At 46.3% G+C, this 142,676-nt stretch overlaps 3 protein-coding genes and 1 long non-coding RNA gene across 8 annotated transcripts in view; 2 read left to right on the top strand and 2 right to left on the bottom strand.

The window, feature by feature from the left end:
• LOC139033433 (uncharacterized) overlaps positions 1 to 4,058 on the bottom strand; it is a 12,447-nt gene extending 8,389 nt beyond the window's left edge. For both annotated transcript variants that reach the window (XR_011486015.1, XR_011486016.1), the window contains exon 1: positions 1 to 4,058. This exon is cut by the window's left edge and continues 1,248 nt beyond it. This is a non-coding gene — a long non-coding RNA (uncharacterized lncRNA).
• Positions 4,059 to 22,107: 18,049 nt separating this feature from the next.
• Positions 22,108 to 58,426, top strand: CYP4F22 (cytochrome P450 family 4 subfamily F member 22). The gene is made up of 13 exons (XM_020880821.2): positions 22,108 to 22,192; positions 34,983 to 35,205; positions 38,422 to 38,566; positions 44,311 to 44,364; positions 44,471 to 44,598; positions 45,217 to 45,338; positions 49,766 to 50,033; positions 52,393 to 52,459; positions 52,569 to 52,698; positions 54,245 to 54,378; positions 55,287 to 55,351; positions 56,714 to 56,796; positions 57,374 to 58,426. Exons 2-13 carry the CDS (start codon positions 34,984 to 34,986, stop codon positions 57,549 to 57,551), a joined length of 1,596 nt encoding a protein of 531 aa, XP_020736480.2. The 5' UTR covers positions 22,108 to 22,192; position 34,983; the 3' UTR covers positions 57,552 to 58,426.
• A 13,530-nt stretch (positions 58,427 to 71,956) lies between these two features.
• LOC110129447 (cytochrome P450 4F6-like) lies at positions 71,957 to 105,023 on the top strand. The gene is made up of 13 exons (XM_020880832.2): positions 71,957 to 72,045; positions 72,464 to 72,691; positions 80,563 to 80,707; positions 81,336 to 81,389; positions 81,482 to 81,609; positions 86,035 to 86,156; positions 87,106 to 87,376; positions 87,969 to 88,035; positions 88,230 to 88,359; positions 104,080 to 104,213; positions 104,296 to 104,360; positions 104,473 to 104,555; positions 104,766 to 105,023. Exons 2-13 carry the CDS (start codon positions 72,494 to 72,496, stop codon positions 104,938 to 104,940), a joined length of 1,572 nt encoding a protein of 523 aa, XP_020736491.2. The 5' UTR covers positions 71,957 to 72,045; positions 72,464 to 72,493; the 3' UTR covers positions 104,941 to 105,023.
• A 17,372-nt stretch (positions 105,024 to 122,395) lies between these two features.
• On the bottom strand, positions 122,396 to 138,319 carry LOC110121649 (cytochrome P450 4F2-like). Of its 4 annotated transcripts, none has more exons than XM_020868913.2 (13): positions 138,214 to 138,319; positions 137,684 to 137,912; positions 135,631 to 135,775; positions 132,813 to 132,866; positions 132,591 to 132,718; positions 129,600 to 129,721; positions 128,464 to 128,734; positions 126,930 to 126,996; positions 126,635 to 126,764; positions 123,437 to 123,570; positions 123,277 to 123,341; positions 123,054 to 123,136; positions 122,396 to 122,653 (listed from the first exon to the last, which is right to left on the bottom strand). In XM_020868913.2, exons 2-13 carry the CDS (start codon positions 137,879 to 137,881, stop codon positions 122,476 to 122,478), a joined length of 1,575 nt encoding a protein of 524 aa, XP_020724572.2. In that variant the 5' UTR covers positions 137,882 to 137,912; positions 138,214 to 138,319; the 3' UTR covers positions 122,396 to 122,475. The 4 variants fall into 4 exon arrangements, with proteins under 4 accessions (XP_020724572.2, XP_020724573.2, XP_020724574.2 ...); XM_020868914.2 differs by having other exon boundaries at positions 138,218 to 138,319; XM_020868915.2 differs by having other exon boundaries at positions 138,259 to 138,276.
• Positions 138,320 to 142,676: the final 4,357 nt, after the last annotated feature.

Here is a 142,676-nt window from a genome sequence, read left to right as displayed (position 1 = left end):
TGGGTGGGATTTCTCCCAAGATTACATAGGGATTGGGTACTGTGGGATGGAGAGTGACCACAGCTTCATTTATGATCCGGAGATCTTGAACCATTCGCCAGATTCCATCCTTTTTCTTTACTGAAAGGATTGGGGTGTTACATGGCGAATTGGTGGGGACCAAAAGCCCACAAGCAAGGAATTTATTTATTAAAGGATGTACTCCCTCCCGAGCCTCTCTTTTGAGAGGATATTGTTTCTGTTAGGAAGCCAAGTGGGATCTCGGAGGACAGTGATGACTGGTTCAGCTTGTTGGGCTCGTCTAGGAATCCCCTGGTCCCACACCTGGGGGTTAATTTTGTCCTCCCATAGTCTTTGTTTTCTCTCTATTGGAGAAGGTGTAATGGATTCTTCAGTAGTAACCAGAAGCTGTAGGGCCCTAGGGGCTGAAAGGCTTCCCATCACAAGGGTGGTCCCCAGTTTAGTGAGTATGTCTCTTCCCATTAAGGGAGTAGGACACTCAGGGACCACCAGGAACTGTGGGAAAATATCTGTCCATCCCAGCGACAAAGAAGTGCTTGGGTGAATCTTTTAGTAGTTGCTTTTCCTGTGGCACCCAAAATGGTACAGGTTTGGGAGGAGAAGGCTCCAGAGTAGGAAGTCAGGACAGAGTAGGTAACCCTGTGTCAACCAAGAAATTCTTGGACCTACTTGCCACATCCAGTTGCATCCTTGGCTCCAGCCCCGTGATGGTTATCTGTGACAGGAGGGCTGGCTGGAGTGGGCCGCTTCAGTCCTGTTGAACCATCGTGACGGAAGGCTTGGCGCTTGACCTTGAGGCTCTTGGGTCCCGAGGGCAGAGTGCCACCCAATGTCCCAGTTGATGGCATTTGTAGCAAGCCATTTTAGGAGACTTGCCACGGTTAGGACACTCTTTGACCCAATGCCCCTCCTATCTACAGATTAGGCATTTGCCTCGTGCCTTGTCATTCAAGGACTTGGGGTGTGCCATAGGGCTTCCCTGGAGGGTGGCCAGCATCTGGGCATGCCTTATCTCTTTCCTTCTCTCCCTCTCCTGAGCCTTGGCCTCCTTCTCCTGTTCTGTTATAAAAGGTATTGGGGGCTGTCTGGATCATCTCATCTAAAGAGGCAGCAGGGTCCTGCTGCTGTAGCTGTTGTAACTTAATTCTGACATCTGATGCACATTGGGACAGGAGTTTGTCCTTTAAAATCACCTGTCCCTCGTAAGAGTCTAAGTCCAAATTGGTAAACTTTTGGGAGGGCCTCTTTCAGCCTTTCCAGAAAGGCAATGGGGTTCTTTTTGCTGGGCTGCTTTCAGTCCTGTCTTTACACAGATTAGAAAATGATCCCTTTCCCAGATGTGCTCAGGGTCTTTATAATTCCAGTTAGGATCGGAGGAGGGGACTGCAGTTTCCCCTACTGGGTATCTATCACTTGATATGTGAAGCCCTGTTGCATACCTCTGGGCTTCCTTTAAGACCCTAGTATGTTCAGGGTCAGATGAAGTTTGGCTAAATATGACCATGATGTCCTTTCACGTTAAGTCAAAGGCCAATGTAATATGTTGGAACATATCTATATATTTGCCTGGGTCATCTGTATAGCTTCCCAGGTCTTGTTTGATCTGTCTTAGTTCTAAGAGGGAGAAGGGTTTATGGACGTGGGTTGGTCCGAATTCTCCTCCAGTTTCAACTAAGGGACATACTCGAGCTGGCTTTTGTGGAGGGGGTGCTCCTGGATATGGGGGCACACTTGGATACAAGGAAGAAGCCCAGGCAACTCGGGAGCTGTGGGAGGTGAGCCTTCACGGGGGGGGGTTCCTTCTCTTGGTTGCCTGTGCCTAACACCATTTGCCTCATGGGCTCCCTTTTAGGGTGCACAGCAATCCCATACTTAAGACAGAGTTCCTTCATATCTCTGTCTGAAGAAAATTTGGACATAGGGGATCTCTGTCCATTTCCCTGTCTTTTGCAGAATAATTCTAATTGCAGGATGGTATTGTAATTTAAAGTCCCATCCTCAGCCCAGTGTTCCTCGTCCCCCAGTGGATACCGTGGCCACGTAGTCGCACAAAAGAATTTTAAACGACTCCTCCTCAGAGTTAGAGGATCGAACAGCTTCCAGTTATCAAGGATGCATCTCAAGGGTGTCTGCTGGGAAGTGGATTTGTTATTTCCCATCTGAAGAACAGTCATGACAGGGAGGAAAAGGAAAAGAAAAAAGCTAATAGGCTTTTTGAAGCTTATCCTACCCAGTACTGTTGCAACCTGAGAGCCAGGCGTCCCCGCGTCAGGATGCAGATCTCCAGGCAGGCTGAGGCATGGCAGCCTCCTAGAGATCGAATCCCCAGGCAGGTCGAGGTGTGACGGCCTCCTGAGAATTGGGTCTCTGGGCAGGTTGAGGTGTGATGACCTCCTGGGACCCGTGGGACTGGCGGATCCCCGAGCAGGTTGAGGCGTGACAACCTTTCGAGGACCAGATCCCTAGGCAGGTCAAGGCGTGATGACCTCCTGGGACCCCCGGGCTGGAGTTTGGGCATCCCCAAGGTCTCCAGCGTGACCAGTGCTGGGTAGAATTAAGGGGTTGTAATATTAACTCATTGCTGGTTTGCCCAGTGTGGATGGGAATAGATACCATGATATAAGCTCATCCTACCTAGTACTTTCACAACCTGAGAGCCAGGCATCCCCGGGTCAGGATGCAGATCCCCAGGCAGGCTGAGGCATGACAGCCTCCCGAGAATTGGGCCCCTGGGCAGGTCGAGGCTTGACGACCTCCTGGGACCCTTGGGACTAGCGGATCCCCGAGCAGGTTGAGGTGTGACAACCTTTCAAGGACCAGATCCCTAGGCAGGTCAAGGCGTGATCACCTCCTGGGACCCCCGGGCTGGAGTTTGGACGTCCCCAAGATCTCCAGTGTGACCAGTGCTAGGTAGGACTAAGAGGTTGGATATTATACAGTATTTCCCTCCCAAGGCCAGCTATTTTTTGGTTATCCCTCTGGAAGATTGTAGAGGCAACGTTGTGGGCCCAGATGGGGCTGAGGGAGGGAGCATGAAACAGGAGGGAAAGGGGGGCAGGGCACAACCTTTGAAAGAATGACATAGCACAAGGGCAGTAACGTAAACCGGTTAAAATCAATTGGGTCCAAGATGACAAATCAAATTCGAGTAAACCTTAATCCCCAATCTATAAGCCAAAAGACGCACCCAGAGGTGGCAGAACAGCTCCAAGGCAATGTCAAAAGACAGAGGGGGCGTGGTTCCCCACTGGCTGGGATGATCCTCCGGCTCATTAGCATATGAATTCACCCTGCTCGCAAAACCTACCTAGCCAGGCCACATTTCATGGCCAGTACCCTGTAGAATGGGCGCTCCTCTCTGAATCCTAGCAAATCCACCCCCCACTTATCGCTTTGTCTCTCACTGAATTTTTGCTTATAATAAGACCTCAGAGCCTGAGCCGGGCATCCTGGATTTTGATCGGGCTCGAGTCCCAGGAGAAAGAGCTGAAGGAAAGGAGGAAAAAGCAGTGGGAAGAACATGCCAAGGAATCCCCTTCAGAGCCTGCCAGAAAACCTGCTAAATTCCTGACTTGTGCTCAGTTTTCATTGGTCTGATTTTTGGCACAGAGAAGAGTAGGGACAGAAGAACCCCCACCGGCTTGGGTAACCGCTACTGGGGCCCAGCAGATAGTGACTTGGGGACATACTGAAGAGTAGCCTCTCCAGAGTCCCTCAATTGCACCCACCGCCGCCCGCCTGTTCGCGGGGGGTTCAAGGAAACGAGAAACGAGAGATTGTAATTGTTAGGCATGTCGCTCCAGCCATAGGAGCGAGGACCTCCTACCTTAACCGGAGGTCTTCTGGAATCTGAGGCTGAGCCACGTGGGCTTTCTGCTGAGTTCGTTTCTCACTGCCCCGGTTTCCAGCACGACGGGCCTTCCCCTGCGCTGGGTTTTCTTCACGTTCCGCTTCTACCCCGGGAGCTCCGCTGAGTTGGGCTCCTTCTGCGCTTGGCATCTTCTGCGCGGAGGTTGTTTCAGCCAGGTTAAGCCCGAGTCACGGCACCATAGATGGCAGGCGAGTGTATGCTCCTCGGTCCTTTGTCTCGTCACAACAGAGATTTGGAGTGACGGACGTTAAAGCCCCCTTGGCGGGTCACAGCTCTCGGAGGATAGACCGTGTTGTAGCTCTCAGGTCTCAAACAGACCGTGTTATAGCTCTTAAATAAATCAGTGTTACAGCTCTATTTTATTTAGATAATAGCGGGAAAATCCATCTTCGAGGCGTGAGGGCACGTCGACCCAAAGACGCGAAGAGAAGAGCGTCCCATCGCGCAGGAGGGAGAGAGAGAAGAGGGTTTGGCTCCTCTTTTTATATGTTTCACTGTCCCTGGGCCTGTCTTATGTAAATTGGGCCAGCCAGGAGTGCTGTTTGTTTTACTTGAGGTTCTCACTCCAGTCCTTGGACCTTCCTTTGTTCTATTTTCGAAGGCTTTTCCCTTCCAGGTCTTTTAGCCACTGCCATTCTGGACTGCTTTTTCCCTATTCTAACTACCTAACAGAATCATACCTTATGGAACATTTTGTGTCTGTCTGGCTTCTTTCACTCAACATAATGCTTTTGAGGTTCATCTACATTGTAGCTTATGTCAGTGCTTCGTTCCTTTTTATGGATGAATAATTTTCTTTTCTGTAGATATTTGACATTTTGTTCCTCCAGTCATCATTTGACGGACATGGGGGTTGCTTCCACTTTTGGCTGCTTTGAATAGTGCTGCTGTGAACGTGGGTATGTGCTTGCAGTTGAGTACAGTTTTCAGTTCTTCTGTGTTTCCATCTAGGGGTGGAATTACTGGGATGTTTGATCTTTTGAGAGATCATGAAACTCCACCGTTTATTTTTACACACTTGGTATCGCTGATGCCTCCCAAAGCCAGTGAGGAGAGAATTCTAAGTCCCCATTTGGCAGCCAAAAAACTGAGGCTGGGAGAGGCACCACACCACCCTGAGTTTAATAACCATAGAATAGCTCCCATCTGCTTAGTGACCATTGGGTGCCAGACACTTGCTAAGGAGGGTCTCAGGATTGGACCCCCATAGCCTCACCATCCCCGGAATCTGACAGATCTGGGTTTAACTCCCAACTTGGGCAAATTACATTCTGAATCTCCATCTCCCTCTTTCATCTGCATGCATGCTCAGTTGCTTTAGTAGTGTTTGACTCTGTGCAACCCTGCAGGCTGTAGCCAGCCAGGGTCCTCTGTCTGTGGAATTCTCCAGGCAAGAATACTGGGGTGGGTTGTTGTGCCCTCCTTGAGGGGATCTTTCCAGGCCCAGGGATCGAACCAGCATCTCTCATGTCCACCTGCATTGGCAGGCAGGTTCTTTACCACTGGTGCCACTTGGGAAGCCCCTCTATCATCTGAGTCCCTATCGTAATGTGGAGAATGAATGTGGAGAATGTAGGCAGACGATGGGGCTTGTGTTAAATAAACCTTTCAGGGAATTCCCTGGTGGTCCAGTGGTTAAGACTCTACACTTTCACTGCTGAGGGCCTGGGTTCGATCACTGCTCAGGGAACAGATCCCAGAAGCCATGCAGCATGGCCAAAATATAAAGCAGGCCTTTGATTTAAAGATGAATCAAACAAAAAAGTGATCCACTCAGGCTCAAAGGGGTGAGTAACTTGCCAAAAGTCACATAGCAATAGATGGCTAGATCCAGCCTGCAGGCATTTTTGAGGTTTCTTGAACCCCTTTGGAAGCTAGTGAGGTGAGATCCTTAAGGCAGGTTCTCTTGTGTAGGGGGAGGGATTTGCTGCTGTGTTGCTTTGTTCTTTGGGGAGCTGAAATTTGATAACAGAGAATCTTGCTGAATCAGCCCGGGGTGGCCTGTGGTCATGAACGACAATCAGTTTCTGGCGGAGGTTAACTTTGCCCCAAACTGTTCACTCCTCTTTCCTGTTCTACACTTTATATCAGCACAGCAGAAGGCAGGATGACTTCCGGTGCCCCAAACAGGCCTGGCCCAGGCGCCTCCTTGCCTCTAGGCATTGGAACCCTCTGGCCTCTCTGCCTTGAGGTACCCATCGCCTTGCCTTTCATTTCTGCCCTGCATATTCTAGAATCTCCCAAATCGACTTCTTCCCCCACCTCTGGTCTCCTCTCCCCGAGGGTTCCCCACTGCAGCCCACTGACCTCTTGCTCCTTGAGGATCCTCCCCTTATTCAGCCCCAGGGCCTTTGCACTTGCTCCCTTTGCTCAGAATGCTCTTCTTCCTGTCTTCCTATCATTCTGGGATCATTCAAACATCACTTCCCCTTAGAGGCCTCGCTCTGACCACCTTATCTGAACTAGGTTCCTTGTCCTTCCTGTGAGCACATCCTACTCACCACAATCCTTACCAGACATTATCGTATTCATTTGTTTATTTAAAAAAAAATTTAAATTTATTTTTAGCCACATTGCACACCACGTGGGATCTTTAGCTCCTGACCAGGAATGGGACTCATGTCCCCTGAAGTGGAAGCACAAAGTCTTAGCCACCGGACCACCAGGGAAGTCCCCCATTTGTTTATTTCCTGTTGCCTACCTGACTTGAATGTAAACTCCAGCAGGGCAGGAACCCGTTGTGTTCAGTGCTGTATCTCCAGGCTGAGACCAGTGCCTTGCACACAGTATTCAGGTGTTCAGAAATGTCTGTCAACTGAGTGACCGCAAGGTTCTTATCATAAATACAAACTCTTTTTCCTCCTAAATTGGATGACGAATGTGAAGACCTTTTTCATGCTTGGCATTCAAGTCCCGGAACCCTCAACTTGCCCTCAGGAATTAAAATCCTGATTGTGTTCTCACCACCAGATGTGTCACCTTGGGCAAGTCACTGGCCCTCTGTGGGCCTCCAATTTGTCAAATAAAGTCCTTAACTCTTAGCTACCCCTCCCCTTTCACTTTTTTTCCCCAAAGCTGGCTGAAGCTGTGGCTCCCAGTTTCCCCTGATAATCTGAACTCATGATTTGGTACATGATTTTAAGGGATTTACTGATGCCCTGCCCAGAGTCCAATTCTGAGTTTTCCCTCTCCAGATAATCAGTATCAGAATTGATTTGTTTGTGGACTCATTGGTCAGCAGCTATTCAAATGACACCATTAGTCTGTGCCTAGCCTCATGCTGGGAGATTCTGGGGTCCCAAAAGACCTAGTCACAAGCTAGGTGGGCGAGCTCACAGGGGGAGCTTAGTACAGCCTGGAGATGAAGCTTAGAAAGCCTCCTGGAGGAGGGGCTGCTGCAGCTGGGCTTTGAAGGATGAATAGGAGCTAGTTTGCCAGAAATGGGTATTCCAGCAGAGGCAAGCTAGCTTCTGGGGATTTGAGGGAAGGGGGAGAAATAATAATAATAACACATATTTATGTAGCATATAAGGGGGAGTCCACTTTTGGGGTTGGATTCTCAGGTCCACCCTAACAGGAAAGGAGATGATTGCCCTCCTTTTACAGCTGAGAATGAGGCACAGAGCTAAGAAGAACACACCAGTTCACAGAGCTGGTAATTGTCAGAGCCGAGATTACTGCTGTTGTCTCCTAAAAAGGTATTCTTATTGATTGAGGGACAAGATGGTTGTTTCTGATAGGCTGAAGTGGGAAGGTGGAGTCTCGTTGTGTGAGATGCAGGAGAGTGTCTGATTGGCTGAAGGAAAGGAGGGTAGAGTCTGATTTGCTGAGGGCTAGGAGTGACGGAGGGGGTGGGGAGGAGGGGGTGGGGTCTAATTGGATAAGAAAGAGGAGATTGGAATTTGTTCAGCTGAAGGACAGGAGAGTATTTAATTGGCTAAGGTGTAGAAGGATAGAGTCTGATTGGCTTAGGGGAGGTCAAAATGAAGTATCAGCAGTATCATTTACCCTCTATTTCATAAGTCCTTTATCCCTAGGCCCTGGTATGGGGAGGTGGAGATTAATTCCTCCTGGACTGTGGGGAAATGGAGACAGGTGTGTGTGGAGGAAGGGATGGGGCTGGGTCACTCTAGGCAAAGGCCAGGGAAGATACTTTGTTCCCTGCTGCTCATCTTGCCATCTCCAGAGTGACTGGATTACTAGGATCCTGTCCAGGCAGGAGAGGAGTGAAGCTAACTCTCCACCCACAGAAGGTGAAGTCCTTGATCCTCTGAGCTTCCCACACTCGCTGGCAGCACCCCTAGTTTTAGGGAAACATGCTGTCCACCTCTCTAGTTTCTGAGGACCAAGGCTTGTCCTCCCTCCACCCACCTCAAAGCAACTGTTGTTGTTCAGTCACTAAGCTGTGTCTGACTCTTTGTGGCCTTGTGGACTGCAGCCAGGGTCCTCTGTCTTCCACTATCTCCTGGGGTTTGCTCAAGTTCATGTCCATTGAGTTAGTGGTGTTATCCAACCATCTCATCCTCTGACACCTCCTTCTCCTTTTGCCTGCAATCTTTCCCAGCATTGGGGTCTTTTCCAATGAGTTGGCTGCTCAAATCGGGTGGTCAAAGTATTGGAGCTTCAGCTTCAGCATCAGTCCTTCCAATGAATATTCAGGGTTGATTTCCATTAGGATGGACTAGTTTGATCTCCTTGCAGTCTAAGAGATGCTTAAGAGTCTTCTTCAGAACCACAATTTGAAGGCATCAACTCTTCAGCACCCATTCATCCTTCTTTATGGAGAAGGCCATGGCAACCCACTCCAATACTCTTGCCTAGAATATCCCATGGATGGAGGAGCCTGGTAGGCTGCAGTCCATGGGGTCACTATGAGTTGGACACGACTGAGCGACTTCACTTTCGCTTTTCACTTTCATGCATTAGAGAAGGAAATGGCAACCCACTCCAGTGTTCTTGCCTGGAGAATCCCAGGGACGGGGGAGCCTGGTGGGCTGCCATCTGCGGGGTCACACAGAGTTGGACACGACTGAAGCAACTTAGCAGCAGCAGCAGAATCCTTCTTTATGGTCTAACTTTCATATCCAGACATGACTACTGGAAAAACCATAGCTTTGACTAGACGGACCTTTGCCAGCAAGTATCTCCACCTGGGTCTATATTGCTATAGTCCTTGTCTTCCCTGAAGTTCTCTCCCTTTCATTCATCCCTCTCTTTCTGAAACATACACCTTATCAAGACTGAATAAAAAAAAACAGATAATTTGAACAGACTGATCACCAGAAATGAAATTGAACCTGAAATTGAAAAAAAAAAAAAAAAAAAAAAGAACAAACTCCCAGCAAACAACAGTCTAGGACTAGACAATCCCACAGGGGAATTCTACCAAACATATAAAGAAGAACTAATACCTATCCTTCTCAAACTGCTGCAAAAAATTGACGAGGAGGGTACACTCCCAAACTCATTCTCAGAGGCCACCATTTCCCTGATACCAAAAACCAGACAAAGATAACAAAAAAAGACACAAAACAGAAAATTACAGGCCAGTGTCTCTTTTGTTATTGTTTTTATCAATATTTTAATATTGAACTATAGTTGATTTACAATGTGTTAATTTCTACTGTACAGTGAAATGATTGTTATGCATACATATACATTCTTTTAAGAAAGTGTTCTTTTCTATTATGCTTTATAATAAGATATTGAATATAGTTCCTGTGCTATACAGTAGGGCCTTGTTGTTTATGCAATCTCTATATAAAAGCTGATGCAACTTTAAATTGGATTTTTTTTTTACTTTCTATTTCTGATAATTCATTATTAGTGTATAGAAACATAGCAAATTTCTGTTTATTAATCATGTACCCTGCAACCTTGATGAACTGATTAGTTCTAAAAGTTTTGGAGTGAAGACTTCAGGGCTCTCTATATAGAGTATCATGCCATCTGCAAATAGTGACAGTTTTACCTCTTCCCTTTCAACTTGGATACCCTTTATTTCTTTTTCTTGTTTCTGATTGCCATGGCTAGGACTTCCAGTACTATGTTAAACAGATGCAAAAGTGGACATCCTTGTCTTATTCCTGAATTTAGTGTGTAGGCTTTCAACTTTCACCATTGAGCATTATGTGGGCTGTGAGTTTATCATAAATAGACCTTATTATGTTGATGTATGTCTGCTCTAAACCCACTTCAATGAGAGTTTTCATCATGAATGGATGCTGAATTCTGTCAAATGCTTTTTCTTCAGCTGTTGAGATGATTGTATAATTTTTATCTTTCCTTTTTTTTTCTTTTTTTTTAATATGGTATATCACATTGACTGATTTCCATATGCTGAACCATTCTTGTGACCCTGGAATAAATCCAACTTGATCATACTGTATGATCCTTTTTATAAATTGTTGGACTCCAGTTTGCTAATATTTTGTTGAGGATTTTTGAATCTTATATTCAGCAAAGACATTGGCCTGTAATTATTAGAGAAAGGCAAATAAAAACTACAGTGAAGTACCACCTCATACAGGTCACACAGGTCAGAATGGCCATCATTAAAATGTCTACAAACAACAAGTGCTAGAGAGGGTGTGGAGAAAAGGGAATACTCCTACACCATTGGTGGGAATGTTTGTTGGTGTAGGCACTGTGGAAAACAGCATGGAGATTCCTCAGAAAGCTAAAAATAGAATTATCATATGATCCAGCAATCATATGTGCATGAGTAGATTGCCATATGGGCAATCATATGGCATACATGCCCATATACTCCTGGGCATGTATCTGGACAAAAAGGTGCATACATCCCTATGTTCATAGCAGTACTATTCACAATAGTGTAAAAGCTTCAAGATAGTGAAGACATGGAAACAACGTGAACAAAATAATGCCACTTGCAGCAACATGGATGCAACTAGACATTACCATACTAAGTGAAATACAAATATCACAGGATATCACTTACATGTGAAATCTAAAATATGACTCAAATGAACCCATGTATGAAACAGAAACAGAATCACAGACACAGAGAAAGACTAGTGGTTGCCAAGAGGGTTGGATTAATATTGTTAAAATGTCCATACTACTGAAAGCAATCTATAGATTAAGTGCATGTGTGCATGCTCAGTCACTGTCCAACTCTTTGTGACCCCATGTAGCCTACCAGGTTCCTCTGTTTGTGGGATTTTTCAGGCGAGAATACTGGAGTGGGTTGCCATTTTGTCTTCCAGGGGATATTCCCAATCCAGGGATTGAACCCATGTCTCCTGTGCCTCCAGCACTGCAGGCAGATTCTTTACCATTGAGTCGTTGGGGAAGCCCAAAACCCCTATAAAAATACCCATGACATTTTTCACAGAACTAGAACAAATAATCCTAAAATTTATATGGAACTAGAAAAGACCTGGAATTGCCAAAGCAATCCTGAGAAAAAAGGGAAAAGAACAAAGCTGGAGGTATAACCCTCCCAGACTTCAGAGTATACCACAAAGCTACAGTAATCAAAACAGCATGGTAGAACAGACACGTAGATCAATGGAACAGAATAAAAAGCCCAGAAATAAAGCAACATGCCAATGGCCAATTAGTCTATAACAAAGGTGGCAAGAATATACAATGGAGAAGACCATCTCTTCAACAAGTGGTGCTGAGAAAACTGGACAGCTATATGTAAGAGAGTGAGGTTAGAACATTCCCTCGCACTATATACAAAAATAAACTCAAAATTGTTTAAAGACCTAAATGTAAGACCTGAAACTGTAAAAACCTTCTCATTCTCCATTAAAAATTCCAGTATAAATGGGCCCAGGCCAAAAACTCTGGAGTTATCCATGACTTTTCTTTCTCACACTGCATTCAATCTGTCAGCAAGTCGTTTCAGTGGCCCATCAGGATATGCACGATCTGTGCTGTCACCTCCGAACCCTCTTCTCCTCCAACTCTCCTCCACACTCAACTTGCTCCAGACTCATGGGTCTCTTGGATGTTCCTTAAGACACAGTCCACCCTCAGGACTTTGCACAGACTGTGCCCTCTGCCTGGTAAGCTCTTTCTCCAAATATCTGCCTTCTTCCCTTCCGAATGAACGTTCATGCATGTCAGTCATGTCTGACTCTTTGCAACCCCATGGACTGTAGCCCGCCAGTCTCCTCTGCCCGTGGGATTTTCCCAGCAAGAATACTGGAGTGGGTTGCCATTTCCTTCTCCAGGGAATCTTTCTGACCCGGGGGTTGAACCCATGTCTTTGGCATCTCCTGCACTGGTGGGCAGATTCTTTACCACCTGGGATTCCCCCTTTCCTTCTGGTCTCTGCTTAAATGTCACTTCCTCAGAGAAGCCTGGTGACTCAGATGGTAAAGAATCTGCCTGCAATGCAAGATATCTTGGTTTGATCCCTGGGTTGGGAAGATCCCCCAGAGAAGGAAATGGCAACCTACTCCAGTATTCTTGACTGGAAAATCTATGGACAGAGGAGCCTGGTGGGCTACAGTTCATGGGATCGCAAAGAGTCGGCCACAACCAAGCAATTAACACTTTCACTTTCAGGAAGGCCTTTCTCCTTTCCTTATCTCACTAGATTGTTCCTCCATAGGAAACATATATCACATAAAACGCCCCCTTAAATTATGCGTTGCAGGCTTCCCTGGTAGCTCAGTAGTGAAGAATCCCTCCTGCCAATGCAGGAGACATGAGTTTGACCTCTGTTCTAGAAGATCCCGCATGCCATGGCATGCCTAAGCCCTTGCACCACAACTATTGAGCCTGTGCTCTGGAGCCTGGGAACTGCAACTACTGAAGCCTGTGTGCCCTACAGTCCGTGCTCTGTAACAAGAGAAGCCACTGCAAAGATAAGCTCATGCTCTAGAGAGTAGCCTCCTGCTCCCTGCAACTGGAGAAAAAGTCTGCACAGCAATGAAGACCCAGCATAGACAAAATAAATAAATAAATAAATAAAATTATATAAAAAATTATGTGCTGCTAATCACCTGCTTTTTTTTTTTTTTTTAAATAATACCCAGAGATCAGGAATGTGCTCTGTTTTATTCACTGTAGAACAACACCTGGTACTCTCTGGGGACTTTTTAAAGTGTTTCTTTACTTTAAAAACTTTATTGCATTATTCTTATTTTATTTATTTTTATGTTTTGGTTGTGCTTCACAGGATATGGGATCTTAGTTCCCTGACCATCAATCAAACCTGCTCCCCTTGCATTGGAAGTGCAGAGTCTTAACCACTGGACTGCTAGGGAAATCCTGAACTTGTTTGTTGAATAAATGTATGCTCTCTGCCAGCTGGGACTGGGAAAGAGGCATGGAATGAATAAGAATGTCTCCTTGCTTGGGGTTCAGTCCTGTCCAGAGGGAGATAGTCACTAAACAGACCATTTCAAGAATAATTTTGCTGTGACTGAAGATGCAGAGGGGCTATGGCTGCCTTGAGTATGACTTTGAACTGAAGACAGAAGCTGGGGAAGCCCTCAGAGCTGAGACCTAAAGGATAAATAGTAGTTGGCTGAGCAGGTGAGAAGGAGCAGAATTCTAGGCGGAAGGAACAGCATGTGCACAGGCTTTGGGTAGGAGATGGCCTTGGTGTGTTTGGTGGAAAACAGTCTCAAGTGACTGGTGTGTGGACTATGAGCAAGAAAGTGGTGAGTGATGATTTGCAAAGGGTGGTTTGCTCCCTTATTCACCCAGAACGCCTGAATGGCTATCATCTTGGCTTCAGATCTCCCCAGGTCTCTGTCCCCTATGTTGTGTCCTGGGAGGCTGACTGCTAAGGACCACTCAATCAGCTCTTTTGCCTTGTGACTTGCAGGTGGGTTCAACCAATGGGGAGCCACAGCAGGCATGGGAGGGGGCGAGGAGAGCGAGGTCAGTGTATTTGTACCTCATCCCATTTCCCATGTAGTTTGTGCAGGCAGGCGGTGGCTCTTGGCCAAAGGTGTCTGACTCCTGCCAAACAGTCCTTTCCACATAGTCTGATCTGGTCCAAGTTGTAGTAATCACTTACTCCTTGGCTCCAGTCTCAGAGGTGGTAATGGTTTCTGGCTGTCACCAGGAACCATTCTGGGGTGCTGTATTATCCATTTGAAACTAATGCTTTTATTAAACCTTTTTCAAATTACCCCATTTGAGTGCTCTGTTTCGGAACTCTCTCTCTTTTAAGACTGAGGTTAAATTCACACAATATAAAGTTAACCTCAATCAAATCCCTTATGATTATACAGTGGCAGTGATGAATAAATTCAAGGGATTAGGTCTGGTAGTCACAGTGCCTGAAGAAATATGGACAGAAGTTTGTAACACTGTACAGGAGACAATGACCAAAGCCATCCCCAAAAAAGAGAAATGCAAGAAGGCAAAGTGGTTGTCAGAGGAGGCCTTACAAACAGCTGAGAAAGGAAGAGAACTGAAGGCAAAGGAGAAAGGGAAGATATAGTCAACTGAACAGAGAGTTCCAGAGAACAGCAAGCAGAGATAAGGAGGCAAAGAGAGATAAGTGAACAATGCAAATAAATAGAAGAAAATAAGAGAGTTGGAAGGCCTAGAGATCTCTTCAAGAAAATTGGAGTTATCAAGGGAACATATCATGCAAGGATGGGCACGATAAAGGACTGAAATGGTAAGGACCTAACAGAAGAAGATAAGATTAGAAGAGGTGGCAAGAACACCCAGAAGAATTGTACAAAAAAGATCTTAATGACCCGGATAACCAGGATGGTGTGGTGACTCACCTAGAACTGGACACAATGGAGTGTGAAGTCAAGTGGGCCACAAGAAGCACTGCTACAAAGAAAGCTAGTGGAAATGATGGAGTTCTGGTTGAGCTATTTAATATCCTAAATGATGACTCTGTTAAAGTGCTGCAGTCAATATGTCAGCAAATTTGGAAAACCCAGCAGTGGCCACAGGACAGGAAAAGGTCAGTTTTCATTCCAATCCCAAAGAAGGGCAATGCCAAAGAATGTTCATACCACCCACAATTATACTTATTTCACATGCTAGTAAGGTTATGCTCAAAATCCTTCAAGTTAATCTTCAGCAGTACGTAAACCAAGAACTTCCGGAGGTACAAGCTGGGTTTAGAAAAGGCAGAGGAAACACAAATCAAATTGCTAACATTCATTAGATCACAGAGAAAGCAAGGGAATTCCAGAAAAACATCTACTTCTGCTTCATTGACTACACTAAAGCCTCTGACTCTTAAAGAGATGGCAATATCAGACCATCTTACCTGTGTCCTGAGAAACCCGTATGCAGGTCAAGAAGCAGCTTACAAGTGGACATGAAACAGCAGCCTGGTTCAAAATTGGGAAAGGAGTATTTCAAGGCTGTATATTGTCACTCTGCTTATTTAACTTATATGCAGAGTACATCATGGGAAATGCCAGCCTCAATGAATCACAAGCTGGAATCAAGATTTCCAGGAGAAATATCAACAACCTCAGATATGTGGATGATACAACTCTAATGGCAGAAAGTGAAGAGGAACTAAAGAGCCTCTTAATGAGGGTGAAAGAGGAGAGTGAAAAAGCTGGCTTAAAACTCAACATTCAAAAACCTAAGATCATGGCATCTGGTCCCATCACTTCATGGCAAATAGAAGGGGAAAAGTGGAAACAGTGACAGATTTTATTTTCTTGGGCTCCAAAACCACTTCAAATGGTGACTGCAGCCATGAAATTAAAAGACACTTGCTCCTTGGAAGGAAAGCTATGACAAAACTAGACAGTATGTTAAAAAGCAGAGATATCACTTTGCCAACAAAGGTCTGTCTAGTCAAAGCTATGGTTTTTCCAGTAGTCATGTACAGATGTGAGAGTTGGACCATAAAGAAAGCTGAGTGTCAAAGAATAGATGCTTTAAACTGTGTTGCTGGAGAAGACTCTTGAGAGTCTCTTGGACAGCAAGGAGATCAAACCAGTCAGTCCTAAAGGAAATCAATACTTCATTGGAAGGACTGATGCTGAAGCTGCAGCTCCAATACTTTGGCCACCTGATGCGAAGAACTGACTCACTGAAAAAGACCCTGATGTTGGGAAAGATTGAAGGCAGGAGGAGAAGGGGGAGGAGGAGGATGAGATGGTGAGACATCATCACTGACTCAATGAACGTGAGTTTGAGCAAATTCCAGGAGATAATGCAGGACAGGAAAGCCTGGCATGCTGCAGCCTATGGGTTCACAAGGAGTTGGACATGACTTAGCTAGTAAACAATAACAATAAAAATTAATCATTTAAAAATGTACAGTTCAGTGGCCATAGCATATTCACAAATATTGTGAATCTAGTTCCAAAATTTTTCATCACCCCAAAAGGAGGTCTTATATCCATCCTCTCCTTGGTATTGGCTCCTTCTTGCCCCTCCACCAAGCCCCCAGTAACCACTAATCAACTTTCTGTCTATATGGATTTACCTATTCTTGGACATTTCATATAAGTGGAATCATACAGTGTATGGCCTTGCCTGTCTGACTCTTTTCATTTGGTATAATTGTTTCAAGGTTCATCACACTGTCAATGAATCAATGTTTCTTGATTACTTTTTTAAAATTTATTTATTTTTAATTGGAGAATAATCATAATATGGTGTTGGTTTCTGCCATATATCAGCATATCTGCCATATATCATACATATGTCTCCTCCCTCTGGAGACTCCTTCCTTCCTCCCACCCCATCCCACCCATCTAGGTTGTCACAGAGCCCTTGTTTGTGTTCCCTGAGTCATATAGCAAGTTCCCACTGGCTATCTACTTTACATATATTAGTGTACATGTTCCATGCTACTCTCTCCATTTGTCCCTCTCTCTCCTTCCTAGCTGAGTGATGCTCCATTGTACAAATACTCCATAATTGTTTATCCATTCATCCACTGATGGACACGTGGATTGTTGCCACCTCTTGGCTACTGTAAATAATGCTGCTATAAACGTATATATTCATATGTCTGTTTGAGTCCCTGTTTTCAGTTCTTTTTCGCACATACTTAGGAGTGGAACTTACTTCATATGGTAATTTTATTCCTCTACAAAGGAACGAGCAAACTTTTTCCGTGGTGGCTGCATCATCTTACAGCAGTCCATGAGGAGAGTTCTCTTCTTTTCATGTCTGCCCCTTAAAGTCTGCTGTGGGCTTCTGGAGCCCCCAGGAAAAGCCCTTCCCCATACCAAGCCATGCTCCACCTTTACTCACTTCCAGGAGTCTTTCTGGTACCATCTCCCTAGTCCGATCATCGCCTCCACTTCCTCCCCTCCTACTCTGACCTCAGCCTGTTGAGCCCGGCTGAGGACTCTGGTGATTTGGTAACCACACAGTCCTGACTCTTGTTAGTGCCTGGGCTGCTTGACCTCTGGCACAGGTGAAGCTGCTCCTTACCTGGCTTCCTCCACCTTCCCGATGTGACCTATCTCCACCTCCAGCTCCATGCCTCTGCCTGTCCTCTCTCTAAACACAGCTGTGATCAACACTTCTTCCCATCCTCTTCTCAGTCCAATTGCTGGAATAACATCACTGACTCATTACGTTGGCATCTGTTGTCTTCCCAATACAGGTGAGTCACAGACACACTGCTCATGGTAGTTCTAGCTGCCTCCTGGGTGTCTGTATGCACGACTAACAGGTCTTTTTTAGACTCAAGGTAAGTCAGGGTGTCTCAACCTTGGCACTGCTGACATTTGGGGCCACATCGTTCTCTGCTGTGAGGGACATCCTTTGCATCATAGGATGCTGAACAGTGTCCCTGGTGACCACCCACTAGATTGATCCCTGCAGCACTTCTCACTCTGCAGTCTGACAACCCAAAGTGTCTTCAGACATTGCCAAATGTTCTCTGGGGGAACAGTGTGTCCCAGTTGAGAACTGCTAGGATAGCCCAAATCAAACCTGAAACTTGTGCTGACATTTGTCCAGCCCATGCTCTGTACCAAGTATGGGGCTGAGGACCCCGCAAACACCATCTAATCTCCTGGTCATTGCCTCTATTTTATCTGTCCGGGGATGGAGGACCACAGGGATCATGTGACTTGCCTGAGGTCACACAGCCAGGAAGCCTCCTCTCAGTGATTCCGCATCCCCAGGCCTCTCAGCTTGCTCCTCCTTCCTTGTCTCCAGCTCTCAGGGCAGAAAAGCTGGGCTCACACCCTCTCCTCCTCACTTCCCTAGAAACCCACATCCAGTGAGGCACCAGTGAGGACATCCACCAGTGATAGCCTTGAGAGGTGGGATGGGGTGGGAATTGGGAGGCAGGCTCAGGAGTGAGGGCACATACATATACCTATGACTGATTTGTGTTGACTGATGGTAGAAACCAGCACAATACTGTAAAGTGATTATCCTCCAATTAGAAGTAAAATTAAAAAAAAAAAAGCTCCAGTGTGCTTTAAAACAAACCAAGTGGGAATTTCCTGCTGGTCCAGTGGTTGGGACTCACACTGTCACTACCAAGGGCTGAGGTTCAACCCCTGGTCAGGGAGCTAAAATCGCACAAGCCACACAGCACAGCCAAAAAAAAAAAAAAAATTCAGATTAAAAACAACGGCAACAATAACCAGGGCTTCCTTGGTGGCCCCCTGGCAAAGAATCTGCCTGCCAATGCAGTAGACAAATGTTTGATTCCTGATCCGGGAACATCCCACATGCCACGGAGCAACTAAGCCTGTGCCACACAATTGCTGGACCACGCTCTAGAGCCGGGGAGCCGTAACTACTGAAGCCGGAGTGCCTACAGCCTGGGCTCCGCAGAGGGAGAAGACACCACAACGAGAAGCCTGTGTCAGACAGTGAGACAGTAGCACAACCCGACTGCAACTGGAGAAAAACCTGTGCAGCAGTGAAGACCCAGCACAGCCAAAGTAAGTAAATAAATAAACATGAACAAAAACGAGACAAAACAACCAATGGGCTTCTTCCCTGGTCCAGTACCGTCTACGGTTCCCCACTGCTCACCAGGTCAACCCTCAGGCACTCGGACTGGATGCCTCCAGCCTCCCTGTCTCACACCCCAAGGCCAGGGAAAGCCACCTGCCCAGCCTCCTCCTCTGGTGTCTCTGTGCTGGAGCCCCACCCCCTCTCCTGCTGAAATCCAACCTCTCCCTGAAGTCCTGGTTCAGATGTCACATCCCTCACGTTGCCTACTCTGGCCTCCCTTCTGCCTCCTCCCAGCAGCAAAGCTTCAATTATTTGTATGTCCTCTCCTTCACCTGGAAACACTACCCCCTCCCACTCTCGCCACCTACTGAGAACTTCATGAAATTGACAGAGAAAGAAATCAGCCACATTTACCACCCGCTGGGGCAAGTGGGGCATCTTACATTTGTTCTAGAATTCTCTCCTTCAACTTTTGAGCCCTCTGCCTCTTTCTGGAATTTGGGAAAGACCAGTGCCCTCATTTTTCCAAAACTCAAATTGAGGGATTTTGAGCCTCCTCCTCTGTCCTTATCTTAATCCAGACAGATGGTTTTGGATTCTGAAATTTCAGCCATTCACAATCACCTGTCACATTTTTGCCCTGACTAGGTCTTACCTTTCTGTTACTTAATAGTTTTCTCTCAGTGCTCTTCCTTTTAAGCCTTGTTTATTTTAAGCAAAATTCATATTGCTTTTATTACACCCATGAGACTGGGGATTTAATGTTCAGGCCAAGTGTATTTTTTCTTCTACATATTAAAGCAAATCTCATTTAATATAAATATATAAAACAGAAAATGAATAGAAAATGTTCCTCTGTGTGACATATAAAATTACCAGGCTTGAGTTCAGGTTCTTTTTCAGCATAAGCCACCTGTTCTCCTTGCTTGGCCCTGCAACAAACCTTTCTCTGCCCCAAATAAAAGAAAATAAATAAAATTAAGACTAGTAGACTGAATAGCTAAGGATACTTGTATCATGCTTTGAAAACCAGTCAGAGTATTTTCTGTAAGGTTCAGACTTGTAAAAATTCATTCATTCATTCACTGAAAATGTATTCTTTTCCTAGCTTGATTTAGGTATAATTGACAAATAAAACTTGTGTATATTCAGGATGTTCAATGTGATTTGACATTTATTCTCATTATTCAGATTTTAGCTGGAAAACTGATACCTAACCTCATATAGTAGAGCCCTTTTACCTCATGGCAAAACCCTGTGTTATATCCTTTTACTGGTGGGAATGTCTGTGTCTACTTTCCCCACTTGAATCTCAGTTCCATGAGGACAGATATTTGGTCTGTTTTTATTCTCTGCTATATTCCCAGCTCTAAAACAATGTTTAGTGCACGGTGGGTGCTTCATCGTTGTATGGACTAACTCTGAGCCAATGGCTGCTCAGCTCAGCACTGACTAGTCTTGGGGGGGCACTCTTAGGAAGACCCCAATTTCAAGGAGAGCCAGAGCCAGGCTAAAGCAGGACTTGCCTATGGACCGGGTAGGGAAGTCTTGGCTTTCTCTGAACCAGGATGTGGAATTAGCAATCAGGATTTGCTGGTGAGGGAGAAGGCTAGAAGCTTCCCCGTGGTTAATAATAGCAGACAGCGCTTACATAGTACTTACTATATGCTAAAAAACAAAAGTGCTCCTTACACCTTGAAACAGGGTTTCTCAACCTGGGCCTTGTTGACTTTCTCTGCTGTGAGAGGCTCTCCTGTGTGGGCATCATAGGGTGTTTAGCAGCATCCCTGGCCTCTACGCACAAGATGCCAATAGTACCCCAGCTCCCAGATGTGATGATCAAATGTATTTCCAGACATTGCCAGAGGTGTCTAGGGAGCAGGGGTGGGGAGTGTGGTGGCAGAATCACCTTGGGTGAGAACAGCTTCCCTAAGGCATTCTGACAACTTCTGAGGTGGACATATAGTAAGTGAAGAAGCCATTTGAACTCTCTGCCTTCAGAGTCCACACCCTAAGCGCTGTGCTACACAGCTTTGCATTTGACCTTGATCCCTGGCTCTGTCTTCTGAGAGTCCAGCACTGCTCTGGGCCTGCTCCATCTCTTGGCCCTTCCACCAGGCTAACCAGACCTCCTGCCTCATCAGCCCCCTGAGCTGGGACTGGCTCACCTGCCCCTCACTAAGTCTGTAACTGCATCTAGAACTTTTTTTTTTTTTTAATAAATCAAAATGCTTCAGAATGGTGGCCCTCTGGGGGAAGAAATCTGAACGTCTTTGCCCTTTCTTCAATTTCTTTATGGTTTACTATAGTTTTAACTCTGGAGCTCATTAAGAGGGGACCATTATTTTCTCATAGCTTCAGGCTTCTCTGTTTGACCTAGCCCTTGCCTGAATCTGGACAGTCTTGAGGGGAGATGTCTCCTCTCAAGCCTGTAGCCTGTGCCTCAGGTTTCCTAGATGGCCCTGAAATAAAACCTTGGGCCTTTGTTCTCCAGGGTTTTTTTCTCCCTCCTTTGACAGTTTTGGGCATCCAGTATGTGCAAGGTCATTTGCTTTGCTCTGGGAAGACCATGGGGGGCTGGAGGCCAGCTGTGAGTCCTCCTATCTGCCTGCCCTCTTGCCGAGGTCAGGCAATGGTGACTGGAGGCTGGCTGACTCTGCCAGGTACATCTGGAGCAGGTGGGCTGGCCAAGGACAACATCCTAGCTGGAGGGGTCAGGGTGGCTGGCAGGAGATGGCTGGAGTGGGAAGAGCAGAAAAAGAGTCTGTGGTGCTTGTTGAATTCGGAAATCTTCCTGGTTGCAGAGCCCCAGGTGGGTGGGTTGGACCTGAGATCCAGAGGGAGCGGGAGAGCTGGTTCCCAAGGGCTGTTGGAGTTTAAGAATTTCTGGGGATCCCAGAGGAGGCTCCTGGGGGCCTGCGGGTGCTGGCTTAGGGACCCCTGTTCCAGCTTGGGAGCAGGCCCTGGATTGGCGGCCATGAGGGGTGCTGGTGTGGGAGATGGGTCCTAGAGAGTGGTCCAGAGGGGGATAAAGGCGCCAAAGGCAGTCAGGGTGGCAGGAAGCCTGATGGTTTGGGGCCTCTGGGTATCTTAAGTCTGTCTCTTCACCTGTCTCTTTCTCTATCTCAGCATCTTGTTCTCCATCTTTCCACCTGTCACTGTCTCTCACTGGGGCCTCTGGGGTCTTTCCCTTTCTGCTCCTGTCCACGCCTGCATGTCTCCACTGTCTCTCATTTTCTCCGGTCTCTGGGGGCCGCGCCTCGGTCCCCGCCCAGAGGATGTTGAGATCGGGGGGCGTGCCCGGGGCGGGCCTCCCGTCGCGGCCGGCCGGCGGGGAGGGTTAAAGGGCTGGGTTGTCTGACTGCGCGGTCAGAGCCCGAGGTTGCGGTTCAGGCAGATCCGGATCGAGGGCGGGAGGCCGAGATCCGCAGGGTGAGTGCGTGTGGGGAGGGGCGGGCTGTAACCTAAGAGCGGCGGCAGCCCAGCGCGGTAACCCGAGGTGCACCAGCTCCTGGGCTGGTACCGCGGGTGCGAGGGGCTGCGCGCGGCGGCTGGCGGGGCACCGCGGGCCCCAGGGATCCCCAGGACCCAAGAGGGGACTGCCTGTAAGGGACTCTGGTGTGTATGTGTGTATCCCCGACCGTCTCTGCATCTGTGCGAGGTTTCTCCTGTTGTGAGCCTAGGAGTCCTGGATACATGTTTCTCTCTGGGTGTCCATGCAGACCCAGGTCTTAAGAAGGCACTCCTCATCAGGTTTTGGTAGACGGATCGGAGTCCAGCCCTATGACGCCTCCTTAAGACTGATGGGGGTCACTGGGATTTCACTTCACTATGTCCTAAAGGGAAGGCTGCATGCTGCTGATAAACTTTAGGCTTGTGGTCCTGCCTGGGTCACACACCTCGCAGGCATCGAGCCTCCAAGAGCCCCTCTATGAAAAGAGGATGCCTGCCTGGGTCCCCACAGTTGGGTGTGAGGTCCTGCCATTGTTCCCAGCTGATGTCTGTTGTATGATGAAGAGATAATGTTCTGTTGTGTCCCAGGGGTCTGAACCAGCCTGCTTGGACCAGGGGATGGTTAGTCAGCTGGGAGCACTGCAAGGCAACTGAAGCCCATCAGCTGATAAGTCTCAGGCTGGAGGTAGGAGGGAAACAGTTGGGGAGCTGGGATTTGAACAAACCAGCCCTGGCTGACCCCAAAATCCTGGGTACTTTCCGATGGTTGCAGCCTCTCAGTATAGCCCAGCTTGGGTTTCGGAGCAGTAACGTTAGATCCAGATGAGTGTCCGGCCGTGACCTGAGTTTGTATCTGAGGAGGTGCTTGGATGACTCTGGGGACATTCAGAGACTGGGACCCCATTTCTCCTCCCTGTTAAGACTTGGGCATGGTTCTCTAAATCCTCGAATGGCAGGGTAACAATAATGAATGTGATGGTGGTACCAACAGCCACGAGAGATACCTTTGATCAAGGACTTTTTGTCCTTGATCAAGCACTGAGCTGAGCAGATTAAAAATTGCAGAAATGTCATCTCAGCTCTAGGAGGTGGGTAATACGGTTCCTGTCTTTTGGATGAGGAAACTGAGGCTCCAAGAGGTGTATGGACACTCTCCTGAGGTCACACAGCTAAGAGGCAGAGCTTCATGGAGTCCTGTTCAAGGAACATCCAAGTGTGGTTACTCTGGATGGGCAGAGACAATTGCAGCCCTGAAATGCTCTAGATTACTGGTGTCTTTTAAGCTCCTTTTTCTGTCAAGATTTCCTTTGGGCCAAAGTAACTGCAGGCAAACACTTACAATATGCCCAAAGCTGTGTCGAGATGCCCCGACTTCACACCCTGAGCTTCCAACTTGGCCCTGCCCTCATAATTGCCCCCCTGAATCTCTGAACCCCAGAAATTTTGGGGTAGGCCCCCTTCCATCATACCATCTGGGGCTTGGCACTTTGGAAAAATAAGAGTTGTGCCTGGGCCAGCCCTTTGGCGTAGAGTGGGATCACAGGGGTAGACTGTCTTGACTAAAGGCTGCGAGACGGGACGGAGAGCAGGGCTGGAACGTGAGGTATTGGGGACAGTCAGTGTTGGGTGCTTGTCAGGCCACTTTGTGGGTGGGGGCAGAGGTAGGATGCGTAGTACCTGTAGGTCAAGGAGAGGCAGACATATGGTTTCTGGTGGGTCGGGGTCCACATCACTGCATTCCTTCTCAGGAGTCTGCATGCCTTGTATGACGAGTCCCCGTTTGCAGGCTGGGCTAACCTGACAAACCAGCGCTCCATGGGCGTGGGCTGGCTTTGGAGCCAGTCGCTGGCATCTTCATCTTCAGATAATGACTGCCCAAGTAGGGTGGGTGGGGTCACCTCTGTCAGGGCAGGTCTGCTGAAGGGCCTTTCTTGGCATCTGGAATGAGTTTGGGGGCTGGTGCAGAGAGGGACAGGCGTGCCAGCTTCCCACATGGTCTTGAGAGTGTCAGCTTTGAATTTCTCTCACTTCCATAAAATGCTAATAGAAATAGGAATAATGGCTGAAATTTTGCATGCTGTGTGTCAAGCCTTATCTCACTGAAGTGTTCCAAACATCCTTAAGCGTTAGGTCCTGTTATTATTAACCCATTTTACAGATTGGAAAATGGAAGCTGAGGATGGGGACTGGGCTCACTCCAGCCTGCTTACTTGGGGAGGGGCAGAGCTGTGATTTGAATCCAAAATGCATTTTGAAGGATATTGCAACCCCCTAACACCTCTTCATTTTATTTTTAATTTTTTTTTTAGTTGAAGTACCATATATATGCTGGAAAGTGCACATTCTAGAACTGGTGTGTCCTCACAGTGAACCCACACATGTCACCAGTACCCATATTAAGAAAAGGAGTAGCTGCCTGCATTCCCAAATATGTTCTCTGTTCTTTTTTGTATTCATTTTGATTATGGTTTATCATAGGATATTGAATATAGTTCACTGTGCTATCAATTAATTCATTTTTCTTAAAAATAGTTACATTTTTATTTATTTTTTAAAATGTAACTTTATTTCTTCTTAATTGGAAGATAATTGCTTTACAATGTTGTGTTGGTTTCTGTGATACATCATCATGAATCAGCCAAAGGGATACATATGTTCCCCCCTCTTGAACCTCCCTTCCACCTCCCACCCCATCCCTACGCTCTAGGTTGTCACAGAGCACCAGGTTGAACATCCTGTTATACAGTAACTTCCCATTAGCTCTCTGTTTTACATTTGCTAGTATATATATTTCAATGCTCCCCTCCCAATTCTAGACTTTACCTTTTAGAGCAGTGTTAGGTCTAAAGAAAAACTACCCAGAAAGTACAGAGCTCCCACACCTGCCCCCCCAACTCCCTTGTTATTAACATCTCCCATCAGCCTGGTGCATTTGTTACAGTTGATGAACCAATATAGAACATTATTACTAACCAAAGCCCAAAGTTTAAAGTAGAGTTCATTCTTTGGGTTGTACAACTCACTAATTTTCACAGTTAAATCATTTTTGAGTGGTCAATGTGTGCTCAGTTCAGTTCAGTCACTCAGTCGTCTCTAACTCTTTGCGACCCCATGGACTGCAGCACGCCAGGCTTCCCTGTCCATCACCAGCTCCTGGAGTCCACCCAAACTCATGTCCATTGAGTCGGTCATGCCACCCAACCATCTCATCCTCTGTCATCCCCTTCTCCTCCTGACTTCAACCTTTCCCAGCATCAGGGTCTTTTCAAATGAGTCCGCTCTTCAGATCAGGTGGCCAAAGTATTGGAGTTTCAATTTCAGCATCAGTCCTTCCAATGAATATTCATGACTGATTTCCTTTAAGATGGACTGGTTGGATCTCCTTGCAGTCCAAGGGACTCTCAAGAGTCTTCTCCAACACCACAGTTCAAAAGTGTCCATTCTTCGGCGCTCAGCTTTCTTTATATTCTTTATATTCCAACTCTCACATGCATACATGACTACTGGAAAAATCATAGCTTTGACTAGATGGACCTTTTTTGGCAAAGTAATGTCTCTGCTTTTTAATATGCTGTCTAGGTTGGTCATAACTTTTCTTCCAAGGAGCAACTGTTTTAATTTCATGGCTGCAGTCACCATCTGCAGTGATTTTGAAGCCCAAAAAGATAAAGTCTGTCACTGTTTCCATTGTTTCCCCATCTATTTGCCATGAAGTGATGGGACGGGATGCCATGATCTTAGTTTTCTGAATGTTGAGCTTTAAGCCAACTTTTTTACTCTTCTCTTTCACTTTCATCAAGAGACTCTTTAGTTCTTCTTTGCTTTTGGCCATAAGGGTGGTGTCATCTGCATATCTGAGGTTATTGATATTTCTCCCAGCAATCTTGATTCCAGCTTGTGCTTCTTCCAGCCCAGCATTTCTCATGATGTACTCTGCATATAAGTTAAATAAGCAGGGTGACAATATACAGCCTTGACAGACCCCTTTCATGATCTGGAACCAGTCTGTTGTTCCATGTCCAGTTCTAACTGTTGCTTCCTGACCTGCATATAGATTTCTCAGGAGGCAGGTCAGGTGGTCTGGTATTCCCATCTCTTTCAGAATTTTCCAGAGTTTGTTGTGATCCACACAGTCAAAGGCTTTGGCATAAAGCCTCTCAATAAAGCAGAAGTAGATGTTTACTTCTAATACTGCTACTTCAATATGTGCTCAGGGTATAGAAAATCAAAAAGTCCCCCAAAGTTGGAGAGGGAAAGGTAAGTCTCTTTTCCAGTCCTGCTCCCAGTTCTTCCAATTTCCTTCCAGAGGCAGCCACCACGACAAATTTCTCATGGGTCCTCAAACTTTTATTGCACTTAAAAAATTGAGGCAGAATGCATCTAATATAAAACAACTAAAAATATTTTTGTTTTTAGTTATTTATTTATTTGACTGTGCTGGGTCTTAGTTGCTGGATGCAGGATCTTCGATCTTCATTGCAACATTCAGGATCTTGTAGCTGCAGCATATGAAATCTAGTTCCCCAACTGGGGATCGAACCTCGGCCCCCCAGCATTGGGAGCTGGGAGTCTTAGCCGCTGGACCACTAGGGAAGTCCCTAAAATAGCTATTTTAAAGGGAACAATTCAGTGGCATTTAGTATCAAAACATTCACAATGTTGTACAATCATTGCAGGTATCTATTTCCAAAACATTTTCATCAGCCTGAAAGGAGACACCATACCCATTAGCAGTCACTTCCCTTTCCCCACCCCCAGGCCCTGGCAACCATGAATCTGCTTTCTGTCTCTATGGATTTACCTACTCTGGATCTCTCATATGAATCGGATTATACAGTACATGGACTTTTGTGTCTTGCTCCTTTCACTCAGCATGATGTTTCTGAGGTTCATCCATGATGTAGCATGTGTCAGGGCTTCATTCGTTTTTGTGACTGAGTGATATTCCATTGTGTAGATACACTATATGATATTTATCCGCCATCAATTGATGGGCCTTTGGGTTGCTCCCATCTTTTGATGATTGTGAACAGTGCTGCTATGAATATTTGTACACAAGTATCTAAGTCACTGTTTTCAATTCTTTTCGGTATACCCCTCAGGCTTCCCTGATAGCTCAGTTGGTAAAGAATCTGCCTGCAATGCCAGAGACCCCGGTTCAATTCCTGGGTTGGGAAGCTCCACTGGAGAAGGGAAAGACTACCCACTCCAGTATTCTGGCCTGGAGAATTACATGTATTCTATAGTCCATGAGGTCACAAAGAGTCAGACACAACTGAGTGACTTTCACTTCGCTAGAAGTGGAATTGCCGGGTCATCAGGTGATTCTGTATTTAACTTTTTGTGAGATCACCAAACTGTTTCCCACAGCAGCTGCAGCACCTCAAAACCTTCTTTTGGGGGAGGGGCATTGGACAGAAATGCTCTTGTTTGAGGAACCCAGCTGAGGGAAGTAAAGGACTTCCTCAGTGCACCCATTTATTGAGCCCTTCCCATGGGCATCAGATGGACCTCTTTCTTTTATTCCTATTATGTGGGTGGGAAGGTCAAGGCTCCCAGGGTGGAGAGCCAATTGGGGACCCACAGCATGTTTGTTTTTTTCTGCTAGGAGTAGAGCTGATGTCTGCCCTGGGAAAGACTGCAGCCTGTACCTGGCCTGGGGGGTGATGAGGTGGGGACAGGGTTTCTCTGGGCCTCCCCATCCAGCAACCCACCTGGAGCAGGGACCCCTTTTCCATGGATCATGCTTTATCTTGTTCCAATTTCTCCACATTTCAATTCAGGAAGACATTTCATGGATTGAGATGTCAGCTGGGATTTTCCTGGGTGGAGGAGGAGGCTTTTGCTGCAATTCCACTGAAGAACCCCTCAGTTTCCTCTGAGGGTTACTAGAAAGATGAAAGATGGGGATGGAGAAAAATGAATGGAAGCAAAGGATGTTTAGGTTGGAGCTGATGACAGATTGGATGGAGGAAGAAGGAGGGAGGTAGGAGGTGAGGTGCGTCTGAGGGTCTGGGGGGTACCTTTGGGGGACTATCCAGGAGTTGGCTGGACCTACTGGGGGGAGCACTGAGGCATGGGAGGTACCTCAGAGATGGGTCTTGGTGGCCAGGGGAGGCGTTGAGAGTCTCAGGAGGTGTGCACAGAAGGCGAGGAGAGGACCACCCAGGCCCAAGCTCTAAGGAACACCAGCATTTACAAACCGAGTGAGGAAAACAGGGGCCAGGTCCAAAACAGACTGAGAAGAGACATCTTTGTGGCTGAGGTGGAGGATGGGCAGGGTTCCCCTCCCAACGGGCTTTGGATGCCAGGGTTGGGGAGTGGGGAGCCATGGAGGGAGTTTGACCAAGGGCATGACAAGCCTTTAGAAAGGTTGTGTGTGTGGCGGCTGGGATGGGAGGCAGACTGCAACCAGGGTTAGATGTGACCCGGGGGGGGGGGGGGCTGTTGGCTGAATATATATATAAAACATTTTATTGAAATATAGTGAATTTAAGGCTTCCCAGGTGGCACAGCGGTAAAGAGTCTGCATGCCAAGCAGAAGATGCAAGAGATGAGGGTTTGATCCCTGGTTAGGGAAGATTCCGCTGGAGAAGGAACTGGAACCCCACCCCAGTGTTCTTGCCTGGAAAATCCTATGGACAGAGGAGTCTGGTGGGCTACAGCCCATGGTGTTTCAGAGAGTTGGACACGACTTAGTGACTAAACCACCACCATAGTTACTTTACAATGTTGGGTTAGCTTCTGCTGTATAGCAAAGTAAATCAGCTATATTGATACATACATGTAGATCCACTCTTTTTAAAATTCTCTTCCCATATAGGTCATTATAGAGCATTGAGTAGGTTTTCCTGTGATATACAGTAGGTCCTTCTAAGTTACCTATTTTATATGTAGTAGTGTGTATATGTCAATTCCAATCTTTCAATTTATCCCATCCCCCTTCCCTCTTTGGTTGTTCTTCCCTCATTGTTGTTCTTGTTCAGTCATGATATCATATCTGACTCTTTGTGACCTCATAGACTGTAGCATGCCAGGCTTCCCTGTCCTTCACTATCTCCTGGAGTTTGCTCAAACTCATGTCCATTGAGTCAGTGATGCCATCCAACCATCTCATCCTCTGTTGCTCCCTTCTCCTCCTGCCCTCAATCTTTCTCAGTATCAGAGTTTTGTTTTTTTTTTTTTTCCAATGAGTTGGCTCTTCACACCAGGTTGCCAAAGTATTGGAGTATAGTACTGGAGCTTCGGCTGATGTCCATAGCTGAATATATTGAATCCAACTCACTCCCAGGAGTCTTGGACCTGCCAGGATGGTGACCTTGACCCCAGCATTCCACTCCAGACTACACACTGGAGTGGTCAAACCTGATGGACTCAGAGATCACCTGTTACAGCCACCCCCATTTCCAGATGGGGGAACTTGGGGTGACAGTTAAAGCCAGGCAGTGGAAGAGTCAGGATTAGAACCCAGCTGCTTACAGTGTATGTGTGTGTGTGTGCATGTGCACATAATTAGTAAAAAAGCCCCCTTTGTCCCCCTAGGTTCCTCTTTACAACCTGGCCTTTGTGAAGGCCTCTCAGATATTCCTCCCCTGAAAGGCCTTCCCGACCACTGCTGGACATGACTGAAGCAACTTAGCTTGCATGTATTCACCCACTAGCTGGCTTCCTGGTATAACTGGGAAGAATCATTACCCAGTGAAATCAGTAAATAAATAAATACCTATGGCTACTTACTGCGGAGCATGTCACCTCTGCATCCATGGGAGAGGTGGCCCACATTCAGTTCAGTTCATTTCAGTTGCTCAGTCATGTCCAACTCTTTGCGACCCCATGAATCACAGCACGCCAGGCCTCCCTGTCCATCACCAACTCCTGGAGTTTACTCAAACTCATGCCCTTTGAGTCGGTGATGTCATCCAGCCATCTCATTCTCTGTCATCCCCTTCTCCTCCTGCCCCCAATCCCTCCCAGCATCAGGGTCTTTTCCAAAGAGTTAACTCTTCGCATGAGGTGGCCAAAGTATTGGAGTTTCAGCTTCAGCATCAGTCCTTCCAATGAACATCCAGGGCTGATCGCCTTTAGGATGGACTGGTTGGGTCTCCTTGTAGTCCAAGGGACTAAGACTCTTCTCCAACACCACAGTTCAAAAGCATCAATTTTTAGGCACTCAGCTTTCCTCACAGTCCAACTCTCACATCCATACATGACCACTGGAAAAACCATACCCTTGACCAGACGAACCTTTGTTGGCAAAGTAATGTCTCTGCTTTTTAATATGCCGTCTACGTTGGTCATAACTTTCCTTCCAAGGAGTAAGTGTCTTAATTTCATGGCTGCAATCACCATCTGAAATGATTTTGGAGCCCCAAAAAATAAAGCCTGACACTGTTTCCACTGTCTCCCCATCTATTTCCCATGAAGTGATGGGACCAGATGCCATGATCTTAGTTTTCTGAATGTTGAGCTTTAAGCCAACTTTTTCACTCTCCTCTTTCACTTTCATCAAGAGGCTTTTTAGTTCCTCTTCACTTTCTGCCATAAGGGTGGTATCATCTGCATATCTGAGGTTATTGATATTTCTCCCAGCAATCTTGATTCCAGCTTGTGCTTCCTCCAGCCCAGCGTTTCTCGTGATGTACTCTGCATATAAGTTAAATAAGCAGGGTGACAATATACAGCCTTGATGTACTCCTTTTCCTATTTGGAACCAGTCTATTGTTCCATGTCCAGTTCTAACTGTTGCTTCCTGACCCGCATACAGGTTTCTCAAGGGGCAGGTCAGGTGGTCTGGTATTCCCATCTCTTTCAGAATTTTCCAGAGTTTGTTGTGATCCACACAGTTGAAGGCTTTGGAGTAGTTAATAAAGCAGAAATAGATGTTTTTCTGGAACTCTCTTGCTTTTTCAATGATCCATCAGATGTTGGCAATTTGATCTCTGGTTCCTCTGCCTTTTCTAAAACCAGCTTGAACATCTGGAAGTTCACGGTTCATGTATTGCTGAAGCCTGGCTTGGAGAATTTTGAGCATTACTTTACTAGCGTGTGAGATGAGTGCAATTGTGCGGTAGCTTGAGCATGTGGCCCTAATTTAGAGCTTGTGCCTGGGACTTGTGACTTGGAGCTCTCCATGTTTCATTAGGGAGGGTTGCTTATCCCCCAACCCTCCCTCTTTCCCTTCTTCACCTCCTCAGCCTTCCAGAGGACCTATTGCCTACATCAGTCTGTCTGTATTTTTAAAACAAAATTTTTTTGATCCTGACCATTTTTACTCTTTATTGAATTTGTTACAAATTTGCATGTGTGTGTGCGCGTGCTCAATTGTGTCTGACTCTTTGCGACCCTTTGGACTGTAGCCCACCAGGCTTCTCTGTCCATGGGATTTTCCAGGTGAAAATATTGGAGCAGGTTGCCATGCCCTCCTCCAGGGGATCTTCCCAACACAGGGATCAAACCCGCATCTCCTTTGTCTCCTGCATTGCAGGTGGATTCTTTACCTACTGAGCCACTGGGGAAGCCCCTGTTACAACAGTGCTTCTGTTTCATCTTTTGGTTTTTTGACTATGAGGCACGTGAGATCTTAGGGCCCTGACCAGCGGTTGAACCCACACCCCCTGTGTTGGAAGACAAAGTCTTAACCACTGGACTGCCAGGGAAGTCCTTGTCTGTATTTTTGAAAGGAATTTTAATTGTGGTTAAAAAAAACAAAACATTTACCATCTTAATCATTTTAAGTGTATAGTTCAGTGGTGTTAAGTACATTCACATCATGGTACAATTGTCACCACCAACCATCTCCTGAACTTTTACATCTTCCCTAGTTAAAACCCTGGATCTGTTAAACACTAACTTCCTATTCCCTCCCCAGGCTCTGGCAACTATCATCCTACTTTCTGTGTCTATGAATTTGACCCCTCCAGGGACCTCATTTGAGGATATCATACATTATTTGCCCTCTGTGTCTGGCTTATTTACTTTAGCGTAGTGTCATCAAGGTTCATTGATGTTACAGCACACGTGACAATCTCCTTCTAAAGGCTGCATAATATTCTACTGTGAGGTTTCCAGGTGGTGCTAGAGGTAAAGAACCTGCCTGCCAATGCAGGAGACATAAGTGATGAAGGTTCGATCCCTGGGTTGGGAAGATCCTCTGGAGAAGGGTATGGCAACCCACTTCAGTATTCTTGCCTGGAGAATTCCATGGACAGAGGTGGGTTACAGTCCATGGAGTCACAAAGAGTGGGACATGACTAAAGAGACAGCCCACACATATGCAATATTCTGCTGTATGAATGGTCTACATTAAAAAAAAAGCAGTTTATTTTGTGTTTGGATGTAGCCAGTTAACAATGTTGTGACAGTTTCAAGTGAACAGGGAAGGGATTCAGTCAAATACATGATGTATCCCTTCTCTCCCCACTCCCCTCCCATCCAGGGTGCCACATAACATTATGAGCAGAGTTCCATGTACTACACAGTAGGTCCCTGTTGGTTGTCCATTTTAAATACAGCAGAGTGTACATGTGAATGGACCACATTTTATTTATCCATTCTTTCATCGACAGATGCTTGGGTTGCTTCCAATTTTTGGCTATTGGCAATTTTGGCTCCTCCATGAACATGAGTGTACACATATCTGATTCTCTGCTTTCACTTCTTTTGAGGATCTACCCAGAAGTGGGGTCGCTAGAACATATGGTAATTTGATGTTTAATTTTTTTGAATAACAACCATAATGTTCTCCATTTTCCATTCCTTCCGGCAGTGCATAGGTTTCCAGTTTCTTCACATCCTTGCAAACACTTAGAAGTTGGACTCTGGCTGGTGGAAGAGCCAGTGAATCAGAGCCCCTAGTGGGGGGCACCCCTGGCAGAGGTGGGGGAGGTTGAGGACACAGGGGAGAACTTGCTCTGCAGGGTTCCTTTAGCTGTGTTGTCCAAGGAGGTAGGGGCACAGAGGGAACCCTTGGCTCATAGGATGGAGTGAAGAGATTGATGAGAGCAGGACTTGAGCATTTTCAGCAGTCTCCTTGGTGTTGTCTGAGATCCATGGGCCCTCAAACGTGATTGAAGTTGGCCTAGGTGGGGGGTTCAGGGGACCTCCGCCTGCTCCCTGTCTCCCTTGAATTAGAGGCACTGAGCTAGAATTGTCTTGACAATGGAATATTGTAAAGTAATTAGCCTCCAACTAATAAAAATAAATGGAAAAAAAAAAAAAAAAGAATGACAGGACCTGTCTCCAAGGATTGTGTTAAGGTTCCAAGAAATGAGGCACCACCCAGACGGCACATATGCTCACATAGTGAGCATGCTTGATCACTGTGTTCCTAATATTATTGCTACCCACCTAGTCTGTTTTGGTTTCTTCAGGCCAAGTATTTGAGTGCAAGTGGTTTATTTGAGAAGTGATCACAGAAAAGACCAGTAAGCGGGGAGGAAGTGAACCCCAATGAACTGCAAACAGGGACTCAAACAAATACATATACATGCATGGTCATAGTAGCGCACATCATGGGTAGCCACAAAGGTGGAAACAGAGACTTCCCTGGTGGTCCAGTGGTTAGGACTCTGCTTCCAATGTAGGGGACAAGGGTTCGATCCCTGGTGGAGAACTAAGATGCTACATGTGTGGCCAAGCCAAAATGAAACAAAATAAAACAAAAGCCATCCTAAATGTCCAACAGATGAATGGATAAACAAAATGTGCTACATTCTTACAAAGAACTATTACTAGCAGTACAAGAAATGAAGACTGATACATGTTACCAGGTGATGAACTTTGAAAGCATTGTGCTGAGTGAAGGCAGCTACAAAAGACGTAAAAGGTTGCAGGGTTTGATTCCATTTATATGAAATGTCCAGAACAGACAAATCCGTAGAGACAAAAAAAGAAAAGAAAAAGAAAAAGATTAGTGATTGCCAGGGGTGGGCGGAGGGGAGAGTGGACTGCTGATGGGGTCGGGGTCTCCTTTAGGGGTGATGGAAATGTTTCGGAACTAGGTTAGAAGTGGTGGTTGCATAGCGCTGTGAATGCCAGTGAGTTCCTTACTTTAAAATGGTTCATTTTATATCATGTGGATTTCACCTCAATTAAAAGATGAAGAGGGAAGTAAGACAGGGGAAAGGAGGCAGCTTATAGAGAAAGTTTCTCTCATGGGCAGCTGGAGTCCTGCTGAAGAACATTAGTAACACATGTAGAACCACATATCGGTCATTGAACCAGAAAGAAGGAGCTGGAGCTCATCAGTCATTGGTTGAGACTCATCAGCAAAGCTCATCAGTCATTGGTTGAGACTCATCAGCAAAGCTCATCAGTCATTGGTTGAGACTCATCACCAAAGCTCATCAGTCATTGGTTGAGACTCATCAGCAAAGCTCATCAGTCATTGGTTGAGACTCATCAGCAAAGCTCATCAGTCATTGGTTGAGACTCATCAGCAAAGCTCATCAGTCATTGGTTGAGAACTCTGTCAGAAAGGAGGAGGGAAGTGAGTTTGTTTTAATTTTCTAACACTCTGGCCAGCTGTGCACAGGCGGAGAAGTCAGGAAGGATGCTCTGCAAAGTCAAGGCTGAGGGCATATGGAGGGGCCAGCTGGATGGGGCGCCTCCTCCTTGGGGGAGGAAGCGTCCTTGGTGCCTGGGACTTACATGTATTAATGTGCCAGGCATGTCATGCTTGGCTCCACAGGTCATCGTGTGTATGGCACACCCATGGCCGGAGGGTGGTTCCCACCTTCACTGACCCCCAGTCCATGTGTCTCCCCCCCAGGATGCTGCCCATCACAGAGCGACTGCTGCACCTCCTGGGGTTGGAGAAGACGGCGTTCCGTTTGTATGCTGTGTCCGGGCTCCTGCTCACCCTGCTGTTCTTCATTTTCCGTCTTCTGCTGAAGTTCCTGAGGCTCTGCTGGGGTTTCTATATCACCTGCCGCCGACTACGCTGCTTCCCCCAGCCACCCCGGCGCAACTGGCTGCTGGGCCATCTGGGCATGGTGGGTGTGGCTGAGCGGGTGGGCCGGGTGGGCAGGGCAGGGACAGGTATTCAGTAAGGATGATGGCCCTCTGGCTTCCCTTATCCCCTCAAGAATCTGGTTGGAGCCATGAACAGACCCATTTTACAGGATCTGAGTGAGACCGAGGTTCAGAGAGGGCAAGCAGTTTACCCAAGGTCACACAGCTTTGATGAGGCAGCGCCGACTCTAAAGTTCTCTCTATAATTCCCGGCTATTGCTATAGCAACAGGCACCAGTGCTGATGAAATCCGGGTGGGAGAGTGGGAGGTATCCTTATAGATTTCATTGCTTCACCTGTCCACCAGTGTGGTTTCACAAGCTCTCCCATTCTCTTTAATGCTGTGGTCCCAGGTGAGGATTTCAGCCCTTTTCTTTAATTTCTTTTCTTATTTTGCATATATATTCCGAGTATTAGTCCCGGCACTTTATAAATATTAACTCATTCAGTCCGCTTGACAATCCTAGAAGGTAGGCCCAGCAACTATCTCCTTTTTTTTTCCCTTCTGGAGAATACTGAGACACAGAGAGGTTAAGTAGCTGGCCCTAGGCCACACAGCTCATAGCTGACAGAGTCTGGGTTCACACCCATGCTGTCTGGTCCCAGCACTCCTGATCTTAGCTCTCTACCCTTGCCCCTCAGGCTTCTGGATGAGAAAGGCTGGACTTTTCTAAATGGGCTTCAGAGGTTGTAAGAGAGAAATTCAGACTCCCGAGGGTGCTGAGACTGTGGGGGCCCCAGAGCCCAGCCCCTATTTCCCTGCTGGACTCACCTGGTTCCCCTTCCAGACCTAAATGAAGCAGAGACAGTTGTGGAGATCTTCCCAGTTAAAGTCTTAGGCTGAACTTGGAGGACTTTGGGGAGGCAGTATGGGGCAGTGGTCATCAGCGTGGACTTGCCGGTCTCGACCATGAGCTGCCTGTGTGACCTTGAGAAGCTTCTTCACCTCCCCATACTTCATCTGCGTTGTGGAAATAGGATCGTTCCTGATAGCCTCGTGAGAGTGTTCCAACGGTTCTTGAAGTTGTGTCTGTGGCATGCCTGGTGCTGGGCCTGTTACACAGGGTTGGATGTCTGTGCTTCCCTCCTGGGTCCTGCAGAGACTGGAAGGGGCGAGTGATTCTAGATATCTTTTAGATACTGCTTGGATTGAGTGTCTCAGAAGAAGGAAGGCGGAAACACATGTCCATTCAATAGGGCAAAATGCATTCATTTCTCTTAGTTTTGGGAATTATCTTCCTGGAGCCAGATTCACCAAGTCTTGCCTGTTTGTGCCGAATCATCTCCCTCTCTTCTGTTCTCCGAGCCCTGCTCAGGCCTCCTTTCTCCTCTTCTGCTATTCCATGGTCCAGCCTCCTTCCTGGGCTCCTGCCTTCATTCTCATCCCTCTGGTTCATCCCTCATCCAGGCTCCAGAAAGATTCTGGAATCCCACCATGTTCCTTCCCTGCTCACACACCCTCCAAGGCTGTCCTGAGAAACTCCTAACTCCTCAGCTGGAGGTCAAGTCCCTTTAGACCCTAACCCTCACCCTCCTCACCTGTTCCACTGTCTCTGTCTATTTTCATAGAATGACTTCCTGTTCCATGAACAAGTTCTGACTTTCCACCTCCATGGCCTTTGCCAAAACTGCCCTCTGCCCAGAATATCTTTTCCTGTCAGGTGAACTTCTACTCATTTGCCATGCCCCATATCCAGCCTTACTCCAGGAAGCCCTCTGGCATGATGGTGGTCCTCAAAGTGGTGGCCAGGCCCTGCTGCCATGGGTGGTAGGCCGGGGCCAGCTCTGAAGTTCAACCTTGACCCCATGGGCCCATCCTGGGGCCGAGAGATCTGGATGATGCCATAGTCTCCCTTGGCTGTGGACAGGCTCAGGGCTGAACTTGATCCAGACGGAGAGGCAGAAACCAGAGAAGAATCATTCATTCATTCATTCTGCAATTGCTGGACCCTGCCATTCACCAGGCACTGGGTTAGGTCTTTTGTATTTGGGCTCTCCCAGTTCTCATAGCTTATGAAATAGGCATGGACCTGCCCTATAATTTGGATTTGATCTTTGGGGCTCGAAGAGGTCAAGTGATTTGCCCAAGATCACACAGCTGCTGAGGATGGGTTTGAGCTCAGATCCACCTGATGCTGAGCCTGAAGAGCTCTGCCTCATAGAGCATGTTGTTTAAGAGCAGGTGTTTTGGAGCTTGGGGGGCCTGGGTTCAAATCCTGGCTTCACCACTGTGGCAGGTGATGCCACTGTCTGTTCACATCCTCTCAGCCCATTTTTGGCTGCAAGGGGCTGACTGGCCTGTGTTCCAGGGCTTTCTCTAGCAGCTGTAACCCACTCTGCCTGGGTGGATTGTTAGCTTGTGAATTAATGCCCCAGGATAGCCCTTGGTCAGTGACTATGGGACTAAGGGAGCTGGTATAAAAACACCCCTGCCCCCTCACCCTCAAATGGGTTGACCCTGAGGTGGATGTCCTCCCAGAGATCCCCAGTGGGAATCAGCCCCAGTTGCCCATGGGGATAATTCCCTTGACGACTCTTTACTGGCTGCCTTTTCTGTCTTAATCTCACTTCCCCTCTCCTTTGGGGGATTACCCTCCCAAGTAAACTGCTTGCCCTAGAACTCTTGTTTTGGTTTCTGCTTCTAGGGGAGCCCAAACGAAGACAGTCCCTTACTCACCTGTAACTTAACACAAGTCATTTGACCCTACTGAGTAAAGTAAAATGGGGAAAATAGTAGCAACTACGTCATAGGGTTTTTGTGTGGGTTGAACATATGAATATATGAAAAGTGCCCATGGAAGTGCCCAACACTGCAAGCACGTGTATGTGTTAAAGAGAACAATGCCAGTAATGTTTTATTACAAACAGAAATACTCGATAAATGGCAATCATTATCATTATTGTATTTACTGTTACTGGTTTTATTTCTTGAGCACCAGCCGTGTGTCAAGCCCTGTGCTAGGACTCTTTCATTTTGCTATTTCATAAATCATCTCAATTGTCCTCAGAAGGGGGGTTGATTTCCCCCCCCCAGTTTTCAGATGAGGGAATGGAGGCTCATCTATGTGCAGCTCACTGCCTACAATCACACAGCCCTTCCTGGCTTCTTTTGAGGTCAGAGGAAGTGGTAGGAGGGAAGGGCCAGGGGAAACAGGGCTGGGTACCATCTCACTACCTTTCTCTACCACCACCTGCAGTATCTGCCAAATGAGAGAGGCCTCCAAGATGAGAAGAAGGTGTTGGATGACATGCACCACGTGGTCCTCGTGTGGCTAGGACCTATCCTGCCACTAGTGGTTCTGGTGCACCCTGACTACATCAAGCCCCTGGTGGGTGCCTCAGGTAGGTGGGCTGGGCCTCTGATTGATGAGTAAACCCTCAACTCCCAGAGCCTACCTGGGTTTCTAGGCAGGTGGGCTATCTAGCAGAAAGGCCATTTGAGTAGGGCTTTGAAGTATGAATAGCAGTTTACCAGAGCCGACTCAGCAATACAGATAATGAGAACAGCAAGGGAGAAGAGGTGACGATGTCTACAAGTCCCAGGAACTTTGACAGGATGTTCACTTCTCAAAGTCAGAGCAAACATGTTCAGATAGGCGGTTGTTTGCCCAAGCTTTTCTTAAATGGCTGTTGCTTAATTTTAAGCCACGACACTCCCATCACTTGGGTTCTGACACTCCCACTGAGGCTATCCAAATCTTCAGCCTGTCCTGTTAACCTTGGCTGACTGGTGGAGAGGGAAAAGTAGAAAGATTGCCTCTCCCTTCTGCATTCCACATCTATCCCGGGGTGTATGATTCCCAAGTGTTCCTGGGGAGCTCTTGCTCAGCCTTCATCATGCAGCTTGAATGACTGCCTCCTCCTGGAAACCTCCCTTGATTCCCCACACAGACCATAGCTCTTTCCTCTGAACTCTCCCATTCTCACTCCTACCCATTTAGGGCTGAATTTGCCAGTGTCCAGCCTTGTATCTTCCTCATAAGTGAGTCTCTAGGCCCTCAGCGTGGCCTCACATGTACCCGGGCATCTCCAGAGGCATCAGGGGGTGTTTGAGAGAGAAGGGATGCGGAATAAAGAGCTCCAGGAATTTTAGGACCTCTGGCTTCAGCTTCGGCCTCTGCAAACACACTCCTGGAGACCGTGAAGGCGAAAGGGGCTGTCATTCTTCTCTTCTCAGCTCTGCCCTTCTGCTGCCTCAGTGTTCACCACTGTTGCCTGCGTAAGGGAATGTGCTCAGTCGCTCAGTCGTGTCTGACTCTTTGCAACTCCATGGACTGTAGCCCACCAGGGTCCTCTGTCCATGGGGTTTCCCAGGCGAGAATACTGGAGTGGGTTGCCATTTCCTCTTCCAGGGGATCAAACCCACATCTCCTGCATTGGCAGGTGGGTTATTTACCCCTGCACCACCTGAGAAGCCTCTTGTAGGGGAATAACTATCCCCATAGAACGAAGAGGGAAACCCAGATCCTGGGGGGTGGTGACACTTCCAAGAGATGAACACCAGGTTGTGAAAAAGAGGTCTGGACCAGGACTTGGGTGGGTTGGGTTTGAATCCAGGCTGGAGCACATTTGTGCTGTGTGACCCAGCGATTTATTTAGCTTCTCAGGGCCTCAGCTTCTGATCTATTAAATGGGGCAACTGTGAAGACTCACTGAGATAGTGTTGGATAGGTGCTAAATAAGGCTTTCTTCTCTTCTGACTTTAAAATTTTTTATTTTAATTGGAGGATAATTGCTGTACAATATTGTGTTGGTTTCTGCCATAAATCAACATGAATCTGCCTTTTAAATCTTTTTTTCCCCTTTCTTTCCCACTCCCCCTCTCTATCACCTCAGAGCATCTGTTTTCTGAATGTCATCCTGCATGATTGTGAGACTCCCCCCCCACCCTGCAAGTAGACCAAGAAGTAGAACCCCCATCATAAGCTTAGCACTTTATGGGACTTTCCCAGAGGTCCAGTGGTTAAGACTTCACCTTTTGATGCAGGGGGTGTGGTTTCAATCCCTAGTCAGGGAACTAAGGTTCCACATGCAGTGGAGAGCAGCCAAAAATAAACAAAGGAAAAAGTAAGCTTAGCATTTTACTGGATGATCAGGTCTCTTCCCTTCCTCTCCCTTCTCCCCTCTCAGGACTGGCAGGAAATCCATTGCCTCCCATACAGGCGGAGTGAGATGGGAGACTGCAGCTCAGGGAGGGTGGGGCTGTGAGTCAGAAGAAGCAGCCTGGAGTCAGGTCTCCTGGCCCCGGGGTGTCCGGGCCCCCCTTTGCCTGCCTATCTCATATTAGACAGGCCTGGCCCCAAGTCTCAGATTCCAATGTCTAGGGACCACTTCTGGGGGGGTGGTGGTGGAGTGGGACCACATCTGGGGGGTTGGAGAGGGGCTTGCTCTTCTGGGCTTAAACCCGCACAGCTGATGGACTCTGGGAAAGGCGTGGTTCCTCCTTGAAACTCTGTTTCTTTATCTTCCAAGAGATGTTTGCGACAGAGAGAGAAGGTAGGTAAAAATGCTTCCTAGAATGACAAAGCAGGATATATAGCCATATAATTGTAGCTTTGTTTTTATATACTCATTTTAAAAATTGAGCTGAAATCACATACTGGATAATTACTTATTTTAAAGTGGAAGGTGTTTAGTGAGTTCATAGTTGTGCAACCTTCCTCCCTCCCTAGTTTCAAAACCTTTTCATCACTCCATAAAACACTCCATAGCCATGAAGTTTTCATCTCTCATTCCTTTCTCTTTTTGACCACTGGTAAATACTTTCTGTCCCCATGGACTTTCTCTTCTGGCTATATCATAAGGAAGGAGTTATACAACATGTGGCCTTTTGCAACTGACTTCTTTTATGCCGAATAATGTTTTTGAGGTTCAGCCACACTGTAGCAATGACTAGGACTTCATTCCTTTTTTAAGACTGAATAATATTTCATTTATGGATATATGGATATACCACATTTGTTTATCCATTCATCTGCTTATAAACATTTGGGTTGCTTCTGCCTTTTGACTGTTATGAATAAGGGTGCTGTGAACATGTGTGTATGAGTTTTGGACATATGTTTTCATTTCTCTTGGGCAGATACCTAGCTGTAGAATTGTGGGGTCATGTGGGGCTGCCCAAGTGACTCAGTGGAGGATCCACCTGCCAATGCAGGAGACACAGGAGACATGGGTTTAATCCCTGGGTCAGGAAGATCCCCTGAAGAAGGAAGTGGCAACCCACTCCAGTATTCTTGTCTGGAAATCCCACGGACAGAGGAGCCCGGGGGGTTACAGACCATGGGGTCACAAAGAGTCAGGCACAACTGAGCACACAGGTATGCCTATGGGAATTCTCTGTTTAACTTTTCAGGGAGCCACCAGACTATTTCCCATGGTTTCTATGTGTTCATTTTCCCCTATTAGGGTCCTCCTGTGAGCTGGGGACTGAGATTTTTCATCTCACAAATTCTTGATACCACTGAAGAATAATTATAGTCACAGTAGTAACCCAGGTGGCTCAATAGTAAAGGATCCACCTGCCAATTCAGGAGACACAGGAGACATGGGTTCAAACCCTGGGTCAGGAAGATACCCTGAGGGTGAAAATGGCAACCCACTCTAGTATTCTTGCCTGGGAAATCTCATGGACAGAGGAGCCTGGTGGTCTATGTCCATGGAGTTACAAAGAGTCGGACATAACTGAGCAACTGAGCATACACACACAGTAAAAATAGCCATGCATGTTAAATTGCTTCAGTCATGTCCAACTCTTTAAGACCCCATAGACTGTAGCCCATCAGGCTTCTCTGTCCATGGGATTTCCCAGGCAAGAATACTGGAGTGGGTTGCCATTTCCTTCTCCATGAAAAGTAGCCAACAGTTGGTTAATTCATTTATATGCAGAAATATTTAACGAGCACCTACTGAACGCCAGGAGTGCTAATTCATTGAGTTTTTGTAGGATTGCCATGAGGCAGGCACGACTGCTCTATTTTCTTGCCCAAGTTTACAAAGCCAGTCAGTGGTAGGCCTGGGATTTGAACCTGGCCATCCCAGAGGCTGAAGTCTCAACCACAGTAATATGCAGCTTCCTACTGGGCACCTTGTGGGAGCTTTTCTTATATGACCTCCTCCAGGGTAGACATTACCATCTCCTTGAAAAAAGTGAGGGAAAAGTGATGGGACAGGCAGACTGGACTCAGCCCTTCTGGCATCAACTGGTCAGGGTTGGATTTGGGGAAGGATCTGAGGATGGCAGAGCAAAAGTTCGGGGGGAGAAGATCTGGAGAAGGTTTCCTGGAGGAGGCATCAGTGAAAGTGGGCTTTGAAGGATGCGTAGGAGTTTGACTGATGAGAGGTCCCAGGTAGAGGGTCCCAAGTGCAAAAGTGTGAAAGTGTCAGGGAAACTCAGGTGACTTGGGGGTGTGTGGAGTGAAGATGATGTGTGGGGAGAAGTAGGAAATGAGACAGGAGCTGGACTCAGAGCACCAGTGTACAAAGTGAAGGAACTCGTGTTTTGTCCCGGGGGTGTTACAAAGCCATGGGAAGTGTTTGAGCAGGACAGCCATTATACAGGTTCATGTGTCAGAAAGAGCCCTAAAGGGCCTAGCCTGGAGTCCAGAGAGGAGAGGCTAGACGCCCACCTCCCCCTCCAAAGCTGCCTCTTCCCAGAAGTCTGCCTTGACTTCTAGCAGCCCTTTTTGTGCCTCCCTCTGCTCTTGGCATCCATTCTACCTGCTTGCTAATTACATGGTGTGCCTCTGCTTCCCTTTTCTACCACACCCAGAGATCCACGAGGCAGGGCGTGGAGCTGAGCCATCTCTGGGTCCTCAGCATCGCTCATCATGGGTTGGGCACAGAAGGGTGGTGGAAGAGGTGTGTTGAATGGGAGAATGAGTGGACAGGTGGTTGTGCATTGGCCAATTCTTAGGGAGTGTGTGTGTAGGTGGCTGAGTAATATCTCAGGTAAAAGTGACATCACTTGAGTTTCAGGTACTTCCTTCCTGCACCCTGCCCATTCTGTTCCAATTCTATTCAGCACATAGAAAGGGAATTCACTCACTCCATCCACCCATCCATCCACCCACCCATCCATCCAATGATCCATCCATTCATCCATCCAACCATTGATAGTTTTCATTCATTCGTCCTTTGATTGGCTAATTCATTCATACAAGAAAAGTTTATTTAGCACCAATATACTAGTGATCAACAAGGTCCCTCCCCTCAAGGAACTTGTAACTGATAGATACAATTCAGAGTGACTGATGGGAGAGGGAATAGCATCCAAGTGGAGACAGGAAGAATGAGGAAAGAGTTTTTGAGGCAGAGAGGGTGCCTGGTGGAAAGACTCAGAACCAAGACAGAACATAGTTTTTCAAGAAGCTGAGAAAAGTTCTGTGATGTTAGCAAGTGGAGTGTGTGTGGGGCAAGGGATGGTTGAGGTGGAGGGCAGAGGTATTCTGAGAGTGGTGTGGACTGGGATAGGTCATTCAGAGCTTTGGAAATGGACTGAGCAGCTGTGTTTGAGACTGATGGGTGTGTGGGCAGGAAGGGACGTGGTCAGATCTAGAGTCAGATAAGATCCCTCTGGATCTAGGGTGCAGGACAGACTGGACAGGGAGAGGCTGGAGGCTGGGATCACAGGAGGTATATTTCAGATGGGCTGAGTTGGCAGAAAAGAAGGGGTGAATTAGGGGAAGAATCAGGTGAAGAAAGCCATTCTGGAGAGAGTGCACAGTCTGGGCAAAGGTTTGGAAGTGAGGGTCAGCTTGTGGGGTTATTTGGCATTTGCTGAAGAATGAAAGGGAGAGGAATATGGCAGCCAGATGGGGCCGGGCCTTCAGTGCTAGCCTGAGCTTGAAATGTTTTACAAGGGCAACAGGGAGCCATGGGAGGTGTTTGAGCTGGGGGGGGGGGGGTGGCGCGGTGCTCATGTTCGGATCAGGGTGTTATAAGAATCTCCCTGGGGCTGGTGTGGAGGGTTGGACTGGAGGGGTGAGGTGGGAGCTGAGAGCCTAGAGTGGAGGCCCAAGCAGGTCATAAGCAGAGGTCAAGGGTCAGAACCTTGTTTTGAAGCGTCACCTCTTTTCTCCCCACAGCTGCTGTTGCCCCCAAGGATGATCTTTTCTATGGCTTCCTGAGACCTTGGCTGGGTAAGCGTGGGACTGGGTAGGCTGGAGCTGGGGCTTCAGGGAAGAAAGAGGACGCGGGGCCTGAGGTTTCTCGGGGAGATCCTTAGCCTCAATCTCCTGGGCATAGGGGATGGGCTGCTGATCAGCCGAGGTGAGAAGTGGAGCCGGCACCGCCGCCTGCTGACACCTGCCTTCCACTTCGACATCCTGAAGCCTTACATGAAGATCTTCAACCAGTGCACGGATACCATGCATGTGAGTCCTGAGGTTTCTTGGGAAGAGGATATTTGGAAGTGGGGCTGGTCTGGACTCCAGCTTGTGGGCAAGTCATGAGACGTCAGGAAGCCTTACTTCCTTTTTTTTTTTTCCCGAGTTTTTGGCAAGATTTACCTTTTTTTTTTTTTAAAAAAAAAAAACAAAACAAAAAACTATTTCCTTATTTTTGGCTGTGTCGGGTCTTCATTGCTGCTTCACTGGGCTTTTCTCTGGGTGTGGAGAGCAGGGGCTATCTCCAGTTGCAGTGCGTGGGCTCCTCGGGGGGGCTTCTCTTGTTTCTGAGGACAGGCTCTGTGGGCTTCGGCGATCGTGGCGCGTGGGCTCAGTCGTTGCGTGTCCTGGCCTCTAGAGCACAGGCTCAACAGTTGTGGTGCACAGGCTTAGCTTCTCTGAGGCATGTGGGATCTTCCTGGACCGGAGATTGAACCCACATCTCCTGCATCGGCAGGTGGATTCTTTACCACTGAGCCACCAGGGAAGCCCTCACTTCCTTTACTTATGAAGTGGGCTTGTGGTGAGCTTGCAACTGGGTTATTATCAGCCGGGCTGAAAGGCTGTGGTCGCCATGACCATTTGTCATGTGTCTTTGTCTTCCAGGCTAAATGGCGGCGCCTGGCAGAGGGCTCGGAGGTCTCCCTTGACATGTTTGAGCATGTCAGCCTCATGACCCTGGACAGTCTTCAGAAATGTGTCTTCAGCTACAACAGCAACTGCCAGGAGTGAGTATGGCCTCCCTAGGGAACATAGAGCCAGCTGCTGCAGGGGCAAGGTGACGAGAGGAGAAAGAAAACTCTTAGCTTTTAGGCATTCCTAGGCTGTTGCTGCTCTGCCAATGACAGGCTGTGTGGTTCTGGGAAACTGACATCACCTCTCTGAGCCTGCTTCCTTATCCCCAAAATGCACATCTCCATCTGGTCCTCACAGTCATGGTAGGGGAATTAAATGAGATAATATGAGTCAATGGCTTGGTACACAGTAGATGCTCGGTGAGTGCTAAGTTTCATTCATTCTTCCATGAAAAGTATGCAGTCTTTGGAAAGAGTCCCTCCCCACACTTTCTGAGCCTCAGTTTTCTGTTTGTAAAATAAGAATGACAGTCCCTGACCTGAGAGATGCTTAAAGGTTAAAATGATGTAGCACTGCCCTGGCACCCAGTAGATGATGAGTGGATATTTGTTGAGTGAATAAGTAAAATGACTATTTCCCTGGTTCATTCATTCATTCACCAAATGTTTGCTGTGCCCCCTACTACGTGCCTGGCACTATGCTAGCTATGGGGGATATGGTGATGAGCACTAACTCTCAGTTCTTTGGAGCTTCTAGTCTAAGTGGGGATATAAGGAATAAGGGACACAATGACTGTCAAGTTTATAGCACATAGTAGGTCCTCAACAACAAGCTGCTGACTATGTTACTCTGGGCCTTGTAGTGGTATTGTTTCAGTTAGGTAAGGTGGAGATGGCCTTCATAATTAATTCATTAGTTGATCCAAAAAATATATATTGAGTGCCTGCTATGTCCCAGCTCTAGAGCAGAACACAGTGGTCAACAACACAGACAAGGAACTTACATTTTAGTGGGAAGAAGGGCAGTTACCATGAACAAATAAACAAGAAAACGGCAGTTGGTGGTAAATGCATGAAAACAACAAGCACACTTAAGAACTGAGGACAGCTCTTGGCAGCTCTGCCCTTTGCAATTTAGTTTTTCTTTTTTTCAAAATAACAGCTCTACTGAGATGTAGTTGATAGACCATACAATTTACCCGTTTAAATTATACAACCAATGGCCTTTAGTCTACTCACAGAATTGTGCACCCATCACCATAATTGATTTTAGAATATTTTCACTGAGAAGAAACCCTGTATCATTGTATTATTCTTTCATCCCCCACTTCCCACTTGCCCTCCAGACCTAGGCAATTACTAATCTTCCTTATGTCTCTGTAGATTTGTCTTTTATGGAAATTTCATGTAGATTTCCATAAAATTCATGTAGACACATAATTTCATGTCTGATTTCTTTTAGTCAATATATTGTTTCCAGATTCACCCATGTTGCAGTTGAATTATCAATAATTAATTTTAAAAATTGTTGAATAACATTCCATTTACCATATAATGTGGCTCAGTGGTAAAGAATCCATCTTCAGTGCAGGAAATACAGAAGATGTGGGTTCGATTCCTGGGTCAGGAAGATCCTCTGGAGAAGGAAATGGCAACCCACTCTAAAATTCTTGCCTGGAAAATCCCAAGGACAGACAAGCCTGGCAGGGTGTAGTCTATGGGGTTGCAAAGAGTCAGATACGACTGAGCAGTTAAATGGCAGTACCATATAACACCACGTTTTGCTTATCCAAGCATCCGTTCAAAGACATTAGGGTTATTTCCATTTTGGGGCTATTATGAACAATGCTGCTATAAATATTTTTGTACAAGTTTCTGTGTGAATATTTTAAATTCTCTTGGGTACATACCTAATCACAGAATTACTGGTCTTTATGATAATTCTTTGGTTAATCTTTTTTGGAACTGCCTAACTTTCCCCCAAAATTGGTTGCAGCATTTTACATTCCTACCAGCACTATGTGCAGGCTCCAGTCTCTCTACACCCTCAGCAACACTTGTTATTATCTATCTTTTTAATTAATGCCATCCAAGTTGGTGTTAAGTGGTATTTCATTGTAGTTTTAATTTGCATTTCCCTAATGGATATGTGTTGGAGAAGACTCTTGAGAGTCCCCTGGACTGCAAGGAGATCCAACCAGTCCATCCTAAAGGAGGTCAGTCCTGGGTGTTCATTGGAAGGACTGATGCTGAGGCTGAAACTCCAATACTTTGGCCACCTGATGCGAAGAGCTGACTCATTTGAAAGGACCCTGATGCTGGGAAAGATTGAGGGCAGGAGGAGAAGGGGACGACAGAGGATGAGATGGTTGGATGGCATCACCGACTCGATGGACATGGGTTTGGGTGGACTCTGGGAGCTGGTGATGGACAGGGAGGCCTGGCGTGCTGTGGCTCATGGTGTCGCAAAGAGCTGGACACAACTGAGCAAATGAACTGAACTGACCTGAATGGATAATGGTTAATTTCCCTGATGGCTAGATAGCATCACCAACTCAATGGCCATGAATTTGAGCAAACTCCAGGAGACAGAGAAGCCTGGCATGCTGCAGTCCACAGAGTCACAAAGAGTCAGACACAACTTATCAACTGAAAACAACAGTAATGGCTAATACCATTACACATCTTTTCATGTGCTTATGGGTCAGCTGTATGTCTTCTTTGGAAAATGTCTTTTCATACTCCTTGCCCATTTTAAAGTTGGGTTATTTGTCTTTTTTATTACTGAGTTTTTATTTATTTGGCCGTGCCAGGTCTAAGTCAAAGCAAACAGGATCTTTGGTCTTCATTGTGGCATGCAGAACCTTTTAGTCGTGACATGTGAACTCTTAGTCATGGCATGTGGGAGCCAGTTCCCCAACCAGAAATCAAACTTGAGCCTCCTGCAATGGGAGGGCAGAGTCTTAGCCATGAGACCACAGGGAAGTCCTTATTATTGACTTTTTAAGAGTGTTTTGCATATTTTAGATACAAGCTCCTCATCAGATACATGATTTGCAAACATTTTCTCCCACACTGTGGATTGTAGACATTTAAATTTAGTGATGCTTCATTTATATGGAAGTCATCATCTCTCTTTGGGCCTGTTTTAAAATGTGCCTAGAATTTAGTTTTATTCAGGTTATGGTGAGGACTACAGATGAGGAAGCGATTGCCATTGAAAAGATAGTTTGTTACTTACAATTTCCAAGAGGGGGGTGGTGGTGTGCCACAAGACACAAGGCTACCCGGAGAAGTACCAGGAGGGATCATGGCAGAGACATTGTCAGGGGGCCTTCTATGGGAAGGAATGGGAAAGGCAGGGTATGCAGGCTTAGGACTGGGTGTTTTTTTTTTTTTTCTAAGTTTTTAAAAATTTGTTTATCGGTGAGACGAGCCTTTGATGTGGGCTCTTGGTTACTGCGTGTGGGCTTGCTTTAGTTGCCGTGAGCAGAAGCCACTCTCTTCTGAGTTGCTGCGGTGTGTGGGCTTCTCATCAAGGTGTGTTTTCTTGTTGCAGCTCACAGGCTCTAGACAGCAGGCTTCAGTAGTTGTGGCACAGGCCCTTAGTTGCCCTGAGGCATGTAGGATCTTAGTTCCTGGGCCAGAGATCCAACCTGTGTCCCCTGCATTGGCAGGCAAATTCTTAACCACTGAACCACCAGGGAAGTCCTAGGGTTGGATAGTTTGAATAATTTAACCTGGCTCTGGGGCAGAGAGGTGCCCCAAGTTATCCAGTGCCTGGCCCTGGGATAATTAAGGTAGGGGTATAGTGGTTTAGCCCAATAATGTTTGGAGTATGGACTCTGGATTGGTTGGTTTGCAAAAGAAGGGCATGCTCCTGGGTGAGTCATTTGCTGCCTCTAAGGAACAGCTAGTCCTGGGAGGGTTGGTATCTGTCCAGTCAGTGAGGCTCCAGATGGAAGGACATCCAGAATACAAGGAAATGGACTTTCCTGGTGGTCCAGAGGTTAAGAGTCCACCTGCCAATGCAGGGGTTCAATCTCTGGTCTGGAAATTAAGACCCCCACAGGCCTTGGAGCAACAAAGCCTCTGTGCTACAACTACTGAGCTTGTGGGCCTAGAGCCTGTTCTCTGCAACAAGAGAAGCCACTACAGTGAGAAGCCTGTGCACTTCAATGAAGAGTAGCTCCCTGCTTGTCACAATTAGACAAAGTCTGCATGCAGCACTTAAGACCTAGTACAGGCAAACAAACATACAAACAAGGAAATAAGAAAATAAAATTAATTCAGGGCTGCTCTTTGTCACCTGGGAACTTCCCAGGTGACTCAGTGGTAAAGAACCCATCTGCCAATGCAGGAGACATGGGTTCGATCCCTGAGTTGGGAAGATCTCCCAGAGAAGGAAATGGCAACCCACTCCAGTACTCTTGCCTGGAGAATCCCATGGACAGATGAGCCCATGAGGTCACAAAAAGCCGGACACAACTTAGCAACTGAACAACAACTCCGTCACCTGCCCATTGAGAGAGGGAGCTTGTCTGAGGGCCTATGCTCAGGTCTCTTTTTCTCCCTGGCAGGAAGATGAGTGATTACATCTCGGCCATCATTGAGCTGAGTGCCCTGGTGGTCCGGCGCCAGTACCGCGTGCATCACTACCTCGATTTCATCTACTACCGCACGGCTGACGGGCGGCGCTTCCGGCAGGCCTGCGACATCGTGCACAGCTTCACCACAGAGGTCATCCAGGAGCGGAGGCGGGCGCTACGCCAGCAGGGGGCTGAGGCCTGGTTTCAGGCCAGGCAGGGAAAGACGTTGGACTTCATTGACGTGCTGCTCCTGGCTAAGGTGAGACGGGGACCCTGGAGGGTGGGCTCTTGCTTGGGACGGTTTCCTCTTGAGTTGCCACAACTGTGGAAAATCCAAACTAAGGTGGATCTCAGGTGGCGTTAGTGGTAAAACATCTGCCTGCAGCGCAGGAGATGCAAGAGACACAGGATCGATTCCTGAGTCAGGAAGATCCCCTGGAGAAGGAAATGGCAGCTCACTCCAGTATTCTTGCCTGGGACATCCCATGGACAGAGGAACCTGGCGGGCTATAGTCCATGGGGTCGCAAAGAGTCGGGTGTGACCGAGTGCACACACATACAACGTGGATCTAGAAAGTAAGCAGATGTAGGACATGTGAGACTGTATTTATTTGCTAGATCTGCAATGGGGTTTCCCAGGTGGTGCAGAGGTAAAGAATCTGCCTGCCAGTGCAGGAGACGCAAGAGATGCAGGTTTGATCCTTGGTTTGGGAAGATCCCTTGGAGAAGGGAATAGCTACTCTCTCCAGTATTCTTGCCTGGAAAATTCCATGGATAGAGGAGTGGTGGGGTACAGTCCATAGGGTTGCAAATAGTCAGACACAACTGAGCAACTGAGCACAGATTTGCTATAAAAAAAGCACCATTGACACTGGGTGGTTTATTTATTTACTTATAGTATTTAAAGTGTTATTTAATTTATTTTTTTGGCTGATCTTTGTTGCTGTGTGCGGGCTTTCTCTAGTTGTGGTGAGTAGGGGCTACTCTTCATTGCCACGTACAGGCTTCTCCTTGCGGTGGCTTCACTTGCCGCAGAGCACAGGCTCTAAGTGGGAGGGCTTCAGCAGTTGCTGCCTGTGGGCTCAGTAGTTTTGGCACATGGGCTTAGCTGATCCAGAGCATGTGGGATCTTCCAGGAACAGGGATTGAATTTTCCCCTAACTGGCAGGTAGATGCATAGCCAATGGACCACCAGGGAAGTCCCAACACTGGGAGGTTAAATGGCAGAAGTCAGCCTTCTCAGTCTGGAGGTTAGGACTCTTGAGATCACAGTCATGGCAGGGTTGGTTTCTTCTGAGGCCTGTCTCCTTGGCTTGGAGCTGGCTGTCTTCACCTGTGTCTTCACATGGTCTCTCCTCTGTATGTGTCTGTCCTCAGCTCTTCTTCTTATAAGGACACCAGTCACACTGGATTAAGGCCCACACTGATGACCTCATTGTAACTTAATTACCTCTGCAAAGCCTTATCTCCAGATAAGGTTACATTTTGCAGTTAGGATTTTAACTCAGGGGTTCTGGAGTGGGGGTGAGGGGGGGGAACACAATTCGGCCCATGGCACTAACAAAGACCTTGGAGAAATGGGACACTTGCAGAGAGAGGTGGTCACCTATTTGTGATGCTTCTGCGGAGTTTCTGAGCAGCGCCTGGCTTTTGGATTCAGACGGTCCTGGATGCTAGTTCTAGCTCTAGCACTTCATGGATATTTGACCTTAGTCTTCTTGCTGAGCCTCAGTTTCCTTATTTACAACATGACGATCCTAAGATCTGATCGTGAGATTTTGTCAGGCCTCTGGCAGGACGCTTGGTGATGGGAACTGCCGAAGAAATGCAAACTCCCTTCTTCCTCTCACTTTTGGCTCTCTTTCCCTCTTTCTTGGACAAGTTGCATATCTCTGTCTGCTTGGGCTTCCCTGATGGTCAGATGGTAAGGAATCCGCCTGCAATGCAGAAGACCTAGGTTCGATCCCTGGGTCAGGAAGATACCCTGGAGAAGGGAATAGCAATCCACTCCAGTATTTTTGCTTGGAGAATTCCATGGACAGAGGAGCCTGGCAGACTACAGTCCATGGGGTGGCAAAGAGTCAAGACATGACTGAGTGGCTAACACACACACACCTGCCTGGAATCCTTTCCCTTGCATCTTAACTTAAGAGAAAGAGGTGGGTGTCTTTAAAAAAAATATATTCATTTATTTACTTATTTACTTATTTGGCTGCGCTGGGTCTTAGTTGCAGCATGTGAGATCTCTTTAAACATTTTATTTATTGATTTTTGGCTGTGCTGGGTCTTTGTTGCTGCTCAGGGTTTCTCAAGTTGCAGCAGCTGGGGGTTCCTCTTCGTTTTGGTGTGTAGGCTTCTCATTGCGGTGGCATCTCTTGTTGCAGAGCATGGGCTCTAGGCATGTGGGCTCAGTAGTTGTGGTACATGGGCTGAGTAGCTCCCCGGCATGTGGGATCTTCTGGGACCAGGGATTGAACCTGTGATACCTGCCTTGGCAGGCATATTCTTAACCACTGGGCCACCAAGGAAGCCCCAAAGTGGGTATCTTAACTTTGGAAGAACTCCTAGGTTGTGGCAGGTGAGACAAAATGAGCTGAGCAGTCTATTGCCCATTCCAGGATGAAGATGGAAAGGAACTCTCAGATGAGGACATCCGAGCTGAGGCAGACACCTTCATGTTTGAGGGTGAGGATGTGGGGTGAGGCTAGGGAAGGATGGGAAAGGGCCCCATTGTCTGAGGACAGCGTCTCTTACCTTCAGGCAGCCTCCATTTAGGCTCCTCATCTGCCTACAGGTCATGACACAACATCTAGTGGGCTATCCTGGGTACTGTTCAACTTGGCCAAGTATCCAGAGTACCAGGAGAAGTGCCGAGAAGAGATCCAGGAAGTCATGAAAGGCCGGGAGCTGGAGGAACTGGAGTGGTCAGTCTCGGGTCCTGGGGATGTTGGGGGCAGGTTGAGTTTAGAGCCTTGAATATTAATCTCTCTACCACTTACTGTCTAACTAACCTTAGACAAGTCACTTAAACTCCTTGAATTTAAGTTTCTTCAACTGTAAAATGGGGATGACAGTAATGCATAGGCGTTCTTCATAGTGCAGGAATTCTTAGTTGGGAGTGTCTTAGTCAGCAATGGTTGCAATAAGGCTGTGTAACAAACAGTTCCCAAGCTCAGTGGTTTGCAGCAAGCATTTATTTGTTGTTCTTGTCTGCACATATTTTTTTGCTCTCATCTACATATTTCTCTTATTACTGCTGAGCTTCACTGAGTTGAATAGGTTTGTTTCCAAGCTGAGGTTTGAATTCAGATCTGTCCTACATGTCTCCTCATTCTCCTTGGACCAGCAGCCATACTGGACATGGTCCTCTCAAGGCAGACTCCAGAAGCACAAAGAATCACACAATTAAAAACCTCTGCTTACATTGTAACATTCTATTAGTTAAAGCTTATCACTGGGCTGATCCCAACATGAGTGGGGTGGGACATATACTCCATCCATCCGAGCCGAAGGTACTCAGAATCACATGGTAAAGGGCATGGTGCATAATTCCAATGTAGTGGGGAAGTGTAAGAATCAGGAATAATAATCCAGTTTACTTCAGATGTGTGCTGTGTGGAGCTGATTCTGGGTGATACAAAGAAAACACAGCATTATGCAGCATCAAACAACTAGAAAGTTCCTTTTGGTTCATTATCAGTCATTTGGATTATGACCTCAGGGAGACACTTTCAGTTGATGCCATCTTACATTGATGCCGTCTTACCGTTGATGCCATCCTACACCTTGCTAATCCTTGCTAATCTGCCTTGTTAAGGAAAGGAGAAGATGCCCCAGGCTCTGAGAATAGGCAGGAGGTGGTATCTAGCCAGAATTCAATACCCCTCTTCTGTTGTCCCAGTGGTGTTTATATTTATGGATCTCTTTATACCAGGGATGCCATCTGCCCTTTGTGGTAGCAGCATAAAATTTCTTTGAAAGATAATCTGTTAGTGTAGAGAAAACAATCTAGATCAGGAACAGTTATAATTAATCTAATGTTGGGCCCTGAAGTCCAAAGGAAAAAAATTAATATAGTAAAAGGAGATGATGTGTGGGTTTATAAATACGGAAGTTGATCCATTCAGGCTGGTAAATCGCAGCTACTCCAGGTCTCTCTGTTTGTCCTGGCACATCCCCAGGGGTGCCCCCTGACCTCCACACAATTCATCAGTTAGAGAATTAATGCTGGGTTCAGTGACATCCAGCTAGCGCTGCTCTGATTGGTCAGGGAGCAGATATTTTATCTGTTGAGGATTAGAGGTGTGTGCAGGACATAACTGCAAATGCCTGAAGTTGGGTGAAGTCTGAAATCCTGGACTGGTTTTCTGCAGTTGCTCCTAGTAGCCTATGCACATGTGTGTGTGTCTCTAGGGAAGGCGGTGGCACCATGGCCTGGCCTCTAGTCACCCACTGTTCTGCATTCCCCAGGGATGACCTGACCCAACTGCCCTTCACCACTATGTGCATCAAGGAGAGCCTCCGCCAGTTCCCACCTGTGACCCTGATCTCCCGCCGCTGCACGGAGGACATCAAGCTCCCAGACGGACGCATCATCCCCAAAGGTGCCCCCTTTGTGCTCCCTGTTGCCTGCCTGCTCTGTTGCCTGCGGGGGTCTGGCCATGCCTGTCCCAGGTGCATTATCCTTGTAGGCAATTTATAGCCTGTTGCTTCTGAGGCTGGTGAGGAGATCCAGTTGTGTGTGTGTATCGGAGAGATAGAGGTGGGTGGATCCAAGCAGAAAGGAAGGAGTAGGTATGATGGGGTGGGCCCTGTGAGAGTGTAGGTAGAGAAGGATTGGCTTCATTCTGTTGCCAGATATCCCCTGGAGACTAGGTCCTGTCCTGGGTGAGGCTGGGCATCTAGTGAAGCCTCATCTCCAGGTCCAAGCCTTGAGTACCACCCAGTCTGGGGAAGATACAGCAGGGCACGGATGTTCCCAGTCACATGGGGTGAGGGATGGGCTACAGGGAGGGACGGGGACTGGAGGAGCCCCAGATAAGGAGCGATGACTGTATCTGGCATGGAATGCAGGGAGAGCTGCCTGGAAGAGGGAACATGAGAGGTGAGTCTTGGGAAATGAAAGAGAGAACGTTTATGGAGCAGAGCCTCAGGGTACAGATAATGAAAGAACTTGAATGCATGGTTGAGGTACTTGAACTTGATCCTCGGGGTAACAGGGGGCCACGGGAGGTATCTGAGCTATGGAGGAGCAATGTCAGATGTGTGAGTGAGAAAGATCTTGTGTGTCCAGGATGACAGCTAGGAAGAAGGCTATGGGGACCTCTAATGGAGAAGCAAGGCAGTGGATGGTGAAGCAGAAGTTTTTAAGGAAGGATGGGCAGGAAACGGTGGCAGATGGCTTGTGGGAATTGCGTGGTTCTGGAGAGAACTGGGGGAGGGGTAGGTCTCCAGAGGAGGTCCTGGTTTCCCTCATTTCCAATGACTCCACTGACCCTTCCCCTCCCCACAGGAATCATCTGCCTGGTTAGCATCTATGGGACCCACTATAACCCTTTAGTGTGGCCTGACTCCAAGGTAAGCTCCTGCCCTAACCCTCCCTTCTCTCATCTTCTTCCTCCTAAGACCTTGATCAGCAAGGCCTCCCCTCTTCTCCTCCCCAAGGAGCCAGATGGTAGGTCTGAGTGCAGGGCTTGAGTACTTCCCCCCGCCCCGTTTATTCACCCATTCACTGTTAATTTATTATATCTACAATTTTTTTTTTTTTTTTTTACTTTTTGACTGCACTGTGTGGCATGTGGGCCTGTGATCAATCCTGATCAGGGATTGAACCCACTCTCCCTGCAGTGGAAGCGCGGAGTCCTAACCACTGGACCGCCAGGGTTCAGTTCAGTTCAGTCACTCAGTTGTGTCTGACTCTTTGCGACCCCATGGGCTGCAGCACACCAGGCTTCCCTGTCCATCACCAGCTCCTGGAGCTTATTCAAACTCATGTCTATTGAGTTGGTGATGCCATCCAACCGTCTCATCCTCTGTTGTCCCCTTCTCCTCCTGCCTTCAATCTTTCTAAGCATTGGGGTCTTTTCTAATGAGTCAGCTCTTTGCATCAGGTGGCCAAAGTATTGGAGCTTTAGCATCGGTTCTTCCAATGAATATTCAGGATTGATTTCCTTTAGGATTGACTGGTTGGATCTCCTTGCAGTCCAAGGGACTGTCAAGAGTCTTCTCCAACACCACAGTTCAAAAGCATCAATTCTTCAGTGCTCAGCTTTCTGTATTGTCCAACTCTCACATCCATACATGACTACTGGAAAAACCATAGCTTTGACTAGATGGACCTTTGTTGGCAAAGTAATGTCTCTGCTTTTTGATGTGCAGTCTAGGTTGGTCATAGCTTTTCTTCCAAGGAGCAAGCATCTTTTAATCTCAAGGCCACAGTCACCATCTGCAGTGATTTTGGAGTCCAAGACTGCCAGGGAAACCCCAACAAATCTTTATTGAGCATCTACTGTGTATGGGGCACTGAGGGCCCTCTGGGGCACTCTGTCTTTGCTCTCACAGAGCAGACAGTGAAGTGAGGAGGAAGAAAATAAACAAATAAATAAGATCATTTTGAACTGTGATACATACATAAGGGAAACAAAAACTGACCTGGGTTGGGGGAGAGCAGTTTAGCTCACACAGTGAGGAAAGTCCTTACCAAAGAAGAGATGGCTGAGCTAAAACTGAAAATGTTCACGCTTTAAAGTGTGAGGAGCAGGGAAAACTGTGTCCCATGAGGAGGAAACTGCCAGTGCAAAGGTCCTTTGGTGGAAATGGAAAGGAGGCGGGTGTGGCTGGTCCAGTTGGTCTGGCCCCCAGAGGCTGAGGGAGGGAACCATGCTGGGATGGCCAGAACCAGGCCTCCTTAACTTCCCCCCGCAATCTACTTCTCCCTAGGTGTACAATCCCTATCGCTTTGATCCGGACAACCCACAGCAGCGCTCCCCATTGGCTTATGTGCCCTTTTCTGCAGGACCCAGGTAACTTTTATTTCCCCCAATCCAAGTGAAGTGTAGGAGGAACATCAAGGCCAGTGGAAGGTCAGGGATGTGTCTGTTAGGGGCAGAAACCATTGGGGGTGTCCTGTCCACCAACCTGGTACCCTTTTCGTGCCCTCAATACATCAGGAAGCCTCCAAATCAGACCCTATTATATCATCCAGGGTATCAGATATCTACTCTATGCCAAGCCCTGAGTTCTGGGCTCATGTGCTCTTAATGGCTCTATGATGCCTTTGTCCGTGAGTTGAAGCTCCCAGTGTGTGTTGGTCGTTTAGTCATGTCCAACTCTCTGTGACCCCATGCACTGTAGCGCGCCAGGCTCCTCTGTCCATGGGATTCTCTAGGCAAGAATACTGGAGCGGGTTGCTATGCCCTCCTCCAGGGGAACTTCCTAACCCAGGGATCGAACCCAGATCTCCAGCACTGCAGGCAGATTATTTACTGTCTGAGCTACCCGGGAAACCCTGAGGCTCCGAGGGGGAGGTCATTTCACCCCATCCCGGGGACCCCGCTCACACAGCGGCTGAGCCTGAGGCCCCTGTTCTCCTTCCATCAGGAACTGCATCGGACAGAGCTTCGCCATGGCTGAGATGCGCGTGGCCGTGGCGCTGACGCTGCTGCGCTTCCGCCTGAGCGTGGACCGAACGCGCAAGGTGCGGCGGAAGCCCGAGCTCATTCTGCGCACGGAGAATGGCATCTGGCTCAAGGTGGAGCCGCTGCCTCCGCGGGCCTGAAGGTCGGCGCACCCCTGCTGATCCCGGGGGCCCAAGCCCCGCCCAGAGAGGCCTAGGTCCCGCCCCTGAGGGCCCAGGCCCCACACCTAAGAGCCTGAGGGCATAGACCACGCCCCCCCGGAGGTCAGGCTCAGCTACTGGAGGACCGGACTCCCCCTGTTAAGCAGCCTGATGGTGCAGGTCACACCCACTCAAGGCAAGGTTCCGCCTCTGGAGGGTCTGATGCCGCCCCTTGAGGTCGAGATCCCGCCCCCTTCAGTGCCAGTTTCCGCCCTCTTGTTTGAGGGACCTGGATTGGCCACGTTCCCTCGGGCTCAGGCCCCGCCCCAGCATCTCTCGGATTCCAATGTTCAGGCCCCGCCTACTGAACCTTCCGAGGACCAAGGATAGATACCTTAGGCCTCTAGGCTACAAGCTCAGTCTACCTCAGACCTCGGCTGGCTTTTAAATTGAAGACTTGAAAACTGGAGCCTGAGATCAGAACCCTGAACTCGAACATCATCTTCTTGAGGCCCCCGGCTCACATGGATGAACTCCCGAGCCTGCATCCCAGGGCCCCGGAAGTTTGTTGTTGACTTGTAAACCCAGACTCTCTCCCTCTCAAGCCCAGGATGTTGTTGACTTGTAAGCCCAGACTCTCCCTCTCAAGCACCTTCCTTCTTCCCTTGCTCAAAACCCCTTTGGCGAGTGTCCTGAATTTTGCAGAATATAAGCAAAGGATGCAGACAGCTCCCATCACCCACTCCCTAGCCAGATCAGATCCTTACACCTGGATTCCAGCAAGGAATTGAGGAGTCCTGGACAGCTGGGAAGTTGTGGGCTAGGAGGCTGGGAAGTCGTTTGTCTTCGGACATAAACTTGGACTTTTTGAGACAGTTTGTGCATTCGTTTATTTCAACATGTGCATGTGTGCTAAGTTTCGTCAGTGGTGTCCGACTCTTTGCGACCCTATGGACTGTAGCCTGCCAGGCTCCTTTGTCCATGGGATTCTCCAGACAAGAATAACCAGAGTGGATTGCCATGCCCTCCTCCAGGGGATCTTCCCAATCCAGGGATCAAAATCCTTTCGTTCCCCTGCATTGGCAGATGGGTTCTTTACCCTTAGTGCCACCTGGGAAGCCCCTTATTTCAACATACTGCTTAGTAAGTGTCCAATGGCACTGGGCTGGGAGCACAACATCAGGCAAATCCCTGCCCTCAGGAGGATAGAGGACATGTGTTGGACAAATAATTCCATGGGTAAATGTATTTACAACCTGTGACAAGTGCTGCAAAAGAGAGGCTTTGGTGCTGGGCAAGCATAGCAGGGGATGGAGGGTGGCTCAAGGAGAGCTACTCTGATGCTGAAGCTGGAGTAGAAGTTGAGTGTCGAGAAGGGAGTGAAGTGCATTCCAGGAAGCGAGAACAGCATCTTCAAATGTCCTGGGGTGAGAGAGTGTGGTGTGCTCGTGGAACTCACAAAGAGAGTAGGGTGGCTGGATCTGGGGAGTGGGGCTGGAATGGAGGAAGGGTGGGCAGGGCCCAACAGTGCAGGGTCTTTGGGCTGTGTCACAGTACAGGTTTTATGCAAAAGGTGTGTGTGTATTTGTGTGTGCGTGCTAAGTCGCTTCAGTTGTGTCTGACACTTTGGAACCCCATGGACTGGAGCCGACCAGGTTCCCCTGTCCATGGGATTCTCCAGAATACTGGAGTGGGTTGCCATTTCCTACTCCAGGGGATCTTCCTGACCCAGGGGTTGAACCTGAGTCTCTTGTGCCTCCTGCACTGGCAGGCAGATTCTTTACTACTGCACCACCTCCTGTAGAGGTGGGACGATGACAGTGATGACAATAATCATGTTAATTCATTGCGTATTTTTTTGAGCATCTGCTGTGAGCCAGGGAGTATTTGATTCCTTGCATCACTGACACTTTGGTGGTGGTGGTAGTGGGGGAAACAGATGACAGATGATAAACAAGCAAATAAATAAGTAAATTCACACAACCTTGGAGGTCACTGTATGGATTTTGAGTTTCACTGTGACAGAAATCGGGAGCTGTGGAGGGTTCTGAGCAAAAGAGGGACAAGATTTATCTTACAGGGACTTCCATGGTGGTCTAGTGGCTAAGACTGCTCCATGCTCCTAATGCAGGGACACAGGTTTGATCCCTGGTCAGGGAACTAGATAGCATGTACTACAACTAAGAGTTCACAGGTTGCAACTAGAGATTCTGCATGCCACAAAACAGAAGTTTGAAGATTCCACACGCTGCAACTAAGACCTAGAGCAGCCAAATAAATAAATATTAAAAAAATGTTATCTGACAGATGTGGGTTGCTATGTTGAATAGAGACTGTGGTGAGGATGGGATGAGGGAAATCAGATTGGTTCTGGGTTGGGGGGGACGGTGAGGTGGGGTGGTGAGATGATGGTGGCTCTGCCCAAGCTGGGGGCTGTAGAGATGACTAGTGGTGGTTGGATTATGATGAGAAATGATTGTTTCATGATGGTCATACTGGCAGGTCTGCAGATAAATGGAATGTGAGGTTTGGGAGAATGGGACAACACCAGGTTTGGGTCTGTGGTGGTTTAGTCGCCAAGTTGTGTCCTACTCTCTGCGACCCCATGCACTGTAGCCTGCCAGGCTCCTCTGTCCATGGAATTTTCCAGGCAAGAATACTGGAGTGGGTTGCCATTTCCTTCTCCAAGGGATCTTCCAGACCCAGGAATCAAACCCAGGTCTCCCACATTGCAGGTGGATTGCAGGTGGATTCTTTACCAACTGAGCTACGAGGGAAGACCAGGTTTGGGTTTGAGCACCTGGAAAGATGGAAATGCTATCAATTGAGATGTAGAATCCCAAACGGAGTGTGGTGGTTTTTTTTGGGGGGGCGGATGGGGGAGGTGGTTTGAAATCAGCATGTTTGTTTGGGCCGGGGTAGTTGGAGAAGGCAACCTGGCTGTTGGATAGATGGGTTCTAAATCTGGACGAGTCCAGGGCTGGTGATGTACATCTGGGGAGGCTCAGTGTTTAGATGTTGTTTAAAAAGCCTCAGGGCAAGGAGGGATCCCTTGGTGTGTGTGTGCCCGTGTGTGCACGTGTACACACTGTGAGCTTGTGAGTACAGGAAGGAGGGGCTCAAGGAGCAAGCCCCCGGTGTCTCCAAATTAATAATGGGGTATAAATTGACTGAATACTTGTGTGCTCTTCCCAGATATTTTCACTTAATTCTCAAGGGTGCTCTTACTCTCTCTTTTTGGGCTTCCTAGGTGGCTCAGTGGTAAAGAATCTGCCTGCCAAGCAGGAGACGTGGGTTGGATCCCTGGGTCGGAAAGATTCCCCTAGAGGAGGAAACGGCAACCCACTCCAATATTCTTGCCTGGGAAATTTCATGGACAGAGGAGCCTGGCTGACTACAATCCATGGGATCACAAAAGAGTCGCAGGCAATTTAGTAGCTGAGCACATACGCACAATCTCGTTTCACGGAGGTGGAAACTTGAGTTCCCCAGAATGAAATGACTCTCCCCGAATCATACAACGATGTCCTTGGGACCTTAGAGGGGGCCCGGAGTCGCTTTCTTCCCCGTGCTTCGGGCTCCTGGTCCTGGAGGGGTCTCTAGCCCCTCTTTGCCTGGAAAGGAGTGTGCTAGGGAATGGGGTGGGGTTGGGGGCATGGAGGAGCAGAGGTAAACCTGGCAAGCAGATCCTGGGGCGCCCTCAGGTGGCGTAAAGTGGGGTCATCGATCGGAATCCCGTGTCAGAGGCTCCTCGCAGTCCAAGTGGGGGAACTTGTGATTCCCGGCCTTGCAGCGGTCACTCGGCTTTGATGGTGCTCCGTCTTCCACATCCTTGTTCAGGTTGAGGGTCTCCAGGCACACATCATTCCCTAAATATTGCAGCGGCATCTTTCGCCCCACCCTTTCCCTTGCAACCTTGTCATCCGCCGGCAAAAATAACTTGGCCTTGGGAGGCAAGAGGTGTGGGTTCAAACCCCGGCTCTGCCCGCTCCTAGCGGTGGGCTTCGGCGCAGGACTGCCCCTCTCTGTTGCTCCGTTCTCTCTTATCGTGTGGATTTTACAGGCTCATCATCCTTGTAATTAATGCAGATTGACTTTCCGCTAAGGGCTGTGGACGGTAAATGAAAGAGACAAGGAGGAGGGAAAAGAGACCAGGTCCCAGTTTCTTCCCCTTAGGGCTCTGTCTGGAGGGGTCTCTAGCCCCTCTTTCTGGAAAAGGAGTGTCTAGAATGGGTGGTTGGGGGCATGTAGGAGCAGAGGCAAACTGCAAGCATCCTGGGCGCCCTAGTAGTTAAAGTGAGTTCATCGATCGAATCAGTGTCAGAGGCTCCTCGCAGTCATGGGAACTCGTGATTCCGGCTTGCAGCGGTCATCGGCTTGATGGTGCTCGATTTCACATCTTTGTTCAGGTTAGTCTCCAGGCAATCTTTCTTCCCTTATCACCTTTCACCTTTCCCTCAACTTGTCATCCGCGGGAAAAACACTTGCCTTGGAGCAAGAGGGGTGGTTCAATTCCTCGGTCTACTGACCACTGTCACAGCATTCAAAGATCTGCCCACCTGATTATAAAATGTCAGGTATCTTCAGGAAGAAAGACCAGCTTTATCTATGCAAACAAAGAGCCCTTCTCTTTGAGTTTACATCACAAAATATAAAGAGAATGGGAAAGTGATGCTAGGGTGTCAGTAAGAAAATTATTTCCATATGTGTGTGAGATTCTTAAGGCCTGGTGCTGTCACTAGTTGCTTTTAGCGCTCTTTCCTCTCCTGAGTGTGTCGGAGGCTCCCTCTGCTGGACGGTTCGGGAACAACAGGCTCTAAGGCGTCTGGTCTCCACCAGTTTAGTGTGTGAGCGTGAGTGCACGAAGGTCGTGTGTGACTTGGTATGTTAGGGCGCATTTGAGTGAATATGCGAGCATCCACGTGACTGTGTGCAAGTATGTGAGTGTGTGTACGTGTGTAAGAGTCAAAATGTGTGCACAGTGTGTGATTGTGTGCTGTGTGGGATTGTGGGTGCATGCATCCATGTGTGCATGTGTGTGGATGGGTGTGTTGGGAATGACTGCAACTGTTCACATCAGGCTGGGCTTATCGCAGGAGCTGCTGTCCAAACTTCCCTCAGGCAGGACATTCTGGAGAAATAATGCCTTTGGAAGCAGCCCTAAGGAAGGACTGGAAGGGCGGGGGGTACATGTTCTCTGCTGTCTCCCAGAGGGACTGTGCACCAGGTACTCACAGTGTAAGCTTCCTTAATAAAGCATCCTTTACTTTCTGCCTTCTCTTTTCTGCCTCACTTCCCCATTGTCTTACTGGCATTTTCTAGAATCACCTCCCAAAGAAACAACTTACAGTTGAATTTTTGTCTCAAGGTCACTTCCAAATAAAGTATTTTCACTTGAATCTTTACATCAGTGTTAAATTCTGGAGAGCCCAAATTAAGACACATATATGGGTTTGCTTCTCCAATTCCCATGTGAGTGTTAGTTGCTCAGTCATGTCTGGCTCTTTGGGACACCATGGACTGTAGCCCACCAGGCTCCTCTGTCCTTGGGATTCTCTAGGCAAGGATTCTGGAGTGGGTTGCCATTCCCTTCAACAGGGGATCTTCCTGATCCAGGAATCCAACCCTGATCTCCCTCACTGCAGGTGGAGTCTTTACCATCTGTAGACCTAATCTTATGCCTCTTTTTACCAAGAAGGAAGTGAAACTCAGAGAAGGCAAGTCACTTGTTCAAGGTCACACAGCTGGAGAGCAGGAAAAGGTGGGCATTGACCATGTGCTGTCTGACCTCAAGCCCAGTGCTTTCTCCCCTCTGGGAGTCTCCTCCTTGATAAGGGCTCAGGGAGTAAATGAGATGAAGGTTGTAAACAGCTGGTAGGTCACTGATGTATGTATTGGATGGACGCAAAGCTCTTGCCTTGTGCTCATGTCCTCATTCTGTCATAAAATAAGAGGAATAATGGCAAACACCATGCTTGGTGCTGACTGTGTGTCAGGAACATTGTTGTAAGCACTTTATTATTTATCTCTTCTCTCCCCCTTCCTTCATCTCCAAGTATTACATGGGAAACATTTTCACTCTGTTCCTGCTCCCCAACCACCAGCCCCGCAGTGTGGTGTGATTTCTTTTTCGTTTTACAAAATTGCATATAAGAGCATTTTTATTGTGCACATTTGTGCACACATAACTATTTTTTAAGGACTCTAAATATGTTGGGAAATATATCTGTTTGTTAACTTTAATTGTGTAATAAACCTCCAGGAAGTTTAGTAACTTAAAATGATAAACTTTAGCTCCCTGGCAAACTTAAAAAAACATCTTCTCAGCAACACCTAGATAAGTGTTTAATAACTGGGTCCTATACTTTGGCCACCTGATGCAAAGAGCTAACTCATTACAAAAGACCCTACTGCTGGGAAAGACTGGAAAGGCAGGAGGAGAAGAGGGTGACAGAGGATGAGATGGTTGGATGGCATCACTGACTCAATGGACTTGAATCTGAGCAAGCCCTGGGAGATGCTGCGTGATGCAGGACTAGCATGCTGCAGTCCATGGGGTCGCAAAGAGTCAGACACCACTTAGTGACTGAATAACAGCCACGACAACTGCCCCAGTCTAGCTGACACACAAAATAAAATCATCATAATCTCTTAAGGGGAGGGATGGCAAAGAGTTTACTGCTATCTTTAATTTACTACTTGGGGAGTTAGAAGGGGACAAATGATCTCTTTTTATAGCATGACACTTCCCAAGGGTCATTTCTCCAAGCCTCCCTCCTGTGGCTTGGGGTGTTTCCTTGGTGGTCAGGCTAGTTTTTGTGAATAATCATCACCCAGTAAGCAGACGGGGCAGATGATGATGATGAAGAGGAGGAGGGGGAAGGGGAGGAGGAGGGATGTGGGGAGGAAGGAGACTATTCATGACTGTATTGTCAACAATAATGCACCCTAGTGGTTTTTCCTAACTGTGTGTGTTCTCTGTACTTTTCCAAAGTTTTCCTCCAGGCTTTCTGGCTCCCAAGTCAGTTGATTTGATCTTCTGCCACCTGGGCCAGAAATCTGGCAGCTCTGCCATCTGGTTCTGCATACTGTGTGGCCTCAGGGCCCTGCTGGTTTTTTATCTCAAACCTGCTTCAGGGTTGGGAGTGTTGAGTCAGATTGCATCAGCTCCACTGGGGGTCTCCAGCATGGCTGGTTCCCGCTGCTCCCACCAGCCCTGATTGTCTTAGCCCATTTGAAGACAGAAGCAAGAATGAACATGTGTGTCCCACCCTGTGCCAGATCTTTATAATCCTGGTATGGCTTCAGGGGGTGGTTCTTATTCATGGCCCACCTTCATTCAGGTTTCTACTTGAAAGCTACCTCCTCAGGGAGGCCCTCCCTGACTGCCCAGTCCAGAGCAGTGCTCTTGGTCACTTTCTAGTGCATCTCACTCTGTTAATTTCCCTAATTCTTGCCACCATCCAACTTGGTCTTATTTCCTGTTGACTTCCTCCACTAGATGTGAGCTCAGTGATCCAGAGACCTTGTCTGTCTTGTTCATCTGTGCTGGGTCCCAGGCCTGTTCCTGGTATAGAGTGGATGGGCAAGTACAGCTTGTTGTTGAGGAATGAACCACCTGGGAGATGTAAATCCTCTCTTCATCTGCAGAGGAGGACATGAAGATTAGAGAGGGCAATTGACTTGCCCAAGGTCACACAGCCAGTGAGTAGCAGAGCTGAGACTTGAACTCAGTCAGTTCTTCTGAGTCTGGAACTTGTTCCTTCCTAATAGGTGAGAGAGGAGAGCTGAAATGCCAGCCAGCAGGCAGCCTGCATGCTTGTTCTAGAGAGACTCCAGGCTGGTTCCTGAGAGGTGTGTCTTTATTATGACAGCAATTAAAAGCTCCTCATCTGTTTTGTGTGGCCAGCTAAGTGCCTTTCACTGTGCCAAATCCTTATCTCTTTTAAAAATTGTGTTTTAGTGATAAACGTTCTAGCAGCTCAATGTGGGGGAAAATGCATTCGAGACTCCAATTTACTTCCCTCAGTTCCACTGTGTTGTGTGGATTCTTCTGGATCTTTTCAATGCAGATACAAACGTGCACACATGCACATGCGTTCACAGGTTTTGTTTATAATCTCACCTTTGTGCTGTGCTCACTTGCTCAGTTGTGTCTGACTCTTAGCAACCCCATGGACCATAGTCTGCCAGGTTCTTCTGTCCACCAAATTCTCCAGGCAAGAATACCAGAGTGGGTTGCTATTTTCTTCTCCAGCAGATCTTCCAGACCAAGGGATTGAACACATGCCTCCTGCATCTCCTGCATTGGCAGGTGGATTCTTAATCACTGTGCAGCCTGCAAACTGTTTTGAAACATACTTTCTCCTACTCTTTCTGCCTGTGTCTAATGGGATACTTGCAACTCTCTGTGAAGTTCCATCAACCCATTTAACAGATGTGTAAAGTGAGGTTCAGAGGGGTGATGGACTGTGCCAGGGGCTGGTGATTCCAAGCAACCACCACAGTTGGTCTGGCACAGGCTTGCCCACTGCCTGGCTCTGGGTGGGGGTGAAAGGACCTCTGGCAAAGGGACAGAGGGAGAGTGGCTCCTTTCTGCATCACTGGCTGGGGGACATTCCATGAGCCAGGCTTGTGTGATCTGGCAGCTGAGATGTTCTTTTATGAGAAACCATTGGAGATGCTCCAGTCTCCACAGAACAGAAGGTCCTCATCTGAAGCTTCCTGTACCCCCATGCTGGGTCCCTTTCTTCTCCTACCATCTGATCCAAGAAGCCGGGTGATGGATCCTGCCCCTAGGCCTGCTGGATTTTAAGTTCTTGGCCACACGGTGAAGCAATCTTTAACCTTGGCTTCTGGACAGAATGCTGGATCAAAATTTTCACATTAGCTGGCTCCCCCAAGGACTTGGCAACTGCCATCACAGTGTGGGTACTGAAAGGACAAGGACAGGCTTGCTTGTGCCTACTCTGTGATTATGGGGCCCTTTTAACCATGCAGTCCACTCCCCCTCTTCATTTGGGTCCCACTCAAAGGTCACCTCCTCCTGGAAGCCCTCATGTCCCTGTCACTGTCTGGTAATTCTTAATCATTTATCTGATCATCACCCTTCTCCCCTCTTAGAGGAGTCCTTTGACAGAAGAGACAACGTCTGCTGTGCTTATAGCTACAACCTCGCCTCTAGAATTGTGCCTGGAACATAGTAGACACTCAGTAAATACACAGCCACCCAGGCCTTGCAAGGACAGATTTTTCTCCTGATTTTAAAGATTAAAAAAGTGAGAGACATTATGATTAAAACTCTCCAGAAAGCAGGCATAGAAGGAACATACCTCAACATAAGAAAAGCTATATATGACAAACCCACAGCAAGCATCACCCTCAATGGTGAAAAATTGAAAGCAGTTCCCCTAAAATCAGGAACAAGACAAGGGTGCCCACTCTCACCACTACTATTCAACATAGTTTTGGAAGTTTTGGCCGCAGCAATCAGAGCAGAAAAAGAAGTAAAAGGAATCCAGATAGGAAAAGAAGAAGTGAAACTCTCTCTGTTTGCAGATGACATGATCCTCTACATAGAAAACCCTAAGGACTCTACCAGAAAATTACTAGAGCTAATCAACGAATACAGTAAAGTTGCAGGATATAAAATCAACACACAGAAATCTCTTGCATTCCTATACACTAACAATGAGAAAACAGAAAGAGAAATTAAGGAAACAATACCATTCACCATTGCAACAAAAAGAATAAAATACTTAGGAGTATATCTACCTAAAGAAACAAAAGGCCTATACATAGAAAACTATAAAACACTGATGAAAGAAATCAAAGAGGACACAAACAGATGGAGAAACATACTGTGTTCATGGATTGGAAGAATCAATATTGTCAAAATGGCTATTCTACCCAAAGCAATCTATAGATTCAATGCAATCCCTATTAAGCTACCAACAGTATTTTTCACAGAACTAGAACAAATGATTTTTCAATTTGTATGGAAATACAAAAAACCTCAAATAGCCAAAGTAATCTTGAGAAAGAAGAATGGAACTGGAGGAATCAACCTGCCTGACTTCAGGCTCTACTACAAAGCCACAGTCATCAAGACAGTATGGTACTGGCACAAAGACAGAAATATAGATCAATGGAACAGAACAGAAAGCCCAGAGATAAATCCACGAACCTATGGACACCTTATCTTTGACAAAGGGGGCAAGGATATACAATGGAAAAAAGATAACCTCTTTAACAAGTGGTGCTGGGAAAACTGGTCAGCCACTTGTAAAAGAATGAAACTAGAACACTTTCTAACACCATACACAAAAATAAACTCAAAATGGATTAAAGATCTAAATGTAAGACCAGAAACTATAAAACTCCTAGAGGAGAACATAGGCAAAACACTCTCTGACATAAATCACAGCAGGATCCTCTATGACCCACATCCCAGAATATTGGAAATAAAAGCAAAAATAAACAAATGGGACCTAATGAAATGTAAAAGCTTTTGCACAACAAAGGAAACTATAAGCAAGGTGAAAAGACAGCCCTCAGATTGGGAGAAAATAATAACAAATGAAGCAACAGACAAAGGATTAATCTTAAAAATATACAAGCAACTCCTGCAGCTCAATTCCAGAAAAATAAATGACCCAATAAAAAAATGGTCCAAAGAACTAAACAGACATTTCTCCAAAGAAGACATACAGATGGCTAACAAACACATGAAAAGATGCTCCACATCACTCATTATCAGAGAAATGCAAATCAAAACCACAATGAGGTACCATTACACACCAGTCAGGATGGCCGCTATCCAAAAGTCTACAAGCAATAAATGCTGGAGAGGGTGTGGAGAAAAGGGAACCCTCTTACACTGTTGGTGGGAATGCAAACTAGTACAGCTGCTATGGAGAACAGTGTGGAGATTTCTTAAAAAAACTGGAAATAGAACTGCCATATGACCCTGCAATACCACTTCTGGGCATACACACCGAGGAAACCAGATCTGAAAGAGACACGTGCACCCCAATGTTCATTGCAGCACTGTTTATACTAGCCAGGACATGGAAGCAACCTAGATGCCATCAGCAGAAGAGTGGATAAGGAAGCTGTGGTACATATACACCATGGAATATTACTCAGCCATTAAAAAGAATTCCTTTGAATCAGTTCTAATGAGATGGATGAAACTGGAGCCTATTATACAGAATGAAGTAAGCCAGAAAGATAAAGAACACTACAGCATACTAACACATATATATGGAATTTTAAAAGATGGTAATGATAACCCTATACGCAAAACAGAAAAAGAGACACAGATGTACAGAACAGACTTTTGGACTCTGGGAGAAGGCGAGGGTGGGATGTTTCGAGAGAACAGCATCGAAACATGCATGTTATCTATAGTGAAACAGATCACCAGCCCAGGTTGGATGCATGAGACAAGTGCTCGGGCCTGGTGCACTGGGAAGACTCAGAGGGATTGCGTAGAGAGGGAGGTGGGAGGGGGAATCGGGATGGGGAATACCTGTGAATCCATGGCTGATTCCTGTCAATGTATGACAAAACCCACTACAATATTGTAAAGTAATTAGCCTCCAACTAATAAAAATAAATGAAGAAAAAAAAGAAAGAAAAAAAAAAGTGAGAGACAAACGGGGTGTGGTTTCCTGACATATATTGCAGAGCCTGACTCAGGTCTCTTAAAGCAGGGACTCTCAAACTTTAACAAGCACAAGAATCCCTGGAATCTGGTTAAAACATCAATTCTGATTAGGTAAGTACAATCCTACAGTAATGATCTGTCACTGGGTAATGAACACCCCCAAAATCTTTTTTGTAGTTATTTTATTTTTTTATTTTCATTTGTTTTTATTTATTTATTTATTTGGTAGTTATTTTAAATCAATAACCTTTAAATGTTGTTTTGGGGTGTAGCCGATTAACAATGCTGTGATAGTTTCAGATAGACAGCTAAGGGATTCAGTCAGGCATCTACATGCATCCATTCTCCCCCAAACTCCCCTCACATCCAGGCTTCCACGTAACATTGAGCAGTTTCCTGTAGTTCCATTTGGTTGTCTGTGGCTCAGCTGGTAAAGAATCCACCTGCAATGCGAGACCTGGGTTTGATCTCTGGGTTGGGAAGATCCCCCGGAAAAGGGAACGGCTACCCACTCCAGCATTCTGGCTTAGAGAATTCCATGGACTATAGTTCATGGGGTCACAAAGAGTCAGACATGACTGAGTGACTTTCAGTTTCACTTCACTTTTAAATATAGCAGTGTGTACGTGTCCATCCCAAACTCCCTTACTATCCCTCCCCCTCATCCTCACTGATCCCTCCTGCCAGCAGCTATAAATTTATTCTCTAAGCCCGTGAGTCTCTTTCAGCTTTGTAAGTAGTTTCAGTTGAATCATCTCTTTTTAGATTCCACATGTAAGGGATGTGGTAAGACATTTGTCCTTCTCTATCTGATTTACTTCACTCGATAAGACAGTCTCTAGGTCCATTCATAATCAGTCCCCCTCTCACTGGGGACAATGGCAGAAATTTTGCGGCCATCACCTTGGTGTGTTAGGGCCCAAAGTTCTGCATTTCCTAGATGTTGCTGCTATTGCCAGTGCTGCTGGTCTGAGGACCCCATTTTGGGTGACCAGGTTTTACAGCTCATAGCTATAAAGGTCCCTTTCTTCCCTAAACAGTTGATGAGTTCCGAATATATGCCAAAATTCTCTTTCACTAGTGCTGTCTTGTTGAATTACTCCTCTGTGTGGCTGGAGAGTGTTATTGCACCTCTCTGGACCCGTTTCCTCTTCTTTCTTCCTGCTTCTCTCCACCCTTCTCTGGCTAGCCCTGCTGCTTCTTACCTGCTCCCACCCTGCTCCTGGCTCTTTTCTGGATGGAACTGTCAGTGGCTGGATCCACCTCAGCAGAGAAGAAGAGTCTAGCACAGTGTACCCAAACTTGCTGGGGGCTCCAGGCTTCCCAGGTGGCTCAGTGGTAAAGAATCTGCCTGTTTGATCCCTGCATTGGGAAGATCCCCCGGAGGAGGGCATGGCAACCCATTCCAGTATCCTTGCCTGGAGAATCCCATGGACAGAAGGGCCTGGCTGGCTACATAGTCCATGGGGTCACAAAGAGCTGGACATGACTTAGTGACTAAACAACAAGGCCCAGGCACCTGAAGCTGGATGAAGCCTTCTGAAGGGACCCGAAGCCGGATCAGGTAGACCTGGAAGAAATAGGGGGTAGCTGAGGTGGTGGAAGAAATTTGGGCATCTCTCCAGCTTTCTGAGATACAGGAAGAACGTCTGTCTGAGCTTCTTTCATCCAGCAGCTGCATCCTTCAAACCCTCCCTCATCTTTTAGCCCAACCATGAAGAGAGCTCATGGGGGGCTGAGACCACTTTACAGGGAAATTTGGGAGTGGAATCTGGAAGAATTTGTGTCCCCTTTAACGCTTACATCCCATATCCCAGAAAGGAAGGCTGAGCCCAGAGAAAGTGAAAGCATTCATCACTCAGTTGTGTCCGACTCTGTAACCCCAGGACCGTAGCCCGCCAGGTTCCTCTGTCTATGGGATTCTCCAGGCAAGAATTACTGGAGTGGGTTGCCATGTCCACCTCCAGGGGATCTTCCTGACCCAGGCATCGAACCTAGGTCTCCTGAATTGCAGGCAGATTCTTTGCCGTCTGAGCCACCAGGGCAGCCCAGAGAAAGTGTGCACAAACCACTGTGAGGGTGAGGCTCCCCACTCGGGATCTCCCTGCTCTGCCCTCCCCTGTGTGAACCCTGCTGTCTACGAGTGCCTTGCGAGCCTTACACCTCCTGCTCCCAGATGCTCTCTTCTGACTGAGTCTTTTTTCCTCTGAATCTAATGTGGGTAATTCCCAGTCAGGCTGGATTCTCTGTTCCTGCTCCCCGCAGTCATGGCTCAACACATACCCTGGGCTGTTTGGAGGAAGGACTTGATCTCCTGCCAGGCTGTGTACCCCAAAGGGCAGAGGCTTCAGATCTCTGAGCTTCCTGATTCAGTGCTGAAAAATGACTCATGATGCCCTCCTGACACACGCCTGGAGAGGAGCTGCAGAGAAGTTTTGGGACAAGGCCGGGCCAGGCCCTGCTCACCTGGCACCTGAACGTTCTTGCTTTGAGTGCCACACCCTAGCCTTGGAAGGGCAGGGGCGGTTGTAAACTTGGGGGCCCAGAGCCACCTTTGTCCGCACCCCAACAAAGCCACGCGGGAGGTGCTGAGTCCTGAGAGTTCAGGGTCTGCGCCATGTGACCCTGAGCTGGTCTCTCTGGCCAGACATCTCCGCTCTGAAGTCTTGGGCCGGATGCCAGGTTGGGGAGGAGGCACGCGGGGACTGGCGGTGAGCCTAGCCCAGCCTCCCTGCCACCATTCAGAGGTTGGGCCAGAGGGAAAGAGACCTCCCAGAAGGAGGACAGAGGAAGTTGTGTGGGACAAGCCGCTCCTGACCGAAGGTGCCGGGCTGGTGTTGCTGGGGCTGAGGGTTCTGGCCTGGGGCAGGAAGTGGGTGCTGCCCTAGACAGGGTGGCTCCAGAGAGAGAGTTGCACACCCACTCCGTCCCCCCGGGGATGGTGGTTTCCTCGCAACTGGAGCCCCTGGCAACCTTCCACTAATTTGGTTCTTCATCTGTCTTTCTTTCTCTCTTCTCTCTCTTCCTTTCATTTCCCTTCCCTTTCTTTCCCTTTCTTTTTATTTCTTTCTTTTTCTCTCTCTGTCTCTCCCTCCCCTCTCCCAGCCCCCGTCTGCCTGTCTCTGAGCCCTTCTTGCCCATCCCCAGCACTCCCCATCCCTGCCCCTCACTCCCTTGCTCCTCTCCCTCTATCCGTCTTTGCCTCACAGCTCACCATCACTGCCTCTTCCTTCGTCCTCAGGTTTCACCCTCCAACCCATCTGACCACAGGATGCTGGAGCTGAGCCTGTCCTGGCTGGGACTCGGGTCAGTGGCAGCCTCCCCATGGCTGCTGCTGCTGCTGGTCGGGGCCTCCTGGCTCCTGGCCCGCGTCCTGGCCCGGACCTACACCTTCTATGACAACTGCTGTCGCCTCCGATGTTTCCCGCAGCCCCCCAAACGGAGCTGGTTTTGGGGTCACCTGGGCCTGGTGAGTGTGAGCAGCAGGAATAGGTCTGGGGGATCAGGGTGGATAGACTTCCTGAGGGTCAGGAATGGGGCTTAGAGAGCTGGGAGTCTGGGATTAGGCTGGGGTCTATGGTGGCAAGGGAAACCTCTTGCCTCACCTCCCACCCACTGGGTCCAGTCCTCTCTTCTCTGTCCATCCTGTGCTTCAATGCCTTCCTTCTTCTTCTTCTTTTTTTAATTTACTTATTTCACTCACTGGATCTTAGTTGCAGCATGCAGGATCTTCAGTCTTCTTTGCTGTATGTGGGAGCTTTTTTTTTCCATTTACTTTTATTAGTTGGAGGCTAATTACTTTACAATATTGTAGTGGTTTTTGCCATACATCGACATGAATCAGCCATGGATTTACATGTGTTCCCTATCCCGATCCCCCCTCCCACCTCCCTCTCCACCTGATCCCTCTGGGTCTTCCCAGTGCACCAGCCCCGAGCACTTGTCTCATGCATCCAGCCTGGGCTGGTGATCTGTTTCACCCTTGATAATATATGTGTTTCGATGCTGTTCTCTCGAAACATCCCACCCTCGCCTTCTCTATGTGGGAGGTTTAATTGTAGATGCAGGATCTGGTTCCCTGACCGGGGATTGAACCTGGGCCTTCTGCATGGGGAGCATGGAGTCTTAGCTACTGGACCACCAGAGTAGTCCCCCCCAGTGCCTTTCTTGTTCCCCAATGCTGTCCTCACCCCAAGCCCACTTTGGGTCATGTTCCTGTTTGTCTTCCCCACATTTGTGCACATTTGAGGGGCTCTCAGGGTGGGCTGGAGAGAGCTGGGCCCCATGTGTCCCCACAGACTGCACGGCTGGTCTTGAGGCCTCCTCAGGCCCACTGTCCAGGATCTGTTCCAGTTGGGCCTTGGGCCAGTGTCTACTCCTCTGTGGGCTTCTGCTTCCCCATAGGAATTAACTACGAGCCCCACCCCATCTTCCCCCCATGGGGTCAGAGGAATATGTGGACAGTCTCTCCTTCTCCCCTTCCTCAGTCACCTTTCTTTTCCTATCTTGCCTTCCACCCCCAAGACGCATCAGTGAGCCCTGTTGCCCAACTTGGATGAAAGCGGACCACTCTCTTTTTCAGAATCACTCTGCTCTAACGGTCAAACTTCCTGGAAGGAGGCTTCTGGCCCACCTTCCTAGTCTTATCCTCAGAGGCCTTTCCTCTGCGTTGAGTCGGACCCCTTTTACCACAATCCCACTTAGGATTTTGTCATCACCTGTAAGGGCACCACCTCCAGAACCACTGATCTGAGGATTGCATTCTGTGATCACAACCCCTCTTCCTTTGAGCTTATTTTTTCTTCATCTCCCATCCTAGATCCTGCCAGGATATTCAGTCCCTTCTACACCCTAGTCCAATGGCTTCCTTTCCATCCTACTGCCTCGGATACCTTTAGCTTAGATTCTCATCCTTTGTGCTTGGGCTGCAGTGTCTGGCCAATCGGGTTTTCCTTCATGACACTTTGGATAAGAGCTAAACCCTCAAAGTTCTCTGATCTCTTCTCCACGATGATGCTAGAGGACACAAAACAGGACAAAGAGAAGACATTAACACCCCCACCTGCCCATTCCCAGTGGGCTTTCTTCTGAACAAAACCTCTGGTCTGCTGTCTCAGAGTCGTTTTCACTCACTGCCTCCATTTCTCCGTTTGCTCTCTCCTGCTCCGATCTGGTCCCCACCTCCATCTGGCATCTGCTCCTGCCAGATGGCTGTGGTCTCTAGGTCTCCACACCCCATGGACTCCATCCAGCCCAATCTCATCCAACTCCCAGCAGCTCTCTGAGCTTGTGGACCATGCTGTCCTCCTGAAACCTGCTTTTTCTCTTGGTTCCAGAACACACCCTCCTCTGGTCTCTCCCCTACCTCCCCATAGCCCCTCTGTCTCCTCTTGGCTCCTCCTTTGTTCCATCTTTTCATGTGAGGAACCCCTCACCCCCAGCATTATAACCCTTTCTCCTTCTTCTGAGGACATTTCCTCACCTAGGACTCCAACTCGTAAGGCGACCATCAGTTTCCTCCGTAAGTGGATTTCAAGTTCACATCTCTCCTGATCCCAAGGTCATCCAATTCCTTCCTCCTCTTCTCAGGTGAAGGGGGAGGGTCTCATAAACGCCTCATTCTTTGCTCAGAATCTGAACTCATGGCTCACTCCCCAATCCTGCCCCTTTCCTCAGTCTTGTCCATCCTTCTAGCTGTCCACATCCCATACTTTGGGGTCCCTGAGCCTGCCTGCTTCTCTCACCCATGCCCCCAGTCCTAATGTGCTGCCTCCACAATCTGTCCTCAGTCTGTCCCCTCTCTGCATCTCCTATCACCCATGGCCCCATCCACCATCATTTTTCTCCAGGAATCCTTGCCAAGCCTACTCTCTGGTCTCCTCATTGCCACTGGCAGCCCCTCCATCCTCTCTCTCTCTTTAGCCCTGGATAGACTTTTCTGGAATTCAGTTTAGGTCCTGCTGTTTCTTGGCTGAAAACCATTCAACGACTGCCTATCGCTCTGAAGATAAAGACTAAATGTTTCCAGGCCGGCACCTGCAGTTCTCCTTAGCCTTGTGCATGTCATGGTCACTCTGAGCTTCTGCTTTATCTCTTCAGTGAACCAAAGTCTTCCCACTGCAGGGTTTTTGCTTGTGCTGCAGGAAGCACTCCCCTTCCTGTGTTTACCCTCTGAATTGCTCCTCATCCTTCCATTTTTGGCTTGGGTATAACTATCTTCTCTAAGCTTCCTTTGATTCCCCCAGACTCTGTTCTCTGACTTTGCCCTTCTGTTGCTGTTGTGCAGTCTCTAAGTCACGTCCAATTCTTTGCAACCCATGGACTGCAGCACAGCAGGTTGCCCTGTCCTTCATCATCTCCTGGAGTTTGCTCAAACTCATGTCCATTTAGTCGATGCTGCCATCTCATCCTTCTCCTCCTGCCTTCAATCTTTCCCTGCATCAGGGTCTTTTCCAGTGAGCCAGCTCTTCATATCAGGTGGCCAAAATATCCGAGCTTTAAAACTTCAGCATCAGTCCTTCCAATGAACATTCAGGGTTTATTTCCTTCAGGATTGACTGGTTTGATCTCACAGTCCAAAGGACTCTCAAGAGTCTTCTCCAAATGACAGTTCAAAAGCATCAATTCTTTGGCATTCAGCCTTCTTTATGGTCCAACTCTCACATCTGTACGTGACTACTGGAAAAACCACAGCTTTGACTATATGGATCTTTGTTGGCAAAGTGATGTCTCTGCTTTTTAATATGCCTTCTAGGTTTGTCATAGCTTTTCTTCCAAGGAGCAAGTATCTTTTAATTTTATGACTGCAGTCATCATCTGCAGTGACTTGGGAGCCCAAGAAAATAGAGTCTGTCACTGTTTCCATTTTTTTCCATGTCTCTTTGCAATGAAGAGACGGGACCAGAATTCATAATCTTAATTTTTTGAATGTTGAGTTTTAAGCCAGTTTTTTTCACTCTCCTCTTTTGCCCTCATCAAGAGGCTCTTTAGTTCCTCTTTGCTTTCTGCCATTAGGATAGTATCCTCTGCATATCTGGGGTTATTGATATTTCTCCCAGCAGTCTTTATTCCAGCTTGTGATTCATTCAGCCTGGCATTTCTCATGATGTACTCTGCATGTAAGTTAAAAAAGCAGGGTGATAATATACAGCCTTGTTGTACTCCTTTCCTAATTTTGAACCAGTCTTGTGTTCATGTCCAGTTCTAGCTTTTGCTTCTTGACCTGCACACAAGTTTCTCAGGAAACAGGTAAAGTGGTCTGGTATTCCCATATCTTTAAGAATTTTATACAGTTAGCTGAGATCCACACAGTCAAAGGCTTTAGTGTAGAAGCAGCAGTAGATGTTTTTCTGGAATCCTGTTGCTTTTTCTATGATCCAGCTGATGTTGGCAATTTGATCTCTGGTTTATCTGCCTTTTCTAAATCCAGCTTGTACATTTGGAAGTTCTCAGTTCATGTATTGTTGAAACCTAACTTAAAGGATTTTGAGTATTACCTTGCTAGAATGTGAAATGAGCACAGTTTTATGGACTTGCCCTTGCTCATGGTTGAATAGTTAATTGTTCATTACTTATTTATTATCCGTCTCTCACACTAGGTGTTTGCTCTGGGGACAAACATGATATACACAGTGGCCAAGCCTGTTTAATAAATGCTTGGTAATACTGTGGTGGAGGCCTGGATAACTTGCCATCACTTCCCTTTTTCATCCAAGGCTAAAGGCACAAGTGTCCAGCTCCTGTCTCCTCCTCCCCCAGACCAGCATCTCACAGAACAGTATGTCCCAAGCACATTGTAAAGTCTGCCTGAGATTACAGGGCTTGTGAAAGGTTGTTGCTGCAACATGAAAAGATGCTGGGATTCTTGGCCTCCAGAGGAGAAGAATTCAATCCGGGGCTAGAGACGAGGCTTGATCGCTCAAAGCTTTTGTGTAATAAAGTTTTATTAAAGTATAAAGGAGGTAGAGAGAGCTTCTGACATAGACATCAGAAGGGGGCAGAAAGAGTGCCCCCTGCTAGTTTTTAGCTGGATGTTATATAGGAACTAGCAGTCTGTTAATGAAAGAAAGGAGTGTCTTGAAACTCAGAGAATGGCATCAGCCCCCTCATCCATAAGATGTATTTTGGGATAATCTTGGCACCAGATGAATTATCCCCGGGCCATAAAACAATTGACTTGAATCTTGTAGAAAGGCAGATTACAATACAAATAGTTTCGTTTACATAGTTTAGGGGAACAACGTCTGAGTATAACACACTCCTTTGACAAGTTGGTTCTGAGCCATTAGGCAAGCCGAGTTGAAGACAGAGTCTGGGGTAAATGCACAGTACATTAACATAGCTTAAGACAAACATTTCCATAAGAAAAATGCATTGGTTAACTCAAAATTTGAGAATAGTTAACTTCACATGGAACCAGGTATCATTATGGCAACACAGTATTTTAAGAGAAACCTCCTTTTAAATTTGTATAAGGAAAGGAAAAAATATATATATCACTAGTTTGTTTCCTCCTGCCACTTAAGAGACAGATAAAAAATGTCTGACACTTGCAGCCTATTTCCTCCGTTTGGAGACACCTGGCCTTCCTGCCTGTTACCCTCTTACTTGGAATGTCCTCAGAGAGCCCTAGAGGCAGCGGGAATGCTATGAAGTTAGTCTTCGACTCCCCATCCAAGCTTGGCTGCGGAACCTGGTCTTAATCGTGCTTTTCTCCTCCAATATCTCCTGCTGTGTAACTTTGGCTAAGTTCCTCTCCCTCTCTGAGCTGAACTTATGAAATGCCTCAGGGTCCTCAGGGAGCAGAGTGTGTGCGCTCTCAGTCACTCAGTCACGTCCATGGACTATAGTCCACCAGGCTTCTCTGTGCTTGGGATTCTCCAGGCAAGCATACTTGAGTGGGATCTTCCAGACCTAGGGATTGGACCTGTGTCTCCTGCATTTTCAAGTAGATTCTTTACTGCTAGTGCCACCTGGGAAGTCCCCAGTGAGCAAGGAGCAGATCACAAAGGTAAAAATGACTTATGTTCACCTGCCTGGAGCACCTGAGGGCTTGCATGGGGTGTCCTGAGGGACTGGAAAGGATGCCTCACCAGAAAGCAACTCTCCCTTCTTCTTTTTTTGGGGGATATGGCTTCAGTTTCTTCATTTGTAATTGGCATGATTTATGGGAGTGTCCAAGAAGCAGGTTCTAGCCCTGCTTCTTGGGAAGATCTTGGATTGGGAAGATTGCCTGGAGAAGGAAATGACAACCCACTCCAGTATTCTTGCCTGGAAAATTCTGTGGAGAGAGGCATCTGGTGGGCTATAGTCCATGGGATTATAAAGAGTTGGACACCACTGAGAGACTAAAGACCAATAGTAGCAGCATGGGAGTGTCCATGGGTTCAGGACAGAGATACATAGCTAGAATGTACTGTGAGGAATAGATAGACAGGATGTACCAGATAGATGTCTATATCTAGATAGATATTTGGTTGGCCAATGAGTTCATTCAAACCTTCTGTAAGACGTTATGGAAAATCTGAATGCACTCCTTGGCCAACCCAGTAGCTAGCTAGCTAGACAGACAGAGAGGATGCACTATGCATACAGCCTCGTCAGCAGAAGGGGTTCAAAGGTGACAGGGCATGTCTTGACTGATGGGCAGAGTTAACCTGTGTCCCTTGGGGTCAGCCAGGGCTGGAAAGTCCCAGGACTGTAGACCCTTAACCATGGAAGGAATTTGAGGCTATGTGGATGGGCCAGAACATGAAAGGATGTGGACTCAAAACCCAGGGACAAGTCCTGAGTCCACCCTGCTACTAATAAATCTCCTCCATAGGGATCTTCTCCTGTGTCCACCCCTGGGGCTGGCACCACTCCCAGGATGAGAAAAATGATTTCTTTGTGCTAAAGTCATCCTCCCTGTAGGCAAAGAATGTCTTCTCCCTGCCCTGGGGTGCCCCCTTGGGACTTGGAGAGCCTCCATGTCCCTCCCATCTCTGGCATGAAGAAGCAGGGGAAGCAGAGATCCCTTCCATCTGTGCAGGTTCCCACACACTGTTCATTGCAGCAGCTTCTTCTGGGGGAGTGGTGGCTATTGCCTTGCTTGCAGGTCCTCCCAACGGTGCAGAGCTTAAGGGACTTCACTCCACTTCACTCACCTGCTCCCAGGGACTTATGATATGTCTGGGCTCCATCATCTTCCTCATCATTTTCTGCCACCATGACATTGCCTGATCTGTCACCAACACCACAGGTGTCCGCCTGGGACAGGTGGTAGTGGGTGTCATGGCAGTTTCTGAGGGCGGTGAGCCCCTCACTGGCAAACTTCTGTTCACTTTCTGCAGGTCCCAGGGTCCCTCCTGCTCTTGGGCACCCTTGGTCATCTTTTTTCCCCCCCTTTCATTTATTTGCCAACCCCATTCTGGTGTTCTGAACATTGCTTGGGGATCCTTGCAGAGACTGAGCTCTGGGCTCTGTTGTGGAGGACCCTCCAATCTTGGTCACACAGGATTAGAGATATCCCTGATCCTGTGTGGTCTGCGTGGGCCTGAGGGAGAGACACGGTCTGGGGGAGCCCAGAGAGGAAGTAGGGTTTTTGCCATTGGGGCAGGCTGGAAGACTTCTTGGAGGAAGAGTTGTTGGAAGTGGGTCTGGAACAATTAATAGGCATTTTTTTAAAGCAAAGAAGTGAAAGTATATTCTGTGGAAAGGACTAGTGAACTCAAAGGCCTGGAAGTGAAAGCGTGAGTGCCTGTCTTATATATACACAGATATACACAGATACAAATGTATCTATCTTCTACCTATTTATCAATCCATCTACCCACTTTCTATCACAGCTCTCATATCTGCTTATTTATCTATGTGTTTTCCATCTATCCATACATCATCATCTATCTGTCACCTACCATCTGTCTATACCTACCCATCTATCATTTATCCAACTATCATCTAGTCCTCCATCCATCCATCTTTCAATTCATCCATCTATCCTCCCATCATCTAATGATTAGTGGATTAGTAGGTTATCTATCTATCCATCCATCCACCCATTATCTCCTCCCACCTCTCTCCCCTGCCCTCTTTCTCTCTCTCCCCTGCCATTCTCCCCTCTCTCTCAGTCAAAATACAGAGATGAAGAGAATAAGGGGACAGAGAGAGGCATGTAGAGAGACATGAAAAAAGACAGAGATGAACAGAGAAAAGCTGACTCAGATGGAGAGAGTATAGATCAACAATCTAGGTAGAAGAGGATAAGGGGGTGAGTGGGTGTGGTGGGTAGGGGGATGAAGCAGGAGGGTGTAGCTTCTGGTATCTCCTGCCAAGCCTGGCCTCAACCCCACCTGTTCCCAGGCACAGAGCAATGAGGAGGGCATGCGGCTGGTGGAGGAGCTGGGCCACTACTTCCGCGACGTCCACCTCTGGTGGATGGGGCCCCTTTTCCCCATCCTGCGGCTTGTCCACCCTAACTTCGTTGCCCCTCTGCTCCAGGCCTCAGGTATCTCTCCCAGGAGCACCCCCTCCCAGCCTCTTCCCTGGCCCCTGCTCCCAAGCCCTTCCCACTCCTGGACAGACCAGGTTGAGCAGGAGAATGGAGAGCATTGACAGAGACCTGCTGGGTGACTCTGGGAAAGTCTCAAGTTCTCTCTGGTTGTCAATGTCATTTTTCAGCTCTGGGTGGTGGAAAATCAACACTGTTGGTCCACCATGTCAGATGTTCCAGGAGAGGTCAGAGAGTGCTGGGGCAAGCATACTGTCCCCGGTGCCTAAAAGTGCATTTTGCAGAGTGCTGTGCTTTGCTTGGGGATTTAGGACATTCTGGGCCACATAGAGCCATGTCAAGGTGTGCTGGGATGTGTTGTGTCATGTTGGGGTGTGTCTAAGCACATAGGGTTGTGTTGATGGGGTCCACTCTGTGCTGCAGCCTGGTCTGGTCCCCCTTCCCCTCCACCCCCCCCCCCCCGCCACCTACCTCTTCCCAGCTTCCTCTCCTCTTGGCCCCATTCCTGCTATGCTGGGCTTGGAGGAGAAATTCAGACCCCTTCCTGGGAGCCTCCAGCCCCCACCACAAGTTATTCCTTCCCCCACATCCACCATGGCACCTGATGTTCTATTTCTTGTGTCAGCCACCATCATACCCAAGGATATGTTTTTCTACAGCTTCCTGAAGCCCTGGCTGGGTGAGTAACTGTTTGTGAAGGGGATTGGGCATGATCCTGGGGACCCAGAGTAAGGTCTTCCTTTGCTCACTCCTTGTGGCTGTCTCTGCTAGGGGATGGGCTCCTGCTGAGTGCTGGTGACAAGTGGAGCAGCCACCGTCGCCTGCTGACGCCCGCCTTCCACTTCGAGATTTTGAAGCCGTATATGAAGATTTTCAACAAGAGCACAGACATCATGCATGTGAGTGTCTTGAACCCAGGGTCCCAGCTGGAGCCTTGGGAAAGGGGGAATGGGCTCAAACACATATGGTCTGGAATCCTGGTTCAGCTGGATGGCTTTGGGGGGTGGTGGTCACTGATTTTCCTCTCTAAGCCTCAGTTTCCTCATCTGTAAAACTGGGATGAAAGTGAAAGTGAAATTCACTCAGTTGTATCCTACTCTTTGCGACCGCATGGACTATACAGTCCATGGAATTCTCCAGGCCAGAATAGTGGAGTGGGTAGCCTTTCCCTTCTCCAAGGGATCTTCCCAACCCAGGGATCGAACTCAGGTCTCCCACATTGAAGGCAGATTCTTTGCCAGCTGAGCCACTAGGGAAGCCCAAGAATACTGGTATGGGTAGTCTATCCCTTCTCCAGGGGATCCTCCCAACCCAGGAATCGAACTAGGGTCTCTTGCATTGCAGGCAGATTCTTTACCATTTAAAAGTGAAAGTGAAAGTGAAGTCGCTCAGTCATGTCCGACTCTTTGCGACCCCCATGAACTGTAGCCCACCAGGCTCCTCCATCCATGGGATTCTCCAGGCAAGAATACTGGAGTGGGTTGCCATTTTACCATTTGAGCTACCCCCTTTTTAAAGATCGTGATGCTGGGAAAGATTGAAGGCAAAAGGAGATGAAGTCGGCAGAGGATGAGATGGTTAGATAGCATCAGAGTCAATGGACATGAATTTGAGAAAACTCCAGGGGCAGTGAAGGACAGGGAATCCTGGCGTGCTGCAGTTCATGGGGTTGCAAAGAATCAGACACGACTTAGCAACTGAACAACAACAACAAAAGGGTGATCAAGATGACATAATGGAATCAGGTTCCTGGCACATATTAGGTACTCAGAAAGTTTTAGTTGCTAGTCTGCCTCATGGAAGCTCTGTAAGTTCAGGACAGAAATGATGAACATTGCACAGTAGTTCTTTCTGCATTACATACCACCTTAAAACTCGTGGACTTGAAAGAATTAGTGTTTATTATTTTTCATGAGATGATACATCAGTTGAGTCATTCTTCTCATCCTGGTTGGAATCATGCACGCATTTGTGGTCATGGGTGGGTTATATAGACAGCTCTGATGTTCTGGGCTTAGCTTTGGCATTTATTCGGAGCTTGGCTAGCTGTCAACTGGTTTAGGATAGCCTTGGTGGGACAATGGACTCCTGCAGTTTTCTCTCATCTTCTTGTAGCTCTCATCACCTGGACTTGACTGCATGGTGGAGACTGGGCTTCAAGAGAATGAGCAGAAACATGCAATATCTCTTGAAACCTAGTTTGGGAACTAGCACACCACCTCCTGTTGACTGAAGCAAGTCCCAGCTCAGTCCAGATTCAACAGGTGGAGAAAGATGTTGCACCTCCTAATGAAAGAGCTGTGAAATCTCATTGCAAAGAGTGAAGGTAGAAGGAAGGATGAAGAAATGGGGACCCGTTCACAGTTGTCTTTCACTATGATAGTGATGATGATGATAGTTAAAAGTTATTTAACACTTATTGTATATCAGAAGGGCCTTCCTTGGTGGCTCAGAGGGTAAACAGTCTGCCTGCAATATGGGAGGCATGGGTTCGATCCCTGGGTCAGGAAGATCCCCTGGAGAAGGAAATGGAACAGTGAGCCAGGTCCATGGCATGTGTTGTCTAATTTATTTTCACAATCCCATGAGGTAGAGATGATTATAATTGCCACTTTAAGGATAATGAAATGGAAGGTTAGAGAGGTTAGGGAGATTGCCCAAGATAGCTCATTTAGTCAGTGAGCTATGCCTAGTGAAGCAGATATTCTAACTCGGTTTGTGCAACACCAATGCAGGTCATCTTTGTTGTTATTCAGTCGCTAAGTTGGGTCCGACTCTTTGCAACCTCATGGGTTGCAGCACATCAGACTGTCCTGTCCTTTACTATCTCCTGGAGTTTGCTCAAACTCATGTCCATTTAGTCAGTCAGGCCATCCTACCATCTTATCCTCTGTCAACCCCTTCTCTTGCCCACAGTCTTTCCCAGAATCAGGGCATTTTCCAATGAGTCAGCTATTCACATCAGGTGGCCAAAGTATTGGAGCTTCAGCTGCAGCATCAGTCCTTCCAAAAAATATTCAGGTTGATTTCCTTTAAGACTGATAAGTTTGATCTCCTTGCAGTCTAAGGGACTCTCAAGAGTCTTCTCCAGCACCACAATTTGAAAACATCAGTTCTTCGGCTCTCAGACTTCTTTATGGTCCAATTCTCAAATTTGTACATGACTACTTGAGAAACCTGTATGCAGGTCAGGAAGCAACAGTTAGAACTGGACATGGAACAATAGACTGGTTCCAAATAGGAAAAGGAGTATGTCAGGGCTGTGTATATTGTCACCTTGCTTATTTAACTTATAAGCAGAGTACATCATGAGAAATGCTGGGCTGGATGAAGCACAGGCTGGAATCAAGATTGCAGGGAGAAATATCAATAACCTCAGATATGCAGGTGACACCACCCTTATGGCAGAAAGTGAAGAAGAACTAAAGAAACTCTTGATGAAAGTGAAAGAGGAGAGGGAAAAAGTTGACTTAAAACTCAACATTCAGAAAACTAAGATCATGACATCCAGTCCCATCACTTCATGGCAAATAGATGGGGAAACAGTGGAAACAGTGTCAGACTTTATTTTTCTGGGCTCCAAAATCACTGCAGATGGTGACTGCAGCCGTGAAATTAAAACTTACTCCTTGGAAGGAAAGTTATGACCAACCTAGACAGCATATTAAAAAGCAGAGACATTACTTTGTCAACAAAGGTCCATCTAGTCAAGGCTATGGTTTTTCCAGTAGTCATGTATGGATGTGAGAGTTGGACTATAAAGAAAGCTGAGTGCAGAAGAATTGATGCTTTGAACTGTGGTGTTGGAGAAGACTCTTGAGTGTCCCTTGGACTGCAAGGAGATCCAACCAGTCCATCCTAAAGGAAATCAGTCCTGGGTGTCATTGGAAGGACTGATATTGAAGCTGAAACTCCAATATTTTGGCAACCTGCTGTGAAGAGCTGACTCATTTGAAAAGACCCTGATATTGGGAAAGATTGAAAGCAGGAGGAGAAGGGGACAACAGAGGATGAGATGGTTGGATGGCATCACTGACTCAATGGACATGACTTTGGGTAAACTCCGGGAGTTGGTGATGGACAGGGAGGCCTGGCATGCTGCGGTTCATGGAGTCACAAACAGTCGGACATGACCAAGCGACTGAACTAACTGATGGGGAAAACAGCTCTGTCTATACGGACTTTTGTCAGCAAAGTGATGTCTCTGCTTTTCGACACACTGTCTAGGTTTGTCATAGCTTTTCTTCCAAGGAGCAAATATCTTTTAATTTCACTGCTGCAATCACCATCCACAATGATTTTGATGTTCAGGAAAATAAAAGTTGTCACTGTTTTGACCTTTTCCCCATCTGTTTGCCATGAAGTGATGGGAGTGAATGCCATGATCTTACTTTTTTAAATGTTGAGTTTCAAGACAGCTTTTCACTCTCCTCTTTCACCTTCATCAAGAGGCTCTTTAGTTCCTCTTTGCTTTCTGCCATTATAGTGGTATCATCTGCATATCTGAGGTTGTTGATATTTCTCCTGTCAATCTTGATTCCAGCTTGTGATTCATCCAGCTTGGCATTTTGCATGATGTACTCTGTATATAAATTAAATAAACAGTGTGACAGTGTACAGCCTTGTTGTACTCCTTTCCCAATTTTGAACCAGTCCATTGTTCCATGTCCAGTTCTATTGCTTCTTGACCCGCATACAGGTTTTTCAAGCATCAGGTAAGGTAGTCTGGCATTCCCATCTCTTTAAGGATTTTCCAGTTTGTCATGATCCATCTGGTCAAGGCTTTCATGTAGTCAATGGAGCAGAATTAGATGTTTTTCTGGAATCTTTTTGCTTTCTCTGATCCAATGAATGTTGGCAATTTGACCTCTGGTTCCTTTGCCTTTTCTAAATCCAGCTTGTACTTCTGGAAGTTCTTTGTTCATATACTGTTGGAACCTAGCTTGAAGAATTTTGAGTGTGACCTTGCTAGCATGTGAAATGAGTGCAATTGCAAGGTAGTTTGAACAGGTCATCTTAACTGCTACTAAGAATTGGATAGTTGAAAAGCCAAATAGAAAGAAATGAGTTAACCCAGGGCACACAGAACATAAGAGGCAGAGCTGGACCTTGAGTCCAGGTTTCCTGACTCCCACCTGTAGGGTCTTCATGTCTTGATAGTAGGGGATTCCACTCTCACTCAAGCCTGGTCTTCCCTGGGGATGGGTGTTTGGAGCACAGGACCAAAAGGCTGGGTCTCATGGAATTCAACCAGGTGGTTGGGATTGGGCAGGGACTCATGAGTGGGAAGTCCCAGCCCTAACCTTGCTCTCTTTTGTGTCTAGGCCAAGTGGCAACGCCTGGCCTTGGAGGGCAGCGCTTGTCTGGACATGTTTGAACACGTCAGCCTCATGACCCTGGACAGTCTGCAGAAATGCATCTTCAGTTATGACAGCAATTGCCAAGAGTGAGTCTCAGCCAAGGGCCTGGGGAACATGAAGAGTAGAGGGAGTAGACGGTGAGGGGGGATGGACTAAGGTAAACAGAAGGGTCTTCTTGGAGGACGTAGGTCAGAGCTGGATGCTGAAGGACAGGGAAGGGAAAGAGAAGGAGTGATTCTTCCTGGTAGGCAGAACTGTTTGATAAAGGCCAGGAGGCCAGGATGAGCAGAGCCCTGTGTAGCTGTGAGGAGACATCTTGGGTATGAGGTTGGAGGAATGGGAAGAGTTCTATCTTCAGGACATTCTGAAGCCAGACAAAGAGGATATGAACTTCATCCTGAGGATTCCTGGGAGCCGTGGAAGACCTTCGGGTACATGAGGATCTTGGTCAAAGATGAGCTTGGATGTCTGACTGGAGAGAAGACTGATTGTTGTGCAGACACAGGGTGTGAGGAGACCACAGAGGGGAGGAAGTTCGAGCTTGGTGGAGAAAATGGGGCAGATTTGGGGAAAACTGAGAAAGATATTTGCAGGCCCAGATATTGTGTGGGAGAGAGGAGAGATGAGGGTGATTCCCATGCTCTGCCCTGATGTCTAGGACATGAGGGAGTTCACAGAGATGGGGGTCAGAGAGAGAAAAGTGACTGAATGGGATGTGGTCCTGGGTAACTGACCAGAAGTGCTCCTCACAGTATGAGATCATGAAGGAAGACAATAGCTTAAAACATCTGAAATCCAGAAGTGATCAGGGTTCCCAAGACTTCCTATTAGGAATCAGAGTTTCTAAGGAGAGATGGCCTTCTTCTTCTTCTTCTTCTTTTTTTTGCGATGCCATGTAGCTTATGGGATCTTAGTTCCCCAACCAGGGATCCAACCTGTGCCCCTTGCAGTAGAAGCATAGAGCCCTAACCACTGGACCACCAGGGAAGTCCCACAGTACTGCTGCTTAAGGCTTTCTCTGGTCTGACCCTGTAGGAAACCCAGCGAATATATTGCCGCCATCTTGGAGCTCAGCGCCCTGGTGATGAAACGAATTGAGCAGATCTTCCTGCACGTGGACTTCTTGTACTACCTTACCCCTGAAGGGAAGCGCTTCTACAGGGCCTGCCGCCTGGTGCACGACTTCACAGATGCCGTCATCCAGAAGAGGCGTCGTACTCTAACCAGTCAGGGTTCCCAAGAATTCCTCAAAACCAAGACTAAGACCAAGACTTTGGACTTCATTGATGTGCTCCTGCTGGCCAAGGTAGGCTTCTTGTGTGTGTGTGTGTGTGCATGCTAAATCGCTTCAGTCATGTACAACTCTTTGTGACCCTATCAACTGTAGCCCACCAGGTTCTTCTGTCCATGGGATTATCCAGGCAAGAACACTGAGTGGGTTGCCATGCCCTCCTCCAGGGGATCTTCCCAGCCCAGAAATCAACCCATGTCTCCTGCAGCTCCTGCACTGCAGGCAGATTCTTTACTGCTAAGACACCCAGAAAGCCTCAAGATGGGCTTCTTTGGGATCTCAATTCAAGAGGTAGACTGGATGTTGGTTTCAAAGGTCGGATTAAAGAACTTGGACTTGATCCAGAGAGTGCTAGGGAGTCATAGAGGATGCTCGTGCAAGGGAGGGGCAGGTCAGAGAGAAGTTTCAGATGTGACTGTGTAGAAGGCTGCCTGGAAGGAGTAAACAGGAGGCAGGAGACGAGGGATGAGGCCCCTGGGGTGGAGTGGGCTATGAAGATGAAGAGGGAAGGATCCTGCTTGGATGATGGAGCTTCAGGGACAATCTCAGGTTAGGCGCAGGTGTCCTCAGAGCTGGTGTGACTCTGGGGATTTTGCTTTCTCTACAGGATGAAGATGGGAAGGGATTGTCAGATGAAGATATCCGAGCTGAAGCTGACACCTTCATGTTTGAGGGTGAGGGTCCCAATGTGGGACTAGAGAATGGGCAGGGGTCTCTTCATCCCGTGGACTTGGTGGGTACTGGATCACCCCATCTTGCCTATCCTTCCCATCTTCTTTATGGGGAGGTGGGGAAGGGTGGCTTGGCATGGTCCACCCTTTGGTGCTGAAGTAGCCCAGAGACCCAAGCCTGTCTGGCTGCCCCTCAGGCCATGACACCACAGCCAGTGGCCTCTCCTGGATCCTGTACAACTTGGCAAAGCACCCAGAATACCAGGAGCGCTGCCGGCAGGAGGTACAAGAGCTCCTGAGGGACCGTGAGCCTAAAGAGATTGAATGGTGAGTACAAGTCCTCATGGTGTGCTCCTGAACCCTTCCCACTGCCTCTGCTTTCCAGGTGGAAAACTGGAAAGATCTTTTTTGTTGATTCTATAATTATTGCTCAGTGGGAATAGGAGCAGAGCCCAGAGGCAGGGTCTGATACCTAGTCTGAATAGCAGGTGAAAGTTTGTAGGCTTTTGGGACAGAAAGATCTGAGCATCCACATTAATGTCCCTACTAACTTGCTATGTCACTTTAATAAAATCAGTTTCCTTTTATGAATACCATTTTTCTCTTCTATAAATTGGGGATGGGATGGGGAATCTCTCTCCCACAGTGCTATTTAGAGTACTGGGGTAATATGTGTAGGACAGATGCCACTGAATATATATTCAGCATATGAAGTCTTTCCCCCCTCTCTTAATTTTCTGCCTGAAGTTGCATTTTCCTTGAAAAGACTCTCATTTCTCTTAATTTTTGTTCTTTTCTCTGATTCCCATGTAATAGTCTATTCCAGGGATTTTTCTTTTTTAAAAAATTTATTTATTTTAATTGGAGGCTAATTACTTTACAATATTGTAGTGGGTCTTGCCATACATTGACATGAGTCAGCCATGGGTGTACATGTGTTCCACGTCCTGAACCCCCCTCCCACCTCCCTCCCCATCCCATCCCTCAGGGTCATCCCAGTGCACCAGCCCTGAGCACCTTGTCTCATGCATCGAACCTGGCTTGGTGATCTGTTTCACATATGATAATATACATGTTTCAATGCTATTCTCTCAAATCATCCCACCCTTGCCTTATCCCACAGAGTCCAAAAGTCTGTTCTATACATTTTTGTCTCTTTTGCTGTCTCGCATATAGGGTCATCATTACCATCTTTCTAAGTTCCATATATATGCGTTAGTATATTGTATTGGTGTTTTTAATTTGGACTTACTTAACTCTGTATAATAGGTTCCAGTTTCACCCATCTCATTAGAACTGATTCAAATGAATTCTTTTTAATGGCTGAGTAATATTCCATGCTGTATATGTACCACAGCTTCCTTATCCATTTGTCTGCTGATGGGCATCTAGGTTGCTTCCATGTCCTGGCTATTATAAACAGTGCTGTGATGAACATTGGGGTACACATGTCTCTTTCAGATCTGGTTTCCTCGGTGTGTATGCCCAGCAGTGGGATTGCTGAGTCATATGGCAGTTCTATTTCCAGTTTTTTAAGGAATCTCCACACTGTTCTCCATAGTGACTGTACTAGTTTGCATTCCCACCAACAGTGTAAGAGGGCTCCCTTTTCTCCACAGCCTCTCCAGCATTTATTGTTTGTAGACTTTTTGATAGCAGCCATTCTGGCCGGCGTGAGATGGTACCTCATTGTGGTTTTGACTTGCATTTCTCTGATAATGAGTGATGTTGAGCATCTTTTCATGTGTTTGTTAGCCATCTGTATGTCTTCTTTGGAGAAATGTCTGTTTAGATCTTTGGCCCATTTTTTTTTTTTTTTTGATTGGGTTATTTATTTTCTTGGAATTGAGCTGCAGGAGTTGCTTGTATATTTTTGAGATTAATCCTTTGTCTGTTTCTTCGTTTGCTATTATTTTCTCCCATTCTGAAGGCTGTCTTTTCACCTTGCTTATAGTTTCCTGTGTTGTGCAAAAGCTTCTAAGTTTAATTAGGTCCCATTTGTTTATTTTTGCTTTTATTTCCGTTACTCTGGGAGGTGGGTCATAGAGGATCCTGCTGTGATTTATGTCAGAGAGTGTTTTGCCTATGTTTTCCTCTAGGAGTTTTATAGTTTCTGGTCTTACATTTAGATCTTTAATCTAATTAGAGCTTATTTTTGTGTATGGTGTTAGAAAGTGTTCTAGTTTCACTCTTTTACAAGTGGTTGACCAGTTTTCCCAGGACCCCTTGTTAAATAGATTGCCTTTTCTCCATTGTATATTTTTGCCTCCTTTGTCAAAGATAAGGTGTCCATAGGTGCGTGAATTTATCTCTGGGCCTCCTATATTGTTCCATTGATCTATATTTCTGTCTTTGTGCCAGTACCATACTGTCTTGATGACTGCAGCTTTGTAGTAGAGCCTGAAGTCAGGCAGGTTGGTTCCTCCAGGTTCATTATTTCTCAAGATTGCTTTGGCTATTCAAGGATTTTTGTATTTCCATAGAAATTGTGAAATTATTTGTTCTAGTTCTGTGAAAAATACTGTTGGTAGCTTAATAGGGATTACATTGAATCTATAGATTGCTTTGGGTAGTATACTCATTTTCACTATATTGATTCTTCCAATCCATGAACATGGTATATTTCTCCATCTATTTGTGTCCTTTTTGATTTCTTTCATCAGTATTTTATAGCTTTCTGTATATAGGTCTTTTGTTTCTTTAGGTAGATTTATTCCTAAGTATGTTATTCTTTTCGTTGCAATGGTGAATGGGATTTTTCCCTTAATTTCTCTTTCTGTTTTCTCATTGTTCATGTGTAGGAATGCAAGGGACTTCTGTGTGTTAATTTTATATCCTGCAACTTTACTATATTCATTGATTAGCTCTAGTAATTTTCTGGTGGTGTCTTTAGGGTTTTCTATGTAGAGGAGCATGTCATCTGCAAACAGCGAGAGTTTTACTTCTTTTCTAATCTGGATTCCTTTTATTTCTTTTTCTGCTCTGATTGCTATGGCCAAAACTTCCAAAACTATGTTGAATAGTAGTGGTGAGAGTGGGCACCCCTGTCTTGTTCCTGACTTTAGGGGAAATGCTTTCAATTTTTCACCATTGAGGATAATGTTTGCTGAAGGTTTGTCATATATAGCTTTTATTATGTTGAGGTATGTTCCTTCTATGCCTGCTTTCTGGAGGGTTTTTATCATAAATGGATGTTGAAATTTGTCAAAGGCTTTCTCTGCATTTATTGAGATAATCATATGATTTTTATCTTTCAATTTGTTAATGTGGTGTATTACATTGATTGATTTGAGGATATTGAAGAATCCTTGCATTCCTGGGATAAAGCCCACTTGGTCATGATGTATGATATTGTTAATATGTGGTTGGGTTCTGTTTGCTAGGATTTTGTTAAGGATTTTTGCATCTATGTTCATCAGTGATATAGGCCTGTAGTTTTGTGTTTTTTGTGGCATCTTTGTCTGGTTTTGGTATTAGAGTGATGGTGGCCTCATAGAATGAGTTTGGCAGCCCACTTTCCTCTGCAATTTTCTGGAAGAGTTTGAGTAGGATAGGTGTTAGCTCTCCTCTAAATTTTTGGTAGAATTCAACTGTGAAGCCGTCTGGTCCTGGGCTTTTGTTTCCTGGAAGATTTCTGACTACAGTTTCGATTTCCATGCTTGTGATGGGTCTGTTAAGATTTTCTATTTCTTCCTGATTCAGTTTTGGAAAGTTCTACTTTTCTAAGAATTTGTCTATTTCTTCCAAGTTGTCCATTTTATTGACATATAATTGCTGATAGTATTCTCTTATGATCCTTTGTATTTCTGTGTTGTCTGTTGTGATTTCTCCATTTTTATTTCTAATTTTGTTGATTTTATTCTTCTCCCTTTTTTTCGTGATGAGTCTGGCTAATGGTTTGTCAATTTTATTTATCTTCTCAAAGAGCAAGCTTTTAGCTTTGTTGATTTTTGCTATGGTCTCTTTTGTTTCTTTTGCATTTATTTCTGCCCTAATTTTTATAATTTCTTTCCTTCTACCAGCCCTGGGGTTCTTCATTTCTTCCTTTTCTAGTTGCTTTAGGTGTAGAGTTAGGTTATTTATTTGACTTTTTTCTTGTTTCTTGAGGTAAGCCTGTATGGCTATGAACCTTCCCCTTAGCACTGCTCTTATAGTGTCCCATAGGTTTTGGATTGTTGTGTTTTCATTTTCACTATTTTCTATGCATATTTTGCTTTCTTTTTTGATTTCTTCTATGATTTGTTGGTTATTCAGAAACATGTTGTTTAGCCTCCATATGTTGGAATTTTTAGTAGTTTTTTTCCCTGTAATTGACATCTAATCTTACTACATTGTGATCAGAAAAGATACTTGGAATGGTTTCAAGTTTTTTGAATTTACCTAGGCTAGATATATGGCCCAGGATGTGATCTGTCCTGGAGAGGGTTCCGTTTGAACTTGAGAAAAAGGTGAAATTATTGTTTTGGGCTGAAATGTCCTATAGATATCAATTAGGTCTAACTGGCCCATTGTATCATTTAAAGTTTGTGTTTCCTTGCTAATTTTCTGTGTATTTGATCTCTCCATAGGTATGAGTGGGGTATTAAAGTCTCCCACTATTATTGTGTTATTGTTAATTTCCCCTTTCATACTTTTTAGCATTTGCCTTACATATTGTGGTGCTCCTATGTTGGATGCATGTATATTTATAATTATTATATCTTCTTGGATTGATCCTTTGATCATTATGTAGTGTCCTTCTTCGTCTTTTTTCACAGCCTTTATTTCAACGTCTATTTTATCTGATATGAGTATTGCTACTCCTGCTTTGTTTTGTTCTCCTTTTGTGTGAAATATATTTTTCCAGCCCTTCACTTTCAGTCTGTATGTGTCCCTTGTTTTGAGGTGGGTCTCTTGTAGACAGCATATATAGCGGTCTTGTTTTCATATTCGTTCTGCCAGTCTTTGTCTTTTGGTTGGGGCATTCAACCAATTTACATTTAAGGTACTTATTGATAAGTATGATCCTGTTGCCATTTACTTTATTGTTTTGGGTTCCAGTTTATACACCTTTTCTGTGTTTCCTGTCTAGAGAAAATCCTTTAGCATTTGTTGAACAGCTGGTTTGGTGGTGCTGAATTCTCTCAGTGTTTGCTTGTCTGTAAAACTTTTGATTTCTCCTTCATATTTGAATGAGATCCTTGCTGGGTACAGTAATCTGGGTTGTAGGTTTTCCTCTTTCATCACTTTAAGTATGTCCTGCCATTCCCTTTTGGCCTGAAGAGTTTCTATTAAAAGATCAGCTGTTATCCTTTTGTGAATCTTCTTGTTCGTTATTTGTTGTTTTTCCTTTGCTGCTTTTAATATTTGTTCTTTGTGTTTGATCTTTGCTAATTTGAATAACTTGTGTCTTGGGGTGTTTTACCTTGGGTTTATCCTTTTTGGGACTCTGGGTTTCTTGGACTTGGGTGGCTATTTCCTTCCCCATTTTAGGGAAGTTTTAAACTATTATCTCCTCAAGTCTTTTCTCATGGCCTTTCGTCTTCTTCTGGGACTCCTATGATTCAAGTGTTGGGGTGTTTGACATTGTCCCAGAGGCCTCTGAGGTTGTCCTCATTTCTTTTAATTCTTTTTTCTTGTTTTCCTCTCTGCTTCATTTATTTCCACCATTCTATCTTCTGCCTCACTTATCCTATCTTCTGCCTCAGTTATTCTACTGTTCATTCCCTCCAGGGTGCTTTTGAACTCAGTTATTGCATTATTCATTATTGACTGACTCTTTTTATTTCTTCTAGGTCCTTGTTAAACATTTCTTGCATCTTCTCAATCCTTGTCTCTAGACTATTTATCTGTAACTCCATTTTGTTTTCATGATTTTGCATAATTTTCCTATCGTTATTCTGAATTCTTTCTCAGGTGGACTCCCTATCTCCACTTCTTTTGTTTGGTTTGGTGGTCATTTATCATGTTCCTTTACATGCTGAGTATTTCTCTGCCTTTTCATCTTGTTTAGATTGCTTCGTTTGGGGTGGCCTTTCTATATTCTGGCAGTTTGTGGTTCCTCTTTATTGTGGAGGTTCCTCCCTGTGGGTGGGGTTGGATGAGTAGCTTGTCAAGGTTTCCTGATTAGGGAAGCTTGCATTGGTGTTCTGGTTGGTGGAGCTGGATTTCTTCTCTATAGAGTGCAATGAAGTGTCTGGTAGTGGGTTTTGAGATGTCTATGGGTTTGGAGTGACTTTGGGCAGCCTGTATATTAAAGCTCAGGGCTATGTTCCTGCTTTGCTGGAGAATTAGTGTGATGTATCTTTCTCTGAAACTTGTTGGCTCTTGGGTGGAGCTTGGTTTCAGTGTAGGTATGGAGGCTTTTGGATGAGCTCTTATCAAAGTTCCCTGGAGTCAGGAGTTCTCTGGTGTTCTCAGGATTTGGACTTAAGCCTCCTGCCTCTGGTTTTCAGTCTTATTCTTACACTAGCCTCAAGACTTCTCCATACATACAGCACCAATGATAAAACATTTAGGTTAATGGAGAAAAGATTCTCCACAGTGAGGAACACCCAGAGAGGTATACAGAGTTACATGGAGAAGAGAAGAGGGAGGAGGGAGATAGAGGTGACCAGGAGGAGAAGAGGGGGAATCAAAAGCAGGAGAGAGCAATCTAGCCAGTAATCAAATCCCTATGTGCTATTCACAGCCTGGACCAGCCAGAGAGGTTCATGGAGATACATAGAGAAGAGAAGAGGGAGGAAGGAGATAGAAGTGACCAGGAGGAGAAGGGGGAGGGGGCCAAAAGGAGTGAGACAGATCTAGCCAGTAATCAGTTCCCTAGGTGTCCTCCACAGCCAGGAATAGCCAAAGAGATTCACAGAGTTGGGTAGAGAAGAGAAAGGGGAGGGAGGAGATAGAGGTGACCAGGGAAGAAAAAAGAAAGTCAAAAGGGTGAGAGGTCAATCAAGCCAGTAATCACACTCTTAAGTAAAAATGGGTACTGAAGATTGGGTTCTTAAAGGTACAAAATTGATAACAAATACAAAAAATCAAAGATTAAAAATCTAGAGAGGTTAGACTCTCAAAAACACAATATTAAAAAAGCAAACAAAACAAAATCACAAAGGTTATAAAAAATATATAAGAAGTTTGCTTTAAAAATAGGGTCTTTTTTTTGGTAAGGTAAGTAAGTAGGCTATAAAAATGAAAATTAAAGGAGTAATAGAGGACTTAAAAATTAAAAAATTTTAAAAATTTAAAAAATGATAGTAGTAAAAATAGATCTAGGAATTTCTCTGGAGTCGGGCAGTGTGGGGTCAGTTCAGTTTCAGATAGTTCCTTGTTCCTGCTTGTACTTCTCAACACCTATAGGCCCCTTCCAATGTAGTCAGTGCTAACTACAAGGTTTCAATCTGTTGCACCTGTCACTTCCAAAGTGGTTCCCTCTGTTTATTTTGGCTTCTTCTGTTTGCAAGTCTCTTCAGTGTCTAATTTCCACCCCGACACAAGGGGGTGAAGGTGGTCACTTATTCAGGCTCACTTGTTCAGTTGTCCTGTGGGGAGGGAGAAACACTGGAAACAAATATCACTGGCGTGTGTGGGGAGTGCTCGCAGTGTCTGGGCCACACTGGGTTTGCCCCCGCTCACGGTGTGTATGCTTTCCCAGTCTACACTGCTCAGGCTCCCAGTTCCTCTGCAGGGGAACAGTCTAAAGTGGGCCCTGAGTTGCATGCACTTCCCAGGTCTAAGCTGCTCAGGTTCAGGTTCTCGGGTGCTCCACAAAGGCTCAGACTCGGTTGGGCCCGCGTTTTGTGCCCTTCCCAGGTCCGAGAAGCTTGGTGAGCACACTCTCCCCAGGTGGGCTGGGAGTCTTATCACCTCCCCCGCCCCAGCCGTTTGGTCTCCCGGGTGAGCAGTGGGAGCGCTGTCTCAGGTGTGCCGTGTGTCTCCTCTGGGGCGCTGATCTCTGGCTGCGACCCTCCTGGTGGATGTCAACTGTCCAGGATCCCAGGAAGACTTGCTTGGCAACTGGGAGCCTGCTCACAGTTTGGGAGAGGATGCTGTCTAGGGGCCCAGATTGCCTCTTTCCGGCTCTGGCTGCTGCCCACCTGCCTCCCTGCCTCCGGAGGGGGATGGGCCGGTCTAGTGCTGGCTAGCTCTCCTCTAGTATTTGCTCAGTCCTTTGTTCTGTGATCGGCCCAGCAGTGCCTTCAATTCAGTTCAGTTCAGTCGCTCAGTCGTGTCCGATTCTTTGAGACCCCATGAGCTGCAGCACGCCAGGCCTCCCTGTCCATCACCAACTCCCGGAGTTTACTCAAACTCATGCCCATCAAGTCGGTGATGCCATCCAGCCATCTCATCCTCTGTCGTCCCCTCCTCCTCCTGCCCCCAATCCCTCCAAGCATCAGGGTCTTTTCCAATGAGTCAACTCTTCACCTCAGGTGGCCAAAGTACTGGAGTTTCAGCTTCAGCATCAGTCCTTCCAATGAACACCCAGGACTGATCTCCTTTAGGAGGGACTGGTTGGATCTCCTTGCAGTCCAAGGGACTCTCAAGACTCTTCTCCAACACCACAGTTCAAAAGCATCAATTTTTTGGTGCTCAGCTTTCTTCACAGTCTAACTCTCACATCCATACATGACCACTGGGAAAACCATAGCCTTGACCAGACGGACCTTTGTTGGCAAAGTAATGTCTCTGCTTTTTAATATGCTGTCTAGGTTGGTCATAGCTTTCCTTCCAAGGAGTAAGCGTCTTTTAATTTCATGGCTGCAGTCACCATCTGCAGTGATTTTGGATCCCAAAAAAATAAAGTCTGACACTGTTTCCACTGTCTCCCCATCTATTTCCCATGAGGTGATGGGACCAGATGCCATGATCTTAGTTTTCTGAATGTTAAGCTTTAAGCCAACTTTTTCACTCTCCTCTTTCATTTTCATCAAGAGGCTTTTTAGTTCCTCTTCACTCTCTGCCATAAGGGTGGTGTCATCTGCATATCTGAGGTTATTGATATTTCTCCCGGCAATCTTGATCCCAGCTTGTGCTTCTTCCAGCCCAGCGTTTCTCATGATGTACTCTGCATATAAGTTAAATAAGCAGGGTGACAATATACAGACTTGACATACTCCTTTTCCTATTTGGAACCAGTCTGTTGTTCCATGTCCAGTTCTAACTCTTGCTTCCTGACCTGCATACAGGTTTCTCAAGAGGCAGGTCAGGTGGTCTGGTATTCCCATCTCTTTCAGAATTTTCCACAGTTTATTGTCCACACAGTTGAAGGCTTTGGCATAGTCAATAAAGCAGAAATAGATGTTTTTCTGGAACTCTCTTGCTTTTCCGATGATCCATCAGATATTGGCAATTTGATCTTTGGTTCCTCTGCCTTTTCTAAAACCAGCTTGAACATCTGGAAGTCCTCTGTTCACATATTGCTGAAGCCTGGCTTGGAGAATTTTGAACATTACTTTACTAGCGTGTGAGATGAGTGCAATTGTGTGGTAGTTTGAGCATTCTTTGGGGTTGCCTTTCTTAGGGATTGTAATGAAAACTGACCTTTTCCAGTCCTGTGGCAACTGCTGAGCCTTCCAAATTTGCTGGCATATTGAATGCAGCACTTTCACAGCATCGTATTTCAGGATTTGAAATAGCTCAACTGGAATTCCATCACCTCCACTAGCTTTGTTTGTAGTGATGCTTTCTAAGGCCCACTTGATTTCACATTCCAGGATGTTTGGCTCTAGGTCAGTGATCACACCATTGTGATTATCTGGTTTGTGAAGATCTTTTTTGTACAGTTCTTCTGTGTATTCTTGCCACCTCTTCTTAATATCTTCTGCTTCTGTTAGGTCCATACCATTTCTGTCCTTTATTGAACCCATCTTTGCCTGAAATGTTCCCTTGATACCTCTAATTTTCTAGAAGAGATCTCTAGTCTTTCCCATTCTGTTGTTTTCCTCTATTTCTTTGCATTGATCCCTGAGGAAGGCTTTCTTATCTCTTATGGCTATTCTTTGGAGCTCTGCATTCAAATGGGAATATCTTTTCTTTTCTCCTCTGCTTTTCGCTGCTCTTCTTTTCACAGCTATTTGTAAGGCCTCCTCAGGTAACCATTTTGCCTTTTTGCATTTCTTTTCCATGGGAATGGTCTTGCTCCCTGTCTTCTGTACAATGTCATGAACCTCTGTCCATAGTTCATCAGGTTCTCTGTCTATAAGATCTAGTCCCTGAAATCTATTTCTCACTTCCACTGTATAGTCATAAGGGATTTGATTTAGGTCATACCTGAATGGTCTAGTGGTTATCCCTACTCTCTCCAGTTTAAGTCTGAATTTGGCAATAAGGAGTTTTAGCTTAGGGCTTTTCACGGGAGAGTTCTCTCTCTCTCTGTCTCTCTGTCTCTCTCTCTGTCTCTCTCTCTCTCTGTCTCTCTCTCTCTCTGTCTCTCTCTCTCTCTCTCTCTCTCTCTCTCTCTCTCTCTCTCTCATCTCTCTCTGGCTATCCCACAGTTTAGGTTGCTATCTCACGTAAGCTCCCTCAGATTGCCCTCGGGGCATTCAGGCTCCATCCTTACCTTTGCAGGCGCAATGCAGCCTGCACCTCCCTTTTCAGCGCCCGCTTGCTAGTGGCAGATGTGAGCGTCTGGGCTACTTCTCTACTGGGAGTTCACCCGCTTGCTAGTGACGGATGTGAGCATCTGGGCTACTTCTCTGCTGGGAGTTGCCATTAGGCACATAATCTGTGGGTTTTATTTATTTATTTTTCCTCCCAGTTATGTTGCCCTCTGAGATTCCAAAACTCCCCACAGACCTGCCAGTGAGAGGGTTTCCTGGTGTTTGGAAACTTCTCCTCTTTTATGACTCCCTCCCCAGGAAGGATCTCCATCCCTAATTCTTTTGTCTCTCTTTTTATCTTCTATATTTTGTCCTACCTCCTTTCAAAGACAATAGGCTGCCTTTCTGGGCACCTGGTGTCCTCTGCCAGCGTTGAGAAGTTGTTTTGTGGAATTTGTTCAGCATTCAAATGTCCTTTTGATGAATTTGTGGGGGAGAAAGTGGTCTCTCCGTCCTATTCCTCCGCCATCTTAGTCCAGGGATTTTTCTGCTGGGGCAGAGAGGAAAGTAGGTAAGGCTTAATAGTAAAACAGTGAATATGAATTCACCACTCTGGGTGTAGGTAGTGGACAGTGTCCAGGCTAAGGGGATATCTTGTGCAAAGGCCAGGAGTGAGCCTGAGTTTGGAAGTAAAAGTGGCTGGATAGTTGTGAAATATACAGTGTGAGTATCAAAGGGGCCCCCAGTAAGGCTGGAACTTGTAATGGAAGCTCTTCTTTAAATGTTTTGAAAGTCATGTTAAGAATTTTTAAATATATCAGTTCAAGTCCTTTAGGGAGCCAATATTGGATAAAAGAGAGAAACGGGCAGGTGTGCCACCATTAAGGAAAAGTGAAGTTGGGCAGAAATGGTCAGGCAGTAGTGTGCTCAGTCATTGACTGTGAGCTGCCTGGGAAAGTGTGGACTTGGCTTGAATCCTGCAGCAGAGCCCAGAGACCCTATAGCTGGAGGCTGTCAGCTGACAGCTCTTCTTGTAGCTCTCCAGCAGGTTCTTTCTTGAAGGGAGATCCATGACTAGTGCAGGAGGGCAATGGGAAGCCTTGGGAGATATTTGAGCAGGGGAGGGGAAGGTCAGATATGAGTATTAGAAATATCTCTTAGCAGGGACTTTCCTGGTGGTCTGATGGTTAAGACTCTACCTTCCAATACAAGGGATGTGAGTTTGATCCCTGGTCAGGGAACTAAGATCCCACGTGACACGAGGCCAATGCAGCCAAAAATAAATAAAATACATTTTCTTTATAAAAAAGAAAGAAATATCTCTTTGCAGATACAGGGGCAAACTGGAGGAAGTGAGCTATAGTCTGGGAGTCCAGGGGAAGATTCTGGGCCAAAGACTGAAGGATGGAGAGGAAGTATAGGACTAGAGAAAGGAGGCCATGCCCTCAACTTCAAGGTTTTGCTCAGCATAGCAGTCTTGTAAGATGGAAAAATGTTTTTGTGCTTCCCCCAACTTCAAAAAATTATGCACTTGGTTAAAATCCAAACAGAAGGCATGAAAGGATTTACAATGAACTTAAGCCTCCCATCAGCCCCACCCCTAGCTTTATTGAGACATAATCAATGTATAACATTATGTACATTTTAGGTGTACAACATGACCTGATATATGTATATATTGCAAAATGATTACAATAAGGATAGTTGACACATCCGCCACCTCATATAAACCTCTGTCATATGCCAGTGTCCCACCCCCATTTCTTCCTTCAATAGTTTCCTGTGTCCTTTCAGACGTTGTTCAGTCTGTACCTATGTTTATTTATTTATTTATTTCTCCCTCTGCTAATGACTTTATTCGTGAATCTATAATGGAACTCAAAATAGCAAAGAACATGAAAAACTTCATATTAATATTTATCAACCAAATATATCAAAGAATACATTTATTTTTTAATATAACTAACAAAAATCTCTAAAATGCACATGTGAGAATACAAATATTCCTTACTTCGTGGAATTTCAAAGCAATGAAGATCTGGTTAACAGAGTTGGCCAGAATAGCCCTTTGTATTTCCCTCTCCAATCCCTTAGTACTGGCTATCTAGGACGCTCCCATTACATCACTCAATGAACATCTTTGTGTATGTGTCTTTATTTACCTATCCTAGAAGCTCTCTGAATCTACCCAGGAGCCAGCTTGCTGGGCTGTAAAAGACATGTTGCCTTTTCTTGACAATGCTGATGCCCTCTGCTTGCTCCCTGTCCACACCTCCACATTTCAGCACCCAGCACTCTACCTGCACAACCTCAGCCACTCCTTACCATTATCCACCCTGTTAATTCTTGCCTCAAATAGATGTGAAGTATGACATTAAAAGGTGCTTGCTCCTTGGAAGAAAAGTTATGACCAACCTAGACAGTGTATTAAAAAGCAGAGACATTACTTTGCCAAAAAAGGTCTAGTCCAAGCTATGGTTTTTCCAGTAGTCATGTATGGACGTGAGGAAAGCTCAGTGCCTAAGAATTGATGCTTTTGAAAGTGGTGTTGGATAAGACTCTTGAGAGTCCCTTGGACAGCAAGGAGATCCAACCAGTCCATCCTAAAGGAAATAAATCCTGAATATTCATTGGAAGGACTGATGCTGAAGCTGAAACTCCAATACTTCAGCCACCTGATGCAAAGAACTGATTCATTTGAAAAGACCGTGATGCTGGGAAAGATTGAAGGCAGAAGGAGAAGAGGACGGCAGAGGATGAGATGGTTGGATGGCATCACTGACTCGATGGACATGAGTTTGAGTAAACTCCAGGAGTTGGTGCTGGATAGGGAGGCCTGGTGTGCTGCAGTCCATGGGGTCACAAAGAGTTCGACACGACTGAGCAACTGAACTGAACTGAACATCTATTTGCCATGTAATTGCCCCTTTTCTGATACCAGTTATTCTGAACATCTCTTCATATTTGAAATCTCAGTGTTTGCAGTTCCCTGAATTCCTAGATCATGTCCTCTGCTTACTTTTCTCCCAGAGCCCTGCCACCTTTCTTGTCGATTTGTGGGAATTCCATGTATATTCAAGATATTTTTCTAGACCTATATATTTATTGCAGCTATCTCATCTGTAATAAATGTTAATTTGGTCCCCTGGTATCTTTTATTAACTAGAAGATCTCCTTAATTCTGTGCATATTTATCCATTTCTTTTTGTCTTCCAGTTTGTACTTTTGGGAATTTAATAATTCTTTCCTACACCTAGATCATGAAGATATCTCCTATATTGTCTTCTAATATTATGGCTTTATCTTTCACATATAAGAGGAGATTATATTCTGTGTATATGTATATATTTAAAAATTTATTTATTTGTTTGGCTGTGTTGGGTCTTAGTTTCAGCACACAGAATCTTAGTTCTCCAATTAGGGATTTAACCCACACCCCCTGCATTGCAAAGTGGATTCTTAACCACTGGACCACCAGGGAAGTCCCCACTCTGTATATTGAATAGATGCGGATTTTGTTCTTTTAAACTTTTTTTTTTTTGGTAGAGTCACAGGGCTTGTGGGATCTCAGTTCCTGGACCAGGGTTTGAACTCAGGCCCCCTGCAGCACAAGTACAGAGTCCTAACCACTACACTGCTAGGAAGTTCCCAAGGATTTAGCTCTGTTCCTACATCACCACTTGTCTGAATACCTTCAACCAATGATCTATCTACTGCTCAGTGGTTTACAGGGCCTCCTTTCCAGATGCGGTTTTCACCAATTCATGTTTGATCTCCAAGCTCTCTATTCTGTTCCATGAGTCTGTTTTACTGTTCTTGCAACAATACCATGCTTTTTAAAAATTACTACACTTTTGTAATAGGTCTTAATATCTGGTAGGTTGGGTTCTCCTGTGTGTGTTCAGAGTCATGTCTGACTCTTTGCAACTCTATGGACTGTAGCCCGCCAGCCTCCTCTGTCCATGGGATTCTCCAGGCAGGAATACTGAAGTGGATTGCCAGATCTGCCTCTAGGGGATCTTCCCAACCTAGGCATTGAACCCACATCTCTTAGGTTTCCTTTATTGGCAGACAGGTTATTTACCATTAGCACCCCCTGAGAAACCTTGGATTCTTTTATTATCTTTTATTTTCTTCTTAAATTTTTTTTTTTTTGTAAATTGGAGGATAGTTGTTTTACAATGTTGTGTTGGTTTCTTCCTTACAACAATGTGAATCAGCTATAATATATACACACACACATATATATATATGTCCCCTCCCTCCCACCCCCCACTCCATCCCACCCCCATCCCACTCCTCCTAGGTCATCACGGAGCACCAGGCTGGGCTCCTTGTGTTACACAGCAGCTTCCCACTGGCTGTCTATTTTACCCATGGTACTGTACATGTGTCAGTGCTACTCTCTCAAATCTTCCCATCCTCTCCTTGCCCCACTGTGTCTACATGTCCGTCCCCTACATCTGCATCTCTATTCTGGCCCTACAAATAGGCTCATCAGTACTGTTTTCCTAGACCCCATGCATGCGTGCATGCTAAGTCACTGAGGTCGTGTCTGGCTCTTTGCGACCCTTTGGACTGTAGTCCACCAGGCTCCTCTGTCCATGGGATTCTCCAGGCATGAATACTGGAGTGGGTTTCCATGCCCTCCTCCAGACGATCTCCCAGACCCAGGGATCGAAAAAGAGTCTCTTATGTCTCCTGCATTGGCAGGAGGGTTCTTTATTACTAGCGCCACTTGGGAAGCCCCCTAGCTCCCATATCGATCTTCTGTTTTCAAACTGACCTGGTTTTGAAGAACTCCAATTCTTTCAAATTGAAGATTACCAAGTCCCCCCGCTCCCCCAACCAACTAGATTTTTATTTAATTACATTGAATATACTGATTAATTTAGAAAGAATTGACACCTTAATAATATTAGGTTGTCTCACTATACAGTGTGGAGTAGAACTTACTCAAATAAACTTATATGTCCATTATAGAGACTTTTTTTGCATTGTAAGCTAATGATATAATTCAAAAAGCTTTAAATTATTAACACTTTAAAGCGTTAACACTTTAAAGAGTATGTTGGGAGTGTTGTGTTTTGCTCAGAAATTCTTCTAAAAATACCAGGCTGTTTTATTCTATTAATAGTAACTTGAGATATTGATATCCTAATTCTTAAAACTTTGGTTCATCTGGAATTAATTTTGTTATAGCAGTGAGAGTCAGAAAAGTGAAAGTGAATTCGCTCAGTCGTGTCCGACTCTTTGCGACCCCATGGACTGTAGCCTACCAGGAACCTCAGTCCAAGGGATTTTCCGGGCAAGAATACTGGAGTGGGTTGCCATTTCCTTCTCCAGGGGTTCTTCCCGACCCAGGGATCGAACGCAGGTCTCCTGCATTGTAGGCAGAAGCTTTACCATCTGAGCTATCAGGGAAGCCCCGTGAGAGTCAGAGGGAGGTGGAAAGAGGGTCTTTAGGGCAGTAAGAGGGCTGGGGGTGTGTCTCTGTTTTTACTCCCGGGATAATTGTCTGGGGATTCCTTAGGGACGACCTGGCCCAGTTGCCTTTCCTGACCATGTGCATCAAGGAGAGTCTGCGTTTGCATCCCCCTGTTGCGGTCATCTCCCGCCGCTGTACCCAAGATGTTGTGCTCCCAGACGGCCGAGTCATCCCCAAAGGTGCTCAAAACAATGGGGGTGAGGGAGGCTGGTGGTCCCATCAGCTGAGACCTTGACCTGACCACTCTCTCCTCTGTCATAGGGAACATCTGTGTCATCAGCATCTTCGGGATTCATCACAACCCATCGGTCTGGCCAGACCCTGAGGTGCTGCCTTCTGCTGGGAAAATCAGACACTCCTCCACTCTATTCACATCTGGGTGTGTCCAGGTATCCTGAGATGTCCTACCCAGTAGCCCTGCCTCTCTCTGCCCTCCAGGTATTCAATCCCTTCCGCTTTGATCCAGAAGCTCCCCAGAAGAGATCACCTCTGGCTTTCATTCCCTTTTCGGCAGGGCCCAGGTAAGGCCAGCTGGTGTGTGAGGTGGGGATGGTTTGAGGATGGTGCTGGGGCTCAGGGAACATGCAAGCCCACGTGGAGGGAGTGTCTCAGACACCGTTAGCCTCTCTGTCCATCCCTGCAGAGGGGAGGGGTGTCCCAGTTAGTTTCTGGGCACGATGGAACATGATAGGGTTTCCCAGCACAGTCGGAGCCCTCACTTATGCCTATAGGAACTGCATCGGGCAGACGTTTGCCATGAACGAGATGAAGGTGGTGCTGGCGCTCACGCTACTGCGGTTCCGCGTCCTGCCGGATGAGGAGGAGCCACGCCGGAAGCCAGAGCTGATCCTGCGCGCGGAGGGCGGACTTTGGCTGCGGGTGGAGCCACTGAACACCGACGAGTAATGACCCTCAACCTTCTATCCTGGGGTTCACCCTGACCACAGACACCTCACTGCAGATTCCCAGAAATAAAACTGTGCTGTTAAGTCTGTCCCAGTCTCATCAAGAGCCAGCAGGGGGCGCTTGGGCCCTGGGAGAATCTAGGCGGGTGGGCTTGGCTGTGAACGTGGGAGGCAGGACGGAAGGTGAGGGAGGGGCTTGGCGGCGGTATGATACCTGGAGCTCCATCTTGGATCATGAGGACAAGACTACTCTTTAGCGAAGTGTGGAGCAGAGAGATAGATGCAATCAGGGTCAGATGACCAACTGATCCACCACTCTCCCACTGCGGAAGTCGCCGTCCTAGTCTGCTATTTACTAGTTGTTTGGTTTGGGGAAAATCGTTTCTTTTCCTTTATTACATAATAGTTCAGTTCAGTTCAGTCCGGTTCAGCCGCTCAGTCCTGTTAGACTCTGCCACCCCATGAACCGCAGCGAGCCAGGCCTCCCTGTCCATCACCAACTCCCGGAGTCCACCCAGTCCCATGTCCATTGAGTCGGTGGTGCCATCCAACCACCTCACTCATTACATAATAGTAGCCTCTTAATTGCAATGTTGTGGAGATTTGTAAGCGAGTATGTGTGAAATGACTGACAATATTCGGTAAACATCAGTGCTCAATAAGGGTTCATTTCCTCTCTTCTTTTTGCATCACTTTCTCAAATTCAAAGTGTTTTAAAGTCATAAAAGGTATATTTAAGATTTGAGACATGTGGAAATACTGCTGAAGAAAACTGTCATTAAAAGATGTGGTAAATTCAAAGTCTAATTCCAAGGGGCTCTGATGTTAAGCTGGTCTGAAGCTAGGAACCAAAAAAAAATTTTTTTCCCTCTAAGAGGTATGACCCAGGACTTCATTTTCACCTAAATGTTCTAGGAAATGGAGATCAAGAGGGTCCTCAATAATAAGAGGAGGTGGAGGGGGCAGGAGTGGGGCCACTTGATTCAGCACATGGGACAGTGGCTGCCCCAGACTTGCCCCACTTGAGGCTGCAGGGGTTTCTGGGATAGAGTCCTACTCTCAGAGTCTTTCAGGGACCAGATGACTTACTGGTGGCAAAATAAGAAAGAAATCCTGTAACATGGAATGAGTAAATATTTAATATATTCTAAGCTGAAAATTGCATACATTTTTCTTTGCCTTCAGAGTTCTTATTTAAAATGTTTTTCTTTTCCCCCAAATGATACCTTGTCATTGAAGAAAATAAAAAATAAGAATTAAAAATTTTATCCATAATTCAAACATGTCAAAGTAATCACCATTTATATTCTTTCACGTATACTGCCAAATTTAGTTTTATATGTAATAATTATACAAGTAAAATTTGATTTTACGTGTAAGTGTATTAAATTTACATGTAATATCCTTTTATTTTTTTTATTTTCTTTTATTAGTTGGAGGCTAATTACTTTACATCATTAAAGTAGTTTTTGTTATACATTGAAATGAATTAGCCATGGATTTACATGTATTCCCCATCCCAGTCCCCCCTCCCACCTCCCTCTCCACCCGATCCCTCTGGGTCTTCCCAGTGCACCAGGCCCGAGCACTTGTCTCGTGCATCCAACCTGGGCTGGTGATCTGTTTCACCCTAGATAATACACATGTTTTGATGCTGTTCTTTCGAAACATCCCACCCTCGCCTTCTCCCACAGAGTCCAAAAGTCTGTTCTATACATCTGAGTCTCTTTTTCTGTTTTGCATGTAGGGTTATCATTACCATCTTTCTAAAGTCCATATATATGTGTTAGTATACTGTAATGGTCTTTATCTTTCTGGCTTACTTCGCTCTGTATAATGGGCTCCAGTTTCATCCATCTCATTAGAACTGATTCAAATGAATTCTTTTTAATGGCTGAGTAATATTCCATGGTGTATATGTACCACAGCTTCCTCATCCATTCGTCTGCTGATGGGCATCTGGGTTGCTTCTATGTCCTGGCTATTATAAACAGTGCTGCGATGAACATTGGGGTGCACGTGTCTCTTTCAGATCTGGTTTCCTCGGTGTGTATGCCCAGAAGTGGGATTGCTGGGTCATATGGCAGTTCTATTTCCAGGTTTTTAAGAAATCTCCACACTGTTTTCCATAGTGGCTGTACTAATTTTCATTCCCACCAACAGTGTAAGAGGGTTCCCTTTTCTCCACACCCTCTCCAACATTTATTGCTTGTAGACTTTTGGATAGCAGCCATCCTGACTGGCGTGTAATGGTACCTCATTGTGGTTTTGATTTGCATTTCTCTGATAATGAGTGATGTTGAGCATCTTTTCATGTGTTTGTTAGCCATCTGTATGTCTTCCTTGGAGAAATGTCTGTTGAGTTCTTTGGCCCATTTTTTGATTGGGTCATTTGTAATATCCTTTTAAAATGCTATTTTACTGACTAACAAGCACATGGAAATATGTTAAACATCATTATTCATTAGGGAAATGCAAGTCAATGCTACAATGGGATACCACTTCACACCCAATAGAATGGTGAAAGTAAAAGCGTTAGTCACTCAGTCATGTCTGACTCTTTGTGACCCCATGGTCTGCAACCTCTGTTCATGGAATTTTCCAGGCAAGAATACTGGAGTGGGTTGCCATAACATTTCCCAGAGGATCTTCCTGGTCCAGGGATCGAACTGGGGTCTCCTGCTTTGCAGGCAGATTCTTTACTATCTGAGCTACCAGGCAAGTCCTAATAGGATGGTAAGAATATAAAAAAAATGGAGGACAAGTGTTGGTGAAGATGTGGGGTAATTGGAATCCTCGTCCGTTGTTGCTGGGAATGTAAAATGATGCAGCCACTGTGGAAAAGAGCCTGGTATTTCCTCAGTAAATTAAACCTACAAGTATCATATGATTCAGCCATCTCATGCCTAGGTATGCACAAAGACTTGAAAATATGTGTTCAAACAAGAAACTTCTACGTGACTCTGTAGTGGCACTATCCACAATTGGCAAAAGTTGGATATTTGGGAAACAACTCAAGTATCCATTAACAGATGAATGAATAAATAAAATGAGGTATATCCATAACAAGGAATATTATTGGGTCATCAAAAGGAATAAAGCACTGATACATGCTACAACATGAATGAACTTTGAAAACATTATGCTAAGTGGCAGGAACTGGATACAAAATGTCATCTGTTGTATAATTCCATGTATATGAAATGTGAAGAATGGGTAAATCTGTAGAGATAGATAGATAGAGCTGGAGGGTGGAGGAGAAAGTGGAGAGTGACTGCTGCTAGGTATAAAGTTTCTCTTTCAGATGATGAAAATATCTTGGAACTAGTAGAATTGTTGACCGCACAACATTGTGAATGTACTAGATGCATGGACTCGAACATTTTATAATGGTCACAATGGTAAATTTTATGCTGTATGAATTTTGCCACAAGAAAAAAATGCTATTTTGCCATACATTTCTCTTGTTAATCTGGATTTTTCATTTAAAAAATATTGTGAACATCCTTCCACAACATACAGTCATCATCTTGGGGGTCTTTTTTTTTTCTCCCATTTATTTTTATTAGTTGGAGTCTAATTACTTTACATCATTACAGTAGTTTTTGTTATACATTGAAATGAATTAGCCATGGATTTACATGTATTCCCCATCCCAGTCCCCCCTCCCACCTCCCTCTCCACCCGATCCCTCTGGGTCTTCCCAGTGCACCAGGCCCGAGCACTTGTCTCATGTACTTGGGGGTCTTTAGAATCTTTAAGTGTTACGTGTTCAAGCCACTGTTTATTTTTGTAAATGGCATTATGTTAGAAAATAATTTAGTTTGTCTCACTTTATAAGGATTCCTTTTATGCACCTTGATGACTTGAAATATCACTACCAATTACATATTGAGTTACTCTTAGTCACATAATTTTGAGTGTAGAAATTTTATTTTTTAGCAATAGATACACATACATTTATGTGGGTGTGATTAAACACTTTTTATGCAATACATAGGGCTTGATAACTCTACGAACACTGATATTTTTGGTCGTATTAACAGAGGTAGACCACTGGAAGGAAGAAGGTGATGACACTTCAGTTCCCCCAGGTAAACACTGATTTCATCCTCACACCAGTCTATGGATTGGAGAAATTAACTCACTTGTTCAAGGTCAGTCGATTGATGAGTGGTGGAATGGGGGTAAATTTTACCAGCTTGGCTTCAGTAGTCATGCCTAACCTTCTAAGGAAGTGAAGTGATTTTTACTGTGTGTCTCAGCCCCAGTTGTGTCATATTACCTGGAGAACATGTGCAGGCTTACAAGATGAGACTCTTTGATGAGTGGTGTCTAAATTTTTAAATTTAATATTTTTGACAGGGAATTCATTCACTCACGTAGAAAATAAGATGCTCAATGAAAAATATTGGCCTCCCTATATCCTTTGTTGGATACCAGGCCAGAAGATCGTGGGTCACCACTGACTTGTGCTCAGCGGCTCCACCCGCAGCCAAAGTCCACCCTCAGCAGGCATGATCAGCTCTGGCTTCCTGAGCGACTCCTCGTCTGGCAGGACGTGGAAGCACAGCAGGGTGAGCACCAGGACCACCCTCATCTCAGTCATGGCGAGTGTCTGCCCGATGCAGTTCCTGTGGGTAAGAGTGGGGGCTCTGACTGCACCATCATTCCGGCCTCATTGCACCCGGAATCTGGCCTGCAACCCCACCCATGATAGCAAAGGTAGAGGCTAATTGTGCCTGGGATCCCTCCGTGGGCTTGAATATTCCCTGAACCTGGCCCCTGCTCCAGTTCTGAACTCAGACCAGCAGAAGGAAATGGGGCTCTCCGCACACCACACACTCTCTTTGGGCCCACGGCCATTCCCAGACTCTTACCCATTATGTCCGGGGGAGTGAAAGGGGGAGAGCCAGAACTCTATCTTTGTTTTCCCCATTCCTCTGCCCCACAGTTATGCCAGGAATCTAAGTCCCAGACCCCACCCCTCATCCCTACCTCAGAAGCCCACTACCCTCACCTGGGCCCCAAAAAGAAGGGATCAAAGGCCAGAGGTGACCTCCCTTTGGTGTTTTCTGGCTCAAAGCAGGAGTCATAGACCTGGGGATAAGACAAGACAGGGCTACTGTCTGGGATCTCTCAGAATGTCCATCCTTAGAGAGGCAGATGTGTGTATAATGGAGGGAGGTGATGTCTGCTATGCAAGTCAGAACTCTTTGCTCTTTCTTGCATCCCCCAAGGGGAGGGGGGCAGCACCTCAGGGTCTGGCCACACAGATGGGTTATGGTGGGTCCTGAAAATATTGATGAAACAGATAACACCTGTGGAAGAAGAGGGGCCAGTCAGGACTAAGTCCAACCTGCTGATGAGTCCCTCTTTCTCACCAGGAACCTCCTCCCCTAGTCATTATGGGTACCTCTGGGGATGACCTGGCCATCTGGAAGCACAACGTCCTGGGTGCAGCAGCAGGAGATGACAATGACTGGGGGATGCAGTCGCAGACTGTCCTTGATGCACATGGTCAGGAAGGGCAACTGGGCAAGGTCATCCCTAAGGAAACCATATGACATCCAGGGAGCAAAAACAGAGACCCTCCAACCCTCCTACTATGCTATAAGATCCCCTCTGCCTATAATAAAATCACAGATGGATCAAATAGCTCCAAACTCACTATGCTGTATACATTAAATATGGACAGCTTTTCTTTGTCTATCACACTTCAATAAAATGATTCTTGAAAAAAAAATAGTGCCACAGAAGTACCAGACAAAATTTACTCACATATTTTTAGAAGCCTTTCTGAGAAAAACTACAAAAAGCCAACAATAAACATATTTACGAAATTGTATAAAATCCAAACTTTCTTTGTGGCAAGTCTGCAAAATCAAAAGGCAATGCATAAGAAACAAAAAAAGCAAATTCAATATTTACTCTTATTTGTTACGGCACTAGATATACTAGCTAATGCAATTAGACATGGGAAAAAGAGTAATACCATTTGAAACATGGGGGAAAATGTATCATTTTTTGCACATAGTGATGTTATACTTAGAAAAGAAGAGAAACCACTGGAAAACTTTCATAAACATTGAAGGTAAGATCCAGTAATGGAGCTAAATTCTTTTTTTAAAAAATTCTTTCTTTTTGTGTGGTGATTTAAATTCTTTTTTTTATGATTTAAATTCTTAATAGATGATACAGTTAACATAGTTCAAAGTTGGAACAATGCAACCATCACCCCTATGGCCCAACAGCACTCATTTCTCCTCACAGTTTTCCTAGTGGCTATTTTTATGTATCATCCTAGAGGCATTTTTTTAAAAAAAACTTTTAATTTTGCATTTATTTTGTATTGCTCACAGCCATGAACAATGTTGTGATGGTTTCAGGTGAACAGCAAAGGGACTCAGCCATACATATTCATGCACCAGTTCTCCCCCAAATTCCCCTCCCATCGAGGCTGCCACATGACATTGAGGTGGGTTCCATGTGCTGTCCAGTAGGTCCTTGTGTATTATCCATTTTAAATGTGGTAGTGTATACATGCCCATCTCAAGCTCCCTGACTGTCCTTTTCCCCCATCCTTCCCCTCGGCAACCATAAGTCCATCCTTTAAGTCTGTGGGTCTGTTTTTGTTTTGTGATTAAATTCACTTGTATAATTTCTTTTTAGATCCACATATAAAGGATGTCATATATTTCTCTTTCTGTTTGACTTACTTCACTCAGTATGACAATTTCTAGGTTCATCCATGTGGCTGCAAATGGCATTTTCCACTCTTTTTAATGGCTGAGTAATGCTCCATTGTACATACCAAAGGTTTTGTTTCATTAAAAATTATATAATAGTATACTCTGTACTATACCTACTGCTCTGTATCTATTTCATGTAATAGCATATCAGTGTCTTATTGTACACCCTCTGGGATTTATGTCACAATACAGCCTTCTTACTGTGGAGCTGTAATATAACTTCCCATAGTTTCCTCTAGAGCCTTTAAGACTCCCTTATATGTTTTAAGTCTTTGATTCATGTAGAGGTTATTTTCTTGCCAGACATGAGCATCAGGTTAAATTAACTATTTTTTCCATGTCGTTTCCCTGTTGTTTCAAAAGTTTTTATTATTAAGATGATCTTTATTTTTCCTACTGATATGGGACTCCGTATTTAGCAGTTACTAAGTTCACTGAGCAAGAAATTGATATCCATAAATTATCAATTTTTCTATTAGAAAAAATAGAAAAGACAATGATATAAAATATGTGGATTAAATTTAACAAGAAATGTGAATGTCTGTATTCAAAATGAACTTGTAAATGTTTCTCAATCCAGCTAGACTATATTCACCATAGCAACAAGAGTACCTAAGGGTTTATTTAGCAAAAGCTGCTCAAGATCTCTATGCTAGAATTGTAGACTCTACTAAAAGACCAAGTATTATTTTAATATCCAGAATTGGATATCTGCTCCACACTCTGGGACAGTGTGTTAATATTATGATGTAATCTATGCTCCACAAGTCAATCATATATCAACCCCCTCCTTTCCTCCTTTCTCTCTCCCCCTCTTTCCCCCTCTGCCTCCATCTCTTCATTTTTGACCAGCTACCTTGTTGACCTTACCTCAAATGCACCCACCTTTCTACTGATCAACTTTCAGGGTCTGAGATGAGGCACTTTTTCCCACCTTCTACTTTGTCTATCTTACTCTAAACTGTAGCTCTGCCCATGTATACAGGGAATTTCTTGACTATTCTTCCATGAGACGAGGAAGGCAAAGGCCGGGTCTAGGTTCTTTCTGAGTCTCTGAAACACAGTGTGGCTGAGAAGAATTGGAGGTGTCATAGAACTGAGAAGAGGGAAGAAGTGTTCCAGTGTTTGTTGAATGGGGACTGGATGGAGGAAGATGCAGGTATACCTGGACAGGTGTTGAATGACTTTAGTTCCTAAGAGTTCCATGTGAATCCTGGACTAAATAGTATGAGGAATTAAGGAGCAGGATGTGAGGAAACACTCAGGGAGTGAAGATGTTGGAAACTATGTAATTTCAGAGAGAAAAGTAAGAGAGTAGAGGGAAATTTCACTTACTGAATATGTGCTAAGTGGTATCATCTACCCTCACACATTGTCACTGATTATCTCAGAAATCCAAGTCTTTCTGTCTCAAAAGCCTGCAAACTTCCTCCTACTATACCTGCTGTGCACCAGACCTTTCCTCTGGGTCTTCCCACTAAGAAATAATAACAGAGTCCACAAAATGATTTTTTCTCTTCCCCAGCCAGGAAACAGAGCCAGTGAGAGGGATGCAGAAAAGTGCCATGAGGACTTGCATTCACCATTCAGTCTCTTTAGGCTCACGGTCCTTCGGGAGCTCTTGTACCTCCTGCCAGCAGCGCTCCTGATTTCCTGGGCACTTTGCAAAGTTGTACAGGGTTCAGGAGGGACCACTGGCTACGGTGTCATGGCCTGGGGGGTAGCCAGACACGTTTGGGTCACTGGGCTGCTTCAGCACCAGAGGGTGGACAGCGCCTTAACAGAAAGAACCACGGGGAGAATGGAGAGGCATGGGGGATAGTTCAGGGTCCACACACCTAGTTCCTGCTATGCAGGATCCCATGATGCCCTCTGTAGTCCCACACTGGGACCCTCACCCTAAAACATGAAGGTGTCAGCTTCAGCTCAGATATCTTCATCTGACAATCCTTTCCCATCTTCATCCTGGAGAGAAAGCAAGATCCCCAGATTCACACTAGCTCTGAGGGCCCCTAAGCCTAAACTGAGACAATCTCTGAAATTCCATTATCCATCCAGAAACTCAAGCCCACTCTGAAATCCTAAACCTCCTGGGCACTCTATCACCAGAGGCCCAATCCAGAGATCTCCTCCTTGACCCCCTTGCCTCTTATGCCATCCATGGTAAAGAGAATCAAAGATTCATAGAAATTTTCATGTTTATACATGATGCAACCTAGGTTACAGGATAATTAAATGACAACTTGCCACAGAAGCTAGAGTTTAAACATTGTCCCAAAGCCATTTGCTTACAGGCTAGGATAGTAAGTCCAGAGATTCTTTAGTCTCTTGGATGGAAGAGATGGATTAGAAACCTATAGAACCTATAAACTGTCTTCTCACTGAAAAGGATTTAAGTTCCAGAACAACCTCTCTCCCTCCCTTCCTCTCCCCTATTTCTCTCTCTCCATCTCTCTCTCCCCTTTCTCTATTTCCATTCCCCTCACTCTCTAAAGAGAAAGTGAAAGTCACTCAGTTGTGTCCAACTCCTTGGACTATACAGTCCATGGGGTTGCAAATAGTCCATGGAATTCTCTAGGCCAGAATACTGGAGTGGATAGCCTTTCCCTTCTCCAGGGGAACATCCCAACTCAGGGATCAAACCCAGCTCTCCCACATTGCAGGCAGATTCTTGGCCAGCTGAGCACCCACTAGGGTGAACGGAAAGGGGAAGAAGGGAAGAAGGAGAAGATATATAAGCTGTCCTGTATAAGGTCCAAATTTTAAAATCCTGTTCTGTGATGCAACTATGGTTGCATGTACAGGTAAAATCATGGTGCCCTCAAAGGAATTTGGGGATGGGGAACCTGAGCTACAACTCTACTCTGACTACTGTTTCTACTATGAGAAATAAATGTGTTGCTCTGATCCAGGCTTCCTTCTCTGTGTGTGTGTGTGTATACACATACACATATATGTGTATTTATATATGTATGCATGCATGCCCAGTCACACAATCCTGTTCAACTCTTTGTGATGCCATGCACTGTAGCCCACCAGGCTCCTCTCTCCATGGGATTATCCTAGCAAGAATACTGGAGTGGGTTGCCATTTCCTCCTCCAGGAGATCTTCCTGACCCAGGGATTGAAGCCATGCCTCCTGCAGCTCCTGCATTGCAGGTGGATTCTTTACCACTGAGCCATGTGGGAAGCCCATGTATGCATGTATGTGTACATGTGCATCTACCACAGAGGTAGATAACTTATTAGCTTGGGAGTAGAGTAAAATCTCAGACCTTCACAGTTTCAGACTTAGCACTCCCCTGCAGACCAGTTTCACATGGTCATGTCTAAAGCATATCCATGACCCATCTCTCCCTTCCTCAACACCTCCTGTGGCTCCCCAGTACCCTATGCATCCCATCCAAGATCTCTGATCAGATCAAAGTTCATTCTGCTTCTTGAACTCAGAACCCACAGCAGCCTACCTTGGTCAGCAGGAGCACATCAATGAAGTCCAGTCTTGGTCTTCACCTTGACCTTGAGGAAGTCATCAATACTGCCCCTGAGAAGGGGCTGGCACTGCTCCTGGGTGACTGCATCTGTGCAGCCATGCACAAGGGCAAGTCCTGAGGAAGCGCTGCCCATCTGGGGTGAGGAAGCCCAGGAAGTCCATGTGCAGGAAGATCTGCCAGTGCCGTTTAGCCACAAGTGCACTGAGCTCCAAGAAGGTGGCGATATATTCACTGGGCTTCCTGAAGGATGAGAGTAGGAAGGGAAGCCACCGCTTAAAACACCAGAAGCCCAGAAGCTGGGGGCTACCTCCCATCAGGAAACTGAGGCTCCAAGAACAGGTGGTTCACAGATACAGTGTGGGGATGAGCCAGGAGATGTGACTCTTCAGACTCTTCTCAACCCACATCCCATCTCCGTGAGCTGCCTCCATGCCCCAGGCACCCAGAGCACAGCTTAGACATCAGGCTTCTCTCCTTTCTCTCTCACCCAGTTTCAGTCCCCCTCTCCTTCCCCATACTGTCCACTTGGCTCAGACCTTATCCTCTCCCAGCTGATCAATGCGGATAATGCCTTCCCTAGTCTTCTTACCTCTAGTTGTCAACATCATCCAGTGTCTGCATTGTGGTCAGTCTTCTCTCCAGTCAGATGTCCAAGTTCACCTTTGACCTCAATCCTCATCTGCTCATAAACCTTCAACGGCTCCTAGGGAACCTCAGATATAGTTCATATCCTCTGTCTGACTTCAGAATGTTCTTAAGACATTCCTTCCACCTCATACCCAATTTGTCTCCTTACTTTGCACTTATTTTGCTCATTCTAACCTCCTAGCATTTATTAAACACTTCTGCCTACCTGTAAGGTTTGCTGTTTCTCTTTCCCTTTTCCTGTCTTTCAATGTCCAGTTTGACCCATCTCCTCCAGGAAGGTTTTTCTGATTGTCCACCTCAGTCTCACTCATTTACTCCTTTGGGTCTAGGGCTCATATTCCCAGGCCCTGGGCTGAGCACTCCCTCCTGGCAATTGCTGTAGAAACTGAAGATGCCTTTCTGCAGACTGTCCAGGGTCATGAGGCTAGTGTGTTCAAACATGTCCAGATGGGTGTGGCCCTTTTTAATCAGATGCTATCATTTGGGCTGGACAGAGAAGGGGACATGTTGAGGTTGGAAACTGCCTCCTCCCTAACCCCAAACACCAGGCGCACTCTCCAGACCCTGCTTGCTGGTCCTAGGCTCCGATCTTCACGGATGACCAGCCTTGAGTGGGAGTGGAAGTTGTTACATTAAGGCATGAAGTCCCCTGCCTTGGAGTCAGGAGACCTGCTATTAATATAACTTTGGTTCCTCCCACTATATTTTGTGCACTGTTGGTCAGCTTACTGCATAAAGTAACTGCACAGCAAATGTCAGACCTCATCATCTTCATTGTTAGAAATTGATGAGGGAAAGGTCCCCTATGTTGAGAGAGGTAGTCCTCCGTGGGTCCTGTGTACATTTGTACTTTTTTGCTTCGTATGCCAAAAAAAAAAAAAAAAAAAAGAGAGAGAGAAAAAAAGCAAGACTCTGATATTCTTTACCTGGGCCATTTCACAGAGTTGTGTTTTTAGCAAACAACCTTGAGGAGTGAGGTAATGTCTCCTCCTGGACAGGTATTAGGGAGAATTGCTTCTAATTGATATAAAAGTCACAGTTTCTCTTAACTCTCCCCCACCCCACCATAATACAACATAGCAGGCATATACATCAGCATACTAGGTGAGTAGGCATATATCAAAGCCCACCACTCATAACCTGCATGAGATATAGTGACTTGGAAGATGAATGCAAACCAACGAGAAACACATGTTGTTGCCTTCTAAGGGTAATAAATTGTCCTCTGTCTCTCACCCAGGAGTTTCATGTCTACTGGCAGAATCCATGAAACAGTAACAAGCTCTCTTGTCAGTTTGCAGGTATGGTAAAAAATCCCAGGCACTTCACAAAAGCCTGACCTCCAGTTCTTCATTCCCACATATATATATCCAAACCCTTCATAGTGCAATTTTTCAGTAACTTCTTTTAGGAGGCAGGGCCTCTTTCACTATCCTTGGATTCTGAGCTGGTTTTTGACCTGCTTTGGCCAATAGACTGGTGAAAATGATGAAGTAGTCATCCCAAACCTAGACCCCAAAGAGAACTGCAGCTTACTTTCAGTCTGTTGGAACCTTGCTTCTGCCATGTGAGCAAGCCTAAAGGGAGGGAATCACATGAAAGGACATCCAGTTGTCTCAGCTGAGGTCATCCGAGATCAATCTGCAGTCAGCCAAGCCACAAAGATGAGAGAGGACTGACCTCAGATCAGTAAATCTTCCTGTCTGACCTCCGGCAGACCACCTGACACCCCAGCTCATCACAGATACATGAGTGGCCCCATCCATGTCCAGAAGAACCAGCCTACTGACTCAGAAACTTGTCAATACTAAGCACTTATTGTTTCCAAGTGATTTGTTACTCTGGAATAATGACTGCATGATATTCATCATTATCATCAACCATGTCTCAAGATTTCAAGCCTTCTGTGAGGGAAACATAGAAACTAACACCTTCTGAGCACCTACCATGTTCCAGGAACATGACTCCATTACATCATCTTGGCCACCCTACAAAGTAGGGATCACATAATCCTCATTTTTCAGTTGTGGAAACCAAGGCTCAGAAAGAAAGAGACATGGCCTTAAAGCCACCCACAAGAGTCAGATTCCAGACAAGACATTGATGAGTCCCTGTTATCCCCAAGACTCCAGCTGGAACCCTGGGTTCAAGAGACTCACGTGCATGATCCCTGCGCTCTTGGTGAAAATCTTCATATAGGGCTTCAGGATGTTGAAGTGGAAAGCGGGTGTCAGCATGTGACAGTGCCTGCTCCACTTGTCACCAGCACTCAGCAGGAGCCCATCCCCTAGCAGAGACAGCCACGGGGAGTGGGCAAAGGAAGACCTTCCCCTGGGTCCCCAGGGTCATCCCCAGCCCCCTTAACTCACAATTACTCACCTAGCCAGGGCTTCAGAGTGTCGTAGAAAAGCATGCCCTTTGGTGCAATGGCTGCTGACATGAAGACAAGCAAGGGCCGGGGGTAGGGGTTGGGGGAGGGAATTTTGGTGCGGATTGGAGGCTCCCAGCCAGGAATCTGCATTCCCCCTCCAAGCCCAGCATGGCAGGAATGGGGTTAAGAGCACAGGAAGCTAGAAGGAGGGGTAATGGGAGGAGGGAGGACCAGGAGGCTGCAGGACAGAATGAAGCAAAGGCAGAACACACAGATACCACCTTGTGAGCTTAGATACACCCCAACATGATACAATATGCCCCAACATGACTGGACATGGCTCCCAGATTGTCCTACATATTTGGCAGGAGTTTGGGTGAAAAGATTTTTAACCATATTAGTGGTGGTTATAGGACTCTAGACATTTCAAAACTCAGAACTGTACACCAAATAGAGCAAACTTTACTTTTTGTAAATTTTGTAAATTTACATACAATTTTAAGAGAAGCTGAGGGTAACTAAGCATATATATTATTTGCATAAATATACTGTGAAATGATGGGCTTTCCAGGTGGCTCAGTGGTAAAGAATCTGCTTGCCAATGCAGGAGACTTGGGTTCAACCCCTGGGTTGGGAAGATGCCCTGGAGGAGGAAATGGCAACCCATTCTTGCCCAGAAAATCCCAGGGACAGAGGAGCCTGGTGGTTACAGTCCTTGGGGTTGGAAAGAATCGGACATGACTAAAGCAACTGAACATGCAACGCACGCACTGTGAAAAAAGTACTATACAAAAAGTATAGATGAAAAAACTGGGAAAATGAACATCATATGGAAGACCAATGTATTTCACTGAGCATCTTATTTTCTACACGAGTGAACGAATTCCCTGTCAATAATATTGCATTAAAAAAGTTAGGCACCACCCAGCAGAATCTCATCTGATAGGCCTACAGGTGTTCTCCAGGTGACCTGATGCATGTGGAGCTGAGACACACCTTGAAAATCACTTCCCTGGGAGGTGAGGCATGACACTTGAAGCCAAGCTGACTGAACGGACCCCTCACTTACAAGGTCACTCATCAATTGAATGACCTTGAGCTGGTGATTCAATCTCTCCAATCCATAAGATTGACGTGAGGTGAAGTTGGTGTTTACCTGGGGGAGTTGAAGTGTCGTTGCCTTCTGCCTTCCAGTGGTCTACCTCTGTTAATAGGACCAAAAACATCAATGTCTGTGGAGTCACCAAGCCTTACATGCTGTATGAAAAGTGCTTAAACACAGACACATCTTACATGAATATATGTGCAAATATTGCTATAGAAATAAAATTTCTACACCAAAAGCTATGTGATTAAGAGTAACTCAATTTACAGCTGGTAGTGATAATGTCAAGCCATAAAAGTGTATAAAGAGAATTCATAAAGAGATCAAAAATAAAGAGTGGCTTGAATATTTAACATTAAAAAATTTTAAAGACTGCCAAGATGATGACTGTCTATTGTGGAAAGATGTTCATGATGTATTAGTATATGAAAAATCCAGATTACAAGAAAAATGGAAGATAAAATAACATTTTTGATTGAGGTAAACTTACATAAAATTCATACATTCACAAAATTCATAACATTAGAAGTGTTCAAATCCATGCCTCTAGTACATTCACCGTGTTGTGCAACCACCACCTCTCCTTTATCTAGTTCCAAGGTATTTTTGTCATCAGAAAATGAGACCTGTACCCATTAGCAGTCACTCTCTGCTTCCTCCCCCAGCTCCTAGATCTATCTCTATGGATTAACGTATTCTGTACATTTCATATAAATGGAATCATACAATATATGTGACCTTTCATGTCCGACTCCTTTCACTTAGCCTGTTTTCAAAGTTCATTCACATTGTAGTGTTTCATTCCTTTTTTTTTTAAACAATTTTTTTGGCCATGGCACATGGCTTAGTTTCCCAACCAGGGATCAATCTCACACCTCCTGCATTGGAAGCACGGAGTTTAACCACTGAGCTGCCAAGGAAATCTTTGCTTCATTTCTTTTTATGACCCAATAATATTTCTTGTTATGGATATATCTCATTTTATTTATTCAGTTTTCTGTTAATGGAAATTTGAATTGCTTCCCAAAGTTGAACTTTCAGCAACTGTGGATGGTGCCACTGTGAAGAGTTGTGTACAACATTTTGTTTAAGCACCTGTTTTCAATTCTTTGGGGGTACATTCCTAGGTGTAGGATGGCAGGGTCAATTGGTAATTCTAGGTTTAATTTGAGGTCTTCCCTGTAGCTTAGTCAGTAAAGAGTATGCCTGCAATGCAGGAGATCTGAGTTCAATCCCTGGGTCAGAAAGATCACGTGGAGAAGGAAATTGCAACCCACTCCAGTATTCTTGCCTGGAGAATTCCATGGACAGATGACCCTGGTGAGATACAGTCCATGGGGTCACAAAGAGTTGGACAAGAGGTTTAATTTATTGAGGAAAAACACCAGACAATTTTCCACAGTTGCTGCACCATTTTGCATTCTCAACAGCAATGTATGAGGATTCCAATGGCCACATCCTCACCAACACTTGTTATTTTCCATTGTTTTATAGTCTTGTCATCCTAGTGAGTGTGACCTGATATCACATTGTTGCATTGATTTGCATTTCCCTAACAATTAATGATGTTGGGTACATTTCCATGTGCTTCTTAGTGCTGGGCCATATTCAGTTGCTTCAGTCATATCTGACTTTTTGAGACCCCCAGGGACTTAATCTGTCAGGCTCCTCCGTCCGTGGAATTTTTCAGGCAAGAATACTAGAGTGGCTTGCCACGCCCTCCTCCAGGGATCATACCTGTGTCTCCTGCATTGGCAGGTGGATTCTTTACTGCTGAGCCACTGAAGAAGCCATCTTAGTCAGTAAAATAGAATTATTAAGAAGAAGTTTAAAAAAGAAGGAGATTACATGTAAATGTAATACATTTAGATACAAGGTCAAATTTTTACTGCTATAAGGATTACATGTGCTGTGGCCCATGGGGTCACAAAGAGCTGGACACAGCTGGGCAACCGAACAGCAACAACAAGGATTACATAGAATTTTAAATTTAGCAGAATATGTGAGAGAATATGAATGGAGATTACTTTGACATGTTTAGATTATGGATATGATTTTTATTTGTTACTTTTTCTTATCTATAGTTTCTTCTATGACAGGGTATCATTGGTGGGAAAAGAAAAACATTTTAAAGAACCCAAGAAAAAGAAAAACATATGCAATTTTCAGCTTAGAGTGTGTTAAATGCTTACTTATATCATTTTTACAACATTTCTTTCTTATTTTGCAACCAGTGAATCTTCTAGCCCCTGAAGGGGTCTGAGACTGACCCTATCCCAGGACACCTGACAGCCTGAGGGGGGGCTAGTCCTGGAGCAGCCGCTGTCCCAGGTGCTGAAGGAAACGGCCCCATGACTGCCCCCTTCACCCCTCTCACTCTTGTGCTGTTGTGGACCCTCTTGACCCCCACTTCCTAGAACATCTAGATGAATACGAAATCCTGGGTCATGCTCCCCTGAGGGGAATTTTTTTTTCGTCTCCTAGCTTCAGACTAGCGTCGCATCAAAGCAGCTTGTAACTATGTAACAGATGTAATTATGGAGATTTGGAATTTACTGAAGCTTCTAATGACAGTTTTCTTCAACAGCAGGTTCTCATAAGTCCTAAAACTTAAATGTAACTTTAAAACATGTTAAGTTTGAGAAAATGATGCAAAACAAAGGGAGGAAATGAACACTTACTGAGGATGCTTACCAGATACTGTCAGTCATCTGCACACCCTTGTTTATAAATCTTCACAACATGGCAATGAAGTGGCTACTGTTATGTAATAAAGACACTGAGGCTTAGAGAGTGATATGATTTTCCCCAAACCAAACAGCTAGTAAATGGCAGACTGGAACGGGATGGAATGGTGGGTCCAGGGACATCTGATCCTGACTACATCTAGCTCTCTGCTCCACCTTCCCTAAGGAGTAGTCTTGTCCTCATGATCCAAGATGGAGCTCCAGCTTTCATAACTATACCTGCCCCCATTCCCCCTCCCCTCCCTCCTTCCCCCACCTCCGAGGTTCACAGCCACGCCCACCCGCCTGGATCCTTCCAGGCCCCAGGCGCCCCTGCTGGCCATCAATGAGACTGGAACAGAAATGACAAGCACAGTTTTATTTCTGGGAATCTGGAGGTGTCTAGGGTCACGATGGATCCCAGGTAAGAAGGTGATGGGTCATTGCTGGCCTGCGCTCAGTGGCTCCACCCGCAGCCAAAGTCCGCCCTCCGCGCGCAGGATCAGCTCTGGCTTCTTGCGAGGCTCCTCCTTGTCTGGCAGGACGCGGAACCGCAGTAGCGTGAGCGCTAGGACCACCTTCATCTCAGTCATGGCGAATGTCTGCCCGATACAGTTCCTGTGGGCGGGAGTGGGGGCTTTGACTGCACCTGGAACCCTCACCCGGACCCCAAAGCGCCTGGTATCTGGCCCACAACCCCCATTTCCACCCATAGTATAAAGAAGCTAACCATGCCTGGAACCCTATGTGGGCTTGCATATCTCCAGACCCTAGTCCACTCTCCAGTGCTGAACTCAGACCAGTAGACAGGGGAGCGGGTCCCCTCAGCACACCATGAACCCTTCCTTGAGCCCACCACCATTCCCCAGACCCTTACCACAATGCCTGGGGGGAGTGGAGAGAAAGCGACCATCTTAAAGTTTTCCCCCTTCCTGGCCCCCAGAGTTAACCTGGAATTTCACCCCCAGTCCCCTCCCCCCACCTCTTCACCCCCATCTCAGATGGCCTCTGTCTTCACCTGGGCCCCACGGAGAAGGGAACAAAAGCCACAGATGACCTCCCTTTGATGTTTTCTGGGTCAAAGCGGAAGGGATCAAAGACCTGGGGGCAAGAAAAGACAGGGCTACTTGGCAGATGTTTGTATAGTAGGGGGAGGTGATGGCTGATTTGCCAGAAGCCAGAACCCTGCACCCTCCCCTGGGTCCCCTGAGGGGAGTGGACAAGGATAAGGGAGGCATCACCTCAGGGTTTGGCCACACAGATGGGTTGTGGTGGGTCCCGAAAATACTGATGAGGCAGATAACACCTGTGGGAGAGGAAGGGCAGTCAGGTCTAGGCCCCACCTGCCTGACTGGCCCCTCTTTCTCACCAGGAACCTCCTCCCCTAGTCACTGTGGGCACCTTTGGGGATGACCCGGCCATCTGGAAGTTCAGTGTCCTGGGTACAGCGGCGGGAGATGACCAAGACAGGGGGGTGCAACCGCAGACTCTCCTTGATGCACATGGTCAGGAAGGGCAACTGGGCCAGATCGTCCCTAAGGAAACCCCATGACAATTATCCAGGGAGCAAAAATAGAGACATACAACCAGCCCTCCTTGTGCCTCATAAGACCCTCTCTATCTATAACAAAATTGGATTGTTGGTTTAAATATCTCCAAACACATTAGGTTGTATACATTATTTATGTACAGCTTTTTCTTTGTCCATCATACATCAAAAAAATGGTTCTTAAAAATAAAGAAAAAAAAGCAATGTCATAGAAGTACCACAGAAAGTTTAGTGAGATATTTTTATAACTTTTTAAAGCAAAACATGGAAGAGCCAACCAGAAACACATTTACAAATTTGTATAAAAACAAAATATTATTTATGGCAAGACAGCAAAGTCAAAAGGCAAATGAGTAAAAGATCAGATTCAATGTTTACTCTTATTTATTACAGCACTAGAGACACTAGCTAATGCAATTAGGTGGGATAAAGGAGCATAATGCCATTTGAAATGGGGAGGGGTGAATATGTCATTTTTGGCAGACAGTGATTTTATACTTAATAAATAAGAGAATTCACTGGAAAACTTTTATAGACATCGAAGATTCAGTAAGGGGACTGAATTCTTTTTCTTTAATCCCCTTCATTTTGGGTGGTGATTTAAATTCCTTTGTAAAAAGTTTTTATTGGAGTACAGTTGGTTTACAACATTTTATTTATTTCTACTATACAGGAAAGTGAATGTATCCCCTCATTTTTTATTTCCTTCCCATTCTGTCACCACAGAGCATTGAATAGAGTTTCCTTATGCTATACAGTAGGTTCTTATTAGTTATCTATTTTATACATAGTATCAACACTATATGTTACATTCTTAACATAGACTCAAGGGATTAGATCTGATAGAGTGCCTGAAGAACTATGGACAGAGGTTTGTGACATTGTACAGGAGGCAGTGATCAAGACCATCCCCAAGAAAAAAAATGCAAAAAGGCAAAATGGTTGTCTGAGGAAGCCTTACAAATAGCTGAGAAAAGAAGAGAAGCTAAAGGCAAAGGAGAAAAGGAAAGATATAAGCATCTGAATGCAGAGTTCCAAAGAATAGCACAGAGAGCTAAGAAAGCCTTCCTCAGTGATCAGTGCAAAGAAATAGAGAAAAACAATAGAATGGGAAAGACTAATAGTTATTTTTTATGTATTCTTCCATAGGTACTGTTTTGCATTAAAAATTATATAGTGTGCTAAAAAAAAAAAAAAAACAAAAAAAAACATTAAATTATGAAAACTGCTAAAAAAAAACAAAAAAAAAACATTAAATTATGAAAACTGCTAAAAAAAAACATTAAATTATGAAAACTGCTAAAAAAAAAAAATTATATAGTGGCATACTATAAACTATACACATTGCACTGTACCTTTTTCATGCAACTGCACATCACTCTCTTTTTGTACATCTCTTGGGACCTGTGTCCAAAATAGGGCATTTCCTATTCTGGATCTATAAAATAATTGCCCGTTATTTTCTTTAGAGCCCTTGCTGCTGCTGCTGCTAAGTCGCTTCAGTCGTGTCCGACTCTGTGCGACCCCATAGACAGCAGCCCACCAGGCTCCCCTATCCCTGGGATTCTCCAGGCAAGAACACTGGAGTGGGTTGCCAATTCCTTCTCCAATGCATGAAAGCGAAGCCGCTCAGTTAGTGACCCCAGGGACTGCAGCCTACCAGGCTCCTCCATCCACCTTGAGACTCCTTAACTATATATTTAAAATCTTTGATTAATGTAGATGTTATTTTCCTATAAGATATAAGAGCAGTTTGAATTCACTTTTTCCATGGAGCTACCTACATGTTCCAAATTTTTATCAAATAATCTTCATATTTCCTATTGGTGTGAGACTCCAGGTTTAGCTGGGCAAGAAATTTACATCCATAAATTATTAATTTTTTAATTTGAAATATAGAATAGATTATGTAAGAAAAGATGATGATATAAAATATATGCATTAAAATTAGCAAGAAATGTGAATGTCAGTATTCCAAATGAACTTAAAGTTCTCAATCCAACTAGAGTATATGACTCACTATAGCAACAAGGGTACTTAAGGATTAATTTAGCAAAAGTTGCATAAGATCTTTATACTAAAGTTTTAGACTATTAAAAGGTTAATGGCTATGCCTTTTATTTTTATTTTTTGGCTACGCCTTTTAAAAGGCTAATGTGAATATGCAAAATGGATATTTATTCCACACTCTAGGATAGTGTATGTTAATATTATGATGTAATCTGTTTTCCACAAGCAAATCATACATTCAATTAAACCTACTCCCTCTCTTCCCTCTCCCTGTCTTTCTCTCCTTTCCCCACATTATTTAATTTTTACCTGACTGTCTTCTTGATTTAACTGCACTTCAAATGCACCCAAATGTCTACTCATCATCTTTCAGGGTTTCATCTGGGGCACTTTTGTCCATTCTCAGCTTTTCCTCTCTTGCTCCACATCCCAGCCTTGCCTGTGTACACTGGAAGTGTTCTGACCTGATACTATCTCCACCAGACTGGGAGTTCCTGAAAGACAAAGACTGGGTCTGGTCCTTCCTGAGTCTCCAGGATACAGAATCGGGCTGAGATGAATTAGAGATGGCATAGAACTGGGGATAGGATGGCAGTTTGGTAGTGTTTCCTAAATGGGAACTGGATGGACAAAGATCCAGGTGTTTCTGGACAGGAGTTGAATGGGTTTAGTCCCTAAAAGTTCCCTGTGAATCCTGGACTATACAACATGAGGAATTATGGAGCAGGAGATGAGCAAACACTCAGGGAATGAAGATTTTTGAAGATATGTTATTTTGAGAGAAAAATAAGAGAGTGGAGGGGAACTTCACTTTCTGAATATGTGCTAAGTGGTATCACCTTGCTGTTAATTGTCTCAGAAATCCAGGACTCTGTCCAAAAAGCCAACAAACTTTGCTGTACTATCCATGCTGAGTACTAGATCCTGCCAAGTCTCTGATCGTATTCCTACTAAGCAACAATGACAGAACCAACTAACCCTCTCTTCTCAACAGAGCCAATGAGAGGGGCTCAGAAACAGACCAGGAGACTTGGACTTACCATTCAATGTTTTTAGGCTCACGGTCCTTCAGGAGCTCTTGCACCTCCTGCCGGCAGCGCTCCTGGTATTCTGGGTGCTTGGCAAGGTTGTACAGAATCCAGGAGAGACCACTGGCTGTGGTATCATGGCCTGAGAAGCATTCAGAAAGGCTTGGGCCTCTGGGTTACTTCAGCACCAGAGCACAGACAGCTCCCTCACATTAAGGCCCATGGAGAGGATGGGGAGGGATAGGGTGGCCCAGGGTTCATTCAGCAAGTTCTTTCCCCTTCTGTAGTCCCACACTGGGACTCTCACCTTCAAACATGAAGGTGTCAGCTTCAGCTCGGATATCTTCATCTGACAATCCTTTCCCATCTTCATCCTGGAGAGAAAGCAAGATCCCCAGAATCACACCAGCTCTGAAGGCACCTGAGTCTAACCTGAGACAATCTTTGAACATCTCCATCATCCATCTAGAAGCCCAAGGCCATCGTGAATTCCTGGACACTATCACTAGAGGGCCCACCACACAGACTTCCTCTTGACCACTTTGCCTCTTAAATTGTCCCTGGTGAATGGAATCAAAGATCCATAAATGTTTTCATGTTTCTATATGATGCAACCTGGGTTAAAGGATGACTAAATGGAAACTTAATTTATAAACTAGAGACTGAGCATTGCCTCAGTGCCATTTGCTCACTTTGTATAATAGTATTGGGTTGGCCAAAAAGCTTGTTTGGGTTTTTGGCAACCCAATAAATTCAGAGATTCCTTTTCCCTCCTGAAGATAAGGAATGGGTTATAAACCTGTGGATCTATAGACTTCAATTTCTTTCCAGTGAGGATTTGTTCAAACTCCAGAACAATGTCTGTCTTTTCTACTCTTGTCTCATATTGTTTCATCTCTTCTCCACTCCTCTCCCCTCCTTCCCACCTCACTGCTCCCTTCTTATTTTCTTTCTCTGTTTCCCTCTCCCTGACCACCCCTGAAGGGGAGAAGGGAGCATATATCTTGCATTAGTTCTAAAATTCAGAATGTCAGTGGCAGTATGATGGTTAAGACTCCACACTTTCACTGCAGGGAACACAGGTTCCATCCCTGGTTGGGGAACTAAGATCCAGCATGACAAATGGGGTGATAAAAAAAAAAAAGAGTTCTAGAATTCAAAACTTGGCAGTACTTCCCCTCCATACAAGCATGGTTGCATGTAAAGATAGAAGCATAATGGTGCCCTCAAAGGAATTTAGGGATGGGGAACCAGGGTTACAATTCTACTCTGACTACTGTTACTGCTATAAATAATACATAGGTTGCTCTTATCTAGGGTTCTGTGTATATACATACATGTATTTATATGTATGCAAGTATACAGACTTGTGGTGCTTCCCAGGTGGCTCAGTGGTAAAGAATCTGCTTGCCAATGCAGGAAATACAAGGAAACATGGGTTTGATCCCTGGGTCAGGAAGGTCCCCTAGAGGAAGAAATGGCAAGCCAATCTAGCATTCTTGCCTGTAAAATCCCATGGACAGAGCAAGCTGGTGGGCTACAATCCAAGTTGCAAAGAGTCAGACGTGACTGAGCTCACACACATGTATATACACATATCCTGTCTTATTAACTTGGAAGTAGAGTGAAATCTCAGTCCCTTCACAATTTCAGATTTAGCAGCCCTCCTGCAGGCAGTATTCCATATTGGTCATCTTTAAAACTTATCCTAACCCATCCCTCCCTTCCATGAGCATCTCACATGGCTCCCCAGTGCCCTCTGCATCCAGTCCAAGCTCTTTGATAAAATCAAGTTCCCAAGGTCTATTTTACTTCTTGAATAAGAAACCAGAGGAGCCCACCTTGGTCAACAGGAGTACGTCAATGAAGTCCAAAGTCTTGGTCTTTGCTTTGGCTTTGAGGAAGTCATCAATACCCTCACTGGGGAGGGTGCGGTGCCGCTCCTGGATGACGGCATCTGTGAAGTCGTGCACCAGGCGGCAGGCCCTGCGGAAGCGCCGCCCATCTGGAGTGAGGTAGTACAGGAAGTCCAAGCGCAGTAAGATCTGCTGGTTCCGCTTTGCCGCAAGCGCACTGAGCTCCAAGATGGCGGCGATATATTCACTGGGCTTCCTGCAGAATGAGAGCATGAAGGGAGGCAACAACTTAAAACACCTGCAGCCCAGAAGTCGAAGGCTACCTCCCTTCAGGAAACTGAGGCTCCGAGAACAGGTGGGCCCATAGATTCCAGTATGGTGATGATCCAGGAGAGTGATGCTCCAGACTCTTCTCAACCTGCTTCCCATCTCTGTGAGCTGCCTCCATACCCCAGGCAGCCAGAGCACAGCTTCTCCTCTCTCTCTTACCCAGTATCTGCCATTTTTCTCCAAAACTGTCCACTCAGCTCAGATCTTCTGTTAGTGGGTCAATTGGAGAAGGAAATGGCAACCCACTCCAGTACTCTTGCCTGGAAAATCCCATGGACAGAGGAGTCCATGGGTCACAGAGAGCCAGACACGACTGAATGACTTCACTTTCACTTTCTCACTTCCCTATTCTCCTTAGCTCCATTGCCAACATCATCCAGGGTCTATATTATAGTCAGTCTTCTCTTGAGTCAGATGTTAGAGCAGAGATTTGACCATGACTCTTATCTTCTGAAACACTTTTCATAGCCTCCTGTAAACCTCAGGATAAAGTTCATATCCTCTTTGTCTGGCTTCAAATGCCTTTAAGATATAACCTGCCCACTCCTCCAACCTCATTTCCAAAGTGTCTTGTCACTATCGCACACACTTTGTTCATTATCACCTCCTGGCCTTTATCAAACAGTTCTACCTACTTGCAGGAATAGCTCCTTCTCTTCCCCTTCCCTGTCCTTCAATGTCCAGCTCTGAGCCACCTCCTCCAGGAAGACTCTTCTGATTACCCTGGTCTGTCCTCCCTCTCTCATCTACTCTTGTGGGTCTATGTTCCCAGGCCTTGGGCTGAGACTCACTCCTGGCAATTGCTGTCGTAACTGAAGACACATTTCTGCAGACTGTCCAGGGTCATGAGGCTGATGTGTTCAAACATGTCCAGATGGGTGTGGCCCTCTTTGATCAGGCGCTGCCACTTGGCCTGAATAGAGAAGAAGACACAGCTGAGGCTGAGAACTGCCTCCCTGGTGCCCCTTCCTAGTCCCAAACACCAAGATGCACTCCCCCAGACTCTGTCTCCTGGTCCCAGGCACCCAGCCCCAGGGAAGACTGGGCTTGTGTTACTATTAGTATATAAAGTCTCCATGGCTGGGAGCCAGGAGATATGGGTTTGTGAATCCTGGCTCTGTGCTCGATACTTATATATCATTGGTCAACTTTGAATAAAGTTAAGTGCTAACAATTGTTATTCAGTGACCACAGCCATGAAATCAAAAGACACTTACTCCTTGAAAGAAAAGCTATGGCCAACCTAGACAGTGAATTAAAAAGCAGAGACATCACCTTGCCTACAAAGGTGCTTATAGTCAAAGCTATAGCTTTTCCAGTAGTCATGTATGGCTGTGAGAGTTGGACCATAAAGAAGACTGAGCACTGAAGAATTGATGCTTCAAATTTTGGTGCTGGAGAAGACTCTTGAGAATCACTTGGACAGCAAGGAGATCAAACCAGTCAATCCTAAAGGAAATCAACTCTGAATATTCATTGGAAGGACGGATGCTGAAGCTTAAGCTCCAATACTTGGACCACCTGATGTGAAGAGTGGACTAATTGGAAAAGTCCCGGATGCTTGGAGAGATTGAAGGCATGAGAAGGGGGTGACAGAGAATGATATGGTTAGATGGCATCACTGACTCAAGGGATATGAGTTTGAGAAAACTCTGGGAGCTAGCGAAGGACATGGAAGCCTGGTGTGCTGTAGTCCACAGGGTTGCAAAAAATCAGACAGGACATAGTGACTGACCAACCACCAACAACAAATGTTAGGTTTTACCATCTTCATTGTTATAAATTGATTAGGAAGAAGTTCCCTATGTTAGAAGTGTTAATCCTTTGTGGGTTCAGAGTACCCACACACTTTTTTGCTGGGTAGGCCAAAAAATTGAAAGGCCCTGATGTTCTTTACTTGGCTCATTTCTCAGAGTTGTGTTTGTAGCAGGCAGGCTTGAGAAGTGAGGTAGTGACTCCTCCTGGACAAATATCAGGATTGCTTCTAATGGCTATAAAAGTCGTAGAGTCCCTAAACCTAGTACTCCCTCCCCTGTGATAAAACACACTACATGAGCAGACATCCATAGAAGCCCACCTGTGTCACTTGCATGAGATTTGGTGGCTTGGGTGAAGAATGCAAACCCACAAGAAGCATGTGTTGTTTGCTGGGCTAACCTTTGTCTGTGACCCAGCAGTCTCACGTATTCTGGCAGAATCCAGGAAACAGTCACAAGCTCCCTTGTCAGCTTGCAAGCATGGAAAAATTACAGGCACTTCACAAAAGCCTGGCCTCTAATTCTTCACTTCCCTATGTATGTATCCAAATTTTTTACAATGTAATTTTTCAGGAACTCGGAGGTGGAGCCTGTTTCAGCATCCTTTGATCCTGAGCTGGCCTTGGACTTGCTTTGGCCAACAGACTGTGGTGAAAATGATGAGGTGACCAACCCAAACCTAGACCCCAAGGCACATTGCAGGTTCCTCTCAGTCTTCTCAAACCCTGCCTCTGCCATATGAACCAGCCTGAGATGCCCTTTGAAGGCAGAGAATCATATGAAAGGAAGTCTAGTTACCCCAGCTGAGGTCATCCTAGATCTGCTTGTAGCCAACCAAGCTTCAAGCCTCTGAGAAGACTGACCCAGACCAGAGATGCTTCCTATCTGTATGGTCAGGCCACCCAAGACAGCTGTCCTCTTGTTCTCTGTACATCCCAGGCTTGACCAGTCCCCGCTTCACCTACACCCTATTTACATGACAGACCTTTCCTCTTAATCATGGAGCCTAATGAGTAAATTCTACGTACTTGTCTTCAGCCCCAGATGGTGATTGCTCTCATCTTTATATCAAAGTATCTCCATCACAATAGCTTATTAAAGCAGTAGTGAGGGGGCGGGCACCTCTACTAGTTTTCTTGGTAACTTGTGAAACAACCTGACATCAATTCCCCCACAACTGGTAACCTTCCACTCCCCACCCTGGTAGGGAAGACTTCTGCCAGGCCCTTCCTGCCGTCTGCTGCACATGGTGGGGTATCCCTCCAGGACCTTGCTTCAGAGATGCAAGGTCCCCATATCCATTAAAGCACTGATGTCTCTTTCTTACTCCAGCTCCTTCTACAGTTTGTGGCTCACAAGCCTGCAGGGCACAGCGCAGCACCGTCAGACCCACAGCTGATCACAGATACACGAGTGATCCCATCTCCATCTAGAAGAACCAAACAACTGACTCATAGGTTTGCTGTCAGCGTGCCTGTGTGCTCAGTCATGTTCAACTCTCTGTGACCCCAGGCTCCTCCATCTAAGGGATTATCCCCAAAAGAATATGGGAGTGGGGTGCCCTTTCCTCCTCCAGGGGATCTTCCTAGGGATCAGCCTTGTTTCTCCTGTGGATGCTGCACTGACAGGAGAATTCTTTACTGCTGAGCCATCTGGGCCGACCTTTGTTGTCAATACTAAAATCCTTCTTGTTTTCAAGTGATTTATTACTTAGAAATAACTAGCCCAATATTCATTATTATTATCAAGCATGTCTCAAGATTCCAAGGCTTCTGTCAAAGTAGAATAGAAACTAATGCCTTCTGAGCACCTACAATGTGCCAGGGATCTGGTTCCAATATTTTATCTCTACTGACTGTGAGCAGGGATCACATTATACTAATTTTATAGCCAAAGCAACTGAGGCTCAGAAAGGAAGAACAATGGACTCAAAGTCACTTACAACAGCCAGAATTATAGACAAGATGTCTATGAGTCTCCGTGTCCCTCAGACTCCAGCTGGGACCCTGGGTTCAAGTGACTCACGTGCATGATGTCTGTGCTCTTGGTGAAAATCTTCATATAGGGCTTCAGGATGTTGAAGTGGAAGGCGGGCGTCAGCATGCGACGGTGCCTGCTCCACTTGTCACCAGCACTCAGCAGGAGCCCATCCCCTAGCAGAGACAGCCACGGGGAGTGGGCAAAAGGCAGAACTTTCCCCTGGGTCCCCAAGGTCATCTCCAACCCTCTTTGCAAATAGTTACTCACCCAGCCAGGGCTTTAGAAATTCATAGAAGATCACGTCCTTTGATGCGATGGCAGCTGACATGAATGAGAACCATTAGGGTCCTCTCCCCAAGGAGAGGGGGAGGCAAGGGGCTTTTGTTGGGCAGTGGAGGATCCCAACCCAGAATCTGCATTCCCCCTCCAAGCCAGCCATAGCAGAATGGGGCCAAGAGCACAGGAAATGTGGAAGGGCTGTGAAGGGAGGGGGGGAACCAGACAGGCTACAGCATGGAATAGAGCAAAGGCAGAGCCCACAGACACAACTCTATGTGCTTAGATACATCCCAACACGACGCAACGTGCCCAGCATTCCTTGACATGGCATCTTCTGAACACTCAAGCATAACCCAGCACTCTACAAAACATCATTTATGGGGATCAAGGATCCCACACTTGCCCCAGCAGTGACCCCTCCTGAGACGTCTGACATGGCTCCATGTGTTAACATGCCCGGACACAGTCCCAACATGTGTGACACATCCTGACAGGACACAGCAGCTCTGCTGTGGACCTGAAGACCATCTGACCTGACCTGAGTGTGGCCTGAATACGCTGATGATACAGACCTGAACCAGGCAAGACCCAGACCCACCCTAAGACCTGCATCAGGCAAGACTCACAGAAGGTCTCAGGCATTCCTCAGAGTGGCTTTGAGCCCCAGACTGCAGATAAACCTGAAATGTGCCCCAGGAGGGACCAGCAGGAGAACCAGACAGTCTCTAATAGCATCACAGACAAGAACCAGAGAGACTCCAAGATGCCTCAAATGTCTTTGGCCACAGCTGATACCCAGAGGTGACTGAGACCATCTCTGAGCTCAGTTATAAAATACAGCAGGTGTCACCAGGTATAACACATATCAGCTGTAACCAGAATCAAGGTAGAAACTTGAATGTGACCAGATGTGGCCATTCAGCAGATATTGCACAGACATGCCCGGAGGTCAGGCAGGTGGCATTCTGCAGTGGGAGACAGTGGCATCTTTGCCATGCCCCCTGCCTGCATCCTGGTCACTTGAACACCAGAGGCAACACAGAAACTATGACAGGTTACAAGCTGTGGCCAAGGATCTACCTGGAGCAAGCCTGTGCTCTCGCAGGCTTGATGTGGGTGGAGTGGAAGATGCGGATGATCACGTGCCAGGGCCCCACCCACCAGCAGCACACGTCCCCATAGGTGCTGGCCAGGCCCTGTGTATACAGGGGACCTTCCTCCCAGCTCTGAATCTGGAGAGGAACAAATAGGACCCAATTCACACTCTTCTAGGCTGCCAGAGGGGAGCACCTGTAGAAAAGTGATCCCGACTTGAGCCTATGCATTACCTTCAACAGCAACTCCTTAGTCCTCAGCCTCCTGCAGTCTCCTTCCCCTTATCCTCCATATATGACCGTTGGGGCCCCTTGGGTGGGGGGGGGAAAGAAATGGCCTTGCCCCGTTTGGATTCCAACACCATGTGCCCCTGATTTCTCTTCCATTCCCTTATTCCAGATAAGAACTGATGCTCTGAGTGATGGAGTCACTTACCTACATTCTTATAGATAATAAATCTGAGACACTAGTCCAGGACTGTTTAATCCAAGGCCTGCATTCTTAGCTCCAAAATAGGAGCTCAGAGGACACTGTGCCCCCGAGACATGGAATTCAGAGTTTCAGGGATGCAGGAATTGGTCCTATGACCCAGGCAAAAGAAATTAAAGGGAACACTGTATCTTTTCCTGGAAGTGTTGTGAATGGGATCACAGTTCCATGAAGGTTGAACTTCTGGGTTTCATCTTTACCAGAATGAAAGTGATGCTGTCACAGATGAATACGGAACTAAATGATGGAGACAGATTTCTTTGTCTTCAGATTGTCTATCTCTGACAGACTGTTTAAGACCTGGGTCCACCTGGACTTGAAGACACCCACCTGGGATTTTACAACCAGTTGATTCTCTTTCTCTCAGTAGATCATGTAGAGTTGCATTTCCACCATTAACAGCTAAAGGAGGTGTTGGCAGGCAGAGAGAGGATGGGCCCTTCTTGGGCTCACCCAGCATGCTGGTGTCTGAACCCAGGTCTCTGTCACACGCTGCTTGCTGCCCTGCTTGCCTGATCTGTCTGTGGATGGGAGGGGCAGAGGGCAAGGGAAGGGGGCAAGGGTGGGGTGAAGTCTCCTCAGGAAGATTCCTGGGAACTGGAGAAGGAGGACACCGAACTAGAACTGTGCAAGCCCTAGGATAGGCTCAAAGAAACTGATGCACCAGAGAGGTAAATAGCCATGGAAATAGCAACCCAGATCTTCCACCACCCACAGGCCTTCATTGCTCTCAGTCTGGGGATGGGTGGGATTGAGGACATGCCTGGCAGGGGGCCTGGAATGTTATGGATGCCCACTGCATAATTCTATCCTCCACTTTAAAAATTGTTGCTCATTGTTCCAGATCCAGTTTCTGCAACTCCTCCTCCAGGAAGCCTTCCAGCATCCCCCAGCAGAGAAACTTGCTTCTTCTCTGCGTTTGCGCAGCTCCTCTCCCTCTGGCCAATTTATGACCACACCAGGTCACAGATCTCTCTGTCCTAATCTGAGTCTTTACGTTTGGGGGTGTCTTTCACCCAAGACACCAGGATGGGGTGTAAACGGCGATGGGAGAAGGGAGGAAGGAGGAAGCTGTGAGATAGGGATGATGGATACATGAAGGAAAGAGGAAGATGGCAGGGAGGTTGGGGTCCTTTAGAGGCCACATGGAAGCTTGTCAGGGAGGGGCTGGAGGCCCTGAGGTGTGTCATGGCACCCACCACCACAAGCTCTGCCTGAGTACCTGAAGCATTGGCGACGATCCGGATCAAGTCAGGATGGCAGAACACGATGATGGGGGTGATGGGACCCATCCAGACCCTAAATCCCTGGGAGTATTTGGCCACCAGCTCAGTTAATTTGCTCATGCCCTGCTCCGTGGGGGGGACCTGTGAGCAACGTAAGGGCCATCACTCTGCAGAAGGAGAGTCCACTGCAGTGGACAGAGTGTGGGATCCTGCACAGATGGAGGGAATCTCTGCTTCCTCCTTCCCTCTGGGGGAGGGAGGGACCTGGAGGCTCTCCAAGTCCTGAGGCTGTATCCCAGGGCACAGGGAGAAGCCAGGCTCTGTGCCCATAGGGAGGTGGACTTTGGTTTGAGAAGGCAAATTTTTCTGGTCCTGGGAGTTGTCCTAGCCCCAGGGGCAGCCACAGGAGGAAATCCTTATGGGGAGGTTTGTTGACATCAGGGTGACCTCAGACTTCTCCCTGGGTTTTGGCCGCACATCCTTTTATCTCTGGGCCAGTCCACATGGCCTCTGCTTCCTTGCATAGGAAAGGATCTGCAGAGCTGGGACCTTCTAGCCCTGCCTGACCCCAGGGACAGACATGAACTCTGTCTATTGATCAGCGAGGAACTGTGACCTAGGAACTCCCTCGCTGGCCACTCTCTGTGCAGAGTGCAGCCTGTCTATTTCTATGGACAACGCTTTCAACTGTGCCACTTACAAATGAAGAAATGGATGCCACATCCCCTCAAAGGGGAAGAAAGTGTGGATTTTCTCCTGGTGAAGCACCCTCCCCCTCATAATGCCCAGTTCAAATCTGACAAATACCACAGGTGCTCTAGGCAGGTGACATAGATCATTTTCACTTTTGTGCATTGCTCCCCTCTCCCCAAAGTCCTAAGGTGAGGATTCAAAGCACTAGATGAGATTGGTCCATAGAGGGGGTGTGACTCAGCCGAGGTCACATCTCAAGAGGGGCTGGAGGAAGGAAGTGTAAACAAGAATGGCCCCCACAGCCAAGCTCCTTTGGGGAAGACAGAACTGCAGTCACTTTGTAACATTACTGTTGCCTCCAAGACCTGCTGAGACCGTTTCAAGACCCAGAATCTCAGCAAATCTTCACAATGAGCCTTGGACATCCCTACTGTGAATTTTGCCTTAGTGAACAGTAATTGTTATAAGTTCTTCTCCAAGTTTAGTTCTTGTCCCAGGCAGGAGAGGGAAGCTGCCTGGGAAATGGGGGGAGCTGGATACCCCGCCATTTGACCTTGACTGAGGGAAGTGATGGCACATTCATCGCCAGGGTCATCAAATGTTTATTTTGAGTGCTTACTTTGTGCCAGCCCTGAACGGGATACTGTAGTGTCTCCTCCCCAGAATGATCATCAAACTGGGATGTGTTAATAAGTAATTGGGTAATTAACTGTTTAATTAATTGTGACTAGGACCAAGTCAAAGGTCCAAGTCTGGGGCACAAGATAGGTGGGTATGGAGGAGGGTCTAAGAAGGCTTCTGAAAGAGGAAGTGAGTAGCCAACTTTATCCAGATGGGGGAGGGGCCTAATGGGACATCTTGGGGGAAGGGCAGGATGTAGGGTTAGAGGAAGGGGTCCTGGGAATGGGAGAGGTTTGGAGCTCTTCTCCTGTAGGTGGGAATGGGGAAGTGATAGCTATTTCCTGTGAGGAAGCTGTAACCCAGAGAGAAAAGACACAGGAAAGGGGCCACATGCAGAGAAGACCCTGGATAGCACACTTGTAGAGGTCTCAAGGCCACCATGGAGACTGGAAGGGCCAGGGAACCAGGTTCTGTGCAGCCCGGCCTCAGAGATACAATAACATGTGCAAGGCAGGCAACAGTTGGACCCTAAAGCAGGCTAGGGCTGGAAGGACAGGATGTGGGGAAGGTCTTGATGGCAGAGCAGGGGAATGAATGAGTGAGGGAAGACGGGCTCCCCGGCCTCCCTGGCTTCTCTGCCATCCTAGACCCCAGTCCAAACTTGAGCCCCATTCCTGACTCTCGGGAAGTCCATCCACCCTGATCCCCCAGACCCATCTTACTGCCCACACTCACCAGGCCTAGGTGACCCAAGAACCAGTTGCGTTTTGGGGGCTGTGGGAAACACTGGAGGCGACGAGAGTTGTCATAGAAGGCGTAGGTCCAGGCCAGGACGCGGACCAGGAGCCAGGAGGCCCCAGCCAACAGCAGCAGCAGCCATGGGGAGGCTGCCACTGGCCAAAGTCCCAGCCAGGACAGGCTCAGCTCCAGCATCCTGTGGGGCAGTCAGAGTGGAGGCTGAGTCCTGAGGATAAAGGAAGAGGCAGTGATGAGCTGTGAGGCAGAGATGGATAGAGGGAGAGGAGCAAGGGAGTGAAGGGCAGGGATGGGGAGTGCTGGGGACAGCACTCTGGGGACAGAGACAGGCAGATAGGTGCTGGGAGAGGGGAGGGAGAGACAGAAATTCAGAGGAAGAGGGAAATATAGAGACAGAAAGACACATACAAACATGCACAAAGAATGTATGTTAGTTACCCACTGGGATTCACTCATCTCCCAGGCCAGTTCTTTCCCTGGAGCCACCCTGCCCTGGGTAGCAGCCTTACCCACCATGGGCCAGGATCCCCAGCCTTTTGACCCCAGCCTGGCACCTTCTGTCAAGAGTGGCTTGTCTCACACAAGTTCCTCTCCTCTCCTCCTAGGATGGCTTTATTTGGCCCCTGAACCTATGGGAAGCTGCCATTGGCCAGTGTAAGCCAGCCAATCCCTTGAGCCTGCTTACATCCGCCCTACCTGGCAGCTGCCCAAATAGAAGGTGGGGGAGGGGGAGCACAGTGCTATTGAAAGCAGCTTGTGAACCAGCTCAGAATCACACATTGTTGACCCTGAGTCCTCATGACTCAGCATGTCCCATGTGGGCACACTGGGGTATGGGCAAAGGTGATTCTTGGCTTTCCAGTTTACAACCAGCCCTGCCCTTCCAAGGTCAGGGTACAGCAGGTAAAATATGTATATTCAGGTGCCAGGTAAGTAGGACCTGGCCCCAGCCTTATCCCAAAACATGTCTGGGGCTCCGCTCCATGCAAGGGCCAGGAGGGCTTTGTGCACCATCTCTTAACACAGAATCAATAAGCTCAGAGACATGAAGTTTCTATCATCTGGGTCACACAGCCTGGAAAGGTATTCAAGCCCTTCCTCCGAACAGCCTGAGGCCTTCTTTGAGACATGATTTCTGGGAGCAGGAGCAGAGAAACTAGCCCGGATGGGCATTGCCTGCATCCAACTCATGGGATAAAAAGCCTGCAGCTGGAAGAGGGCACTTGGAGGCTTGAGGGTAAGGCTGCAAGGGGCTCATAGAGAACAAGATCTGCTCAGTGGAGGACAGAGTCGGGAGATTGTGAGCGGGCAGCCTCACGCTGACTGTGGGCTGTGCTGACCTTCCCTGGGCTCAGTCTTCCCATCTGGCAAATGGGATGTTAGATGAGAGCCTGAGAGAGGAACCAAGGAGAGTCCCACAATAAGATGGGAAGATCAGGATCCCCCCAAAAGGTGGAATGAGGGAAAAGGCCTGTCACCTAGTACTCACGCTTCTCTTTGCCAATATTCCACTTAAAGTTAGCCTCTTCTGTGTAGAGAACTGTATGTAAAACCTGTGTGCCGGATACCTCAAAAAGCATGCCTATGGTGTGTGAGGAGCTCTATATAAAGCATGTGTACTGTGTGTCAGGTGCTTACATAAAATGCATCTTGCTGTTGTTCAGTTGTCAAGTTATGTCTGACTCTCTGCAGCCCCATCAACTGCAACACGCCAGGCTTCCCTCTCCTTCACTCTCTCCCTGAGTTTGCTCAAACTAATGTCCACTGAGTCAGTGATGCCATCCAATCTTATCCTCTGTTGCCCCCCTTCTCCTCTTGCTCTCAATTTTCCCCAGTATCGGGGTCTTTTCCAGTGAATCAGCTTCTTACATCAGGTGGCCAAAGTATTGGAGCTTTAGCTTCAGCATCAGTCCTTCCAATGACTATTCAGGGTTGATTGCCTTTAGGACTGACTGATTTTATCTCCTCCCTATCTACTGTATGCCAAGTACTCTTCACAAATCTGGTCCACTCTGTGCCAGCTGTTGCAAATGGAGCATGCCTACTGTGTATTGGATATTCTTCAGAAGGCAGCCTACTTAGTGCCCGGGGCTCTATATAAAGCGTCCCTGCTATGTGCCACGCACTCTATGTTAAGAGCACCAACTGCGTGCTTGGTGCTTTATGTAAATATGCCTACTGTGTGTCAGGTTCTCTACATAAAGCGTGCCTACTGTACGCTGGATACTCTAAACAAATCCTTTCTGCTGTATCCCTGGTGTTCTACATAAAGCACGCCTGCTGAGTTGCCAGCGTACTGCACAAAGAACATCTACTATGTGCTGGGTATTCATGAAGCATGCCTACTGTGTGCCAGGTACTGTACACAAAATACTCTGTCTGTGAGTCAGGTGTTCTTTATAATGTATACAGTATATAAAGCATACCTATTGTGCGTCAGATGTTCTGCAACAAGATAATACTTCCTCCTTCCCTCGGTGCTCTTGGCCAACACATTGCGATCAGGCAGGAGACTCAAGTGATGGCAGGAGGGACGATACCTATTTAAAGGAAAAGTAAACTGAGGCTCAAAGAAGGCAAGCCTCAGCCTAAGCTGTTGAGCTGGAAGGAATCTGTTTGCCCTATCCCCAAGACTAAGCCTTTCCCCTCTGACATACTGCTCTACCCCCATTTATAAGGGACAATGCTCAGTTAATCCAGGGACATTTATAATGGTGGAATCTCAGGCAATATGGTGACCCCAGTGGGGCAATATCTTGAGGTCCTTGTATCACCACATGGTTGGATCATACAACCATACTCTGAATGCACCACCCAATGGATCTCCAATGGATATACCATCTCCTCCTGGCCCTCTCTTGATCCTGTCCAGAATTGCTCTGAGGGGTGGTCTCAGGTGGACAGAAAACTTGAAGGATGGGGCTCCTAGAGGAGCTACTGAGCAGGACAGTATGGGAAAGACAGTCCTTAATTCCTCAATTAATGCCTTAATGCTTGTAGAACCAGTGGCATGCAATAGTCGTTGTTTGTAGAGCTTATACTTTGTAAATGGCCCCTACTTAAACCAACTCTTATGTAGCTCATTTGAGGTCTCTGCCAGAACCCGACTGTTACATTGACCAAAGGGATAGGACACCTCAGCAGACAAGTCATGTGCATGTCCGTGTTTGCGTAGGAATGGAAAATGCTGAAAAATTATACCCAACACTGGGAATGGGAGGGAGGAATAGGAGACACAATGATTCTGCTAAATGTCTACATTTAACCAATTGTTTCCTTTTCTTAGATGAAAGCTGCAAAGCATTTTTCATTATGACCGGTAATCTAGGTAATTACAAATCATATTTTTAAGAGGAAGAATTCATAGCTTTGTGCGTAATACCATGCTGACTGCTTGCTTAGTGCTATGCCACCTAGGTGGCAGTAAGCGATACATGGGATCTGTAGAAACTAGAGAGAAATGAGATTGAGAACTAGGACTTCAGCTGCCAAATCAGGCCCCACGGAGTGAATCTGGGCAGGTCTCTTTACCTTTCTGTACCTCAATTTCTAACCCCAAAATTGAGGGTAATGACAAACAAAATCAAATGTGAAACTCAAATGAAATGAGTTAAGTGCTAATAACAACACTCCCAGGCTCACAGTCATCACTAAGCCTGAATAATTGCCTTTATTTCACTTATTTTATGACAAAAGGAGGACAAAGACACCAACCATGAGCCTTGGTCTTCACTGGCATGGACATCAACTATCTTGAAGTCTATGAAGCTACACTGTTCTTTACTCCCTTGAAAGGTACAAGCACTTGCTTGGGAACAGATGACTCATGGTCAATTGTCCCTTTCTAGCCATGTGACCTTGGGGAGGTGACTTGCCTTCTCTGTGCCTCATATTTCTCCTCAGCAAAATGGGAATAATAACAGGCTGTTGTGTTTGCAGGAGTACGCTTATGTGTGTCTTTTAGTTTGCATTCTCTGGAAGTAGATCCTGATGAAAGGATTCAAGTGTAAATACTTTATTTTGAGGTGATGCTGAGGCAAGGCTTCTAATGCAAGTTGCTTCTTTGGGAAGTGATCCCAGGAAATGCCAGTAGGGCACTGTGGAAGGGAGACTGTGAAGGGAAGGCAGCAGGTAAAGGGTGCTTCAGCGAGAAAGCTCACACTGTGGGCACCTGAGTCTCAGTCCTTGGGAGACAGAAAACACGCACCCAACAGTCCTTATTCAGGGTTGCTTTTAAGGGCTTTATTTCTCCATAATGTCCTTCTAGTACTGCTTGGCTGAGATCTGGGGACAGAGGTAGGAGCCTCCCACAGCTGTTGATGTGAGGAGCATAACATGGTGTGGACTATTAGAGTGGTTCAGTGACTTCAAGATACATACACTCACACCCTTACACACATATACACATGTACACAGCTACATAAACAATCACATATGCATACACACTGTCTGCACATAGACACATGTAAACACAGTGACATGTACCCACATGTGCTTGCATTTACATACACACTCTTATACACATGTGCACACACATGTGCAAAACACATTACACTCATGCATGTACCCATGCACACAATTACATACATACAGTCACACACACACCATCACCCAGTGACACCTAGGCATACACACAGTCCCACACATAGTCACAGAGTTACACACACAATAATGGAGACTGAATGTCTTAGAGCTTGTTGTCGCTGAATCCTCTAGCAGAATGAGTCTCCAACACACTCAGGAGAGGAATGGGTACCCCACAGCAGCCAGTCACTAGGCCAGGCCAGAGTGTGTCTTGAGAATTAAACAGGAGGCTTATGACCCCATGCCTCCCTTCCTCCTCTCTCTCATTCATTCACCATCACAGCCCTTAGTGGAAAGTCAAAATCCATATGTAGTGGGAGAGAAAATATTTGAAACTTATGTACGGATAACTCTTTGAAGGGCTTAGCTCCATGGTGGGGAAAAGAAA

This window comes from Odocoileus virginianus, chromosome 3 (assembly GCF_023699985.2).
Source record: "Odocoileus virginianus isolate 20LAN1187 ecotype Illinois chromosome 3, Ovbor_1.2, whole genome shotgun sequence".
NCBI lineage: Eukaryota > Metazoa > Chordata > Mammalia > Artiodactyla > Cervidae > Odocoileus > Odocoileus virginianus.
This window is presented reverse-complemented; position numbering and strand designations above follow the sequence as displayed.

What these genes read in the sequence shown, in the direction of transcription:
- LOC110129447 (XM_020880832.2), top strand. Translation starts at nt 72,494, where the DNA reads ATGCTGGAGCTGAGCCTGTCCTGGCTGGGACTCGGGTCAGTGGCAGCC. An exon ending in ATGTGCTCCTGCTGGCCAAG is followed by an intron (nt 87,377 to 87,968) that starts GTAGGCTTCTTG and finishes CTTTCTCTACAG; the next exon opens with GATGAAGATGGGAAGGGATT. An exon ending in GAGCCTAAAGAGATTGAATG is followed by an intron (nt 88,360 to 104,079) that starts GTGAGTACAAGT and finishes GGGATTCCTTAG; the next exon opens with GGACGACCTGGCCCAGTTGC.
- CYP4F22 (XM_020880821.2), top strand. Translation starts at nt 34,984, where the DNA reads ATGCTGCCCATCACAGAGCGACTGCTGCACCTCCTGGGGTTGGAGAAG. An exon ending in TACAACAGCAACTGCCAGGA is followed by an intron (nt 45,339 to 49,765) that starts GTGAGTATGGCC and finishes TCTCCCTGGCAG; the next exon opens with GAAGATGAGTGATTACATCT. An exon ending in CCCTTTTCTGCAGGACCCAG is followed by an intron (nt 56,797 to 57,373) that starts GTAACTTTTATT and finishes TCCTTCCATCAG; the next exon opens with GAACTGCATCGGACAGAGCT.
- LOC110121649 (XM_020868913.2), bottom strand. Translation starts at nt 137,881, where the DNA reads ATGCTGGAGCTGAGCCTGTCCTGGCTGGGACTTTGGCCAGTGGCAGCC. An exon ending in AGAGCACAGACATCATGCAC is followed by an intron (nt 129,722 to 132,590) that starts GTGAGTCACTTG and finishes TTCTCTATTCAG; the next exon opens with GCCAAGTGGCAGCGCCTGAT. An exon ending in CTGTGTGGCCAAACCCTGAG is followed by an intron (nt 123,137 to 123,276) that starts GTGATGCCTCCC and finishes TCTTGCCCCCAG; the next exon opens with GTCTTTGATCCCTTCCGCTT.